The sequence below is a fragment of the Artemia franciscana genome, chromosome 14, assembly GCF_032884065.1.
Source record: "Artemia franciscana chromosome 14, ASM3288406v1, whole genome shotgun sequence".
NCBI classification, from domain to species: domain Eukaryota; kingdom Metazoa; phylum Arthropoda; class Branchiopoda; order Anostraca; family Artemiidae; genus Artemia; species Artemia franciscana.
The window spans coordinates 868,364-1,012,542 of NC_088876.1; the positions used below are offsets into that span (position 1 = coordinate 868,364).

The following is a 144,179-nucleotide window of genomic DNA, read 5'->3' on the forward strand; positions in this document are numbered from 1 at the left end:
TGCTTTAGTGAGTTCGGCGCTTCTGGACGTGCTAGGACGATGAAAATTGGTAAGCATGTCAGGGTCATGCACAAATTGACTTGATAAGAGTCGTTCCACCGATTCGACCATCTTAGGGGGGACTGTAGGGAGGAGAAATCGTGAAAAATGAGGTATGTTCATCTCACGAATGGGTGATCGGATCTTAATGAAGCTTGATATATAGAAAGATGTCATGTATCAGATGCTTCATTTTCAATCCGGATCGGATCTGGGACATTGGGGGGGGGTGGAGGGGGAAATGGGAATCTTGGAAACTGGAAATCTCGGAAAATTGTTAGAGTGGAGAGATCGGGATGAAACTTGATGGGAAGAACAAGCACAAGATACGTTATTGACATAACTGGACCAGATTCGATCTCTTGGCTCTACCGACCTCGTCACAAATGCCACATGAGCTCTTGGCTCTTGCTTTCTTATGTGACCAAGTTAAAAATATAGACATATATAACGAAATTACAGGATGGGTCTTGCATAAAAATATATTTCAGAACATTTTTTATGCATGACAGTAATCTAAATGCATTTAGATACGGGATATGTGTGTGTGCGTACATTTTCCTATTCAGCGCTCTCATCAGGGATGACCATACATTTTTATTCCTTTACAGTGAAAATATTAAATGAACCTAAAACTAATCTAAGTACGATTAAACAAACCATGCGTATGTCGCGGAGCCAAAATTGTTTTGATTGTAACACAGAAAATTGCTGTGTAGCACACAAATTATAGGGCAATTGTAGTACTTTAGGAACTGACCGTGGTGGCAACACTGGGTCCGAATCTGTTACGCTTATTGAGCCGTTGAGTGAAAAATTGTTTATAATCACAGTCTGAGTATATATGAACAGTAGCGAAAGTCTTTGTTTGTTACAGCTTCGAGTCTGGCTCACTTCTTGAGCCGATGAGTAACGATATGGAGACATTTATCGGTTCCGATTTGCAGAGTGGATACGATTAGCTTTGCATGAATCCATTTATAGATTACATCTCTTAAGTTTATGAATGAATTAATCTCCATGAGTGTAGTAAATTATTTTGGATTAAAACTACGACTGAAAGATTTCTCTGTCTTTCTTGAGATATTTTGACGATTTCAAAGGACACGAAAAGATTAATTGCAAGTTGCATTAAATATGATATATTGACCTTATTCAAATAAAGATTACAAGCTTCCACGTGGATTAAAAGAGGATCTCCGTTTGGCAGATTCCGCCAACCTGCCGATTCTAAAACGCTTGTGTTCTTCGGTCTATGAACTCCCGAAAAGTGACCTGCAAACAACTTCGATGGAATTACTTTGCAAAATGGCATTGTGGACTTCGGAGAATGTAGTAAACGGGAGACACGTTGAATAATTGGTACTGTGTGCGTCTCAATTTGCGTCTCAAACCAAAGTGCGTCTTAATCTGGCGATGTTTGTCGATTTTGCAACGCTTGTGGTTTTAAATTTGTAAACTATCAATAAGAAACGAGTCAAAATTCCAGATTTTTATTTCACACAAAATAAATTAACACAAATCAAACAGTTCATGGGAACCAACTGTAGTAAGGGGTGACCCGGCTTAATAATAATCGAGACTCTAATAAACTCGAATTTTGATATCAATATACACATCAAAAGAAGAAGATTTTTATGTTGATTTTAAATATATGAGTTTCATCAAGTTTAGTTTTACCCATAAAACGTTACAAGCCTGAGAAAATTTGCCTTATTTTCGAAAAAAAGGGGAGACCCCCTAAAGGTCATAGAATCTTAATGAAAATCATACCATCTGATTCACCGTATCTGTTCACTCTAGAGGTTTGAAGCTTCTATCTGCAAAAATGTGGAATTTTTTATTTTTTGCCAGAAGCAAAATTACGGATGCTTGTTTATTCATTTATTTTTTTCCCCCAGGGTTGATCGTATCGACCCACTGATCCTAGAATGTCACGAGAGGGCTAATTTTAACTGAAATCAAAAGTTCTACTGCCCTATTTAAGTGACAAAAAAATTGAAGGACAACTAACTCCCCTCCTACGCTTTTCCCCCAAAGCCACCAGATCAAAATTTTGAGATAGCCATTTTGTTCGGCATAGTAGAAAAATCTAATAACTATGTCTTTGAGAACGACTTAATCCCCCACAGTCCCCGGGGGAAGGAGTGCAAGTTATGAACTTTGCCCATGGTTTACGTGTAGTAGGCTATTGGTTATAGGGAAGTATACTGACGTTTTCAGGGGGAATTTTTTCTGGTGGTAGGGGGCTCGGGGGGAGTGGATTTCGCGAGAGGATCTTTGGACGGAGGACTTTATCAGGGGGAAGATAATTTCTAAGAAGGAGCCGCTGGATTTTCCAGCATTATTTAGAAAAACAATGAGAAATTAAAAAAAAGTATTTTCCAACTTAAAGTAAGGAGCAACATTAAAACTAATAGCGAACATAAATTATTACTTATATGAGGTTCGTCCCCTCAATATCTAGCTCTTTACGCTAAAGTATTTTTTGTAATTTCAAAAGAGTTATTTATTCTAATTAAACGGCCTTTGTGATTCAGGGTCATTCTTAAAAGAGTTGGAACAAAATTCGAACTTTAGTGTAAAGAGCGAGGCATTGACGAGGGGGTGAACCCCCTCATATACGTAATAAAAATGTACGTTTATAGAAGTTCGTTACGTAAGTTATTTTGTAAGTTGTGTATATTTAGTACTAATAAAAACTTTCGTAAATACAATTGAAAGTCCTAGAGGTCTTTGTAAGTAACAAAAAAATTGGAGGGCAACTAGGCCCCTGTCCTTTTTTCTGAAAATCGTCCGATCAAAACTTTGAGAAACCCATTTAGCCAAAAAAAGTAAAATTAATATGCAAATTTTTTTTTAATTATTCATGCACAGTGAGCTAAAATCAAAACCTGCATCGATTCAAAAACGTTCAGAAATTAAATATAAAAAAACAATTTTTTTTTAACTGAAAGTAGGGAGTAACATTAAAACTTGAGACGAACAGAAATTATTCCGCAGATGAAAGGGACTGTCTTCTCCTCAACGCCCCGCTCCTTGCGCTAAAGTTTGACTTTTTCTCACAACTCTAATTTTTTTTAAACAATAAAAAACTTTAGCGTAAAGAGTGGGGCGCTGAGGAGGGGACAGCCCCTTTCATATATGGAATAATTTCTGTTCGTCTTAAGTGTTGATGTCGTTCCTTAGTTGCAGTTAAAAAAAACTTGTTTTTTTTGTTTAGTAATTAAATAAAACCAACAGGTAGCTGAAGTCGAAAAAAGGGCTAAAAAGATAAACCTAAAACATCACAACATATAGAAGAAGAGGGACAAAGGAGGCTACCCAGCATGGCAAATAAAAAAAAAAGTAAACAATTTTCTATTGAAATGAACGTTGCAGGTTGAAGTTGGGATTTGCAGGTTGACATTGGATTTCCAGGTTGACGTCAAGCTTTGTAGATTGACGCTCGATTTGCAGATTGGCGGTGGTATTTGCAGGTTGACGCAGGATATGCAGGTTGACATTGGATTTTCAGGTTGATGTTGCGATTTGCAGGTTAACATTGGATTTGTAGGTTGACGTTGGATTCGCAGGTTTATGTTCGGGATTTAGAGGGTCTGGCAAATAGAAACACGCTTCAACTGCAATAGAAAAATTCATGATTTGATCTTCATTTTCAAGAAAAATCATGAGTAGTTGTGAAATTTTCGGCCAAAAATCTCTGTCATCACAATTGGGCTTTCCCAGGAGGCAATGCTCGTATAATGTGAAAAATCTCAGTTGCCCTGCAGGTCCTGTGGACATGGTCAGTCATAAATCGTTGATACCTTTTATTTGGGGTCTCCAATTGCCTTTAAATCGGCTCACAGGACTGATAGATTTTTTGGATTACCCCTAATCTGTACCATCTACCTTAATTCTGCCCTAGGATGGCCAGAAAATACTTGAAAAATTTCACCCGATGTTCAATTTCAGTTAAAATTGAATTCAAATCTTATTTTTGATAAATAGCAGTCACATAATTGAATTTGGGAAGCATAATATTATTTTCAAATTTCAGAGCATAACAAATTATGCTTGGTCTTTAAAAAGATTTCTAAGGCAGAGAGATATCTTTCACAAAGATAACGTAAATTTCAACATTCGAAAAATCTGTGGAAAATCGTGTTACCAAAGTTGGTTTAACAATGTCCAGCTCACGAATGCTAGGTTTCCGAAATGATTTTAAAACGGATATGCTATGGTATCGTTCATTTCAATTTTATTGCACGTCTAGGGATAAAATGATGAGCTTTTTTCGGCGTAACACCTTAAATTAGGTATCCTTTTCTCAGACCACACTCTCGTCCTATCGTCCCCTGAGAGCAGTTTTGTCGTAACTAAGGTTTTAAAAATTCCGAGAAAAACGACTTAGAAAATTTCGCCTTTGCTGGAACTTACACGGTACAACCCATTTTTTTCGCAAATCCATAAAAAAAGGAGGAAAAACAACCAGGAGGGTCTCCAGAATATTAGATGAAAAGGTGAAGTTTTCATTGTCAAAAATTGAAATGAAATACAGATACGACAATCCGACCTTACCGAAATTTTAGCAAACTTAGATACGACAAAATGGTGTGGGCTGCCTATTCTTTTCACCACGAAGGTACGACAAACGAGTTCCGATGCTGCAATACTATTTGAAAAAGAAATGTTCATTTTTCTCAAGTTTCTTTGCTGGCCCCGTTTTGCTTCAATGGAATCCTCCTCTGGACATGGATCTCGCGCACACGGAGAGGCTTCCAAACGTTCAGTAGTCCCCTTAGCCTTGTAGTACTGTTCAATCTTGGTTTCAAAATACTTATGGTCTTGGTTGGGGATGAACTTCAAGAGATACTTAACATCTTTAATTTTCGTATCAGATAGACCAATATTTTTGCCACAAAGTTTGAGCAAAACAAGACGTTCAAAAACACGGACGGCCGAAGCGTTGGGACACTTTTTACCGAAGCACATTCTTGTGATATAGTAGCCATTTGCAAGCCTCCAGAGAAGGAAGTTTTGAACCAAACTCTCTTAGCGCTATCCTGACACAACTCAAGTTGTTTTACCTTTGAATACGGTACCGACGAGTACTTGTACAGCTTTGCTGGCTTTTGTAAGTCAAAGTAACTTTTACCAAATCTTTTCTTCCTCAAAACCGCTCTTAACAAAACGACAAAATGTGAGATACGATAAACGAGGAATCTAAAATTGAGGCACTTCTAGTTGAGATGCAATAAAATGGTCGACGGAGTCGAATAGAGCAAAAAATTTCACGTTAGATGACAGGGGACGCTATGACGAACAAATCAACATTCAAATAGGGATAAATCCATTTATTTAGATAATAAAAATAAGCACAACGATCTAGATATTTCGATCACATATACAGTGACCGTCATCAGTCAAAATATTACTAATATATGATCGAAATATCTAGACTTTTGTACCAGTTTTCACTGCCTAAATAAATGGATTAGTTCCCATTTGAACGTTTATTTATTTGATTTTTTTTATTCGTCTATTTCTAAAATAAATTAGCAGTAGTTGTTGGTTTTAATTGTTTTACATTAATACAGTCGAAATAGCTGCCCCTCGAATTATTTGTATTTTAACAGGTGAATGTTTTGCTTATGCCACATTAAATAAAAATCGTGAGGGTCAGGAACCCCAACCTCAGTAAATCGAAGGGCGTTTTCGCGAACTATAGCCAATGGCGAAAAGCGAATCAAATGTTTAAGATTTGACCTTTCAATTATCCCTACCCGGTATACCACACCCAACCCCTCAAGATTGGTCTCGACCTTAAACCTTATGTTTCCTGTGAAATACGTAATTTTACAACAAGCTTACAACTGCAAATTCGATTAAAAGAACGTTATGCCAATAGATTTTAGCTATCCATTTACTCAGCCTGAATTACAATATTACTGAAGTTCTTCTTTAGAGAATGAACTAAACCTGCTTAAAAATAGAAAATTTTCGTATTTTCACTCATTTCTTACTTATTTCTTAATCTAAAAAAATTACAGACCAGAGATTCAGTTAACAAGTGATTGCAAAATTTTCATATTAGATGCAAATATCAGAAAACTTCTGATATTTGCCTTAACTTCTACTAAAATGTGAGAAATAAAAATATGAAAAATATATGAAAAAATGTGAAATTCAAAGAATTTACGCATAACCCACGAAACTTGGAATTAATTAAACCCAAAATGAAAAAAAAATATTGAAGTTGTGGTAATAAAAATGAATTAGGACTTTAGATGTTTTACAAGTCATTTTGGAATGGGAGTAACAACTTCAATTACCATATTTTTATTTTCAATATTTGGATGAGTTGCGGCGAAAGCAAGCCGCACGAAAAATGTGGTCCCGCTTTCTAGAGCTATCATGAGGGAAAGGTTGAGATGGCTAGGACATGTTTTGGAGATGAAGGAAGAGAGATTGCCAGATAACGTTCTTTTCAGTCAACCACCCAGAGCCAAGCGACAAGCAGGTCGTCCCCAAATGAGGCAAGAATAGGTCCTAATAATGGATTTAAAAAAAAAATGGAGGTTCTCTCTCTCTCTCTCTCTCTATATATATATATATATATATATATATATATATATATATATATATATATATATATATATATATATATATATACATTTGCTACCTTTGACTATTAACGAATAAATACTGGGTTCAGTTTTGAATTTGTTTATTAGTTAAACGATTTCTTCAAAAATCATTTCAGTATCCCGGCACTTGGACAATTGCAACTCCCTTCGAACTTCTGCAGTAATTGAATGATGCCTCTGACGTTTCAATAATTCCAAAAGAGCCTCTTTTTGCTCACTAGAAATATCCTCCTTATATCGCTGACAGAAAGTAAGCAGGGCTTGGTGCCACAATACTGGCAATAGCCGTGTTTCTCGTTGAAATCTAAAATTAAATAAAAATTGTTATAGTTACACCTAAGATAAAGAAGGAAAGATTATTTTCCTATAATTCTATTGTTTGATTTCGCTGGTTTACAACTGAGACATTTTTTTTTTCATAAATCACAAATTTTTGGAGAGAACGCTAACTCTGCCTTTTAGAAAGCTGACTGATTTTGAAACATAACGTGCAAAATCATGCAAAATGGGTATTAGATTTTTAAATATATTCCTATATCCAAGCTTTGATCTACAGTCAGCTATTTGGGAGGGACAGTTGGAGTGTTCGGACCTTTTGTCATATATTTTCAGTGAAAATCAATGCAGGTTCAAAATTGAAGTAATAGAGGACCACTAGAAGCGGATAAAATATGGATTACCAAGGGCAAATTTAAATTAAGGTGCTTAGAGTGTAGATAATTAACTGAACACACACGGAAACGAAAGATTTGCTTGTATCTTGTTTTTTTTTTAAACATGACGTAGGCAAACAGTTGTAATCAACGCCATGAAAAAAGAATCCCAAGAAAATTCCTTGATGCATATAATATCACTAAACACAGTTTTAAGAATGTTTGCTTTAACGATAATTTTTTTAAATTTTTACCTGCAATTCAACTTTGCATCGCTAGGTTGCTTCTAAGGATGTTTTATCTTTTCTCTTCACGCTGTCTTTTTAAATTCTGTTAGAATTGATTCAAATGTTATTTTTTTTTAACTACACAGGCCAACATAAACACAAGTAAAAAAAAAAACACCCACACCATCTTCATAACGTCTCTTGATGGGCCACAGCCAAGCGAACAAAGCTTGGCAACCTAATCCGATCAGTAAAGGTTTTGAAGGAATTTCAAATAAAGGTGCTTGGGTGAATTAAAGGGGTTTTTCCGCCGTCCAAACAAACTACTGTTAGCTAACAATTTTCCTAACAACTGTGTTTCCGCCATCCCAACTAAAAACTGTTAGCCAACATTGCAAGAGAATATCTTTAGCAAATAGAATATTTATTGGAAAAAATTGTTGGCGAATGTATATCTGTTAGCTAACAATAGTGTTTCCGCCGTTCAAACAAATACCTGTTAGCTAACATTGTCAGCAAAGAGCTGGGTGTCGGAGAAACCCCTGAATTGTAGATTACATACAAAATTTATTAGTTATGCAAAAATAGAGAGAAAAAAGGTTTTCCATCTTTGAGTTTCTTTACAGCTGCTTTGTAAATTAAGCTTTTATTTACTATTTTGTAAATCAAGAAAAAATTTAATTTATCCTATTATTTATTTTTGAAATTCCAAAAAGAGTTTGTCCTCTCTTAATTTTAAATTCAACCTTCTAAGGCGACACTTTGTGCGGAATTCCGAAATTTTGTTTTTTGATATTGTAGAACTAATGGTGTTTTATAAAAAGGCAAGAAAAGTGGTGATATCGAGAGAAACTGCAGTAAAGAAATTTGACTACATTTTGGATTTTGGCATAAAATATTCAATATATGACAAAACATGGAATAAAAAACATCAAGATTCAAAGTACCCAAATTTCGTAATAAAAAGGAATCGAGGTCAAAAGCTAGTGCAAAATACCCATATGCTAAAATAAATCCGTCCAATTTTTAGCTTAAAACACCCTGTATCTGCCCAGCCCCCATGACTAGTCCCTATTTTAAAGCAGTATCTTCGTTGTATTTGTCTCTCTTATCTTCCCTCGTGTCTCAATTTTGACTGCATCTAAACATTGACTCAAAGAGTGTGGGAGATGCCGAAAGTAAAAACTGGCGCTTGTTTCAGCAAAAAAAACATCATTGCCATCTAGCGTCTGGCGTTTTTTGGGATTTTTTAAGCTTTATATTTGTGTTTTGTTTCCAGAAATTGAGATCAGACACATTATTACATAGAAAAAATACCAAGAAATACCAAATACAAGATGGCATTGGTATTATTTTGTCAGCACTAGCGCCAGTTTCCACTCCAGTAAGTTACCCATACTCTTGGGATTGGTTCTCTAACCATCAAAAAGAATAGCTTTTCTCAAATTCTTTTGCTTTTATTTTTCTGTCATCGGGATGGTTCTTTTAGTAGTGTGTCATTCTGTAGATAAAGTAGATTTTTCATGATTTTAAGCATGCAACTGATTTTTATTATCCAAAGTAAAAATAGAATTCATTTTTTCTTCGCTAATCTATAAATAAATATGAACCGAAATTGAATGGAACTTAGACATAGGTAGTAACATATACTATATGATATTTAAAGTACGATAAAGTCAGAAGGAACAATTTAACAAAGCTGTGCAATAGTATTTTTATTTTTTTTTAAATTACAGTTTTAAAAAATAGCATGCAATGTTGATTCTCGTTAATCCAAATCTTAATGCTTGTAACAAGAAAAATAGTACATCTTATTAAGCCCATACAAAAACATGGAGATCGTCTATAATTTTGTCTAATTCATATATGCGTTTCCTTTTATGTTTTTCCATTTTTATTTATAAGAAAAGTCTCAAATTCTGTCTACTTTTAAAGTTTTTCTCCTTTGGATTCATGTTTTAGGCTTCGTGTCTTTTCTTTATGAAATGATTTTCAACTTCTATATGTTTTCATTTTCCTTTATAAGAAAAATCTCAAATTCCGCCTACTTTTAACTTTTTATCCTTTTCATGTTTTGTTCATGTTTTTGGCTTCCATTCTTTTCTTTATCAAAAGAATTTTCACCTTTTATGTTTTTCCGTTTTCATTTATAACAAAAGTCTCAAATTATGTCTACTTTTAACGTTTTTCTCCCTTTGATTCATGTTTTGGCTCCATATCTTTTCTTTATAAACAGAATATTCAGCTTTTATGTGTTTCCATTTTTATTTAGAAGAAACATCTCGAATTCGTCTACTTTTAATGTTTTTCTCCTTTATATTCATGTTTTTGGCTTCCTTTCTTTTGTTTACGAAAATAATTTTCACTTCTGATGTTTTCCATTTTCATTTATAAGAAAAGTCTCAAATTCTGTCTACTTTTAACATTTTCTCCCTTTGATTCATGTTTTGGCTCCATGTCTTTTCTTTATAAACAGAATATTCAGCTTTTATGTCTTTCCATTTTTATTTAGAAGAAACATCTCGAATTCGTCTACTTTTAATGTTTTTCTCCTTTATATTCATGTTTTTGGCTTCCTTTCTTTTGTTTACGAAAATAATTTTCACTTCTGATGTTTTCCATTTTCATTTATAAGAAAAGTCTCAAATTCTGTCTACTTTTAACATTTTCTCCCTTTGATTCATGTTTTGGCTCCATGTCTTTTCCTTATAAACAGAATATTCAGCTTTTATGTCTTTCCATTTTTATTTAGAAGAAACATCTCGAATTCGTCTACTTTTAATGTTTTTCTCCTTTATATTCATGTTTTTGGCTTCCTTTCTTTTGTTTACGAAAATAATTTTCACTTCTGATGTTTTCCATTTTCATTTATAAGAAAAGTCTCAAATTCTGTCTACTTTTAACATTTTCTCCCTTTGATTCATGTTTTGGCTCCATGTCTTTTCCTTATAAACAGAATATTCAGCTTTTATGTCTTTCCATTTTTATTTAGAAGAAACATCTCGAATTCGTCTACTTTTGATGTTTTTCTCCTTTATATTCATGTTTTTGGCTTCCTTTCTTTTGTTTACGAAAAGAATTTTCACTTCTGATGTTTTCCATTTTCATTTATAAGAAAAGTCTCAAATTCTGTCTACTTATAATGTTTTCTCCCTTTGATTCATGTTTTGGCTCCATGTCTTTTCTTTATAAACACAATTTTCAGCTTTTATGTCTTTCCATTTTTATTAAGAAGAATCATCTCAAATTCGACTACTTTTAATGTTTTTCTCCTTTTAGTTCATGTTTTAGACTTCGTGTCTTTTCTTTATAAAAAGATTTTCAACTTCTATACTTATCCATTTTCATTTAAAAAAAAATCTCAAATTCTATCTACTTTTAACGTTTTCTCCCTTTGATTCATGTTTTGGCTCCATGTCTTTTCTTTATAAACAGAATATTCAGCTGTTATGTCTTTCCATTTTTATTTAGAAGAAGCATCTCAGACTACTTTTAATGTTTTTCTCCTTTTAGTTCATGTTTTAGGCCTCGTGTCTTTTCTTTATAAAAAGATTTTCAACTTCTATACTTATCCATTTTCATTTATAAAAAAATCTCAAATTCTATCTACTTTTAACGTTTTCTCCCTTTGATTCATGTTTTGGCTCCATGTCTTTTCTTTATAAACAGAATATCCAGCTGTTATGTCTTTCCATTTTTATTTAGAAGAAGCGTCTCAAATTCGACTACTTTTAATGTTTTTCTCCTTTTAGTTCATGTTTTAGGCTTCGTGTCTTTTCTTTATAAAAAGATTTTCAACTTCTATACTTTTCCATTTTCATTATAAAAAAAAATCTTAAATTCTATCTACTTTTAACGTTTTCTCCCTTTGATTCATGTTTTGGCTCCATGTCTTTTCTTTATAAACAGAATATTCAGCTGTTATGTCTTTCTATTTTTATTTAGAAGAAGCGTCTCAAATTCGACTACTTTTAATGTTTTTCTCCTTTTAGTTCATGTTTTAGGCTTCGTGTCTTTTCTTTATAAAAAGATTTTCAGCTTCTATACTTTTCCATTTTCATTATAAAAAAAAATCTCAAATTCTATCTACTTTTAACGTTTTCTCCCTTTGATTCATGTTTTGGCTCCATGTCTTTTCTTTATAAACAAAATTTTCAGCTTTTATGTCTTTCCATTTTTATTTAGAAGAAGCATCTCAAATTCGACTACTTTTAATATTTTTCTCCTTTTAGTTCATGTTTTAGACTTCGTGTCTTTTCTTTATAAAAAGATTTTCAACTTCTATACTTATCCATTTTCATTTTAAAAAAATCTCAAATTCTATCTACTTTTAACGTTTTCTCCCTTTGATTCATGTTTTGGCTCCATGTCTTTTCTTTATAAACAGAATATTCAGCTGTTATGTCTTTCCATTTTTATTTAGAAGAAGCATCTCAGACTACTTTTAATGTTTTTCTCTACGTTTCTCCCTACGTTTCTCTAACGTTTTCTCCCTTTGATTCATGTTTTGGCTCCATGGCTTTTCTTTATAAACAGAATATTCAGCTGTTATGTCTTTCCATTTTTATTTAGAAGAAGCATCTCAAATTCGACTACTTTTAATGTTTTTCTCCTTTTAGTTCATGTTTTAGGCTTCGTGTCTTTTCTTTATGAAAAGATTTTCAACTTCTATACTTTTCCATTTTCATTTATAAGAAAAGTCTCAAATTCTGTCTACTTTTAACATTTTCTCCCTTTGATTCATGTTTTGGCTCCATGTCTTTTCTTTATAAACAGAATATTCAGCTTTTATGTCTTTCCATTTTTATTTAGAAGAAACATCTCGAATTCGTCTGCTTTTAATGTTTTTCTTTTTTATATTCATGTTTTTGGCTTCCTTTCTTTTGTTTACGAAAAGAATTTTCACTTCTTGTGTTTTCCATTTTTATTTATAAGAAAAATCTCAAATTCTGTCTACTTTTAACATTTTCTCCCTTTGATTCATGTTTTGGCTCCATGTCTTTTCTTTATAAACAGAATATTCAGCTTTTATGTCTTTCCATTTTTATTTAGAAGAAACATCTCGAATTCGTCTACTTTTAATGTTTTTCTCCTTTATATTCATGTTTTTGGCTTCCTTTCTTTTGTTTACGAAAAGAATTTTCACTTCTGATGTTTTCCATTTTCATTTACAAGAAAAGTCTCAAATTCTGTCTACTTTTAATGTTTTCTCCCTTTGATTCATGTTTTGGCTCCATGTCTTTTCCTTATAAACAAAGTTTTCAGCTTTTATGTCTTTCCATTTTTATTTAGAAGAAGCATCTCAAATTCGACTACTTTTAATGTTTTTCTCCTTTTAGTTCATTTTTTAGACTTCGTGTCTTTTCTTTATAAAAAGATTTTCAACTTCTATACTTATCCATTTTCATTTATAAAAAAATCTCAAATTCTATCTACTTTTAACGTTTTCTCCCTTTGATTCATGTTTTGGCTCCATGTCTTTTCTTTATAAACAGAATATTCAGCTGTTATGTCTTTCCATTTTTATTTAGAAGAAGCATCTCAAATTCGACTACTTTTAATGTTTTTCTCCTTTTAGTTCAAGTTTTAGGCTTCGTGTCTTTTCTTTATAAAAAGATTTTCAACTTCTATACTTTTCCATTTTCATTTATAAAAAAAAATCTCAAATTCTATCTACTTTTAACGTTTTCTCCCTTTGATTCATGTTTTGGCTCCATGTCTTTTCTTTATAAACAGAATATTCAGCTTTTATGTCTTTCCATTTTTATTTAGAAGAAGCATCTCAAATTCGACTACTTTTAATGTTTTTCTCCTTTTAGTTCATGTCTTTTCTTTATAAAAAGATTTTCAACTTTTATACTTTTCCATTTTCATTTATTTAGAAGAAGCATCTCAGACTACTTTTAATGTTTTTCTCTACGTTTCTCCCTACGTTTCTCTAACGTTTTCTCCCTTTGATTCATGTTTTGGCTCCATGGCTTTTCTTTATAAACAAAATTTTCAGCTTTTATGTCTTTCCATTTTTATTTAGAAGAAGCATCTCAAATTCGACTACTTTTAATGTTTTTCTCCTTTTAGTTCATGTTTTAGACTTCGTGTCTTTTCTTTATAAAAAGATTTTCAAATTCTATATTTATCCATCTTCATTAAAAAAAAAATCTCAAATTCTATCCACTTTTAATATTTTCTCCCTTTGATTCATGTTTTGACTCCATGTCTTTTCTTTATAAACAAAATTTTCAGCTTTTATGTCTTTCCATTTTTATTTAGAAGAAGCATCTCAAATTCGACTACTTTTAATGTTTTTCTCCTTTTAGTTCATGTTTTAGACTTCGTGTCTTTTCTTTATAAAAAGATTTTCAACTTCTATACTTATCCATTTTCATTTTAAAAAAATCTCAAATTCTATCTACTTTTAACGTTTTCTCCCTTTGATTCATGTTTTGGCTCCATGTCTTTTCTTTATAAACAGAATATTCAGCTGTTATGTCTTTCCATTTTTATTTAGAAGAAGCATCTCAGACTACTTTTAATGTTTTTCTCCTTTTAGTTCATGTTTTAGGCTTCGTGTCTTTTCTTTATAAAAAGATTTTCAACTTCTATACTTATCCATTTTCATTTATAAAAAAATCTCAAATTCTATCTACTTTTAACGTTTTCTCCCTTTGATTCATGTTTTGGCTCCATGTCTTTTCTTTATAAATAGAATATTCAGCTGTTATGTCTTTCCATTTTTAATTAGAAGAAGCATCTCAAATTCGACTACTTTTAATGTTTTTCTCCTTTTAGTTCATGTTTTAGGCTTCGTGTCTTTTCTTTATAAAAAGATTTTCAACTTCTATACTTATCCATTTTCATTAAAAAAAAAATCTAAAATTCTATCTACTTTTAACGTTTTCTCCCTTTGATTCATGTTTTGGCTCCATGGCTTTTCTTTATAAACAGAATATTCAGCTGTTATGTCTTTCCATTTTTATTTAGAAGAAGCATCTCAAATTCGACTACTTTTAATGTTTTTCTCCTTTTAGTTCATGTTTTAGGCTTCGTGTCTTTTCTTTATAAAAAGATTTTCAAGCTTCTAAACTTTTCCATTTTCATTTATAAAAAAAAATCTCAAATTCTATCTACTTTTAACGTTTTCTCCCTTTGATTCATGTTTTGGCTCCATATCTTTTCTTTATAAACAGAATATTCAGCTTTTATGTCTTTCCATTTTTATTTAGAAGAAGCATCTCAAATTCGACTACTTTTAATGTTTTTCTCCTTTTAGTTCATGTTTTAGGCTTCGTGTCTTTTCTTTATAAAAAGATTTTCAACTTTTATACTTTTCCATTTTCATTTATAAGAAAAGTCTCAAATTCTGTCTACTTTTAACATTTTCTCCCTTTGATTCATGTTTTGGCTCCATGTCTTTTCTTTATAAACAGAATATTCAGCTTTTATGTCTTTCCATTTTTATTTAGAAGAAACATCTCGAATTCGTCTACTTTTAATGTTTTTCTCCTTTATATTCATGTTTTTGGCTTCCTTTCTTTTGTTTACGAAAAGAATTTTCACTTCTGATGTTTTCCATTTTCATTTATAAGAAAAGTCTCAAATTCTGTCTACTTTTAATGTTTTCTCCCTTTGATTCATGTTTTGGCTCCATGTATTTTCTTTATAAACAAAATTTTCAGCTTTTATGTCTTTCCATTTTTATTTAGAAGAAGCATCTCAAATTCGACTACTTTTAATGTTTTTCTCCTTTTAGTTCATGTTTTAGACTTCGTGTCTTTTCTTTATAAAAAGATTTGGCTTCCATGTTTTTGGCTTCCTTTCTTTTTTTTACGAAAAGAATTTTCACTTCTGATGTTTTCCATTTTCATTTATAAGAAAAGTCTCAAATTCTGTCTACTTTTAATGTTTTCTCCCTTTGATTCATGTTTTGGCTCCATGTATTTATTTATAAACAAAATTTTCAGCTTTTATGTCTTTCCATTTTTATTTAGAAGAAGCATCTCAAATTCGACTACTTTTAATGTTTTTCTCCTTTTAGTTCATGTTTTAGACTTCGTGTCTTTTCTTTATAAAAAGATTTTCAACTTCTATACTTATCCATTTTCATTAAAAAAAAAAAAAATCTCAAATTCTATCCACTTTTAATGTTTTCTCCCTTTGATTCATGTTTTGACTCCATGTCTTTTCTTTATAAACAAAATTTTCAGCTTTTATGTCTTTCCATTTTTATTTAGAAGAAGCATCTTAAATTCGACTACTTTTAATGTTTTTCTCCTTTTAGTTCATGTTTTAGACTTCGTGTCTTTTCTTTATAAAAAGATTTTCAACTTCTATGCTTATCCATTTTCATTTAAAAAAAAATCTCAAATTCTATCTACTTTTAACGTTTTCTCCCTTTGATTCATGTTTTGGCTCCATGTCTTTTCTTTATAAACAGAATATTCAGCTGTTATGTCTTTCCATTTTTAATTAGAAGATGCATCTCAAATTCGACTACTTTTAATGTTTTTCTCCTTTTAGTTCATGTTTTAGGCTTCGTGTCTTTTCTTTATAAAAAGATTTTCAACTTCTATACTTATCCATTTTCATTAAAAAAAAAAAAATCTAAAATTCTATCTACTTTTAACATTTTCTCCCTTTGATTCATGTTTTGGCTCCATGTCTTTTCTTTATAAACAGAATATTCAGCTTTTATGTCTTTCCATTTTTATTTAGAAGAAACATCTCGAATTCGTCTACTTTTAATGTTTTTCTCCTTTATATTCATGTTTTTGGATTCCTTTCTTTTGTTTACGAAAAGAATTTTCACTTCTGATGTTTTCCATTTTCATTTATAAGAAAAATCTCAAATTCTGTCTACTTTTAATGTTTTCTCCCTTTGATTCATGTTTTGGCTCCATGTCTTTTCTTTATAAACAAAATTTTCAGCTTTTATGTCTTTCCATTTTTATTTAGAAGAAGCATCTCAGACTACTTTTAATGTTTTTCTCCTTTTAGTTCATGTTTTAGGCTTCGTGTCTTTTCTTTATAAAAAGATTTTCAACTTCTATACTTATCCATTTTCATTTTTAAAAAAATCTCAAATTCTATCTACTTTTAACGTTTTCTCCCTTTGATTCATGTTTTGGCTCCATGTCTTTTCTTTATAAACAGAATATTCAGCTGTTATGTCTTTCCATTTTTAATTAGAAGAAGCATCTCAAATTCGACTCATGTTTTGGCTCCATGTTTTTTCTTTATAAACAGAATATTCAGCTTTTATGTCTTTCCATTTTTATTTAGAAGAAACATCTCGAATTCATCTACTTTTGATGTTTTTCTCCTTTATATTCATGTTTTTGGCTTCCTTTCTTTTGTTTACGAAAAGAATTTTCACTTCTGATGTTTTCCATTTTCGTTTATAAGAAAAATCTCAAATTCTGTCTACTTTTAACATTTTCTCCCTTTGATTCATGTTTTGGCTCCATGTCTTTTCTTTATAAACAGAATATTCAGCTTTTATGTCTTTCCATTTTTATTTAGAAGAAGTATCTCAAATTCGACTACTTTTAATGTTTTTCTCCTTTTAGTTCATGTTTTAGGCTTCGTGACTTTTCTTTATAAAAAGATTTTCAAGTTCTATACTTATCCATTTTCATTAAAAAAAAATTCTCAAATTCTATCTACTTTTAACGTTTTCTCCCTTTGATTCATGTTTTGGCTCCATGTCTTTTCTTTATAAACAGAATATTCAGCTGTTATGTCTTTCCATTTTTATTTAGAAGAAGCATCTCAAATTCGACTACTTTTAATGTTTTTAACCTTTTGATTCATGTTTCTGGCTTTCTTTCTTTTATTTACAAAAAGAATTTCCATTTTCATTTATAAGAAAAGTCTCAACCTCTGTCTACTTTTAGTTTTTTTTTCTCCTTTGGATTCATTTTTATGGCTTCATGTCTTTTCTTTATGAAAAGGTTTTCAGCTATTATATTTTCCAAGATGAAATATCTCAAATTAGTCTACTTTTAACATTTTTCTCCCTTTGATTTATGTTTTGGCTCCATGTCTTTTCTTTATAAACAGAATATTCAGGTTCAGGTTCGTCTATTTTTAAGGTTTTTTTCTTTTGATATATGATTTTGGTTTCGCGTCTTTTCTTAATAATGATAATTTTTAGCTTTTATATTTTCAATTTTCATTTACAAGAAAAATCTTAAGTTCGTCTACTTTTATTCGATTCATGTGTTTGAATTCCTGTCTTGTCTTTATAAAAAGAATTTTCAGCTTTTATATTTTTCCGTTTTCATTCATAAGAAAAATCTCAAATTCTGTCTACTATTAATGTTTTTCTCCTTTTGATTCTTATTTTGGCTTCGTGTCTTTTCTTTACAAACCGAATTTTTAGCTTTTATATTTTTACATTTTTATTTAGAAGAAATATCTCAAATTAGTCTACTTTTAACGTTTTTCTTCCTTTGATGTATGTTTTGGGTTCATGTCTTCTGTATAAACAGAATTTTCAGGTTTATGTATTTCCTTCTTTATTTAGAAGAAACATCTCAAATTCGTCTACTTATAATGTTTTCCTTCTTTATATTCATGTTTTTGGCTTCCTGTCTTTTCTTTCAATTTTTTTTTTCATCTCTTGTGTTTTTCCATTTTCATTAATAAGAAAAATCCAAATTCTGTCTACTTTTAACGTTTTTCTCCTTTTAATTCATGTCTGGCTTCGTGTCTTTTCTTAATGAACAGATTTTCAGCTTTTAAAATTTTTCATTTTCATTTAAAGAAAAATCTCTAAGTCTGCCTACTTTTAACGTTTTCTCCTTTGGGTTCATGTCTTTTACTTCCTATCTTTTCTTTACGAAAAGAATTTTCACCTTTTAGGTTTTTCCATTTTCATTTATAAGAAAAGCCTATTTTGATTCATGGCTTTTGGCTTTTGGCCTTTTTTTACCAAAAGATTTTTAGCTTTTATATTCTTCCATTTTCATTTATAAGAAAAATGTCAAAATCTGTCTACTTTTAAGGTTTTTCTCCTTTTTGTTCATGTTTTTGGCTTCCTGTCTTTCCTTAGCGGAAAGTTTCCATTTTCATTTATAAGAAAAATTTCAACTTCCGTCTATTTTTAATTTTTTTTGTTGATATATGTTTTTGGTTACGCCTCTTTTCTTAATGATGAGAATTTTCAGCTTTTATATTTTCCATTTTCATTTATAGCAAAATTTAAAGTTCGTCTACTTTTAATGTTTTTCTTCTTTCGATTCATGTTTTTGGCTTCCTGTCTTTTCTTTATGAAAAGAAATTTCAGCTTTTATATTTTTTCATTTTCATTTATAAGTAAAATCTCAAATTCTGTCTACTTATAACATTTTTCTCATTTGATTCATGTTTTGGCTTCGTGTCTGTTCTTTATAAACCGAATTTTCAGCTTTTATGTCTTTCCTTTTTTATTTAGAAGAAATATCTCAAATTCGTCTACTTATAATGTTTTTCTTCTTTTGATTCATGTTTTTGGCTTCCTGTCTTTTCTTTCAGAAAACTTTTTTGATCTTTTATGTTTTTCCATTTTCATTAATAAGAAAAATCTCAAATTCTATCTAGTTTTAACGTTTTTCTCCTTTTGATTCTTGTCTGGCTTCGCGTCTTTTCTTTATGAAAAGATTTTCAGCTTTTATATTTTTGCAATTTCATTTGAAGAAAATTCTCAAATTCTGCCTACTTTTAACGTTTTTTCCTTTTGATTTATGTTTTTTACTTCCTTTCTTTTCTTTACGAAAAGAACTTTCATCTTTTATGTTTTTCTATTTTCATTTATAAGAAAAGGCTCAAATTCTGTACGTTTTTCTCCTTCTGATTCATGTTTTTGGCTTCGTGTCTTTTCTTTATGAAAAGATTTTCAGCTTTTATATTTTTTTCGTTTTCATTTAAAGAAAAATCTCAAATTCCGTCTACTTTTAACGTTTTCCTTCTTTTGATTCATGTCTTAGGCTTCGTGTCTTTTCTTTATAAAAAAGATTTTCAGATTTTATATTTTTCCATTTCATTAAAGAAAAATCTCCAACTCTGTCTATTTTTAACGTTTTCTCCTTTTGAATCATGTTTTTGGCTTCCTTTCTTTTGTTTACAAAAATAATTTTCACTTTTGATGTTTTTCCGTTTTCATACATAAGAAAAGTCTCAAATTCTGTCTACTTTTACTTTTTTTTTCTCTTTTGGATTCATGTTTTTTGAAATGTCTTTTCTCTATGAAAAGACTTTCAGCTATTATATTTTCCCACTTTCATTTGTAAGCAAAATGTCAAAATCTGTCTACTTTTAACGCTTTTCTCCTTATTGTTCATGTTTTCAGCTTCCTGTCCTTTCTTAATGGAAAGTTTCTATTTTCATTTAAAAGAAAAGTATCTCTTTATAAATAATTTCGTCAAGATTCATATATAAGTACGTTTCTTTTCTTTTTATTTATTTTAGTTTTTTGTTAGTTTTTTCGTTACTGAAAGACAGAAGATGGGTGGAAGGGATTGAGGGATCAGTTTTTTTTTTCGGTTTATGTTCTGTTTTTTTTTTCCTATGACCCGACGGCTTTTTTTGAAAATAATATACGTACATACACACATATATATATATATAATATATATATATATATATATATATATATATATATATATATATATATATATATATATATATATATATATATATATATATATATATATATATATATATACATTCATTCTTCCTCCAATAGAGAATAATATGTTGTTGCTTTAATGTCCTTCTAAAAAAAAGAATATCCAAATGCTGATGTGATGACTTATATACGAAGCTCATCATTCGAAAAAAGAAGAAAAAGAAATCTAACTGTTACCTTAAGAAATGATAAACAGAAGCGTCAATAACTCTGTAGGGGAGGGCATATTTTTTCTCAAAAAGAATGCGCAGAAAGATTGAATTCGCTCCATTATAATCCATTTCGGCAATTTTCAACAAAGCTGCAGACGAGTGTAAAACCGGGATGGAGTTCTTAGCTAAGACAGATCCAAATATTATGGCTTCACGCAGCGTACAGTTTCCAGACTAAAATTCAAATATTTAAATCTAAATAGAATGATTAAAATAAGTGTTACATTGTTTATATGTAGGCTATACGCCACTCTTACATGTTTAAATTAAATTATAACCTTTTAGCTTTATTAACATTATTAATCCAACTATTATTTACTAATACAATTTGATAATCAAGTTGATCAATTAATTAACTGATCTTTAATTAGATTTTAGTCGATGATGCCCAATCCTGATTAAAATTTTACGGGTTAAATACGACACATAGAAAATATAACTACTATCAACTTACCTTTTCGTAACAACAGCGCAAATAACAATTCCAAAGAACAAAACAAAAAGAAACACCCTTACCATTCCTCCTGTACTTCACACCTGTACCATGTACCATGGTATACATACCTGTACCATGCTTCCTGTACTTACCGTTACTTTACCACTATTTTCCCACTACTTTACCCATAGTTTACTACAACTCTAGCCACACTTTACGACTATTCTTTAGCCATAATTTACCACTTCTGTAACTATGGTTTAAGACTCTTTATAATGGCTTTGATTATTTCAATCTAAGTTTTGCTGGCTAAACTTCCTGTTCTTCCACAATTTTTTCAACTGTGAAAAAAAGCCTGGGCATTGATTATTCTACTTTTTACATCTCCACCTCATGGATCATCTTCATTGACAATACTACCAGAGTAATAACGTAAATATGTACTAGTCGAAGAACGTTTTCCGTAACGTAAATATATTCGGGATAAGCGTATCCGTGATTATCGTCATGGTTGTCAGCCTTCAAACAGAAAGCCGTTGGATTTGGTGATTCCACGGGCTTAAGAACGGGCGGGCTATCCTGGATGGGGCACACGGGGGTTTCGTCAAATCTATTCAGGCTTGGTACTTTAGATGTTCTGGATATCTTGATTTTCACCAGGTTTCACTGAAACACTTGTTTTAGCGAAAGACAATAGTCACGGCTTGTCACTAGTACCGAAATAGCACACCCCGTACGCCTTCTCCTTTCATTTTTCCCTGCCCGGCATCCACGTATCTTTCCTATCGGATTGTTTCCATTGGTGGACGATGCGCCGCCTGTGACTTCTAGCAGTAAATGCGACACAGTTAGCGTAGTCAAGATAGATGGCGCTAAAAAGGTCGAATGGAAACGCAACTTTATTAAGTCAGTTTTTGGTACAGCGACTGCTTCAGCAGGAATGATTCTGGTACTCAAAAATAGAGCAATAAAAAACTGCATAAGTCAATATCATTTTCACCATGAAGAACCAACTTCCACGCACAAATATAAAGCTAAACTATGGCTAGATGTTTTGCCAGCCGGACGGCGCAAGTGACATCTACCAATCACTTTGTGCTCTAAAAAAGGGCACTGGGACTCTCAATTTCCAATCGAATGAGCTCCTATAGTCTATACAAAGTGCCTTGGAGAAAAAAAAAATAATAATAGATTGTTTCACAACATTCTTCACTTTGGGGGTGCTATTTTGCTGTTATGCTAGAATCTGGAATCACATCTAGGCAAATTACAAGATGATTGCTGCATATATCAGTCCAGATACTATCACAAAACGCATGATATTATTTATTAATGATTATAATTGCCCTTTTCCGGAAGGTGAGGGAAATGCATCCCCTTTATTGTTTTGTCAATTTGTTTAGTTACTGAAAAAGCCAAGAGTCCTCGCCATCCCTGCCCTAAAACAGTTTTTCCAAAAGGGGCAACAATTTAGGGAGAAGGGACAATTCCTCCCCTGTCTTTCCCACCCTGCTTTAGATTCTAAAAAATATTACTTTTTACAGGATTTCATTGAGAATTATCCTTGCATATTTGCATTAAAAAGCAAACCCCCCCCTAGATCTAGAAATAAGTCTTCGCCCCTCTACCCACATTTGTTGAGTTGACAACCATTGTTACCACTATCTCGAAATTTCCCATCTCCAGTCTCTCTACAATTAGCCAAGAAAACACGCACATCTTTGTGGAAACATTTCGGAGCCATGCTTAACTTCTATCATCATATAACTTAAGGCGTCACTAAATTTGAAAATATCCTATTCTTCCCAACTTTTTCAACTATGCAAAAGCACTCACCATTATGACTATTCCCCTTTTTACGCCTTCAATGCATCAACCATCTTTACTAATAATATCACACAGGTTAATTATCTCGGTACAAAGCAGCAGTCAGAACACTCAGAACATCGAACTAATTTTATTTTGACTATATTTTTAACTAAGACATCCATCAGGCTGCATATTCTTAGCAGTTGATTTGGTTACTTTTGATATTTTTCTATTATCGTTTTTTTTTTCATCCTATTTTTGATTACTAATACTTTCTATATTATCAACTTAACGTTCTTTCATAATTACAATTTCATACTATTTAATAAATACCTACAAGTTACTGATATCCTAACTTCATCTACTAACCCTGGTTTATACTTACTCAATTCATCCCAAAAACCCTAAATTAACTAAAAGCATTACTATACTTATTGTATACTAAATACTTATGATATTCTTTTAAGTATATAACACTACGACACATATTCTTGGCGTAGGACATTTTTACCTTTCTAATTAGTATTCTCTCATTGTAGAGTTATATCCGACAAATTCCATAAAAATAATTCATATGCACAGGAATGACACGCAAATCTATACAACTCCTGATTCAACGGTAAACCAACTAATAACCCCCCTTTCTACCTTAACCGTTGCAATACTATCATAAAATAACATTATTCACTTTAACGTACTTATCTGGTATCATGGCTGCACCCATAGCTGCAACCTAGTAAAGAACAAGCAACGGGCCATAGTAACCAAAAGTTTAAACAACGCTTTTTCTAAGCTTCATCAAGCAATTTAAAATTATTATTCAGATTCGTCAGAACAATAGATTGTAATTGGGAAAACAAAAGCTTGGCAACTTTGAATGAGCCTGGAACCCCTCCAATATGTAGCCAAATCGCAATAGAAAGTGCACAACTGGAATCATTTTCGTTGAAAAGCGCAAACTTTTGGTTCCCAGTTCATCATCTTGAAAAAAAAAAATTGCACGAGTAAAAGTGATGTATCCCTTTTTTTTATCAGGGGCGATAGAATTAAATTAATGGCTGTAGAATATTTGTCATTTGATCAGAAAAGAAAATATCTAGTGACCTTTTTAACTAAGATAGTACATTGCTTAACAGCAGTCTCCTGGTATTTTTTTCACAAAAATTAATTTTCACCAAAATGGGGCCAAAAAGCCAGCGAATATACATTCTTAGAAATCTAATTAAATTTGATTGGTCGATTAGCCTTCAAGTGGAGGATTACATTCCAACACTCCCATCTCAATCTTTAAAACTATAAAAACCGAATTTTATTGTGGGTATTATGCTAATATCTCCTTATTTTCACAGGATTAACTGCCTCAAGTCAAAGGTCGCAAATATGAGATATAAGAAGTTAATGGGGAATTTCCCGAGGACAGTACTTAAAATACAAACAAAGCGAATATTTAGCCTATATGAATAATGGGCCTCTCTAAACCAAAATGATGAAAATACAAAAAAAGGAACCAATAAAGAATCTAACTCGCTCAAAACTCTTCGATAAAATAAGGATGAACTATAAACCATAAAAAACAAATAGATTGAACTAAGCTCTATTTGTAAAACCTTAAAGCTTCAATAAACAATTATTACTAACAAATCACTGCTACACCAAGTCGTCGTAAGCCAGACAAGCTGCCCACGCTCCAGCTCCGTCCCAATCTATTTAAAAACTCCCCTTTAGACCCTCTAAATGAGTTCCCTTTGTCTTTAAATAATTCCGTATGACCTCTCCCCCCCATTTGAAAACAACTTGTCCTTCGTTAAGCCTTAGATGGATAGCCGGAAAGGCCGATCTTTGGCGATCCGTCATCCTTAATCCAGATGTGTCCTAGCCATTCAATCTTTCTCCCATTATAGCCATAGGAAGCGGAATAGAACCATATTTTTCAAACAGTTTACTATTTGAAATATAGTCATTCAAATGGACAACCAAAACAATACGTATACAATTCCTTTGAAAAAAAGTAACAAATCCTCCCCTGTCTTTCGAAGCACCCCCATTTCAAAACCCTACTTAATCACTGTCATCACTGTAACTTTCAATATTCTAGTCTTGGTTTGCAGACTTATCAAAATTGTAACTGTGAAAAAACACCCCTAGCCTTGGCTATTCTACTTCTAGCACCTTTATTGCATTCAGCATCTTTATTAATAATACTACTCGGCATCACCAATTCATCTTCATTTATTCCCAGTATAAGCGACTTACTCTTCTTAATATTAACTTTCAAACTATATTGCTCCCTGAACTCTAACAGCTTCCAGTTTAAAGACCGACAAAATAGCTTGTTAAGCCGCTTCAAGTATCTATTTACACAAAATGACCATTTACCTCGCACAGGGGAATTAAGATTCCTTTGAAAAACGCCCCTGGTTTAAATAAAGCCTTCCTTAAAGCCTTATACAGATGTTGGTTGAGTTTTTTATATTCAGAAATATCATCTCTGACACGTGGAAGAAGAACTAAATTGTAGAAACGCTGCGCCATCTTTTCCTTCAGGTTAGAGGAGAATATTTTTGTTGCTTCGTACATTGCGGCAGCACTCCATGAGCTTGGATCTGGAAAATGGATAAACGACAACAATAAATAGAAATAACAGATTTAATGAATAGATCAAAGATCACGCTATAGAAATCTTTACAAACGAGTTTGTTTAGGCCAACTCAGTACATCTTAACGAATAACAACAAAAATATCATTACAAAAAACCAAACCTGACAAATCAAGGTAAGTACGCGATTCAGTATAGATTAGGTTTCAATTTCGTACAGGGTGCTAGGCTTCCCCTTCCCGAAACTTCCCCCTGGTAGAAAATTCTCCCATAATGTTCTATCCATTTGCAAAATTGTGCATCCGAAGAAAAAGAAATAAAAATTTTTTGTGTACATATCCAGGATAGTTTCTCCCATAGAATTCTTTTTCACTAAAAATTCTCCTTGTGGAAATCCCTCTGCCTTGCACAGAAAACTCACCCGTGAAAATGTCTGCATCTTTCCCCAAAAAACAAATCCTATGCGTAAACAATGGACAAATCGCAAAATTACAGCCCTTTCCCTAGGGGCTATCGAGGGTCATATCAAACCCAGAGGCATATTTATTGGACCTGACCTTTCAATTATGCTGAACCATATGGCTATCTAAAAATTGTAACCGTATCTCTTTGAAGAAGAAAAGGGTGAGGGAAGGGGGTTAGTTGCCCTCGAATCGGTTTGGTCACCTTAAAAGGCAATAGAAATTTTAGTTTCCTGCTATAAAACAAGACTACCCACTTAAAAATGACAATAGAGCAACTTTTAGTCGTAAGAGACCTGTTACTGTTGGACCTGGACCTGCGATTTCCAGTCGTAAGGAACCTATTACTCTAGATTTTGTTTTTCTAGAAAAATTATTAGGTAGGTAGGTAGGTAGGTAATTTTATTCAAAAACAATACTATAAACTTCCATTCATCAGCTGAAAAAATAGGCCACAATGGCCTGTAAGCATAGCTGAAATCAAATACGATCCGTTTCTTTAAATTGGAAAGAGCCTGAAAGAGGAAATAAACAAAAGAGAGCGCAGACCTTGCAGCGATACCAATTGGACTAGGGTATACGAAAAATGTGGTTCAATCCCACTTTCTAGGGCTATAACAACAGAAAGGTTGAGGTGACTGGGGCACGTTCAACGGACGAAGAGTGACAGATTGCCGAATATTGTCCTTTTTGGCCAACAGTCTTTGGCTAAACGGAAAGCAGGCCGTGCATAGTTGGTGTGGGAGGATGTAGTAAAAAAGATTTAAAGGAAATTGGAACTTTCTGGGAGGGTGTACAGAGGGAACCTTTGAATAGATTAAGATGGAGGATGTTACGTAGCTTTGATGACCTCAGGCGGCTTGGCGCTGCGGTGCTTTTTTTAGTAGTAGTATTATAGCATAAATAGTAGGTGATAAAATATAGTAAACCAGTTTTGAGAAAATGTTTTAGCATCTATACTCCAATCTTACAGAATCACCTGAAGATTTGATTCAAAGCAAACTGATAGAATTATTTTGGAGAACCGGGAATGGGTTAATTAGCGAAGAAAAAGTCTCAAATTGTAACGAATAATTATATGAAGTCAGGAATGTATTTTAGAAAAATACAAGAACCTTAGAGTGTAATTAGGAACAAAATGTCAAGATTTCCGAAGAATTTCCATATTCCCTGAAAATATATTTGACATATTTCAACACTGTTCAAAAACACCAAAGATACGTCAAGTGTGATACCTAGATATTTGACAAATGACTTCCTTTAAACCTCTCCGCTTTCAATCGAATAACCCATCTATATATATAAAAATAAGTTGTCTCTGTGTGTGTGTGTGTGTGTGTCGAGTGACGTCATGTTTGTGTGTCGACTGACGTCATGTTTGTTGACTGACGTCATTATAAGGATTGAGCTGTATGCGTCATGAAGTTGTTTGTTGACTGACGTCATGTTTGTCAACTGATGAAATTACATACCGGGACACAGGGAATATAAATGACGACTGGGAACCTCAAAGAGTAATTACAGACTGGGACACCCGGACACAAATCACGACCGGGACACAGGGAATATAAATGACGACCGGGACACAGGGACACAACTACAATAGGGACGCCGGGGACACAGGCGGGATATATAAATGACGACCGGGACACAGGGATTATTCGAATAGAAATTACAGACCGGGACACCGGGACACAAATGACGACCGGGACACCGGGACACAAATGACGACCGGGACACAGGGACACATCATTAGAATAATGAGGCATAGATCTGAATACGGATTGTTATTCCCATGGACAATTATATGTTGCATGTTCTAGAGTCAGTAAACCTGACAATCTATTTATATGCACAGACAATGGGACAGCGAAGAATGTTGTATATTCGCATGTTTTACGTAGTTAAAAAGATATATATATATATATATATATATATATATATATATATATATATATATATATATATATATATATATATATATATTTATTGGTTTCGAAGCGCCCCCACCAATATATATAGCGCCCCCACCAATATATATAGCGCCCCCACCAATATATATATATATATATATATATATATATATATATATATATATATATATATATTGGTTTAGATGTTTACACAACTACAATGGCGCGTAACGACTTACGCCCGCGGGGGGGCTTGGGGGCGCGAAGCGCCCCACCAACTAGGTGTTGGGGTGGCGCGAAGCGCCACCCCAACAGCGCCACCCCAACAGCTAGTAGATAGTAAGTAGCTGTTCTGATTGGGACGGAGGAGCAGCGTGCGTAGCTGTTTTGGCTTCAGATGGCTAAGTGCTGCGGTGACTTTTTAGTAAGTAGTTAGTACTTTTAACAGGGCGGACTAGAAATTTCTTTATAAACAGTCAATTTGAAACTATCTAGCAAGCACTTACTAAATAGATTAGTATAAATTTCGAGACCATAAATTACATCATTCCCCCAGGAGTGGTGGTATCATTTGTAATATCTATGATGTATCCAAAACTACAGAAAATGACAAATGGCTTTGAACAGGTAAAGAAAAAGGCATGCAACAAGAAACAGCAAAATCACGTTGAATTACAGAGGAAAAACGTTGCATAAAGAAATCTGCTGTTAGGTGACAAATCAAAATGACAATGGAATGAAAGAACATGTTAGTTTAGCGTGTGTCTTTCTTTGAAAATTACACAGAAAGGAAACACCAGAATTACTTAACCAATTGGAATTGCTAATTTTTCACTCTAAAATCAAGAAATGCTTTATTGTAGGGTATACAAAGGTACACAGGGAAAGTGGAATGAATCCACACATCAATACAACAAAAACAAGAAGAACAATAGGGAATTCTTTTCGCAAGACAGTGGGAATCTAATAAGAATGAATATTTCGGCCCTTGGAATATGATGTCCAAGGGTCATCCTTAGCACAACAATAAAATATATAAGAAAAAAACTTACAACAGGATACAACCAATATAACTAAACTGACAAATTTTTAAAATAGTCCCAGCATCCTTATTCATAAATGAATTGAGATGAAACGAAGCAATTCATTGAAATGAAAGAGAATGATTAAAAACGCGTTTGTTGTGCTAATCTTGCTTTTTTGGCTGCTGACCTCAAAGGTCTATTTGTGACAGGTTCTGCGCTACTATCTATTCGTTTTTCATAGTATTTTGTAAGATCGTTTTTAATAAAATTTGTGTATGGAGCATTTAGTGAATATTCTCCCAAATCTCTATTTAAGGAAATATTATTATTAATCTCAAGTCTGAATCAATTGCTTCTCGAACTACTTGCTTTATGCCTAGGTCATTGCTAATAAGGGCTGATTCTTCAAAAAGTATTTTGTGGTTAGGATTTTCAAACACATGGCTGCTTAAAGCAGAATCAAAAGAAAGAGAAGAGTATAGAAGAATAGAGGAATAGAGAGAAGAGGATATAGAGAGAAGAATATATATATATCGAATATATATCGAATTATAGAGAGAAGAGGATAGAAGAATGTCAGTAAAAAACTCAGCAGTGCTAAAAAGGGCAAAGACAACCCAGTAAGTTAACCATCGAGTATCATCTTCTTTCCTGTGTGATTCTAGTGCTTTAACTGATGCATAAGCTGGATAAACAAAGGCAATAACATTACAGACTAGTTGGGCAGCATAACCAAAAATGAGGTAAATGGCAAGAATGGCAAAGAAACCTAAAATAATAGTTAACACAGGATAATAGCTTGAATCTAGAAGAAAAATACATTAGATAACAAATAAGCTATAAAACAAACCCCACACTGTATTATTTCTGAAACAGAAGTATGTTAGATGATGATGAATTATAGGAAAAAACACAAATACAATGGATACAAGATAAACTATAAACTAAAGTTAATCTAAACAGAAACAAATCAAATATAAATTGTATTGACATAATTTAGAGATTTGGTTATATTATCTTTATGCTGTTTTAGGCGTTTCTCTAAATTCTGGTGAGTTCTACCCACATAGAATTTGCAACAATTACATGGTACCTGATAGACTCCACTTGGGCGAGTAACTGGAGTTTTATCTTTACTTTGGGAGATTTATGATTTTCAAATTATTGGTAAATACAGCATACAGGTTAATTTGTGGGCAGACTGTTTTAAGATTCGTAGTGATTTTTTGGGATATATGGGAGATAAATTATGTTTGAGGGCTTATCGGGATTCTCACATGGTAAACTACCATTGATTTTATTGGAGTATCTTTTTAGTCTACGGTTAATTGTATTATTAATACAGATTTCCACTGTCTTTCGAAAAGAATTCCCTATTGTTCTTCATGTTTTTGATGGAAAGGCAGTGTGGTCTTCGTCGCTATTTACCACACATAAATTTCTTGAATGTATGAAATGAAGTTTTGGTATCTGTCAACGGTCAAAAAGAAAGAAGAATTGAATTCATATCAAAACAATATTATGCGAGTTATGTCCCATTTATAGGCATTTAAAGAGCAAAAGTAACTTTATTTTCCCCAACGGGGTTGTTTTTATCGTTTTTAGTATCTATGAAGCATGCAAAATTATAGAAGATGACAAGTGACTCCGGACAGCGGAAGAAAAAGGCATGAAACAAGAAACAGCGAGAATCGCACTGAATTGCAAAAGAACATATTGCACAACGAAATTTACGGTTAGAAAACTAAGTAAAATTACACGGAACGAAGAAATGTGATAGTTTAACATGTGTGAGTCCCTGAACGACAAACAGGTACGAGGAATTAGTTTTTAGTATCTATGAGGTGTGCAAAATTACGTAAGATGACAGAAGATTCTGAACAGCTATAGGAAAAGACATGGAGCAAACGCAAAAACGCAAAACACAGAAAAAAGAAAGCAAAAGACTACAAAACACAACAACAAACTTCCGAAGTAGCAAGTGGTACTTCAAACTAAATGCATTTAGGTGTAAAGAAATGTCAATCAATAAAGCAACTGATTCAAATGGCGAATAGAATACTCTATAAAGAAATGACTATATTTATCCATAACTGAAATTTCCTTCAAGTACTAATGGAAGAACCGAAAATGGTTTTTGGAGCATTATTAGAGATACACGTAGTTACATTGATGTAGACTAACAACTTCTTATAAAGCAAAGAAAGCTTTATTTGCCGTTTAGAAAAAAATTCAAACCTCGATTTAAACACCAAGTTGAAAATACCCTACCTGTAATGTAGAGTATTTGTTCCCAATTTCTTAAATTTGGCAGAATTTTAAATGCTTTAGGCAGTTTTCCACTTCTGTACCTCTGAAGCACTATTTTCACCTGCTCGTACATTTTGACTACTCGTTCATCGATATCCTTTAAACAAAAATGATATATCAATAAAGAAAAATTTCCTATCATAAGTAAAGGGTGTGAGGGAGAAATAGATGAGAGAGGGAGAAAGGGATGCAGAGAAAGAGAGAGAGAGAGAGAGAGAGAGAGAGAGAGAGAGAGAGAGAGAGAGAGAGAGAGAGGAGAGAGAGAGAGGAGAGAGAGAGAGAGAGGAGAGAGAGAGTAGAGAGAGGAGAGAGGAGAGAGAGAGAGAGAGAGAGAGAGAGAGGAGAGAGCAGAGAGAGGAGAGACAGAGAGAGAGACAGAGAGAGAGAGAGGAGAGAGAGAGAGAGGAGAGAGAGGAGAGAGAGAGAGAGAGAGAGAGAAAGCATGTGTCTTTTTGTTAGAATAAAAAAATAATCATGCGTTGTTAGAATAATCATGTTTACGTGTCTTTCTTGTGTAACTGTTTTTTTTTTCTTTTCTTTTTTATCAAGCATGAGAATAAACATCATTTTCAAGGGGTATTTTGTTGAAAGGGCAACTTCAATAATTTTCTATCCTATACTCATTTGAAAAAAAATTATATTATTCCTAAGACGATTGTCCGGTCGAAAGTTCAAAATTACATAGAATTTACACTTTTCAATAGGATTTATTATCCTTCCACGCCTTTTTTAATATTTTAACTGAAAACAAAATGAAACCCCATGCGATTTTCAAAAATACCTCTTTTTGTTTGATCATTACTAAATATTGAAAAAGTTCATTCCCATTACAATTTATAAATTGACAACACTGTCCACGCTTGCCTGAGGATTCTACTTTTCTTTGTAATCCTGTCTGAACAAATACTCTCAAACTTACCTTCATTGCCATGGTATGATTAAAAGACCTATGCCAAAACATTTTCCCATTTCCCATCGTAAGTTGGCAATAAAGCCGTTGAAATTAAAACACAGTTTTTTCGTGTGTTTTTTTAAACGATTAAAACACGGCTTTAAATAGGTAAATCTAACTTATGACGCTTTCCACCAATAAGAAACTTCCTAGATACGGACAGGTTCTAGGCTAACACCCCCCGAAAAATTGTCCCCTATATATAATTGAGTAGCCAAATGGAAAGCAAGAAACAAGAATGAAGAAGAAGGTATTCTGGAATATTTCTACCTACCTATTTGCTACCTATAATATGTGATGTAGATAATCTCATTGAATTTAACTTTATGTTTTTATTTCTTTATTGTGGTGTTTTAGGGGAATACGTTATCATAATAGGACAAGAAAAGGGTTAAAGAATATAATTTAGAAATGTGAAATCAGTGGCAACTGTACAAGGGTAGCCTTATGACAGAAGTGGGCAGAGATACAGGGAGGGTCTAAAGGCCGGATGTTTAAATCAGGTTCAATAGAGCATAATAGGCTAATTATGCTTGTCCAATAAGTTGTTGCCTTGTCCACCTCGTCTGGGATAAGAAGATGTCATGAAGAAAGAATTAAAGGATATGGGAACTTCTTGGGAGGATGTAAAGAGGGAGGCTTTGAATAGATTGGGATGGAGGAGGAGCGTGCGTAGCTTTTTTGACCTCAGGTGGCTTCGTGCTGCGGTGAGTAATTAGTAGTAGTAATACCTCATTACAATTAATTGCAATAAGCACAGTTGAATCTAGGGTAGATGTTGTTTCTTCAGGATTTTGGCGTGTCATTCATTTTATTGTTTGCTCAATAAGACAATAATATAACTCATTTTGGAGTGACGTTTCTGGCAAGTTGAAAAGCTTTTAGCTATTTTAGAAAGTAGTTCTTAATATCTTAGAAAGCTCAAGTAATTACTTTTAATGGATTTGATGTGACGCGAACATCTATGCTAGATGACACCAGTTATCCATTTCAATAGAGAACGCCTTCACTAGGGGTGTATCAGAAAAAGTTACATAATATTTTTTATTTTACTTGAATAAAGTCCAAGCCAGATGAAACCAAATCTAAAATGTGCTGAATTCCTAATTTTCAAATTAGCAAGTAAATTGTTTTCCTTAAACACTTACCTTACCCTACTATGACGACTTAATCCCAGCCCCCTTTAAATCACGAAAAGAACTGAAAGAAAAAATATAAAAAAATAAATACTAAAGGTTATTCTACATGATACATTCTACCTGTATTTTGGAACACAGACATGCAAATATTCCAGAATCCCTTCTTTTCTTCATTCTTTTTATTTGTATCACTTTCCCTTTTGATGGACAATTTTACATCTGGGAAGACACTTACAGGGAGGTAATTGACTGAGGGGGTTTTCTAGGGGAGACTGTCCACGGAGGTGGGGATTTTTCAGGGAGGTTTGTTTACAAGGGAGGCTAATTTTTCGCGCGGATTATATAGCATGTTAAACAGGAAATTCCCAATACTTCGAATATTTACTGTTGACTTAAAGAAACCATGTCCAGTAAAAGGAGGAGATCTATTTTTTGGGGGGGAAGGGGGGTAGTTTAAAATGGGTATTTTAAGGTGAACTATTGAAGTATGGTGAATTTTTTCTCTTTTGGTGAAAAACAGGTAAGATTTGAAACAAAAGACGCAAAATCATCCCAAAAATTAAAGATTTAAGAGAAAATGTCTCGGGTAGATGAAAAATAAATGTACGAACTAACTTTATTAATTATTGAAAATTTATTTCAAGTGAACTTGGGTTAATTATTGGATTAACAAGACTACTTATCCTTTATTTATTTACATTTTTCAGATTTTACTTTTATTTTGGTGATTGTCTGGAAATTCTTTTACTTCATTCGTAAAGGGTTCAAAACATAGGCTATACCAGAAGGCCTGCAGGAATTTAGTGAGGTTCGATGTAGCACCGACACGCCGAGAGCAGAGTACTAGAAGAAGGGCTTCATAAGACGTTCTACATTGACTTGGAACGATCTTCCTGGGGAAGTTATCCCTAAGAGTTTCTCTATCGACTCTTTCAGTGATGAAGAAATGTAAAAGACTAGCGGTAAGCCAGATATTTAAATACAACTGGCACAGCGAATCTAGGAAAAAAAAAAAAAAAAAAAAAAAAAAAAAAAAAAAAAAAAAAAAAAAAAAAAAAACAATGCGCTTAAAAGTCTAGTCTTAACTACAGGAGGGGGGAGGAAGAACTAGACAGAAGAGCTTGAAAAATAGAAACAGGTCCTCAAGATAAAGTGATAGTCAGAAGCAAAGAGAGTTTTTTCAGCTCCGGAGAGCTTGATTGTTTATAGACAAAAAAAAAGAAAAAAGAAAAAATAAATACTGAGAAATTTTTTACACCACACAACTTTTCCATTTATAAACGAAATGCAATAAAAGCATTTAAACAATAGGCCCTTCGGTTGAAAATGAATTTAAAAGCAATAATTGTTATTTACATATTTTAATTTCATTTGATTCATTAAGAAAAATACCTGTAGCAAAACAGTTCCAGTATCTGAGAACTGTGTGTGTATTTCTGTCTGTTTCTCTTGTATTTTAGCCATAATGATATCAGCTAGTGTTTGACGAGGCTGACTATTTTTGGTCATAAACTGCTCTAGGGCCCTTTCATCCTCGGCATCGATTTGCTAAACAAAAAAAGAAGAAATGAAATGAAAGCTAGAACAGAAAATTCAACTTTGCTTAAATTACAATACAAACAAGCAAAATAGAAGTAGAATTTGAAAGCAAAATTTCAAGCACCAGGGACAGTGAAAATTAAATCGAATTGTTTGAATTAGTGAAGAAAAATATTCACAACCATATGTCTTAAAAATTGAGACGAGTAGCAATTGAATTTTTGTAGGAGCATGTTCCAAACTTAAAAAAAAAGAAAAATTTGTGAAAAACAGCAAAACTTGTTTTTGATGCCGTAATTGTATTTGGGAATCAATCAATTGTAAATTTTATTGTATATTAATGTTTAATGTCTAACATGTTTAATACTAGTGTTTTTAGGAATTCAAACCGTTGTACTATTGTATTTACAATTTTTACTTGTTTACTTTTACAGTCCAACCTGACGAAAATGTCATACTGCACTAAAAACTTCATAAATCGAAAAAGTCCCCCCTCCCACCTTTCAAAAAAATGTAGGAAATTCAAAAAATCTAGAATCTGTTCGACGTTGCAATCTTAATACAATTACTACTACTACTAACAACTCACCACAGGACCAATCCGCTTGAGGCCAACACAGCTACGCACGCTCCTCCTTTATCAAAATTATTCATAGCCTCCCTCTTAAAACCATCCCAGAAAGTTCCCATTTTCCTTAAATTCTTCCTTGAACATCCTCCCACCCCGACCAAGGAGGACGTGATTTAGGTTTTGACCTAAACGGTTGATCAAAAAAGACAATCCAGCTTAAATTTAGTGATAGTTAAAAGTCGAAAATATAAGTCCAGTTTAAGAGGTGGTATCCCTTTCAAGGTAAATACTAAAGTTATAACTTGTTTACAGTATCTTCCAGGTTAAACTGTGTAATAGAAATTTACTATATTAAAACATAGCTTTCAATGGTATCTCCGTTTAAATATCACCATATCATTTTATTTTATCACTACAGTCCCAGTCGTTCTTGTTTCATGGCTAAAAAGGCTTTTATTGACAGAAGACCATATTAAAATTACCAATTTTTGAAAATTCTCATCTCCCTCACCAAACTAAATAGATTTATTATTAAATAGATTAGCTTGGATTAGTTATTTTAAGCCCCATAAGAGCTCTCAAACTTCTAGCGATTCTACAAAACTTTAACTTTCACGTCATGATTTTCACACACACATACAAACACACACAAAAAAAAATCAAAAAAAAATCAAAGGACAATCAAGAACGAGGGTATACATTAGTCTTCTTCAATGTGATTAGGAAACGAAGAATAAAAATTTAAAAGGATTAAAAATTATAATTGGAAGATGTTTCAAAATATACATATTTAGGAACTGTGATCAGCATTTTAACAAACTTAATCATTGTCAATTATACAAATATTACTGAACTTCACAGAACACGTATTTTGCGATAAAGGAAGGAGATGCCATTTAATATTTCGGGGGGAGGGGGTCAAATCTGATTCCTGTTTACATTCCAAGGAGTGGTTAAATTTGCTTTGCGAAATTTAATTATTTAAACTAGGCAAATATACAACGTAAAAAAAATTACTAATTTTCCACTTGGTTTTATCTGATATCAGAACTCAAAGATTTATTTTATCATTATTAGCCCCTACGCTATAATTTTTACATAATTCGCTCTTAGGTAATTGTTAGGTAAATTTTCCCATTTTAATAGAGCCTAGGGCCCTCAGAAGCATCTGCTTTGAAACTGTCCTATATATATATATATATATATATATAAAATCAAGAAAAGTAGTTTAGACCAAGATGTGAATATGCAAGACGTGAATAATATGAAGGCAAATTATACTTCCAGCGTACAACGAAACCAAATCACTATAAGAATAATAACGAAATCGAACTTGACAGGAACAGAAATTACCAGGAACAGAAATTAAGAATAATAAATAACGAAACTGAACTTGACAGGAACAGAAATTACCATAAATAGGAGCTAAGTTAGCGGCGTCAAATTACGTTCTGTTCTTTAGAAGGCATAGGGGTTGTTATTTCTAACCGTGCTTGAGGTAATATCTCTTCCTATTGGGGCAGGGTTTTAAGCTTGAATATTGTTTGACTTTATTTCTCTTTGTCTTGGTTTAATGAAACTCTTTACTATTCTTTGAAAACCTTCTTTCGTGGGAATGGTTTTTTTTATATTAACTTCTTTTCGCTTTAGAATGCCATACTTTTTTTCATTTGACATTTTCAGATTTTCGGTTAATAAATGATTTTTTGTAAAGCCTTTTTCAGTCTTCATAGGCAACACAAAAGCGCTACCATTTTCCCAATTACTTATATACAGAATGCTGTTATGGGGAAAGGGGGGCATGTTTGCTTTTGGGTCTCCAAAAAGGTCATGGGCATTAAGATGAAGCTTCCAGAGAATGCTGAGGGGGTGTTAAGCTGACCAAAAGGGACAATGCTCAGGCTACTCCTATTTTTAATAGTAGTAAACTACAACTGCCAACTATTACAATTACTAAGATTAGGGCATTCAAACGAAATTTATAAAAATGCTAAGGAGGCTACTGGACTAAAAAAAAGACACATTATGTGCACTCAGGTTGTCAAAAGGACGTATAAGCAATATTTCAGAATCAACTCGTATTATTAAGTTAAAACTCTCTGGGCATGTTTAAAGAGCCAAAATGCAATATGTACAAACCATTAATACTGCGACTATTCCTACTACTATTACTGCTACTACAACTACAATAACAACTACTACTACTACTCCAAGTCCTATTACTACTATCACTAGCTAAAGTTACAGGGGTGAAACTTTCAGGGACATTCAGATGGATGTTGAATTGAATCAATACACACTACGTGAGTACAGACTGTCAGAAGGACGTATCAACAATATCTCAGGAACGGCTTAAAGCACTAAGTTGAAACTTTAACATCAAGTTTTATTTCTGCTCACTTACGATTTCTTTTTTTCTTTTTTCTTATTTTTATATTTTTTCTCATTCTCTTTACTTATCTTTGAGAAACCTTTTTTGAAAAAGCTATTTTTTTTAAAGTTAGCTACAATAAAGACTGAACCCAGTTTCCAGAGCATGATCATTAATTTCTAAGCTAAAAGAGCTATGAGAACAGACTTGGCAAGCACTTTTCAGCTACATAGAGTAAGGAAGATTGAGCACACAACCAAGATCCTAACTATTAATTTCTGTGTTAAGGGGGCTATGAGTGCCTACTAGGTGAGTACTTTTGAGTTATAAAATGCGAGGAAGATTGAGCAAACCAGAGATTGAGTACAGTCCCTAAAATCTAATCATTTAGTGTTGATACCAAAGGAGTTATATGAATCTGATTAGTTAGAACTTTTGAAATATAAAGCGCCAGGAAGACTGATCACACCAAAGTTTGAGTACAGAACCAGATTCTAATAATTTAGTTTCTATGCTAAAGGGGTTTTGAGTACAAACTTGGCAAGCACTTTTAATCTACATAGAGTGAGAAAGATTGGGCACGCAACCAAGATTCTAACTATTAAGTTCTGTGTTAAGGGGGGCTATTAGTACCAACTTGCTGAGTGCTTTGTACTGAGTACAAAAGCGTGAAGAAGATTGAGTAAACTAAAGTTTGAGCCCAATCCCTACAGCTTATTCATTTGGTTTCTATGGCAAAGGAGTTATACGTATGAGCTTAGTAAGCACTTTAGAGTAATCAAGTGTGAGGAATATTTAGCATACCAAATTTTTGCACAGCCCCTAAAACCGAATCATTAATTGTCTATTCTAAAGGGGTTAAGAAAACTAACAAGGTAAGAACTTCAGAATCATACAGCGTGACAAATATTGGTTCTACTAATAAAAGTCCCTAGAGCCTAATCACCTGGAATCTATTTTAAGGGTTTATGAGTACCATGCTGTTTAGACCCGTCAGAGTTGTAAAGTGGGGGGGGGGATTTAAAATTTGAAACACACCAACTTGGTAAATATCTGTACAGAATAAAATGAAAGATAAATACCATATAAGAGCAACTAATACAAATTGCAAGATAAAGGGCTTAGAAGTGTCACATGTGCCCCCCCCCACCTGCTATAGCACTCTGGGTAGCAAAATATTTGAAAGCAATACTAAATAAATTACATTTACAGACACTTTTTAGCTATTTTGGTTTTTAAAAAATGGTTTTTCAAAACAAACGAAATATGGTATTTTAAATAGCATTTCTTACCAGGTCATCATAGAATGTTTCATCAAACTCATCCTGTCCACTCTCAGGGACCTCCTCTTCTTCGTCACTATCAGCTTTACTCTGCCCTAGTGTAGGAGCTTGTCGTGACGCGGTCCCAAGCTGTTCTTCCAATTCTTGTTGTTGTAACCTTGCCTGTTCCAAAATCTTTCGGCTTTCCTTCTCATGGACATACTACAAAAATTTATTTATAAATGAATATATACTACTACAATTATAAAAACAAAACCATAAATCATTATCAAATTTACACAGAGCAGGATAGGGTAGATTTTTCCCTTAGGATCAATCCATAGTATCACCACATAGATACCATTTGATCCTATAAATACAATTTTTTTGTACTTTACAGCCCTCTATGTCCCTTAGAAAATCCTCCAATAGAACAGGATACCAGTATGAAAGCTATGATTTCCAGTTTTTTTTTCTTTAATTACCTTTTGAATCGTTTGTTATATTATCGAAAAAATTGTTTATTTGTCTATACTTTCTTCATTTAAAATTGGGATATTCAATTTGGCAAAGCAAATTTATGGCATTGTTTAAAAGAGCAAAGAAAATTAAAGAAAATAACTTTAAATATTATAAAAAAAAACCCAAAGAGGGGTAAAACTCAATGAAAAGACAACGAACAAGATTGCGGTCAGTAGAGAGAAAATATGAAAGACTAAAACAGCACGGATGTGTCGCCTGTATGCAAACTAGGCGTCCTCAGCACAGGAGAAACAAAGATAGAAAAAAGCATCTTTGTTTCTCTTGTGCTGAGGACGCCGAGTTTGCATACAGGCGAAATATCCGCGTTGATTTAGTCTTTCATCTTTTCTCTCTACCGGCCGCTGTCTCGTTTGTAGTCTTTTCATTGAGTTGTACTTCTCTTTGTGTTTTTTTGTCATGAATAGCCAGTTCGGCTTAAGAACTTTCATTCAAGTATTATTGTCTCAATTTAATGATTCTGACTCGGGTTCCTGCTCAGAAGAATTTGGAATGATTGAATCTCACTTGCTAGCGATATTGGCAAGTCCAGCACACGCCAGTAAACGAAGAAAATGATGCAAGACATCTTCTGCAACCCAATGCGTGAGCCATGGTTTAGTCATTCAGTCCTTGTTGATTGGCTTTGAAGCTGTCAATGCTTGATGAACTTGGAGTTGTCTATCTTAGAATGTTCCATAGGCTTATATGTGATTAGAGAAGAAATTGTTCCTTTCCTTGAATTTACAAGCATGCAGAACAGCTTTTCTGAACGACAACTAGTTGTTGATGACTGGGCAAGATGGTTCATTATCCTGTCACCTCTTTATCAGCATATAGAACAGCTTTCCTGAATGGCATCTAGTTGTTGATAACTGGGCAAGCAGGTTTGTTATCATGTCACCTCTTTATCAGCATATAGAACAGCTTTTCTGAATAACATCTAGTTGTTGATGACTGGGCAAGCAGGTTGGTTATCATGTCTATCAGCATATAGAACAGCTTTTCTGAATGACATCTAGTTGTTGATGACTGGGCAAGCAGATTTATTATCATGTCACCTCTTTATCAGCATATAGAACAGCTTTTCTGAATGTCATCTAGTTGTTGATGACTGGGCAAGCAGGTTTATTATCATGTCACCTCTTAATCATCATCCAGAAAAGATTCTATGAATGACATCTGGTTGTGGCATGTGTGCTCATTTTTTTAAGCCTGTTGATGTATTTTCCTGCTGGTCTTTAGATGTATTCGAGTGCAACCTGGTTTATTTTATTATTCACCATAGAAACAAACATTCCAAACAGTAATCTCGGTTTTACTAGGATATTGTAGAGTTTGGTTATCATAAAAGGGATTTATCATAAAAGGGATAGGACATTTTAATGATATCATGAGTTTAGTTTACCCTTACTGCAGCAACTTGTGTGTGGTAGTTGAATTTGGGGTCTATATTCAAATTAAAAACTACCAGGTTGCAACTCTCACTTATAAGTGTCTAAATCAGCTGATAGCCCCTGCCTATGAATATCGTTAGACACTTCGTGACCACAATAGAATAAATACAGATAATGTAGCATGTGAGTTTAGAACCACCACTCATTCATATGAACTACATCACACTCATGTGTATTTCTTACCAAGTCTGTCGTCTTTATTAGAACCTTGCATGTGTAAGAATTATTAAGGAGAAAATGCAGAAAGAATTTTTTCAGTTGATCATTTTGAATTAAACTTATTGTGCCTTAATAACTAAATCAAAAAGAAATAGAAAAATAGCTGTCTTAGCGATTATGTATGTATATATGTATTTTTTCTCAAAATAGCCCGATAATTTTTTCTCGGAACCAAAATTCTAGGTTTTCTGGCCAGAAAACAAAAAATATATTTAGACATGACACAACTTTGGGAAAAATTCGATTAGAGCATTAACTTTCGAAAAAAAATTTCATATGAACAACAGCAAATTCATAGGCCTATGCATGTCTTATCAATTCTGTTTCCTTTATTTAGAAGTTCGTACAAATCAAAACGACTTAGGAGACAGCCAAAGTATTTTTTTCAGTTGATTTTTCTGAACTAACTTCTAATGCCTAGAGGCAAAAGAGGGATAAACAGTAGACCTTTAGTCAGCCAATCTTAAGCCACGAAGCAGAGCTCAATCAGGGCAGTTTTAAGACTAGTTGCATCTTCCTCCAGTGCGATTTGCACTCACTCCCTCTTTTGAATTCCAGTTGGGGTTCAACATCATACATACTGTGGGAGGCTTACTGATATATATTGCTTTGATTGTTTGCTTTAGTTTATTTCCTTGTTTTTCTTATGTGCTTTCTCTATTAAACGTTTATATCTAAACACGAAGTCTGACAAGGAAATACGTGAATGAGTGTTTAATAGTTAAAGTTGTCAAGAGTTGTGTGTAATTTTTGTTTGTGTCCTTTTTGTTTTTCTTTGTCTTATACTCCTCTTTAGCGCATTTTGTTGTGTGCAGGGGGTAACAACAAGTTACTATTAGTAGACAGCATACCCTGCCCCACAATCAACTGGTTATAAACCAATCTCAAAAACTCATGGAGGGAATCTCACCAGCATGCTCAACTGATGTTTACAGGACATTTTACTGGAACAGGTGAAAGTGGTAAGTGCTCATACTTGTTGATATGGGTTGAAGAAAAGGGCGAGATATACTCAGCCCATTCCAAATTGTAGAAAGAGAAAAGAATAAAGTGAACATATGCATGAAAAATCTATTGAGCATATTCAGTCTATTTCAAATCCCATACTTTTCCAATTAATTCTTCACAAACGGAATCAAAAAGATGGGGATACAATTCAATATGTGACAACTTTAATGTTGCTGGCCTTGGGTTATGACTTTGGAGATAGCTCAGATGAAATGATGATAGATAAACTGGTATTTGATGTACAGAGCGGCTGGATAAGAGAAAGACTGTCAAAGTGAAGGTGGAACAATTACACCAGAAAAACGCCACTGAAACGAGTTGAGCAATTGAAAAACCAGTGGACTCTCATGCAAAAATGAACCAAGTACTGGTGCCACAGCCTAAAGCAAGAAGTGAAAGCTATACATAACCAAAGTGTTGCAAAAGACAATGACATTAAACCGATATGTCTATGTGAATTCATACTCCTGACACACGTGTGTTCCACGAGATTTCCAATGTGTTCCAATTGATTTCCGTGTGTTCCAGGCAGATCTACCATGAGATTTGTTTTCAGTGGCTTTATAGGGTAATATTTCTCTTTTGCTGTTTCTATACAATGTTTCAATGTATTGAAGCCTATGCATACAATGTATTTTAGCATCAGAGAGTCCCATTGAAGAGGTCTTTGGCCGCATAAAAGATTAAAAGTTGCGCAGAATTTCAATCCATAGGAACAATCTGAATCTTGGGAACCACTAAAAGAAACTTAAGAATTGTCTCAATTTAAGCCCTAGTCTTTATTCCCAGGAAATAAGCAGTTGATATTTCTAACATGGCCACTGGGGAAAATCACGGAAGTGACCAATCTTTTGTCAATGGTTTGACAAAAGATTTTGTCAAACTTATAATCTTTTGTCAATGGTACACAGTGAAAAATCTAATGGATACAGAGTTGTATAATCCAAAGAACTTTTGAATAGAAATAGTTCAATGAAACGTGTGTCTTTGGAACGTGTGTTCCAAAAAAAAAAAACACACAAAAAGGACAACCTGTTCAAAATGTTGGAAGTCAAACTATTTTGCAAAGGTTTGCAAAAGCAGGTCAGTCAATGAAATTGAGGGCCTTTCAGCTGAGAAGGAAAAAAACAGCCAGTGCTTCATTGAATCTATTGACTGCATAATAGGTTCAGCGCAAAAGCTGATGATTAGAGTTAACCTGTCTGAATACCACAAAGGCAAAAACTTACAAATTGAAAACAGGAGCTGATGCAAACATTCAAATGCAACAAATCCTCGTGGGTTGTGATGACATATTCCATGGTTTTGGGACATAGCCTGGAAAATGTCGCATTTACTTGAAGGAAGCATTAGTGCAAACTGTCCAGCGGCCTAAAAGAGTTACTTATGTCCTTCAACCAAAATTTAAAGAAGAACTTGACAAGACTAGAAAGCCTTGACATCATAGAGAAGGTGAAGAAACCGACTGACTGGGTCAATTCCGTTATTCTGGTCAAGAAACCGGATACTACAATTTGGACTTTTCTTGATCCAGTTAATTTGAACAAACGCAACAAGCGTCCACACCAACTCATTCCTAGTTTTAATGATATAGCAGGACGATGTGCAGAAGCAGAGCAATTTTCAAGACTGGTACTAGAAATGGTTATTGGTCAATGGTTTTGGATGTGGAGTCTAACAATTTGACTAGATTTAGTACCACATTTAAAAGATACAGATTCAAGAGGTATCCTTTTTGACTTATATCAGCACAAAATGAGAACCAAAAGAGAATGGATGAGGCATTTGAAGGTATCAATATTGAGCTGATTATTGATGACGTTGCTGGAATGGCTGGTAGTACAAAAGATCATGACGAGAAGCTGAAAGAGGTCTGGAAAGGACTCGTGAGAAAAGCATCTATTCCAATAAAGAGAAATGCCACTTATACACAAAAGCTATTCCTTGCATTGGTCATATACTGTCACAAGGAGGTATGAAATCTGACCTTCATAAACTAAGGGCAATCAGGGAAATGCCAGCCCCAATAAGCAAAGATAAGATGTAGACTCTTCTAAGATATTTAACTGTTAGTCAAGATATATTCCATGCATCTCTACCTTAAAGTAAATCCTTCGGGAATTAGCAAAGGCAAAGGAGTTTGCATGGAAAGCAGTGCACAACAAGGCCAGCGTCAGAATCCAGTAAGTAATCCAGTTAAAGCACAGCATAGATTTAGTGCTCAGTTGATTGCAAATCATGCAGCAGCAGCCTTTGTCTCTGATTGACACAGAAAAGCAGTACTCTAAAGTAAAAAAGAACAGCTGGGCATTGCATTTGCCTGCACACATTTCCACCAGTAAATTTGTGGTAGAAAGGTCATTGTTACAACAGATAACAAACCACTAGAAGCAATTTTTTCCAAACCTATACACACCATCTAGATTCCAAAGAATGGTGTTAGTGCTCCAGAAATATGAACTGTCATTCCAATACCACCCAGGCAGAAAAATTCTTGTTGCAGCTGCTTTATCACAGATGCATTTACCAGATCAAGACTCTAAAAATTCAAATCAAAACAGAAGCTATTCAAACATTCTATAGAGGTATTCCTGAAAGCAGATACAAGCTAGAGAAAATCCTTCCAGAAACGCTAATAAACAGCAAGCTAAAACCACTATCAGATATCATTGAATCTGGCTGGCCTAATAATGCAAGAAAAGTGCCATCTAAAATTCTACCACATTGGAACTAAAGAGCCAAAAGAATGTTGTATATTCGCAAGTTTTACGTAGTTAAAAACATATATATATCTATAACGAAAAGAGAAATCTTTTCTCTTTTATCTATATTCACAGGTGGGACACAGGGACACAACTACAATGGCGCGTAACTAATATGGCGCGTAACTAATATGGCGCGTAACGACTTACGCGCGGGGGGGGGGCTTGGGGGCGCGAAGCGCCACCCCAACAGCTAGTATCTATATAAAAATAAGTTGTCTGTCTGTCTGTCTATCTGTCGAGTGACGTCATGTCATCATGTCGTCATGAAGTTAGTTGTCGTCATGTTTGTTATGACGATGACGTCATTAAACGTATTTAAGAAAATCGTTCAAAGACAAATTTTTAATTGTAAGAAGATCGTGGACGGAAAAATGTTTAATTGTAAAATGACTGAAGAACCTACAATGGCAACAGCCTAGGAAGCTGCTCAAAGAGTCTATGCCAAAAAGCATGCAGCTGATAGAGAAAGTAAGAAAAGAAAACGTGCCGAGGAATCACAAGAACAGCAAGAAAACAGGCTTGCAGCTGATAGAGAAAGTAAGAAAAGAAAGCGTGCCGAGGAATCACAAGAACAGCAAGAAAACAGGCTTGCGGCTAAAGAACGCAAAACCGCGCAGTTAGATGAAAATCCACCTGGACAGCAAGAGTCAAAACATATCAAAACTGGAAATGATAGCGATGATGATTGGGTTTGGGATTTTGACTTGGATAAGGTCATCAATGCCTACCAGATTTTAGTTAAAAAAACAAAGGTTCGGCGATATGTATTTCATAGTGACGCTGAAAAATAAAAAAGAAAAAGAAAACTGAAAAAAGAAAAAAGGTAAAAAACTAAAAAAAAAAAAACTAAAAAGAAAAAAACACTCAAAGAGAAATTACAGACCAGGACACAAATGACGACCGGGACAGAGAGAATATAAATGACGACCAGAACACAGGTATTTAAAAAAATCGTCAAAGACAAATTTTTAATTGTAAGAAGATCGTTGAAAGATAAATTTTTAATTGTAAAATGACTGAAGAACCTACAATGGCAACAGCCGAGGAAGCTGCTCAAAGAGTCTATACAAAAGACTTGCGGCTGATAGAGAAAGTAAGAAAAGAAAGCGTGCCGAGGAATCACAAGAACAGCATGAAAACAGGCTTGCGGCTAAAGAACGCAAAACCGCGCAGTTAGATGAAAATCCACCTGGACAGCGAGAGTCAAAACATATTAAAACTGAAAATGATAGCGATGATGATTGGGTTTGGGATTTTGACTTGGATAAGGTCATCAATGCCTACGAGATTTCAAATGACGACTGGGACATAAGGAATATAAATGACGACCAGGACACAGGGATACAACTACAGCGGGGACGCCGGGGGCACAGGGGGATATATAAATGACGACGGGGACACATGGAATGTTCGATTAGCAATCACCATCAACAAAGCTCAAGGGCAATCGTTAGAAAAATGCGTATAGGTCTGAATACGGATTGTTTTCCCATGGACAATTATTATGTTGCATGTTCAAGAGTTGGTAAACCTGACAATCTATTTATATGTACAGACAATGTGACAGCAAAGAATGTTGTATATTCGCAAGTTTTACATAGTTAAAAATGTATATATATATATATATATATATATATATATATATATATATATATATATATATATATTCACAGGTGGGAGACAGGGACACAACTACAATGGCACGTAACTAATATGGCGCGTAACGACTTACGCGCGCAGGGGGCTTGGGGGGCGCGAAGTGCCCCCACCAACGAGGTGTTGGGGTGGCGCGAAGCGCTACCCCAACAGCTAGTAGATATATAAAAATAAGTTGTTTGTTTGTCTATCGACTGACGTCATGTTTGTCCGCATATGACGTCTGAATTATTTCATCATATACCAATTCAAAAACGAATGTATTCAAGCCAAAGTAGCTGAGTTGGTAAAGCGTTATGTTCCAAGTTCTAGGTTCGAGAGGTTCCAGGCTCGAACCTTGGCTTTAGCATTAATACAAAAGAAGAAAAAAACTAAAAAAAGTAAAAACTACAAAAAAAAAGTAAAAACTACAAAAAAAAACTAAAAAGAAAAAAAAACTAAAAAAAACTACAGACCGGGACACCGGGAGACAAATGACGACCGGGACACAGGAAATATAAATGACGACGGGACACTCAAAGAGAAATTACAGACTGGGACACCGGGACACAAATGACGACCAGGACACAGGGAATATAAATGACGACCGGGACACAGGGAACCAACTACAACGGGGACGCCGGGGGGCACAGGGGGATATATAAATGACGACGGGGACACAGGGAATATTCAATTAGCAATCACCATCAACAAAGCTCAAGGGCAATCATTAGAGTAATGAGGTATAGATCTGAATACGGATTGTTTTTCCCATGGACAATTATATGTTGCATGTTCAAGAGTCAGTAAACCTGACAATCTATTTATATGCACAGACAATGGGACAGCGAAGAATGTTGTATATTCGCAAGTTTTACATAGTTAAAAACATATATATATATATATATATATATATATATATATATATATATATATATATATATATATATATATATATATATATATTCACAGGTGGGACACAGGGACACAACTACAATGGCGCGTAACGACTTACGCGCGCGCCGGGGGCTTGTGGGGCGAAGCGCCCCCACCAATATATATATATATATATATATATATATATATATATATATATATATATATATATATATATATATATATATATATATATATATATATATATATATATATATATATATATATACATATATATATATTGGTTTAGATGTTTAGGATTGGCAAATAATTAAGACTGGTCATGTTGGGATTGGCAGACAACTTTGTTTTTAAATATTTAAACTTAGACAAAAATTATTCCTTCAGCCTAGCCTATTTATTCCTTCTGCTTCACATTACTTGTCTTGGATTAAATTTGTTTAGGATTGAGTCTATGATTTAGATACTTTGTTTTAACTTTAAAGTTTTGTGTGCAATATTGTATAGATTGGGCTCAAGCCTTAAATATGTCAAAAAAGTAGGCTCTAATATTGCCTATAAGCACTAGCCTATTTAAAATATGCAGCATTATTTATTACTAAAATGTTCAAACTAACCACATTATGAAATTTGGAAAAAAAATTTTATTATGGAGATTTTGGCAGCTTCAATGATGGAACAGACTAATTTGTAGGTGATATTAGAAATTTTATAGTGATTTAATTGATGAAGTGATGATTAGCTTTCTGAGGACCTCTTACCTCACTTTGAAAAACTCTTAAATACTTATATTTACTTAAGGTAAGCTTCCAAGTGCTAAGACAGCTAATCACTCATTCAACAGTTAAATTGACGCAAAATCTCTATTATACCACCTAGAATATAAATTCTTTTCTATTGGATTTGTCTAATTTTTTTTTTCAATTTGAAGGATAATACCTAAAATATTTTAACCATAAACAGTATTGAATATTTCAAATTGACTGACAGTCAATAACAAAGCCTTATTTTGAAAACATATTAAAAGGTTGTACCAAATCTTGGAAAAAGCAGTCAAATCTTGAGCACAGGGTCTTAAAGTTTGAAAACCACTATCCAAATCACACACAGACTTCATCTTGGACAGACTTAATCAAAGGCTGGCTTTTTGAAGCAGAATAATTTTATTTAAATAGGCTAGGCTGTTGAGGTAACTTTTTTCTAAATTAAAATGTTGAACAGTAAAGTTTTCTAGGACTGTTTCCAATCCTGACTACCCAGTTCTGATTATCAGTCAATCTTAAAAAGTGAAATCTAGATACAACATGTGAAATACTAGAGGCTTTTTGTCCATGTTAAAAAAAAACATTTCAGTCAACATGTAGAATATATGAATACATGTTATATACAGACATATATAGTTATATAAATAGTTATATATATATATATATATATATATATATATATATATATATATATATATATATATATAGGATCACCATATAGGTTATATATAGATACAGAATAAAGTCAATGGACTAAGTCAATGTCCTGATTAAAGTAAGGATTAAACCTACAGGTTTACATGGTTAAGATTAACTGATGATTAGGACTAGGTCAGTAGGGATTGGCTGACTGCAATATTGTGAAAAAAAAATCTGAAATTTAGACAGTACTTACTAAATTCTGGCCTATTCAAATACATTCATTCCACTACTAAACACTTTTCTCAGATTAAATTTCTCCAAGACCGAGACTGACCATGCTTAATACTTTATGCCTGACCACCCCTAATGCGTAAACATGTAGCCCAAGTTATATTTTTCCTAGCATTTTGCCAATATGTCACTCTTGTTTCAATCCTATATACACATAATTTGAATAAATACTGACAAAATCAAAAAAAGGGACTGACACAAAAGAATAAATAATTTGAACTATAAACTTCTCAATATTAGGAGATTGTAGGTAAAATATAGTGGAGGCACCTTCAAAATGTATAAACAACAGTTTTCTGAATATTACAAGTATGAATTATTTTCATAGCATGTTTTCTTTGCAATAACCCTGATTGCGGACTAATACCAAAATTTTGACTAAAAAACTAGCAAGTATAATTTATTTCCATATGCCCTATTTATAATAATCTAATACTAAAATACTCAAGTAACATGTTTCCTTGGTTTAATTTAAAGCCCCCTGTCTGCATATCAAATGAAAATCAAGTTTATAGACAGGCTAAGTCTATTACTAAGCAAAAGATTCTTGCAAAATCGAATTGGTGAATGATCTTTCGTTTATCATGACTGTTTTGATTCAGTGTGTTTTTTCCTTTTGTGAGGTTTATTTCAAAAGGTCAAATTTTAGTCTTTTTTTTTTTTTTTTTTTTTTTTTTTTTTAGCACTAAAGATGATTTGGCAGAGGTCCTTGTCAAAATATCTGCTTATTTTTATTTCATATTTTTACACTAGCTGACACTACCCTTGCTATTCTCACCTATTTTTCATTCATAATTTTTTTTCCTTTATAAGTAGCTTGTTTAGAATTTTACATGGGCAGTAAAATCCTGGTTCAGCTACTTCTTGCAATCTCAGTAAGAGGATAGGTTAGGAGAATGAGACTCCCAGTAATAACTCTAGGACTAAAAACATACTCTGTTAAGATTTGCCAAACTTCCGTGTTACCCCCCCCCCCTAATTTTTAAGTCTTAGAAGTATGCCTACTTGACAGGTATACCTATATCTATTGAAATTTTGACAATATTGTTTACCTCAATTTTTAGTTATCACATTTTTCTCTGGTTTTAGTTCTGAAAATGCAATTCCTGTTAGGCTATTTGAGCGGAATTTTAAGCTATATCAATGGATTTTCTCTAAATTTAGGAAATATATTTCCTAAACCTCAAAAATTTGGATTGAGCAAAGTTGTGAAGCTGAAAACAGTTTCCTTGTTCTTCATTTAAACAGAAGATATGTTTTGCAAGAAATATCCACCATACAGATAATATAAAACAGTATAGTTTATATACAGAGAAAAAATCCTTAGCCAATCATTATATATGGAATTTTTTTTAGCTGACTAGGTGGCTGAAATTGATGAAAGTATATATATAGGAATTTTTAAATTTGCCAACCAGTTGGTTATTAGATCTCAGCTCTATATAAATTTCAGCCTCAATTAGCCAATTAGTCAGCTAATAACAGAATTATATAGGGTGTAAACTGTTAAATTAGCTAACTAGTTGACTATTAATGTCTAGGTAACTATTATAAACTTTAGTTTAAAATAGCAAACTAGTTAGCTATCAATAAAGTTTCTAATACATGGTAGAACTAGCTAACTAGTTTGCTATTAAAGACCCAGCTATATGCCTATCCATATTTTCAAATTAGCCATCCAGTCGGCTAATAGATCTCGCCAATGTATATGCTTCAGCCTGAATTAGTCAACTAGTCAGCTAATAAGAGAACTGTATATACTTTATAGAATTAACTAACTAGTTGGCTATTAATAACCCATGTATATCATCCTCATCATTTTATTTATAACCCATCACAAAAAAACTGGGGAGAAAGCTCAGAAAAAGACAGAGTAAAAAAAAGAAAAGATACAATAGAAATAAAAACACACTTTGATAACTACAAACAAGGGACAAACAGAAACGACCAAAGATGGGAAGACTTTTGGAATTTGGTAGAGAAATCACAAATCCACTTCTCAATTACCCAGCTGGATTAACCAATAGATACTTTCTTTGCAGAAAAGTTACTTGTACAAGTGGGAAGTTCCGTTAAATACTTTGGAAATTTAAAGTAAAGGAAATAAACTTGCTTTATCTTGCCACAATTAAGGAAAAACCAAACAAGAGCAAGGACAAGTAAGTGAGGAACTGTTGGGCTATTATATAACTGAGAATGGTGAAATCTAATTAGATATGAAACATTTGAAGCCAGGGAGGCATACACAGCCCAGATTTTACTGGCATAGTTTATAATTTCCAGGTTTACAGTTTCTTTCAGGTTTGTTCCAATAGGCATGTCCAAGTAAGTAAGGCTGCTAGCAAAAGAAACCTCAGAGCTGGATAGACTTATTGAGTTTCTATTCCCTATATAGTTGAATGGTAGAACAACTGTTTTATCAGTAGTAAAGCAAAAACCAATGTGTTCATACTCTTGTTGGAGAAACTCAAAGGTTGAAGAGCATCCTTGAAAAGTACGGGAAAGGTTTAGTAGGTCATCTGCAAACATAACTAACAAAAGATCAACTCCTTTGAAGATAAACGTAGAGTTCAACTTATTCTGAGCACCAGTAACATAATTATTAAACAAAACTGGAGAAGTAACAACAACAACAACAAATCCATGTGGCTGTATAAATTTGAACCCTGGATATATATGTATTAAACTGTGAGATAAAACTGTTTTTCTTTGTTTTTTGCATTTTCCCTGGTCTTGTGATACCCTAGGTTTTGATTTAAGGGACCTACCTCAGTGCTGTGATTGATATATTTAGACTTTTGGGCAATTCATTTTATTTTCAATTCTCCAGGGAATTGCACATCTTCCCGTTCTACCTTTTTTGCCTATATAATGTTGCCGGTCCAAATTTGTGAAGTATCTGTTTATTTTTTATAAAGCCACAGATTACGTAAGCTGAATCGTTTATTTTCTGCATTTGGGGAAACCTGTGCAGAAGAGAGCGATAACAAACACGAAGAGCCGTATTGGTACCGGCGGGATATTCATCCTTAAACTGCTGGGGATAGGCGATTTGAGTATCCGCGCTTCCCACAGGTCCCCCAAGTTCTGAAAACCCCTTGATAAATTGATATCTGTTGGCTGAAAAGCTTTTTTTCCCCTGCATTTTTTTCCAGCGACTTTTTCTCATATCATGCCGCCACCTAGCGAAATTAAGGCCACATCAAGTAGAAGACCAAAAAGGACTCATATAAGTCCGAAAAAAGGATCCGACAATTGTCTTGCGTGCAATATTGCATTAGAAAATGATTCTTATGCCATTCTTTGTGATGGGTGTGACAAGTGGATATGTGCCGAGTGTCTAGACATGCCTGAACCTGAATATCTGCTTATCACTAAAATCTCCCGACGTGTAGATATTTGTATCAAGTGCCCAGCATGTAAATACGGATCAACATCTGTTAATACTCAAAATGCTAGTGTTGAGAATATCGTAAAAGCTACAATAGATAGCATGAAAAATGAGATTATTGATAAAATCCCATCTCAAGCAGCCTTTCAAGAAATTGTCCAAGCATCTTTAAAAGACTTGGAAACATCATTAAAAGCTGAAATCTCACAAACTGTCAGTGAGATAAAATCACAAGTGTCAGCACTGGAAACCCGGGTGTCCGAAAAATGCTCACTCTCTGAAATGCGTTCCGAAGTCCAGACGGTAGTTATTCAAGAGACAACAAGCATCAAAGCCAATCTTACCCAGCATCTTGATAGTGAGATCCAGCACCACTTTTCTGAAGAAAGGGACAGACAACGTAGAGCCCTTAACATTGTTGCGTTTGGGATCCCTCCGCAACCCAATGACCAACTATTCATCAAGTCTTATATTGATCAAAAGTATAAGCTCAGAGACGTTCACATCAATAATGTGAGAAGACTTCCGATCCCTACTAATTCTCTGCCATCTGCACGCCCTCCTCCTGTCCTTTTTACTGTCCCAAGCCTGGACATCAAAAGGTCAATCATCAACCGCTCCCGCGAGCTCCACGAGGATATACAATTTCGTGGTGACGCATCCAAGACAGAGAGAAACAGGAGGAAGGCTTTAGTTGAGGAGTTGAAAAGAAGAATAAGCTCAGGTGAGCCCAACCTCATGATCTTCAAGGGCCAAATCGTTCCAAAAAACGAGGCTGCTCATCGCAGTTGGGAAGCGCCACCCCAGTCCCCTCCAAAGCAATCCACGATGGAAACCTAGTTATATTATCGCATCCTCATGTAAATAGTTTTGTTTCCCCAGTGCTTCGTTTTGATAAATCATCAGTTGATATTTCTTGTGAAGCTTCATCCAATCCTTCTCCAAATATTTCCCATGTCGATTTAAGAGCTATTTCTGCTAATGTTAATTCAAATGTTATATCTAATAATTCGCTCGTGTCATGTCAGAATTCAGCAGATTAAAGTTTTTCAAGTACTATATCTGATATTACCTCTGAGTCTCAACAGCCAAATTTCCTGAGTCAGAAGCCCCTTTCTGAAAATACTTTCCGTGTTCTTTCAAGCAATGTTCACTGTCTGACAAATAAGCTTCTAGAATCCAAAGAGCTTCTTAGGGAGGAAGCAGCAGATATTGCGAGTTTTGTTGAATTGTTACCGAAACATAGTTTTTTTGCGGTTACTGAAACATCCCTACAGATCTCGGGATATCAACTATTTAGCAACTTGGAGCATTCAAATTGTCGAAGAGGAGTTGGTGTTTATGTAAGAGATGGTATCCAGGTTAGTGTTGTAAATCCTACTATGCTTGATATATCTTTGATAGAATGTGTATGGCTTGATATCTCCATTGCTAATAAAAATTTGCGTCTTGGGTGCCTTTATCGAAGTCCAAGTGCTCCTTCCCTTGAAGATAGTGAATTGGCCCTCAAAACTATCATTGATGAAATGACATCTTCAATTTCCCTTCCTAGCTCATTTGAGTTAATAATCACTGGAGATTTTAATTTTCCTGCAATTGAGTGGGTTGAAGGAACTGGACAGATTTCATCTAATAGTAGAGACTCACTTTTTTTATCTTGCCTATCAAATAATTTTCTTCATCAGACTATCGATAAGCCTACACGCTATAGAGCTGATCAGAATCCCTCGCTGTTAGACCTTGTCATTTTGCGTGATACTGATTCCCTCATTCGTAATGATTATTTACCGCCAATTGCTAGTAGTGACCACCTAGTTATTCTGTCTGTGTTGTCCCTAAATAGTCGTCCTCAACCTAAATTTCGTCCTCAGACTTTCACCGACTATGAGGCAATACAGCAGGAACTTTCATCTGCAAACTGGTCAATGCTTATCACCAGTGACATCAATGAGTCGTGGCTAAATTTCAAAAAAACTCTTCTTGCTCTTGAAAAGAAACATTCCAGGGTTATTTTTAGGAAACAGCCCAAAACACTTCCCTTCCTCAATAAGGAAGTTAAGAAGCTGATTAACCAGAAGTCTAGAGCTTGGAAACGGTATGTGAAGAAGAGGAACCAGGAGACCCTGTCATTTTATAAGGCAGTACGGAATCGTGTAACAGATTCTGTAAAAAAACTGAAATCTGCCTACGAGGAAAATTTGGCTTCTGAGATCAAGTTAAACCCAAAATCTTTTTGGAGACATGTCTCATCTAAAAACCAAAATCATCATACTATTCCTGACCTTGTTGACCACAGTGTATTACACTCATCTCCAATAGATAAGGCTGACATTCTAAATGCACAATTTGCTTCTGCCTTTACCCAAAATTCAGGCACCTCCTCACCAGATCCTCCATTGTATAAAGTGCTTTTCCCTATGCCTGATTTGTCAGTAGGTGAATTAATGGTTTTCAATAGCCTTGAGAAGCTTGATGTAAATAAGTCAAAGGGACCAGACAGTGTTCATCCACATCTTCTTAGGGAGTGTCGAAAAGCTCTCAGCTACCCCCTGTGCATGCTGTTCCAGTTATCTCTTCAAAATGGGGACCTACCGCATGATTAGAAAACATCTTATATAACCCCGATCCATAAAAAGGGACAAAGAGACTCGGCAGAAAATTACCGTCCCATAAGCATCACCTCTGCAGTTGTTAAGGTGCTTGAGAGATTTGTTAATAAAGCTCTAATTGAACATCTTGAGGTCAATAATATCCTTTCCACATCACAACATGGTTTCAGATCTGGTAGATCTGTGGACACTAACCTTATCCAAACATACGAATTAGTGACTACACTGCTTGATGAGGGTTTTCCTGTCGAAATGATTCTTCTTGATCTGTCCAAAGCATTCGACAAAGTTTGTCATGGATTCCTCATAATCAAATTGAGGGCTGCAGGTGTCAACGAAGGTGTTGTACAGTGGATTAGGGGCTTCCTTTCTGAAAGATCACAGAGTGTCAGAGTTTTTGATTTTCAAGGAACTCCTCATTTCTCTTCTCCCACAACTGTATTAAGTGGCGTGCCCCAGGGCACTGTTCTTGGACCAACACTTTTCAACTTCTATATTAACGAATTACCCACCCTTCTTTCAAATCTTATTACCCTTTACGCTGATGACTCAAAACTAGTTGGAAAAGCGGCTACTCCCTCTGACCAGCAATCAATTCAAACAGATCTTGATAGTCTAGTAAGATGGGCTAACATGTGGCTTCTGACTTTCAATGTTGACAAATGCCATGTAATTCATTTTGGAAAAAATAACAAGCATCATAAGTATTTCCTTCAAGACAACTTCCTTTCTGCTGTTTCCAATGAAAGAGATCTTGGGGTTATTGTAGATCACCAATTAAAGTTTAGCAGCCATGCTAAGTCTGTTTCATCTTCTGCAAATAAAACCCTCGGTATCATAAAAAGAACCATCTCCAGCCGACACCCTAGAGTTCTTATGAAGTTATATAAGGCGCTTGTACGTCCACGCCTGGAGGTTGGAATGTCATTGGCAGCCCCTTTCTTCAAAAAAGATAGGAAGTTGCTTGAGGATGTCCAGCGTTGTGCCACTAAGATGGTTGCCAACATGAATAAATTTCCATACGAAGAAAGACTACGTCATTTGAAGCTGCCAACGCTGACATACCGACGGAAAAGGGGTGACATTATTTTAACCAAAAAAATCCTCTCTAAAAATACCCTTCCCGGTCTCTTTGCACAGCCCTTGCATTCTGGTACTAGAGGACATTCTTTGAAGCTCTCCATGCAGCGTTCCACGAGTAGACATAGAAGCCACTTCTTCAGCCAAAGAATCATCAATATGTAGAACCAGCTCTCTGAGGAAACAGTTTCTGCTACTTCAATTGACATGTTCAGGTCCCACCTTGATAGGGAATGGCTCTGCCAGGAGTTCCTTTACAATTGGGAAGCTGCAGAGTCCTCCACAAGAGTCTAATCTAACAGCCACAATCTACACCAAACGAATTCTTTTTTTTCTCAAGGAGCATCACAAGGATGGATAATCCTTATATCACTCCAAGCTGCGATTTAAGGTAATTTTAAGGTAAGTCAGAGCTCCTTGGTGTACACCTTTTAGAATCAGAAATAGTTGACTACCATCTTTAATTCCAGCCTTCAGGTTTCTATACATGTAACTTAAACAAGTAATTACCACAGCATCAGTACCTTTCAGCATATTTATAAGCAGAAAAAGAGCATGCTCTTTACCTAAGCCATGCTGGTATCCAAACTGATGAGGAGGGGTGGAACAATTTTCTTCAATATCTCTTATCAAAAAAGACTCATAGAGCTTGAAAGTAGTACATGAAACAGTAATAGGGCAATATACAAACTTATTTTAAAACAGCCAACTACTCAATTATAAATAAAGTTTCTAATCCAAAGTAGAATTAGCAAACTGGTCAGCTAATAAGAGATCTGTATATACTTTTTAGTATTAGTGGTAATATTTCAATATTCATATTATTGACATACAAATAAAGTGAACACACAACTTGATGCCTTTTTTATGCTCTTTCCAAATATAATAACCACTTTTGCAGCAAAAGAATTTTACCCCCATCTCTATATGTACCAATTCAGGGTAGGCTATATATTTGCAAATTAGGAGAGGTAGGTGTAAATTTTAAACTTATTTATCAGAAATGAATTTTTTATTTCTGTCAGAATAAACTTTTTTCCATCAGAAATAAACTTTTCCATCAGAAATAAACTTTACCCCCCCCCAGCCCCTAATGTGGATATATATAGGCTAACCTAAGTTGGTACATGTAGGGTGGGGGTAAAATATATTTGCAGTAAAAGTGATTTCTATATTTAGAAAGAGAATTAAAAAATGTATCAACTACTATGTTCACTTTATTTGTAAGCCAATAATATGAACAGCAAAACATTTACTGAATTGGCTAAATAAAGAAAAGAGGTAAAGAATACAGCACTGGACTTTACAGTCCCTACTGCTGGTGTTGATCTCTGTTTCTTGGGCATTCAGCCAGGAAGTACAATGAGGGGTTGGGAGCAAAGCATCCTGTGGCTTTTGCATATCTATCCTGTTTACCTTCCCCAGATTTATCTAGGCACCCATTTAGAGCTTGGTCAACTCTGGCTGAGCTTATAAAGTCACACCAATGACCCCTATCCAAAACTAATAAGCCTAATTGGGTACACTAGGGTTTGAGCCCTATGCCCTCTTGGACAAAGGATCCTAAATCCAGTGTACCCATCTACTCATCTAGAACAGCTAACTAGTTGGTTATTAATATCCTATGTAAGCTATATATATATAAACTTTAGTTTAAAATAGCCAACTTTTCAGCCACAAATAAAGTTTCTAATTCACAGTAGAAATAGCTCACTATTTTGCTACTGAAGTCTCACCTATATGTTTAGATTAGCTAACCAGTTGTGTGACATTCAGGCACAAAATGTGCAAGATCTGCAACCAGTAAACAACCCACAAGGTGTTACACATGTAACCAATTAGGCCATATAGCCAGGAACTGTTTTGCAAACAACAGTTATCACCCAATTTTACAGGGATGAGCAACCATTTGTCCAGGGGGACAAACTATATTAGGTATACCACAAGTGGTAATTGAGGGAACACCACCTTAACAAGAGACAATTACCAAAACTCATATCAAACTTCCAACATAATACATCTCAGTATCACAGGGGAGCAAATCAACCTAGTAGGCCTAATGGTTGGAACAAAGAGGTAATTATAGCCTACCAGCTGACAGGAACAGTATAACAATTCCATCTGGAATAACAACTCCCTGAATTGAACTACCTTATCTGACAATTTGTATGTAAGTATTGATATAAAACCATTGTTTAATAATTGTCCTTGTTTATGAGTCTAGGCACCAGGCACAATTCCTTTGGCCTTTAGCTTTGCTCTCAAGGGAATCTACACAACATAGGAGACCTATACACTACTAAAATGATTCTGTCACCAAGAGAATTGGGCATTATTAACAGTGTCCTTCAGTCCTAATTCCTCAATTAGGCTGTTTAACTCCCATGATATCATCTTAATTTGAATACCCTATATGCTATATTAAACGTTCAGCTCCCAATATTCAAAGAAAACTCCCAATCAATTCTTCTAAAGAAACCTGCCTGTAAGAGTTAACTATTAGCCTAGATTTTGCCTTCACAGCCTATACACTTCAGCCTGAATTAGTGAGCTAGTCAGATAATAAGAGAACTGTATATGCTTTACAGTGTATAAAATTTGAAACAATACTCCTTACTCATTTTCTCCTCATATAGGAAAAATATCCACCACTGAAATCTTAAGCAATCAAGAAAAATAGTTATATGCCTACTTTTGAATCTTCATCTTCAGTTCTATTGGTACGAATTTTATTTCTGCCAGTCGGCCTAGCTATGTTCTGTGAGCTGATATCTTCTGCTAGTGAAGAAACTCTTTTCTGAGCTGTTATTTTTAACTTCTTTGCTTTTCCCATTTATTATCCAGCACGTTGCTTTTTATTTAAATTATTTGCGTTGTTAAGACGTACAACGGCTCAGTGTTACCACTTGCTTTTTCTGCGATTCGGGAACAAGCCTTAAAAATTCCGGGTGTTCTCGGGGGAAAAAACTTCAACTTTCGGTGAAAAAATCGGGGACACAGTTTTGCAGCAACTTAGCGTTATTCGCCAGAGGAAGCGAAAATAAATAAGAATCAAGGGTGGTCTCCCCCTTTGATTGATGTTTTGACTGGTTGATGATTTTAACTGTGATTGGTTGAATATCCACTAGGGGATTTAAGCAAGTAAGCATATTCACTAGAGCGCAGTCCCAACTCCCAATAGGGCGTCAACATTTTATGGTTCAAATTTATGAATTACCTCTTTCAATTGTTATGTATAAATTTTATAATAGGTAGTTTTTCTCTGATTGGTTGAAAATACATACAGCTTTTATTTTCTTGACCGGTGCCTTAAAAGCCTCTTTGATCTGGCGGTTCTGCCTAACTTCGAACACTTAGGCCTGCTTAAAACCTCGAGTGGAATTCAGCCTTTCGAATTTCTTCTGCACCAAAAAGGCAGTAATGGGAAAGCCAGTAGAATTTTTCGAACGATCTAAGATTTGTTGGCAACAAACTTTGTCTGACTCTACTATGCGGAAAAAAAAATAGCCTTCAAGTTTTAATTATATTTAGTTATACAAAAAATAAAAAATATCATTGAAAATCACCATGAAGAGGCTCAATATCAGCTCTACTATTCAGAGTACTTAGGGTCTAGGGAGCCACCAACCCGAAAATAAGCGTAGCTGCTTCTTCAGCAGTTGCAGAAGCCTTAACATTTGAAAGAAGCTTCGTCATATGACGGTCAAGGACAAAAGAGGAGCAACTGAGACTGAGTCTCTTCATCCCGGCTTTGGTTTGATTCTAAACGCAACCAATATTGTCACCAAACAGTTTGGTATATTTGTCTTCAAATCTTTGAGGGTACTGAACAAGCGTTTTGCCGTTACGTTGGAAAATGACAGCGTATACACGTACTCTAAAGCCTTTGTTAAGTTTTTAAACCTCGGCTATCCAAAGGGGTATGTCTGCTTACAAATAAACTTTTAATACTTATCTACGGACATCCTACAAATGTCTAAGCCCAACATAGAAACCGTGCTCTTTTCATGCCATTCCTTGTCAATTAAAGCTTTGTTCCACGAAGGCAACCCAAGAGTTCTTAGAGAAGTTGCTAAGCTAGGTGGGTTCAAGTTTAGAGAATTGACAGGCTCAAGTAGACTTTTGAACTCATGAACCGTCACAGTCAAACGTACAGCGGCTCTGTATCTGCATAATCGCCTCCTTGTAAAAGTCTCTTGCTGTTATGTAGACCTTCCTCACCTCCGACTGAGATATATGGACTAGACGAGACCAAGGAAGCCACCTCCTCTTCTAAAGAATACCCGAGAAAGACCTTCTGAACGTGAACATAATGGCTTTCGTCTGTTACGTCAAAAGCCAAGAGATCAGTCCAGTTTTTGACGTAGGTTACACCTATAAAGTTTTTAGCCAAGGCTGCAGTAAGCTTAAGTATTTCCGTCTTCAGCTTATAAAAAATCAGTGACTTTGACTGAAAAATTAAATACATTTAAAGTCGTTTAAAAAACCTAGAGCATAGTGAGCAAACACCATAAGAACCTTCATAAAATAATTTTTCAGAACGTAAGGGCAAGTTTATTGCCATGGATGGGGTCATCAAAATTGGCACCAATGAAATAGAAGAATAATGTGCTCCACTGTTCGAATATTCCTTGATCACATGCATGGATAGACAGCCACCGGGTTTTTTCCAGAAGCTTAAATTTTGTGAACTGGTGTAGCCGAGAAATTTTGAAATTCTTTAAGCACTGCGACTTACATAGCGCTCATAGATTTCTTTATATGTGGCGACAAGTCTTCCAGAGCTTGGGTAAGCTTCCTGAAGGCATACGAAGCACAAATATGAATGGAGCGGCAACTACACTTGACAACTACCACTTATGAATAATTGTCACTGATCAGCTTTGCTACCAAATTGTGACACCCCATCATTGAGTTTGTTGTGCCGGCACAGATACCAGTCGAATTTGGCAGGGGCACTAGGTTTTACTCTAGAGCATTTAAAAGTTTCTTTGAGTTTTGAAAATAGTGAAACCACTGTTCTACTAAGACACTCCACGAAATCAAGTACATCAGCTTCGGTATCAAGCTGATTGTTGCAAAAATTAACACAAATAGCCAATTGCTTGGTTGTACCAACATCGGTCGTCCCGTCGGTAACAATGGACAAGGGTCAAAACTTCACTTTGTCCAGTAGTCTTTCTTATAAGTAAGGTCCTAGTCCCTGTCTAACCATGTTGACAGCTTTCTCTTTACCTAGCTTGACTTCCTTAAGGACATTCTGTCGAGGCGAGGTTTGAAGGAAAGGAACAAAAGAGTCAGCAATTGAAAAGTGTAGGTCAAGGTGGATAAAAAACGAAGCAATTCTGACTTCAGTTTCGAGAACTGTTGCAGAGCTATCTTCACTCAAAAACTCACTAATAGCAGGTGTTGTGTTGCTAGGAGTAAGTGCATTTGTCTTATGAGTTTTGGAAGCCACATGTTTTGTTATATTGTTCCTTTCTTTTTTTGGCGAGTTCAGCATTGCACCACAAGCATATGGCTTAATTTTCATTTGGTTTCTTGGCTAGCCAGTCCTTAATTATATCTTCATTTTCTCAGGACTTGAGATACTTCTGAACATACCGGTCGTTTGAGTGTTTTTTCTTCTCGGAACTCTTCAATGAAACTTTAAGGAAGCAGTACTCAAAGCTGGTACATCGCTATTATGGCCTGACGCACTTTCCAACTCATCACTACTGTCTTCAATAAACGCAACCTCTGGTGCAGTATTTCTTTTTCTCAACAGGGATTTTCCTTCATTCGAATCTAACATAGTCCCATCTCAGCTTTCATATTTTTCCTCCATTACAATGAATCAAAACCAAATCAAGCCTAGAAGTGACAGAGAACTTCAATTGTTGCTTAGTATAAAAATAAATTAGAAGGAAAAAAACAACAAAAATTTCTGAATGATGAATAAAAGAAGGAGATTGATAGTGTGACTATGTGCATTGGAAGGAAGAGCAAATCCTGCCGCTTGCAGACAAAGCTTGCGAAATTGGTCATCTAGTTTTTTGTCATCTAGAATCATGCTCTAGAAGTCCGAAAATTCTGCTAAAAATCCTGACAAAACTCTATCTTTACAGAAATTCAATAATTCAGTTGTTCGACTAAAGTCTTAGAAAGACTATACTATTTTATTTCTTAACCAGGAATTACCCATGAAAAATGTGAAAATTGCATGAATCCAAATATCAGTTCATGATATTGTCTTCTTTAAGAAATACAATAAATGAACTAGTAGTTGGCACTACATAAGAAATAGGTTATAGACGTTACATGATGTGGAAGCAATGCTTATGACGAGTAGATGAAAAGAAAGTCAAGACAACCTTTCTCTCTTATACAACCTTGACATAAAGCCTCCAATTCAGGGAAATTTTAACATCTTAAATGTTTATTATGCTAAAATTGGCCTATCATTTAATGCTAGTAAAAGCATTCTACTTGTTTTTGACCCCAAGGGTAATGATGATGTTTCCTATGAGGGAAGTTCGGTGATAAGGTGATTTCTTCTTCCAAATCAATGACTTATCTTGTACTCCCTATTGGCCATAATATGAAGACAGCCTGATCGGAAATTTCGCTGAAAAGGCTCGAAAGGCTTATAGTGATTAAGCAAGCATTTTGTAGAGCACGTTATAACCACAGCATTTGCTCACGTTTATATAATGCTTGTGTATCCCCTCACTTGCTAGCGCTTTTGCCTTTTTGGATTATTTTTACTGATAAGGATAAGAAGTGTATCAGATCCCTCTTCTTTAAGTATGCGAAGTATATTTTGGGCTTACCCCCTTGGACACGTAGCACCAGAATTTTAGCTAAGTATAATTTGTGCGACCCTTTAATGATTGTAATGAGACGAAAGGACCGGTTTGCTTCATCATTTGATCATAAACATAGTCTCTTTCAAGCTATTAGCCAGCACCTTTGAATTTATTGTTTATTTATATTTATTTATTTTCTGTTTAAATTGTTTTTTGTTAACATTGTGTGTCATTCGTTTGTGTGCTTTTTCCTTTTTCCATTTATTATCTTTTCATACTCCATTGTGTGACATTTCATTTCTAGTTGTAATGGGCAATAAAATTCTTTATTTATTTAAAGCACAACTCAAAATAAAATAAAAGCAAGCATCGCTTTATTTTATTCTTGCTTATTTGCCTCCCGCCTATATATTTTTAAGTGGTAAAATAGTCCAGGCAATTCACAGATTTTCAGATTTTTCCGCGGACTTTTAGGGATACAGACAATGACGGACGAAGAATCACCATACAGCTTTTATTTTGGTTACATTTCATGCAAAATTCCTAGCTCTCGCTGCAAACGGTACTCGAGAAACAATTTGAAAAGTCCTGGACGAGTCCGGAAGTCCGGTTAAATTCTGGATCTTTAAAAATCTTGGAAAATTCTGCCAAGGTCTAAAAATCCTGAATTTCTGGATAAATCCTGTGTTAGGCTATCACATGTCCTATAGGTAATAAGTCTAGCAATTTATAGTGGGATCCAATACAGCGGCACTTTGCTATGTATATTTCTTCCAACTTTCATCTAAATCGGACACTTTCATCAGTTATACTAAATCTAAACAAAACTCAATTTTATTTTAATTCTTTAAACTTTCTCTCGCCTCTCTCTCTTGCATGATGGTGTCAGGCATCTCTTTTCAAAATTGTATTCAAATCCCTTCGGCAGTTCACCCGCTTTACAAAATCAAACAGATGGATGAACAGAAATTGTGACTATATTGCTGAAGCATTGGATCCCAGAAGTATTATATATAAGCCTACATTTATCTTGCCGATCGGTTTTTCTCATCCTTAACAATTGGTCTAAACTACAGTCCTAACTGGTTTATCAAACAGTTCATATTAACGAACTGTAGTAAGGAGCGACCCGGCTCAATAGTAACCAAAACTCTAAAAAATGGAATTTCGATAACAAGAATTACTTCAAAAGAATCACATTTTATACTGATTTTAAATATACAAAAATCATCAAGTTTAGTCTAACACATCGAAAGTTACGAACCTGAGAAAGTTTACCTTATTCTAGAAAATAGGGAGAAACACCCTCTAAAAGTCATAAAATCCTAACGAAAATCACACTATCAGATCCAGCACATAAGAAAACCCTACAGTAGAAGTTTCAAGCTCCTATCTACAAAAATGTGGAATTTTGAATTTTTTGCCAGAAGACAGATTACCGGTGCGGGTTTATTTGTTTTTTTTTTTTGTTTTGTTTTTTCAGGGGCGATCGTACCGACCCAGTGGTCCTAGAATGTTGTGAGAGGGCTCATTCTGACAATTGGAGGGCACCTAGGCCCCCTCCTACGCTCATTTTTCCCAAAGTCACCGGAAATTTCTATGTCTTTGGGGCGACTTACTCCCCAAAGTCCCCGTTGGAGGGGCCGCAAGTTACAAACTTTGACCAGTGTTTACATATAGTAATGGTTATTGGGAAGTGTACAGACGTTTGCAGGAGATTTTTTTTGTTTGGGGGGGGGAGAGGGTTATGTGGGGGGAACTATCCATGGAGGAATTTGTCATAAGGGAAGAGAATTTCCCTGAAGGGGGTGCCGGAATTTCTAGCATTAAAAAAAATGAAAAAATAAATATGAAAAAGTTATTTAAACTGAAAGTAAGAAGTAGTATTAAAACTTAGAACAAACAGAAATTATTACGCATGCGAAAGGTGCACCTCCTCCTTAAACCTCACTTTTTACGCTAAAATGTTTTTAATAATTTCAACTATTTAATCTATGGCCTTTGTGATTCACGGGTCATTCTTAAGGAATCGGGACAAAATTTAAGCTTTAGTCTAAAGACTGAGGTATTGACGAGGGGGCAAACCCCCTCATATATGTAGTAAACACATACGAATATAGAAATTCATTACGTTGGTTAATCCTTAAGTTAAGTATATTTTTACTAATAAAAACGTTCGTAAAAAAAATTAAAAGTTACTGTTGCCTTTTAAATTGGAGGGTAACTAGGCCTCCTTCCCCACTCCTTTTTTTTCAAAATTGTCCGATCAAAACTATGAGAAAGCCATTTAGCCAAAAAAAAGTTTGTACACAAATTTCGTTTTAATTATTCATGCGCGTAGAGCCAAAATCAAAACATGCATTAATTCAAAAACATTCAGAAATTAAATATAAAAAAAACGAGTTTTTTTAGCTGTAAGTAAGGAGCGATATTAAAACTTAAGAAGAACAGAAATTACTCCGTATATGAAAGAGGTTGTCCCTTCCTCAACGCCTAGCTCTTTACGCTAAAGTTTTTTTTACATAGACAATTTTTACATAGACTAAAACACTGAAGCACTTTTGTAGGACAATTTTTAGCTTTTGATAGAAAAGTGCGGTTTTCTTTGTATGTTTTGTTTTTTCCCTTTTTATTCTCTATTCACAGGGCCAAGTACACAAGACGGTATTTTATATACTGCTATTTATTTACCTCGTTACTAAGCCCTTAGGTTTTAGGTAACCTTCTTTTGAAGAAATTAACAAATGAACTTGGACGAATAATATCCCCAGGAAGATAAATGGAAGTACAACGCTGTATAAATGGAAATAGGCAGTGTATTCATATGGTATTACATTCGCCCCTATAAATCGCCGTTGAATCTCATCATCAAATAAATGCGTGAGCCTGGTAAATGTCAAAATTACAAAAATGTGCTATTCTCCCTGTTTCGCCACGTTTTCTCATGTCAAGTTTTCTTCTTTTTTTTTTTACCATGATTGTTAACTGTTTTTTACTTCCTAAAATATATCAGTTCAAAATAAGTTTTTTTTTGTTTTAAACCCTTCAAATATGAATATGAACACACTCTCTACATCTGCAAATAGGACGGAAATAGATTCACTCAAAAACAAGAAATCGTTGAAAATAAGAAATCTTTTCATTGAAATTACATGAAAGGGAAATCATCAGAAAAGGAAATAGGACTAGTGTTTTTACAGTAGTATTCGTACTGTATCTAGATAGGTCAAATTGGTTGTATTTTAGTTATAGAAGTTAGTAGGGGGGTCAGCTCCAGGAATTATTTAATTGTCTTAATCATTTAATTCCAATATTTAAATAAAAATTGTAATATAGCTCTAAATTCTCATATTCGTAATTAAAACGCCTAATCAATGCTGATAAGATCCTATCCCTTGCGTTTTGGATTCACATATTAACCCATAAATGTACAATATCATACTGACCTCTTGATATTTTCGCTTTCCTAAATATTTCTTTTAACCGGCTCCAAAAACAGAATTGACAAAAATCTACTGAGGATTTTTACTGTTCATAGTCATATTCCTTATCTCTCTTAATAGTCAAGGCCAAATTAGTCTAAAACCAGCATTGTTGAATGATAACTCAATCTAAATATCATTTAATTATTTTAATAATTATTTAATCTAAAATTACTAGAAATTGTGCAATAGTGAGAAATAGCTCAGAATAACCATGGGGTAGCATAGAGTAATTCACTACAAGGGATAGAAGGCCATGAAAGCTTGTGCCCCTCCCCCATTTTTATGTCTTGGAACTTAAGCACAGTGTTTATGATGAATATCACGGAAAGAAAGTGGATTTCCCTTGACTCTAGTTTTGTTTACCTTCTTTATTCGTTCTCTGACGTCTATAAGATACAGATAAGATATAAGATACAGATACAGGGAGAGTTTTATCCCTATTTGCTTGTTCTTTTACCATAACAATCCCTTCTCTGTTCTCTATACAGCTGAGCTAGCAGCTATGTCTAAGCAAAGTGGCAACGGGGAGGATTCATCTGTTATTAGATGAGCTAAAAATTTAAAGTTGTTTTCAGGATAGGGAAATTCAATTAACGGTTTTCCAGGTGGAAGTTAGAATTTACCCAATGTCAATAGAGTACATATCATTGTTACGAGAAATAATTAGTAAATACCTCTTTTTAAGTTGAGCTGATAAATTTACGTCTCATAAATGGGGGTTGTTTAAAGTTGATAGGTCACCATGGAAGCATTTAATTTACACTCTTATTAAACTTGACACATTTGGACTGATTAAAGAAAGGTTGCAATAGTAGCACATTTCTAAAAACCACTAGCCGAATTTACCTTATTCGATAACTCAGACTAAGGATTATAATACCACAGACCCGAGTCTTAATTGGTTATCCAAGCATATTCTATTTGAAATGCACAATAGTTCTAAGCTTTACAATATGCCTTTTTTCTCGGTGATGACATTTGGGCAGTGGAGACAACCTTCTTGGAACTGAAGACACTAATCATGCCTCACCAATCAAATCCGAAGAAAACCATTGGGAAGGTCAAAATTTACTTAATTTTGTCTTATCAAATTTAGCAATAGAATCATTTTGAGTATTGATTTGAACTAATGGCTTCCGTTAAGTGTGCTACTAATTGATTGATTGTTTCCTTAAGAGCTTTGGGTAAAGAGATTTATAAATATAAATCAATACGTAAATCAATCAATAGGGTAAAATCAATGCGTTTATAAAGAGATGTTACCCAAAGTCTGATTAAGGCAACAGCCAGACTTAGTTTCTGGCCTAAGAAATAGAGCAACCCTATAGAACGAAGGCTAGTATGTAGTTCAAAGACATTGAAATTGTTATAAAATGTGGTCATTTTGAAATTCAAAGAAACATCTATTCCATAAGAATTACCTACATATAGTTTCTGGTAGGCTACCTATTCGACAGACCGCGTGTCAAACAACAAACTCAAAAGAAAATGTTTTTCCTTTCCATTTTCTAGAGCTATAATAAAAAAAGGGTGAGGTGGCCAAGACAAGTCTAACGGATGAAGGAGGACACTAATTCAAAGATTTTTCGCTCCGGTCAACCATCTTGGGCTAAACAAGAGCAGGTTGCTCCCGAATGGAGTGGATAGGTGGTCAAAACCAAGGATTTATAGCAAATTGGAGCTTCGGTAGGGGGGGGGGAGGGTAAAGTTTGAAACTTTGAGTTGATTACATTGGAGAAGGAGTGGGCGTGGCTGTGATGGCCTATGGCAACTTGGTGCTATAGTAATTTTTTGGTAGTGTTAGCAACAATTTTTTGAACCCAGGGAAACAATTGAGCCCAATATATATTCCCAATTAAGCTACATCTTACAGGACTGCAAAAAAACATCTGCGATCCTACTAGTGAAGTTAATTAAAGAAAATTATTCAGTATATACATATGTTTTTATGATACTCTGTATGAATATCAACACCAAATTGTATAAGGATCTTGAAGTTAGTTAGAGGAATTTAATTAGATTAGATATAAGGATTAGAGGAAGTTAATTAGAGGAATTAAATGTTTTTATTATACCCTCTATGAATATCAACCAAATTGTATAATAAATTCTCGAAAACAAAAGTTACTTAAAACATACAATTTATTTTGAACACATTCGATTTAATTATAAAAGGCAATACGAAATAAAGGGTTAAGCTGTTGTCACGTACATGCAAGTAATCTATGGAAAGTAAAGGATTAAAGGTAGTAAAAAGCAAAAATAAAGGGTAAAAATTAGATATAAAAGCACTAATTTATATTCCGTTCATGGATAAGTACAAAAAGTTACCACAAGTGCTGGTACATTCGCATAGTAGAACTCTTTTCATTGCCTTTTTCAAAATATTCAAAGTTAAGTATTTGCTGAACCACAAAAAAAAAAAAAAAAAAAAAAGGGGCATAAAATTAATGGTAAAAAACAAGTTAGATGTCCTTATGAACAGCTTTAAGCTTCACAATTGGCGCAGCAATTCTAAAAACTCAGCAGAAAAAGTAGAAAAAAGAAACAAAACATAAAGATTTTCATTACCCTTTTCTGCAATGGAAATAGTGAAAAAATTTGTTTTATAAAAACATATTTTTTATCAATAAAAAAATAATCTCCTTTTTAGTCTTTTTTAGTTAGAGCCTTATTTGTATAAATAATGAAATTAATTTGGCATAGTTTTAACGTACTCATATTGACTATGGCCAGAATCTGAGTATTTTACTGTCATAGTAAAATAAAATTATAAAAAGAAACTAAAAAAAAAAATAAAATGTTGTACATGGACAAAGTTTCCCGAGGGAAACATTTCACACGGGGGAGGGAGAGGGGATTTCTCAGCAAGATTTGAAATACGTGTTACAAAATGAATTCAAAACAAAATTTTCTTTTAGCTGAAAGAATGGAGCAAAATTGAAAGTCAGAACAAATAGATATTTTTCCGTATATGAATGGAACTGTCCCTTTCTCATTTCCAGTTCTTTACCCTAAAGGTTGGCTTTTTGGCACTAAGTTTTAAGAAAGATTGCTAAAAACACAAGAATTGTTGAACCTGAATTTGAAATTTCAGATTTTAGCTGAAGGAGAAAGGGTTGAAGAAGGGACAGCTCCCTCATATACAGAATAATTTTTCTTTGTTTTGAGTTTCAGTGCTGCTCCTTAATTTCAGCTGAATTTTTTTTTTTTTTATTCAAAGCGCAAATCAGATATTAACAAAATAAAAAAATTGAAAAATAAGTCAGGAAAAAACATTCAATTTAAAAATTTAAAAATAGACCAGTCAGTGAAAAAAATCTTCCAGTTATCTCTTCATGTAGAAAAAGGCATCATGTGTTCATGATCTGGTTCCAAGGCCCTCTCAAACCTCCCCCTCCAAAGCTACCATATAAAGTGAGTGCAGTATACGAATGTATATTTAAGTCCTTGTTTCCGTCTCTAAGGGACTGCATAAAAATTCACTAGGAAATTGTCGTAGAAATATATTAAGTTAATGTTAAATCCTTTTTATGTCCCAGAACAGTCAATTTCAACAATATTTCTTGGAACGTCCACAAACTGGAAGACAAGTCTCTGGCCATCCACCTTCGCTAAGATTCCGCACTCATAGTAGTACCTGTAATAAATTTATTTTGAAATTTATTTCTGTCATTATATCAAGCAAATAGATAAGGTGAATAGTTAAAGAATGAATACTGAACATAGAAAGGCAGATAAGAAGGGTTTGAAAAGACATGGGAAAGGTATAAGTGTCAGTACATTAAACAAAAAATCAAGATATTTTTATATATATACAATTTACCATCTATAGTCACCGTTTAGTAGACTAGTAGACGGTGCTCACCCGTTTGGCTCGACCGGAGATTTACTGTTTACCTGTGCTTGATTACATGCTGCATTAGATCAATAAGGAAGTGGCTTTATTGCAATCGTTATGGCAGTATCACAAAAGAACTTTGATGAAGCAGTGAAGATTTTAACGGAAAAACTTGATGCTGTAATCCGTTCTCAAAAAGACGTCATCAAGTCCATTCAGTCCCTTACGGGGGAAATAGCTACGCTAAAAAAGGATGCCTCCGATCGAGATTTAAAAATTGGGCAACTGGAAAAGGAGTTGGAGGATCAAAAATTAAGGTGTGATCAACTGGAGAATCAGGTACTGTAAAGTAATGTCAAGGACCGCAAATTGAATTTGTTAATTCATGGCATGCCTACTGAGCGGCCGTCTCAAACAGTTGAAGAAAATGTGAAATTTTTTTTTTCCGTTACAATGGAGATAAGCGACCACATTCAGATAACTCTCATTGATAATATTTTTTCTACTATCCCCGTTACTCTTTCGAATATTATATTTACAGATATTTCTGACTATTGTGTGATAGTTGCCGATGTTGGAATTAATCACAGACCAAAATTTTCGGAATTTAAACAAACTCGAAAAATTGATAAAGAAGGAATGAATAAATTGAGGAACCTTTTGTATTTAAATGAATGGACTGCAATTCTAGAATGTGAATGCCATTAGATCTCTACGGCTCTTTTTTTAAAATATTTCCGTGAGTGCTTGGATGAAGCATGTCCATTGAGGCGCATTAAAATAAAAAAATATACACTCCCTAAAATATCATGGATCTCACGTGGGCTTCTACACTCTATTTCAATAAAAAACAAGCTATTTAAAATATCTATGTCACTCCCATCTACTAAAAATAAAGAAGAGTTTAAAAAGTGTAAAAATGTCCTGACACAGTTAATTCGGAAAGCAAAAGCAAGATATTTTGAAAAATCATTTGTAGAAGCTCGTGGGGATGAAAAACACACTTGGAGACTTATTAACTCTCTGTTGGGAAGGTATCAGAAATCTTCATTTCCGAATGAAATGTTACGTGGTGATAGTACTTTTTCTTCCGATGAGTAGGAAATAGTGAACTTACTCAATGCTCATTTTGTAAGCATCAGTGAAAAAACAACTAATGCATCTCATGTTTCTCCAAATAATAATAATAATGATTTATTTAAAGATCACATGCCTCCTCCCTCTGATAAAAGCATATTCCTTTCCCCGGTCACTGAAATTGAACTAAAACATATCATATCTAAAATAAAGAACGGTTCATCTGAAGCCCTTGATGGATCTTCGACTAACTTGGTCAAAGAAATATTCCCAGTTATATTACCAGTGTTATGCCACATTATTAATCTTACATTTGTAACTGGAGTCTATCCTTCAACATTTAAATCAGCAAGAATTGTGGCCCTACATAAATGTGATGACCCGAGGCTTCCTGCTAATTATCGTCATATATCGATACTCTCTGCTTTTTCGAAGGCTGTAGAGCGAGCACTGTATAACAGAATTTATTCTTTTTTTGAGAAATTTGATTACATTTCTAAACTTTAGTTTGGATTTAGAAAAGAGCACTGCACTGATCATCCTATGGCTATTATTGTCCAACATATTAGTGATTGTCTTGACCGTGGCCTGCAGCTATATTTTTAGACATACAGAAAGCTTTTGATTCGATTTCTCATCAAATTCTTTTGTATAAGCTTTCGAATGCTCGTATTCGTGGTAATTCCCTTAGGTTACTTGAATCGTATGTTCATGGGAGGCAGCAGATACTTATATATAATGATGTTAGATCTGATTCTTTACAGCAGTCAGATAAGGTTGGTGTTCCCCAGGGATCCGTATTAGGACCTCTGCTTTTCCTAGTTTACATTAATGATTTGTGCTCAGCTACTGGAGTTTCTTCTATAAACACTCAGTTTGCTGACGACACTGCAGCAACCGTTTCTGGTAAATCTCGTGAAGAGCTAGTGGTCAATTTAACATCCACATATGATAGATTGTCTACTTGGCTCTCTGATAATAGACTACTTCTGAACAGAAAGAAAACGAATATTATTGTTTACAGCAGAACGGGTCACAAGTTTCCAGATATAGAATCAGTTTCCCTTTCTGTGAATGAACCTGAGTCTGTTATTGAAAGGGTTGTATCGATAAGATATTTGGGAGTTGTGTTTGATGAGAATTTGTCATAGAAAGAGCAAATTAATCCGGTTAGAGCAAAGTCTGCCCGTGGAGTTGGTATAATGTGAAGACTGAAAAACCTTCTTCCATATTGCGCTCTTAAATCCCTTTACTTTTCCCTTGTGCAATCCCATTTTGATGGTGCATCTATTATTTTTTTGAACACTTTTAAAAGTAATGTTACCCCTTTACAGATTATCCAAAATAAAGCGGTTCGTATCCTTAAACCTTGTCTGCCATCGCCATCAAACTTCCCCTTAAAATCCACAACAGAGACCCTTTTTTCACTTCATAATATTCTTCCTGTTCGGCAAAGTATCCAATTTTTAAGTGTTATGTTTAAGATTAAGCTTGAACGAGAAAAGCTCCCCAGATATTTTGCATCGATGTGTCTTATTTCTTCTCCTTCATCTTCACAAGTTGAAACCCGTGGTAAATATAATCTGCGAACTCCTAAGGTAGTTACAAAGAGGTCGCATTTTTGCCTGAGGTATGTGATTCCTTTACATTGGGAAAGATCGAAAAATGAGATTGAGATACCTAATATTTTGTATATATTGGTTATATTAAAAGAACCTTGAACCTTGAAGTACCCAACTCAACTCCTATGCTAACAACCTAGATACAGCAAGCTTGATGCAAATGATGAAGCAAGTTTGATTCATTCCCTAATGTAAAGTGCAAATGAATGAGGCAGGAGTGAAAAAACGTTTGTCCGTGCCTGATTTATAACATAATGTATTTTAATGAGCTATTTCAACAAAAAGATCTTTAAACAACAAGTCCTTTATTAGCACTGACCAAAGCCAAAAAAAAAGAAAAAAAAAGAAAAAAAAAATCTTAGCAATATCATGAATTTTAATACAAAATTGTTTAATTTAGAAGAAGTGTTTATCCAAGAAACCAAATGCATAAATATGGATGAAACGGTTTACTTTTGTAACTTTTTGTGCGGTATGAAGGAGATGAAATAGGAAAAAAATTTCAAAAATGTCAAAGGGGCGTAAAGGACAATTTTATTTTGTAATAAATGTAAAAGAAAAATTTATATTTCAAGGACTAGGGGAAGAAGAAATTTGTATTTTTTTATTATTATTTTTTTTTAATCACCCAAACAGTATTTTTTGAAGAGTGTGTGTCTGGGGTGTGTGTGTGCAAGTATTTTAGAGGTTTTTCCCCAATTTCAAACCTATGCTACTGAAATAGGAAGAGCTTGTTTTAGAAAAAATGAAAGTTTTGTGGTAACTTACCTAAGGGCACGAGACATGGTGTCGTAAGTCATATTAGGATTATTCCTTTGCAGGCCCCACATTCTAGAAATAGTTGCTGTGTCAACTATTTTAAAAACTCCATTCTCGCGATTCGTCCATCTTATAAATTTTGGACAGTAATCAAAATTTTGCAGCAACGATAGTAGGAATTCCCAAAGGTAGGGAGTTTTTCGAGCTAGAAAAGAGAAAAGAAAATTAAAAGAAAAACGGGAAGAAAAATTACAGTAATATCTATTACAGGAGAGGAGCAATAAAATTATTTATCGAAATCCAATTAGATAAAAGACCCTAGAGGAAGATCAAAATGTTTCTAGAACGATACCGTTCTTAATTGATGGTTTTTATCACTTTGATCCACCATACTGATTGTCCTTGCTGTACCCTGCTTTATTTGGGCTAATTGTGTCAGAAATTTCCATTGGCAGAGATCTTCCTGCTTAAACTTCCTGCTTAGGACAGAAACCCTAGTCAAAGGCTTACACAATTTCTCATCATAATCAATGTGCTTCTCCAAAGTACCCAAACCTTAAGCGATCACTTGTAAAAAAGAAAGTAAATTTAGGCACCACTAAAGACGTATATTTAAAAAAAGCTTTTCCCAAATTTTAGCGTTTTTTATGGCAGTTGATATTTACCAAGTGGCATATAGCGATCGCAAATTCTTTCGGTCTGTCTGTCTGTCAGTCCCAGGTTTGCTAGTTTAGGCACTTCTAGATAAGCTAGAACGACGAAATTTGGCGGACGTATCAGGAACCAGACAGGATTAAATTAGAAATAGTCGTTTCTCTGATTTGACCATCTGGGGGGAATGGGGGAGACGCTTTATTCGGAAACATTAGAAAAAATGAGGTATTTTTAACTTAAGAACGTGAGATCGGATCTTAATGATATTTGATATTGTAGGATATCGTGTCTCAGAGCTCTTATTTTAAATCCCTACCGGATCCAGTGACATTAGGGGGAGTTGGAGGGGGAAACCTAAAATCTTGGAAAACGCCTAGAGTGGAGGGATCGGGATAAAACTTGATGGGAAACATAAACACAAGTTTTAGATACGTGATTGACATAATCAGAACGGATCCGCTCTCTCTGGAGGAGCTGGGAGGAGGGTTAATTCTGAAAAATTAGAAAAAATGAGGTATTCGTAACTTACGAACGGGTGACCAGATCTTAATGAAATTTGATCTCTTATTTTAAATCCCGACCGGATCCAGTGTCATTGGGGGGAGTTGGGGTGGGGAGCCAGAAATCTTTGAAAACGCTCAGAGTGGAGAGATCAGGATGAAACTTGGTGGGAAGAATAAGCACAAGTTCAAGATACGTGACTGAAATAACCAGAACAGATCCCCCACCTCTTCGGGGGAGTTTGGGGGGGAGGTTAATTTGGAAAAATTAGAAAAAATGAGGTATTTGTAACTTACGAACGGGTGACCAGATCTTAAATAAATTTGATATTTAGAAGGATATTGTGCTTCAAAGCTCTGATTTTAAATCCCGACCAGATCCGGCGACATTCGGGGGAGTTGGAAGGGGAAACCTTAAATTTTGGAAAACGCGGAAATCGAGATAGCTCTATCTTACGAGTGGGTGATCGGATCTTAATGAAACCTGATATATAATAAGATCGTATGTCTTAGAAGCTCCATTTTCAATTTGAATAGGATATCGGGGCATACAGAGATCTCGGAAACCAGAAATCTTGGAAAACGCTTAGAGTGTAGAGATTGGGATGAAACTAGATGGGTAGAATAAGCACAAGTTCTAGATACGTGATTGACTTAATTGGAACGGATCCAATCTCTTTGGGGGATTTCCAGCACTTTGGCGAGTTCGGTGCTTCTGGATGTGCTAGGACGACTAAAACTGGTAGGCGTATCCGGGACCTGCACAAATTGATCTGATAACAGTTGCTTCTCCGATTCGACCATCTGGGGGGCTGGAGGGAGAGGAAAAATTGAAAAAAAATAGGTATTTTTAACTTACGATTGGGTGATCGGATCTTAAATAAAATTTGATATTTAGATGGATATCGTGTCTCAGAACTCTTATTTTATATTCCGACCGTATTTGGTGATATTGGGGGAGTTGGAGGGGGGAATGGGAAATCTTGGAAAACGCTTAGAGTGGAGAGAGCGGGATGAAACTTTGTGGAAAGAATAAGCACACGTAAATAAGCAGATACGTGATTTAGATAACCGGACTGGATCCACTCTCTTTGGGGGAGTTGGCGGGGTGCTAATTCGGAAAAATTTAGAAAAATTGAGGTATTTTTAACACAAGAACGGGTAACCGGATCTTAATGAAATTTGATATTTAGAAGGAAGTCATGTCTAAGAGCTCTTATTTTAAATTCCGACCAGATCTGGTGACATTGGGGGGGGTTGGAGATGGAAACCGGAAATCTTGGAAAACGCTTAGAGTGGAAAGATCGAGATGAAACTTGGTGGGTAGAATAAACAAATGTCGTAGATACGTAATTGAAGTAACTGTACTGGATCCGCTCTCTTTGGGGGAGTTGGGAGGGTCCAGTACTTTGGCGAGTAAGGTGCTTTTGAACGTGCTAGGATGATGAGAATTGCTATGTGTGTCAGGGACCTGCACAAGTGACTTGATAGAGTCGTTTCCCCTGATTCGAACATCCGGGGGGGGGGGTGAAGGGAGATAAAAAATTAGAAAAAATGAGGTATTTTCAACTTATGAGTGGGTGATCGGATATTAATGAATTTTGATATTTTCTTAATGAATCTATTGATTCTTAGAATTTTGCTAGAGCTCATGCCATATGAGCTCTTGGCTCTTCCGACCTTGTCCCAAGTGCCATATGAGCTCTTAGCTCTTGATTTGTTTTCCCATAAAAAGTTTGAAGAAGAAGGAAAGTCCACTTTTTTCAGGAAACAAGCCTTTCCAAATGATATCTACCCTTCTATGAAATCTCATGCGATAGACCAAATGATAGAGGACAAAGACTTCAACATCAAACTAACTAAAAGAATTACCATTCTTTTGGATTTGCTTCCTTTTACTCTCTCTGACTCTTCGTTCGACATTTCTAGGGTTTTTCAATATTTTTGTCTGTTTCATCTTTTGGTCACTACTTCCTTGTGACAGGTTAGATCCACGGGCCTAAAAAAATGAATAATTAATCATAAATTTTAACTGTTTTTAAAACTTACTTAATGTCAATACCGACCTAAAGAAGGTAAGAAAAGGACAAGAATGAACAACCCCCCAGTTTTTGCAAGAATTATATCCAAGCCATACTTGTTGATAAATACAGCCACCCTATTTTTACAGTTTGAATAACTTGTTTCGTGAGGAATTTCGCGGGCTTGGTAATCTTCAACTTTCAAGCACAATTTACGCATATGGCCAGAGACAAAAATCTAAGGCATATTCATATAATAATGAGATCTTATACTACAATAACATTACTATACAACAGCACCAAACTGCTCCCCAATATAATCCCTTCCCCAATAGAATTTACGTGGAACTTTACACCCCCTAAGTTGTATTAGCTTCCCTTAAATCCTTACTCCACTTAATTTATTTAAGTTTTTTTCTTTGCCACATGGCCAATCAAAATTTGACATAGCTATTTTGTTAAGCCTATTTAGCAAGTTGAAACCAGTCTGGCGCAGTAGCAAATATTCTATGCGCTTGAAGCTCCGCCTCCTGAATAGCAATGTGATGTCCATCCGTCTCTATTCTGGTGAATGCTGGAAACTAAACACCCAACTGGAGAAACGTGTCCAAGCCTTCGAAAACATGTGCCTTAGGAGAATCCTGAACATATCGTGGCAGGAAAAGGTCACCAACATAGAAGATTGCCGACGAACCGGTCAGCAATTAGCTACTGACCTTTTGAAACGTAGGAGATGGACGTAACTTGGCCAGGTCCTCCGTATGCCAGAGAATCGTCTCCCAAATACAGTATATGAGTGCCACCCAAGACACACCTTGCGACGATAGTACGACCAAGACTGAGTAATGCGGAGATGTCTCTTCAACACCAGTGGGAGTACTTCACGGCTGCAGCTCAGCTCCGAGATGTCTGGCGAAGTTTCGTAAACGCCCTATGCACCACTCCTGGCTCTGGAGGATCTAAGGTCTAAAGTAAGATACCTGCACCTCTTAAACATCAAATCCTATTATGTAATATCCATAGAAATCTTGATTTGGCGGGCCTTGAGGGTTTTTAAAAACTCAAAGAAACTATGATGTAACAAGCAAAGCATATTATGTAAAAACCAAAGAAATCATTGTTTGGTGGGACCCTGAAGGTTTTTTGCTGATCCCATAGATTTTTTCAAGTCATTTATGAACACATGTTTAAAAAAAAAACATTTTCTATTACGTAATTAACACCTAGATGTCTCAGAAAACGCTCCCAATTACACAGTATGTAACTGCGTCTTGAGTGGATCACCTTTCAATTTAGGTCATTAAAGGAAGAAAGGAGTAGTGGATACGGGCCTTCTGGAAAGCCTTTTTACGATACTACTGTTATCCTCAAAGACAAAATTTCCGGACCTTTCAACTATATTGAACAAAATTACTATCTAAAAATTTTAATTGGATGTGTTTGGGTTCAAGTTCTTTTTATTTACAAACTAAATACAACTACAATAGGGGTATGTCCGGCTGAGAGTCTAGCTCGTATTACCGGGCAACAAATACAAAATAATATACTAAATAATATATTACTGTATTTGCACACAATCACACTCTTTTGTAAATAAATAAATAAAAAAAAAAATGAACGACTTACCAAGCATCATCCCAAGTCAGCAGCCAAATGGAGAATTTACGATAATAATTCAAAAAAATATTAAAGTGAAGCCGCGGAGAAACCTGAGAGATTGAGTCGGCAAAACGACCATAACTAAATAAAAAAAAAAATCAATTTCCAATCGAATGAGACCCTTTTGAAGTTTCTGCGACAATTCCTTCAATACGAAGTGCCCTGATCTAAGACAAACAAACCAAAGAAAAAGGTAATAAAAGTAAAAAAAAAGATAAAAAAAGGTATAAAAAAGCTAAAATAGGTAAAAAAAGGTAATACATTTTGCCCATATCGTTCTTAGTTAGGTAGCCCTGTTGTGCTGCCTGTTATACCATTCTGACTTCTCTCTATCTTCACTTTTCTAATTATTTCTTTTGAACACCTCCAAAAAAAAATAATTGACATAAATGAGCTAACAATTATGAAAAAAAAACAATTATTCTGTTCCCTCAGCCCTACAAACTGCTCCTTCTTTCGTCAGTGGTAGGTCTATGCATCACCTTCGCAATTCAAGGAATATTAATATTTTTTTTACTCCATCGGTGAGATCTGACGTTTGGTAGTTTCAAAAGAATTAAAACAAATTTTTTAATGTCCTGATATTTTATGTTTAAATTTTTTTTAATGTCCCCCCAACTGACCACTTCCAATATCCAAAATTCAGGTACCTCCTCCCTTCTCTCTCTTTTTCAATTTATATATTCCTCTTGCTTTGATTGGTTTGGTATGTTTTTCTCTTTTTTTCTTTTTTTCTCTTTTTTTTTATTATATTCATTTATTAATTGATTTTAGTACATAAGCAGATTTGACATTATTTTGCTTTTGTTGTTCTTCGTTTCTTTTCTTTTTTCTATATTCATTTTTTTCCCGCTTCCTTTATTAATTGATTTTGCTATTTAAGCATATATGCCATTGTTTTGTTTTTTGTTGCTTTTCTTCTAAATTAACTGAGGTAATGTTTAGTCTCCCACCATCAAAGGCCAAAGAGCCTTTGTGGGGTCTAATGCTATGTAATTTTTAACCACCAAAAGGCTACTAATTGTACTGCTCAAACCACCAAAAGGCTACAGGAATTGTACTACTAATACAATTACTGTAACTAAAGAAGATTAAGTATATTAAGGTAAACATGATAGGAAAACCTTAGCAGGAGATTCAGCTAAACGACAGAAAAACTACCTGCACTCAAATTTTCAAAAAAGGCACATAAGCAATCTCATAGGCAGTGCTGCTATAAATGAGCTAGATGCTCGATTCAAGATTAACAGTTCTAGTGCCTTTTTAAGAGCAGATAGAGATTGTAGGGCAAACACTCTTCCTCTAAAGCCAATCATTTTTCCAGAAATATCCAATCAATAGTTTTAGAGTGCTATTTTGTTCAGCATTGTTGAAAGGTCCAGTAGTTGTAACTACGTGGATGTCAATCTTACATAAGTAGCTATGTCAACAAGGATACTCATTGTGCCCCTCCTCACATTTATGTGATTTACCTGTTATGATACAAATATAAAATCAAATTTTGCTTTCAGACTATATCAAAAGGCACTATGTGTGTGATGGTCAATAAGACACCTGAACATTATATTGAGAACGGCAGGAGCATGAATTTGAAATTTTCTGTAGCTACTACTGTTGCTACTTCTGCTCTGACAATTTAAATTAATAAACATTATATAAGCCTATCAAGGTTGTTAAAGCGTGTAGATAGGATATTTCTTAAATGATATTAAGTTCTATTTTTAGGTCAACCTAAGGAGGAAGTTTAAACATAAACTAAATAATACTATTTGATCAGGATTTGAAATTGCTGGAAAAGTTTCCATATCATACAAACAGCAAGCCGAACTATGAATTCTTTAAGAAAAAAACCGAAAAGATATGAAATATTACTTTTTTTCACGTGAAACTGGTTCTGTCAATAAAAAAGAAAATAGAAATTAATTTGAAGATTAACTTGAGTAGGACTTACAACCCCCTTCCTTTTTCAAGACCAGAACATAATTTTCTCTTTATCGAAAACAAAACACATTTATAATGTTTTCGATTTTTTACTTAATAAATAATTTTTTTAAACCTTAATGAATAAACATCAATATATAAAGCCTACTTTGAACTAACAATATAAAAAAACTAGTTTTTTAAATGAAAGTAAGGAGCGACATTAAAACTTAAAACGAACAGAAATTACTCTGTATTTGAAATGGGTTGTCCCCTCCGAAATCCCTCGCTCTTTACGCTATAATAAGGGGTGGGGAAGGAGGCCTAGTTGTGCTCCAATTCTTCGTTTAGTTAAAAAGGCAACTAGAACTTTTAATTTTTAAGGAACGTTTTTATTAGTAAAAATTATACGTAACTTAAGAAATAACTTACGTAACGAACTTTTATATTCTTATATTTTTATTATGTATATGAGGGGGTTTGTCCCTTTGTTAATGCCTCGCTCTTTACACTAAATCTTAAATTTTGTCCCAATTCTTTAAGAATAACCCCTGAATCAGAAAGGCCGTAGAATAAATAGTTGAAACTACTAAAAATACTTTAGCATAAAGGGCGAGGTATTTATCTTCTCCTAAATACGTCACTCTTTATGCTAAAGTATTTTTAGAACCCCTCATATGCGTAGTAATCTCTGTTCGTTATAAGTTTTAATGTTACTCCTTACTTCTAATTAAAAAAACTATTTTTTCATTGTTTTTTTTTTATAGTAATGCTAGAAAATTCCGCGCCCTTTTCATTGAAAATCTCTTCCCCCATCACAAATCCCTCCAAGGAAAGATTTTTTGGTCATTTAAAAAGGGCACTAGAACTTTTCATTTCGGTAAGAATGAGTCCTCTTGCGAGATTCTAGGACCACTTGGTCGATACGATGACCCCTGGGGAAAAAAAAATAAATAAACACGCACCCGTGATCTGTCTTATGGCAAAAAATACGAAATTCCACATTTTTGTAGATAGGAGCTTAAAATTTTTTCTAAACGGTTCTCTGATACGCTGAATACAATGGTGTGATTTTCGTTAAGATTCTATGACTTTTAGGGGGTGTTTTCCCCTATTTTCCAAAATAAGGCAAATTTTCTCAGGCTCGTAACTTTTGATAACAAAGACTAAATTTGGTGAAACTTATATATTTAAAATCAGCATGAAAATCCGATTGTTTCGATGTATCTTTTAGCATCAAAATTCTGTTTTTTAGAGTTTCGTTTACTATTGAGTAAACTATTGAGTTTATCTTTGATCCATGGTCATGGTTATTCTTTGTTAATTAAGTATCAATTATGTTCTGACCTTGAGAAAGCATTGGTGTTGTAAGCCATACTCATGTTTTTTTTTGGCCGGTATAGAGCTTGACTCGGTCATTTTTTTGTAATTTCTTGTCACTTTGGGATTCATTTATTTATTGATGGTGATATGCGATAGTTTTACGCTTTGAAGATTATTTGAATTTATTTCTGCTTATTTTCGGCTTAATGGAGCTTTTTACTTTTTATAAAAAAAAAAAAAAAAAAAAAAAATAAATAAATAAAAACGCTAAAGTGGTGCCTCTGATATGCAGAGTAAAATTTAGAAATAACAGTATTTAAATTATAACAAGTACATTTCTTTAATTGTGACTAATTTTCTAACATGGAAAGAAGTTGAAAAAGCATTTTAAACCTATTTTTCCTAATCATATTAATTTCGTAAAGAAATCACGGGAAGCTCTTGTGATTGTGATTGGATACATTTCTTAAACAAAGGGAAAGATCTTACAATTAAAAAAATAGTTAAACGTGTATAATGTATACTTTTCGTATCATGGGACAATACTAATTGGTTTTTTTCACGGAGAATATTCCATGATGAGGGAATTTTCTAGGGGTGAACTTATCAGGGGAAAGTGTTCTCTAGGGGAATTTGCTAGAATTCCAAAGAAAAAATATTTTATATGTTTTGCTTTCTCTTTTTCGTCTCAATTTTGCGCATGTTAAGGGTAACTGTAAGGGATAAATTTTCACCAGGATTGAATAGTGTAAGGGATATTGTAGTGGGGAGAGGGGTTTTTCAGCTGAGGTGGGCCAGATTTCCTGGCATTAGGCCTATTTAAAAAACGACCAGTAATTAAATATAAGGAACAATTTTTTTAACTGAAAGTAATGAGCTACTTTTTAACTTAAAACGAACAGAAACTATTCCATGTATCAAGGCATTACCCCCTCCTCCAAACTTCGCTATTTACTTTTGTGTTTTAAGTAAAGATGTAATTTTGAATAATTCTACAAATATAAGGAAATAGAGTCAGTCTGTTTATTTCCATTAGTTTCTGACATATATTACACAGGCTGCGAAGCAGAGCCTCCGACAAACCAATCTCAGGGTACAAAAAACTATAAGAAATAGAAACCTAAAACAACTCTAACATTTTCAATAGATATCTAAAAGTCGAGATCGAATAAAACTAATCGAAGGAAAATCGAACGAAATCGAACGAAACCAAAAATCGAATAAAACTAATCATTTTATGTATATAAAACAAAAAATAAAAATTACTTACTGGTCCAGGAGTTGTTTCTTGAACAGATGGCTCTTCAGGTGGAACCACAGAAGTTGAAGGAGATGTGCTGCTTTGTGGACTTGGAATCATTAAATGATGGCCATGTGACATTATTTGAGGGACAAAAGGATATGGACCGCCTAAATAAGGTGGAAAAATTCCTGGCTGTATATTTTGGACAGAATAAGGAGGATGAAAAGGATAAGCCATTCGTTCATTCACTAGAGTATTAGATAGATGTCGAGGTTGATCATGAGCTTCTTCGTAATTGTGACTGCTTATATTTCTTGAAACATTTGCCATTCTCTGAAAGAAAAGTAATAGAAATAAATCATGAAGATCTTATTTAGAAAGTAAAAAATCATTTTTAGTATAAAGTTTATTGTATGTAAGGTCCTGGATCTGTCACTCAGTCAAATCAAAGGCCATACCTGTGAGATGGGAAAGTATTGAGTCTCTTTACTGACTCATCTCCTTTATTTCTGCCTTTGCAATCAAAACTACTTGTGGCACATTTATCTCTGCATCAGCTTGCTGTGCGAAATTTCTGTTGAGAATAGAATAAAGTGAATCTGAGCAAAATATATATGTTTTCTCAAAATTTGGAAATTTTGTCCGCGTGTATAAGTTGTACTAACCCATTCTCTTTTTCTATTGTTATCAGTTTTATCATGCGGCACTTGGAGACGGACCTTCACTTTCGAAGGGAGTAGAAGATATAAAAACGATATTCAGGGTAACCTTCTCCGGAAGAGAATACCCCTCCGCACCCTAGTTTACAAAAGAATAGCTTTTGTGTAATTTTAACATAGCTGTATTTTTAAACAAAGATGAAAAGGAGTAAGTAATTTTCGAGCTCTGAGTCAACTCTCCCTTTCAATTGGTATCCCTGCCAACAATTTATTAATTTAAGGTTTCTGCCGTAATGATGCCAAGAAAAAGTTAAATCTCCTAATAGATATTCTTTGGCAAACAATGCCCAACGAATAAGTTAATAATTCTAACATTATATTTCGTATACTATTTAAATATAGTGGGAAAAGTTCAGATTTCCTAGTAAATATTCTTTGTCAAACAATGCCCAATGGATAAGTTCATAATTCTAACTGATATCTGACAGATGGAACGAAGAAAGGAAATAATAAATGAAAAGAAAAAAGTTAAATAGATGAAAAACAAGGATTTTTTCAGCCAGTAGCAAAATACGAAGACGAAAATCAAACAAATATATCGACCATGACCTTCGTCAAGTTGTTGTTTTTTTCTCTCTTCTTTTTTTTTTTTGATCACTGAGGACGACTTGGCGGAGGTCCTGGTCGATTTGACTTTATATTTCGAATACCTTCAAATTAGAAATAAGGTTACTATTTAAATGTTGGGAAGAAAAGTTCAGATTTCCTAGTATAGAGGGGGGATATTTACTGCAGCATTAGTGGCGAATTCGGCTGAAAAAGCCAAATGTATTAACGCGAATTTGCGTTATACAACTATCGTCTGCAGCATCTTGTTACTGACAATTTTTGTAAAAGCCCAGCACCAGTACATATATTTATGGTTGTTTAATGTGTTAAAGTATAACAGTTCAAAATAGGGATGAAACCTTTTAATTGACAGTGAAAGATATACAAATTTTAACTGGATATTTCGAACACATATACAGTGTTCATAATCAGTTTTGCTACTGATAATGAACATAGTATATGCGTTCGAAATATCCAGTTAAAAATTTTATATCTTTTCACTGTCAACTAAAAGGTTTCATCCCTATTTTGAACTGTTATACTTTCGTCATGGAAAGGCAGTGTGGTATTCGAAGTTATCTATGTTTCATTTGTTGCTAACAATGCACAACGAACTGTTTTTAAATTCACCTAGTAGCGGATGTAGAGGGTTCACTTACACTTTTGAAAGTATTAAAACAAGAGAATTTAATCTTGAATTGATAGATTTAAGAAGCAAAAGCACCTTAAATATCGGTGTGGGGGGATTGACCTGAGTAAACGTGGCGAAACAGGAAGCATAGAATGTTTTTCAATTCTGTGATTAACTAGCCTCAAATTTTTATTTGATGACAAGGTTTCAAAGGCAGTATATTCTGAAAATATTAATATGGAACATATTAAGAATTGTGCTTGACCGCTCTTTTTCTCGTTTTCCTTCTGTTAAAAAGTGCATAAATTAATTATATACAAACTATCTGCTCAAAATATAAAGCCAATTTGCGCTTAAAACGAGTAAAAGTTTTAAAGCTACTTAATAAATTAAAATTTTTACAAATAATTTTGGGGGAGGGCAACTTCCTAATTCCCCCTCCCCCCTCAACAGAGAAACTGGCTACTACTACAGTAAACACTAGCATCATAGCTACTGCTTATACTGTTTCTACTACAACCACAGTACTACATCTAAAATATTGAAGGGGTATTTGAACTAAATCAAAGGACACCTTGCTGGAACTTTCAGAAAATGTTAAAAGGGATGACCAATTGACCAAAAGGTAATGTTTACATGCCAGAACTGATACTACTACCACTGCTACATTTACTTCTAATACTACTCATGAGAGTTTAACTATCACCTCTATTGCAACTACTTGTAGGACTAGGAGGATTAAGATGAAAATCGTAACAAGTATAAATATACCGATTATCAAAAGGATATATCAGCAAGAACATAGAAAAGGCTAAATGTATTACGTTGAATTTCCAGAACTTATGTGAATGATATTCAAACCACCAAGAGGCAATACATATACTATTAATACTCTTAGTGCAATTACTGTAACTGAAAGAAGCTAAGGATATTAAGGTTAAAATGAAAGAAGAAAAAAAGAAGAGAAAAAAAAACAACAACAACCCAATCTAACCTTATGAAGTGAACTCTGCAAGAGGAGAAAAGACAGTGAAAAGACAGGTGTCAGTTCACTTCGGAAGGTTAGATTTTGTTGTTTTTTTTTGTTTTTTTTTCTCTTTTTTTTTTAACACTGAGGACGACTTGGCAGAGGTCCTCGTCAAAATATTTGCTTGATATTTGCCTTCATATTTTGCTACTGGCTGACAAAATACTTGTTGTTTCACCTATTTGATTTTTTTCTTTTCATTTATTATTTCCTTTCCTGCTTTCATTTAGCAAATAAAAAGTTAGAATTATTAACTTATCCGTTGGGCACTGTTTGACAAAGAATATCTAATAGGAAATCTAACTTTTCTTGGCATCACTGTGGCAAAAACTTTAAATTAATAAATAGTTGACAGGGACTCAAATTATCTGCTCAAAATATAAAGCCAATTTACGCTTAAAACGAGTGACATTTTTAAAGCTACTTAATCAAATATATTTTTTTTTCTAAATAATTTTAGGGGGAGGGCAACTTCCTTCTTGTCCCCTCCCCCTTTAACAGCAAAACTGGCTACTACTACAACTGCAAACACTTGCATCCCAGCTACTGCTTAAACTACTACTACTACAACCGCAGTACTACATACGAAATGTTGAAGGGGTATTTGAACTAAAATGTTAAAGGGGTGACCAATAGACCAAAAGGTAATATTTGCGTGCTACTACTGATACTACTACCTTTACCTCTACTACTACTGATACGAGTTTAACTATTACCTGTATTGTAACTACTTTTAAGACTAGGAGCATTAACATGAAAGTCATAAAAAGTAAAAATATACCGATCAAACAGTTTGTGGTAACGAACTGTAGTAAGGAGCAACCCAGGTCGATAGTAACCGAAACTATAAAAATCGAAATTTAAAAACGATATATACGATATATATATATATATATATAAATATATATATATATATATTTAGTAAAAGTACACCTTTTAGTGCATGGTTTTATTTTATAAAGATAAATAAAATAAAAAAGTTTTTTTTCGGATGTATAAACTTAAATTAAACAATACTATTTGTGTCAGGATTGAAAATTGTTTCTCTATCATAAAAATAGCAAGATAAAATATAGATATGGATAGATAAAAACTAAAGATATGAAACATAAATTTTTCTATGAAAAAGACTGTGTCAATAAAAAACGACAGACATAAGTATGAGTAGGGCTGACAACCCCCGTGCCTTCTCAAGACTAGAACATAATTTGCGCTTTACTGAAAACAAATACCTTTAAATTGTTTTTCACTTTTTTACTTTAACAAATAAAAAACTATTAAAACTTTAAAGAATAAATATCATTATGTGCGTATTGAACTGACAATGCACGGTCCTTTTTTCCCGTTAATTGCAAATTCTGGTCTTGAAAAAACAGGGGGTGGGGGTTTCAGCACTACCCATATTAATTTTTTCCCGCTTCGAGCTTGACTCTGTTATTTATTTTAATTTCTGTTTCCTTTGAGTTTCATTTAATTATTGATTTTAGAATTCATTTAATTTTGATTTTAGAAAAATAAAATAAAAAATAATATAACTTACGGATCCATGAGTTGTTAGTTGATCATATGGCTCCTCAGCTGAAACCACAGAAGTAGAAAGTGATGCACTACTTTGTGGACTTGGAATCATTAAAGGATGCCCATATGGTAATATTTGCGGGACAAAAGGATACAGGCCTCCTAAATGAGGTGGAAGAAATCCTGGCTGTATTGGATAGGCAGAATAAGGAGGGAAAAAAGGGTAAACCATTTGGTAGTTTACAAGAGGATGAGACTGGTGTTGTTGAAGTTGATCTTGAGGTTCTTCGTGATTTTGACCATTTGTATTTCTTGGAATATTTGCCAATCTCTGAAAAGAAATATAATCGAAATAATTCATGAAGGTCTTATCTAGAATGTAAAGAATTATTCTCTGTATAAAATGTATTGTGTGTTTAAAAAAAAAATATTGCAGATTCAGACGATTGACGCTTTCTGGCATAATATAAAATTACATTGAAAGTTACATAGACCAAGCTGAAGTTTCTTATATTTAAAATATTTTAAATAAAAGTTTACCAAGACGGTGGCTTAGTAAACTTTTACCAAGACGATGGCTGTCTACCCAGTGATGAAAAAGACAGGCTTTTTTTAGATATAATCTTTAGCTACCAGCTTTAGCAAGCGGAACCCTTAGCTATAATTTCTGAAGAAAGCCCCGAAATGGGACCCTGCTGGCTGATGGTGGTTCCATGCATACTATACCATACTCTCAACTGAGAAATTTAATCTCTTCAGTGTCAAAGATAAGAAATAAAATAATCGCATCGATTCAAAGTCTCACTTACCTTTTCACACTTCCCTAGCGGATATTAAACAAGGGATCTTTCTCAAACTAAATATTCTATAGAAAAGCACATTAATATTAATCGAAAAAATTTGACACGACAAGTCAAATTAACAGAAACAAAATTAAAAAGTTGACAGCGCACACAGGTCATCGTAAAAGATATTAACAAGGAAGACTGATGAAATGAGGTGGAAGTTGATGATCCTAGAAAAAATATTTAGCAAGAGTCTGAAAGAAAAGCCCAGTAGTGGCTCCTGATCCTCAGAAGACGTACACCAAATAATACTTCCACCAACAACTTACCACAGCACCAAGCTAACTGAGGCCAACACAGCTACTCGTTCTCCTCTTCCATTCTAATTTATCCAAAGCCTCCCTCTTTACACCCTCTAAGGAAGTTACTATTTCTTCTGAATCTTTCTTTATGATACCCTCCCTTCCCAACCGCTGACGATCTGTTCCTGCTTAGCCCTCGACCGTTGGCCGGATCTTCGGCAGACATAAGAGACATAACTACAACACTAATTCTTAATTCCAGCCAAGTTTGACTACGATCTTGGCGTATTTCCTGATCAGAGGAACCTAGGACCTCCCTTTTCCCTTAAAGGTTGGTGGCAGTGATGGAAAACCAGGAGCACGACCAATTTCGAACTTAACTGATAAAATACAAATGAATGTACATTGTAAATTGAATATGAAAATGCTGATATTTATTTTTAAAATTTGAATTATTTTAATTTGTTAAAGTTATAAAAGTTAAAACATTTGAAATATTTTTTTTCAGTAAAGTGCAAATTATGTTCTTTCCTTGAGAAAACAAAGGAGTTGCGAACCCTATTCGTATTAATTTCTGCTTGTTTTAAATTTCAATCAGTTATTTATTATGATTTCTGTTCCTTTTGGGTTACATTTATTTATTGATGATGATTTGTGACAGTTTTACGCTTGGTAGATTGTTTGTTTTTCTTTATTTTTGGTTTAATTGAGTTCTTTATTTTTCTTTGAAAAACTCATTTTTTGAAAAAGTTTTTAAATTAATCTTGGTCGGTTTTATATTGACATAGTCCTTTTTACGGAAGAAGAAAAAATAAATTAAATCTTCTTGGTTTTTCTTTAAGAATGTACAGTTTGGTCTGCTATTTCTATGCTGGAGGAACCTTTCAATAATTTTTAACAATAAACAATCTTTTGCAAATCTTCTCACAAATAGTAGTATTTAATTTAGTTTTACACTTCCTTTAGTTGACCTTAGAAACAAATCTTGACACCATTCCCCAAAAATTCTGTATATGTTCTATGAAAGCTTGGATACACTAACGCTCGTTTGAATTAGTTAAATTTTAAGAGCAGAAGTAGTAATAAAAGTATAAAAGTAAAATAAAAGTTTAAACTTAATACCCTCAGTTGTTCTGGGGATATTGATGAGATGTCTAATTGGTAACCAGACACAGTGCGCAGTGATTTAATTTTAAACAACATTTAGTTTTTAAGCGCAATGCGCAAATTTTACATCTGTGGGGGGTTGACCTACCCATTAACCCTAAAGATATGCTTATCAGACGCTTCAGCTCTGTTGAACAAAATGATCATCTTAATGCTTTGATTGGAATTTTTTGGAAAACTATGAGCTGAAAAGGAGGAATGATTTCCTCCAATCCCTTTTGACTCTTAACAAGGGCACCAGAACATTTAATTTACGATCAAATTAGCTTCTTCAAAATATCAGTGATTTTGCTAGCTATGATAGAACAACGCTCCCTATGATATGGCTTATATTTCTATTTAATATCTTCAAGCATACAGTTTTTTCATTTATTTAAAACTTCCCTTAAACGCTCCCTAAAAACTTTAGCTTAATGCCCTTAGTGTCAATAGTTAGAGCAACCAAAGAAAGAGTATTAGTGTCTTCGCATAGTGTCTACGACTATTGTGTCTTCTGACTATTTCACCACAACTTATCTTGAAAGGTCTAATTTATAATGTATGCCCTTATTGTGGCATTACTTTGTCACTCTTTTGCAAATATATGTGATCGTAGTTCCTTTTGATTTAGTTTAACATTCACCGAAACATTCCTTGAAAGCTTCACCTTAATACCCTTTGTTTGTCCAGTAGCAACAGTTGTAGTAAAAGCAGTAGCATTAGCAACAGTATGAATATAGCACCTTTGGTTTTTCTTCAATATCCCCTTCAACACACGATGCAAGTTTTAACCTAAGACTAGCAACCGTTTAAGTACTGTTGCTGGTGCTTTTTTTTAACAAGCTATGTAGAAATAGTGTGTTTTGGTTTTCTTCAGCAAAGTTTCAATATTGTCCAAACCCTTCCTCTAAATACCCTTAGCCTTAGTAGCAGCAGTAGTATGACCATAAGTTATATAAGTAGCAGCAGTAGTAGTAACAATAATAGTAATAGTCTAATCTTTAGTAGTAGTACAACCAGTTATAATGATAGTAGCAGTAGTAGTAGTTGTAGGGGTAGAAATGGTAGTACTATGATGCAGATATTGTCTTTTGGTTAGTTCAACACCCCCCCCTCCCATAGCATGCTTTGTAAGTTACAAATTTTACCCACAAAACTGTTACTGAAATATTGCTGATATGCCCTTTTGACAAGGTGCATACAGATGACGTATTGTGATTTTCTTTTTCTTCCCCTCTGAAAATTCTCTGAAAGTTTCACCTTCTCACCTTTAGGTATAGCTTTAGTAGTAGTCAAAGCAGCAGCATCAGTACTTAACTTAATGCAGTAAACCATTGCTATAACATTGCCGCTATATTCTTTTATTATCTGCATATTCATACACTTGTTGAAGTTTTCAAGATCTTAGCTTTACCATTAGTTGCAAAAGAAGTAGTAACTGGAGTAATAACAATAGTTACAGTAGAACTAGTAAATGCGTAAAAGTGGTCGTAGTATTAGTAGCATTAATAGCACTAGTATCACAGTATTTTTAGTGGATTAAATAGAAAAAAAAACATTTTTTTTAAAATGAAAGTAAGGAGCAACATTAAAACTTAAAAGAACAGAAATTACTCCGTATATGAAAGGGACTTTTCCTTCTCAACGCCCCGCTCTTTACGCTAAAGTTTGACTCTTTCTCTAAACTCTACTTTTTAAAACAGTAAGAAACTTTAGCGTAAAGAGCGAGGCGTTGAGGAGGAAAAGCCCATTTCATATACGGAGTAATTTCTGTTCGTTTTAAGGTTTAATGTTGCTCCTTACTTTCATTAAAAAAAAACTTGTTTTTTTTTCTATTTAATTTCTGGACGTTTTTGAATTAATGCATGTTTTTATCTTGGCTCTCCGCACATAAATAATTAAAACAAAATTTACATATTAATTAATTGTAATTATCGGAAGACTTGAGAAACAAGGAGTGAAGGAGGAGGCCAAGTTCCCCTCCAATTTTTGATTGCTTAAAAAGGTAAGTAGAAATTTTAATTTTTTGCAAACGTTTTCATTGGTAAAAATCATTCGTAACTTACGAATTAACTTACGTAACGAACTTCTATATTTGTATGTTTTTATTGCGTATATGAGGGGGTTCAACCCTCGTCAATACCTCGCTCTTTACACTAAAGCTTAAATGTTCCATCTAAGCTTTAGTGACTTTGAGCTTCAAGCTTTAGAACTTAAATCACAATCTGAATCACAAAGGCCGTAGAATAAATAGTTAAATTACTAAATATAATAATAATTACAGTAGAAAAAAACTTTCCATATTTATTTTTTTGTTGTTTTTTTCAAATAATGCTAGAAAATCCCGTGCCCCGTTCATTGAAATTCTCTTCCCACATGAAAAGTTCCTCCATGGAAATATCTTCCCACGTACCCCCCCCCCTCAACTCTCCCCCCTAAACCAAAAAATCCCTCTGAAAACTTCTGTACACTTCCCAGTAACCATTACTATATGTAAACACAGGTCAAAGTTTGCAACTTGCAGCCCTTCCTACGGGGACTGCGGGGGAGTAAGTCGTCCCTAAAGACATAGTTATTAGGTTTTTCGACTATGGTGAATAAAATGGCTATCTCAGAATTTTGACCGGTGACTTTTGGAAAGAATGAGCGAGGGAGGGGGCCTAGATGCCCTCCAATTTTTTGGTTACTTAAATAGGGCACTAGAACTTTTCATTTCCGTTAGAATGAGCCCTCTCGCAATATTCTAGGACCACTCAGTCGATACGATCACCCCTAGAAAAAAACAACAAAAAACAAATAAACACGCATCCGTGATCTGTCTTTCCTCCGTGATCATCCGTAGGGGGTGTTTCCCCCTATTTTCTAAAATGAGGCAAATATTCTTAGGCTCGTAACTTTCGATGGGTATAACTGATCTTGATGAAACTTTATATTTAAAATTAGCATTAAGATGCGATTCTTTTGATGTAACTATTGGTATCAAAATTCCGCCGGGTCGCTCCTTACTACAGTTCGTTACCACGAACTGTTTTGAAATAGGACAGGTGATTGCAGTTTTAGTATTATATTAGTATTAGTAGCAACAGTTACTATTGCTAAGCTTTAGTAGTAGTACAGCCAGTTATAATAATAGTATCAATAGCAGTAGTAGTAGTTGTAGGGGTAAAAGCGGTGGTACAATGATGCAGATATTGTCTTTTGGTTAGTCCAACATCCCCCATAGCATGCTTGGGGATATTGAAAGCTCCCAAGCACGCAATCACATGCGTGATTGCAGTTTTAGTATTCTATTACTATTAGTAACTACATTAATATTAGCAGTATTAATAGCTGTAGTAGCATGTACATCTTGCCTTTTAGTCAGTTGAACATCCTTTTCAAAATGCCTCGGAACTTCACCTTGACAAGTTAAGTTTCCAAAAATATTGCTGATGTGCGCTTTTTACTCCTTTTTGACACCTTTTCCCCATATTACTCTAAGCCTTACAAGTTAATACAATTGAAGCAGTTGTTGGAGTAGTTTACTAGTGGTATTAGTATTAGCAAATGTAACAGCGGAAATAGTATTAGTAGCGACATGCACAAATCACCTTATTGTCAGTTGATTGTCCTCTTTAAGCATTCTCATAAAGTTCCAACTTAATACTCTAATCCGTTCTTGGAATATACCCTTTTGACAATCTTATGTTTTGATTCAGTTCAAATTTTCCATAACTCTGTCAAACTTTCACCTTCATACGCATAGCCTTAATTATACTAGTATCAGCAGGAACTAAAGTAGCAGTAAGTGTATTATTATTATTAGAAATAACAGTAGTAGTAGCAATATTAATAGCAATATTAGCAGGTAGATTTTGCCTTTTGGTCAACCGAACATCCCACTCAGATTTTTCCTCTTGATACGGCAATCAGTTCTGATACAATCAGTTGCTGATACACCCATATCTGTAAACCATATATGCATAGTATATTTTGATTTAGTTCAACTTTCCCCCCAACATTTCCTCAGAGGTTTATTTTAATATCCTCCTCCTTAGTCGTACTCGCTACGGAAATAGTATTTTTAGTGACAGTAGTGGTAGTAGTAGTGGTAGTGGTTGCAGCATACGCTGTGGTAGTTGTAGTAGTAGTAGCTTGCAAATATTACCTTTTTGGTCAATTGATCATCTCCCTAATCATTTCCTGTAAGTTCCAAATTAATATACTCAGTCATTCCTAAGTTACACCATTTTGACAACCCATATTTAAATAACATATTTTAGATTTGTTCAACACTCCCCTCGACATTTCAAACAGTTCGTGGCAACAAACTGTGGTAAGGAGCGACCCGGCTCAATAGTAACCAAAACTCTAGAACATAGAATTTTGATACTAATAGCTAAATCAAAAGAATCGCATTTTAATGCTGATTTTAAATATATAAGTTTCATCAAGTTTAATCTTACCCATCAAAAGTTACGAGCCTGAGAAAATTTACCTTATGTTAGAAAATAGGGGTAAACAACCCCTGAAAGTCATGGAATCTTAACGAAAATCACACCATCAGATTCAGCGTATCAGAGAACACTATTGTAGAAGTTTCAAGCTCCTATCTACAAAAATGTGGAATTTTGTATTTTGCCACAAGGCAGATCATGGATGCGTGTTTATTTGTTTGTTCTTTTTTTTTGTTCTTTTTTTTCGAGGGGTGATCATATTGACCCAGTCGTCCTAGAATCTTGCGATGGGGCTCATTTTAACGGAAATGAAAAGTTCTAGTGCCCTTTTTAAGTTACCACAAAAACTGGAGGGTACCTAGGCCCCCTCCCACGCTAATTGTTTTCCCAAAGTCACAGGATCAAAATTCTGAGATAGCAATTTTATTCAGCATAGTCAGAAAACCTTACAACTATGTCTTTGGGGACCACTTACTCCCCCAGAGTCCCCATGGGAGGGGCTACAAGTTAAAAACTTTGACCAGTGCTTACATATAGTAATGGTTATTTTGAAGTGCACAGATGTTTTCAGGAGGATTTTTTGGTTGGGGGAGGGGTTGAGAAGAGGGGAATATGTTGGGGGAACTTTAATTGGAGGAATTTGTCGTGGGGGAAGAAAATTTCCATGAAGGGAGCGCAGGATTTTCTAGTTTATTTAAAAAAAACAATGAAGAATAAATATGAAAAAGTTTTTTCAACTGAAAGTAAGGAGCAGCATTAAAACTCAAAACGAACAGAAATTATTTCACATATTATGGGCTTACCTCCTCCTAATACCTCACTCTTTACGCTAAGGTATTTTTAGTAATTTCAACTATTTTATTCTACGGCTTTTGCGATTCAGGGGCCATTCTTAAGAAATTGGGACAAAATTTAAGCTTTAGTGTAAAGAGCGAGGTACTAACGAGGAGGTGAACCCCCTCATATACATTATAAAAACATGAGAATACAGAAGTTCCTTACGTATGCTAATTTGTAAGTTACGTATATCTTTTACTAATAAAAACATTCGTAAGAAATTAAAAGTTCTAGTTGTCTTTTTAAGTAGCCAAAAAATCGGAGAGCAACTAAGCCTCCTCCCCCGCTCCGTTTTTTCTCAAAGTCATTTGATCAAAATTATGAGAAAGCCATTCATCCAAAAAATATAAATATGCAAATGTCGTTTCAATTATTCATCTGCGGAGAGCCAAAATCAAAACATGCATTGATTCAAAAACGATCAGAATTTAAATAAAAAAAACAAGTTTTTCTAATTACGCTAAAGTTTGAGTCTTTCTCTTAGCTCTATTTTTAAAAACAGTAAAAAACTTTAGCGTAAAGAGCAGGGTGTTGAAGAAGAAGCAGCCCCTTTCATATAAGAAGTAATTTCTGTTGGTTTTAAGTTTTAATGTCGCTCCTTACTTTCTGTTAATAAAAACCTGTTTTTTTTTATTTAATTCTCCATAAGACTCACTTTATAATGTCCTCCGTGTTTTGGGAAAGTAGAAGTCAAACGTGCATATCTTTTCTAAGTAACGCATACTATATGTAAAAAATGAAGATATTGCCTAACTTACAGCCCTTACCCTGAGCCATTGGGGGGGGGGGGGTGGAATCTCCAAAAAAATAACTACCGAATCTATCAATAATACTGAAAAAATAGATGATTCAAAACTTTGTTTGTATAGCTTTTTGTGGAGGGGGGGGGGGTGGTGGGCGTTGGGGAAGACTGGCTTCTCCAAAATCCCTTTTGACTCTGAAAAAAGGGCACTTGAACTTAAAATTTCAAATCAAATGACCCCCGTGTTTAATGTATATGACCATGCATTCCATAAAAACCTTATATGAACCCAGGCACAACTTAAAAACCCTGTCCTTTGGCTCTAGGGCGTAGTATTAACCCTGAAAGAATTGTTATATAATATTTGGACTATTTTGAACACAGTTGCTATCTCAAAGTTTCAGTCATATATGTTTGGTCAAAAGAGTACTAGGGTGGGGGGAGGTTAGTTGCCTCCCCCCACCAGGTTAGTTGCCCTCCATCACTTTTGACTCTTAAAAGCGAACAAGAGCCTTTTACTCTTTAAACAAAAAGCCTACTCTAAAGCCTATTCAACCACCCATTCCAGAAAAACCTCAAATGACCCAGGGCATAGCATACGACTCTTGTCCTTGGGTCTAGGGGGTTTGTCTCAAACCTGAAAGCCCTGTTATATGATCTTTGGACTATTTTGTATAAATTGGGTATCTCAAAATTTTCATCGAATTCATCAAACAGTTCGTGGTAACGAACTGTAGTAAGGAGCGACCCGGCTCAATAGTAACCAAAACTCTAAAAAATGGAATTTTGATACCAATAGCTACATCAAAAGAATCGCATTTTAATGCTGGTTTTAAATATATAAGTTTCATCAAGTTTAGTCTTACCCATCAAAAGTTACGAGCCTGAGAAAATTTGCGTTATTTTAGAAAATAGGGGGAAACGCCCCCTAAAAGTCATAGAATATTAACGAAAATCACACCATCAGATTCAGCGTATCAGAGAACCCTACTGTAGAAGTTTCAAGCTCCTATCTACAAAAATGTGGAATTTTGCATTTTTTGCCAGAAGGCAGATCACGGATGCGTGTTTATTTGTTTTTTTGTTTTTTTGTTTTTTTGTTTTTTTTTTTTTTTTTCCCCAGGGGTGATCGTATCGACCCAGTTGTCCTAGAATGTTGCAAGAGGGCTCATTCTAACAGAAATGAAAAGTTCTAGTGCCCTTTTTAAGTGACCAAAAAAATTGGAGGGCACCTAGGCCCCCTCCCACGCTAATTATTTTCCCAAAGTCTACGGATCAAAATTCTGAGATAGCCATTTTATTCAGCGTAGTCGAAAAACCATATAACTATGTCTTTGGGGACGACTTACTCCCCCACAGTCCCCGTGGGAGGGGCAACAAGTTACAAACTTTGACCTGTGCTTACATATAGTAATGGTTATTGGGAAGTATACAGGCGTTTTCAGGAGGATTTTTTTGGTTTTGGGGAGGGGTTGAGAAGAGGGGGATATGCTGGGGGAACTTTCCTTCGAGAATTTGTAATGGGAGAAGAAAATTTCCATGAAGGGAGAGCAGGATTTACTAGCATTATTAAAAAAAAACAATTAAAAAATAAAAGTGAAAAAGCTTTTTCAGCTGGAAGTAAGGAACAGCAATAAAACTTAAAACAAACAGAAATTATTACCCATATGAGGGGCTCACCTCCTTCTAATACCTCGCTCTTTACGCTAAAGTATTTTCGGTAATTTCAACTACTTATTCTACGGCTTTTGTGATTCAGGGGGTCATTCTTAATGAATTGGGATAAAATTTAAGCTTTAGTGTAAAGAGCGAGGTACTGACGATGGGGCGAATCCCCTCATATATGTAATAAAAACATGAGAATACAAAAGTTCTTTACGTAAGCTAATTTATAAGTTACGTAAATCTTTTACCAATAAAAAGATTCGTAAAAAATTAAAAGTTCTAGTTGCCTTTTTAATTAACCAAAAAATCGCGGGGCAACTAGGCTTCGTCCCCCGCTCTTTTTTTCTCAAAATCATTCGATCAAAATTATGAGAAAAACATTGAGCCAAAAAAAAAATATGCAAATTTCGTTTTGATCATTCCTCTGCGGAGAGCCAAAATCAAAACATGCATTGATTCAAAAACGTTCAGAAATTAAATAAAAAAAAACAAGTTTTTTCAACTGAAAGTAAGGAGTGACATCAAAACTTAAAACGCACAGAAATTACTTCGTATATGAAAGAGGCTTCCTCATCAACGCCCCGCTCTTTACGCTAAAGTTTTTTACTGTTTTAGAAAGAAGAATTGAGAGAAAGAGTCAAACTTTAGCGTAAAGAGCGGGGCGTTGATGAGGAAGCAGCCTCTTTCATATACGAAGTAATTTCTGTGCGTTTTAAGTTTTGATGTCACTCCTTACTTTCAGTTGAAAAAACTTGTTTTTTTTATTTAATTTCGGGAAAACACGAATCGTGTTAGGGGTGGGAATAGATACGGCCAGTAACTTTCAACTATTAAACAGGGCACTTGTCCTCTCATAAAAAGCAAGGCATTAGCAAAAAACAAACTAACTTCACATTGCTGTTGTCCAATACACCGTTTACAGTATATTTGATACATATTTATTAACTGTTTATTGGTAGATTTCATCACTGACTTAGTTTGTCAACCGTTTATAGTTTTACTAACCTCACTGTAACTGATATAATATAAATATACTATAACGTTATATATGGTTGTAACCTACGATTACGGCGTCATTCATCATTAAATACGATTATGTTTTTTTCAAAAATTTTCTTTTGTCATATTACATAAAAAAACTAGTTTTTTTAACTGAAAGTAAGGAGCGACATTAAAACTTAAAACGAACAGAAATTACTCCGTATATGAAATGGATTGTCCCCTCCGCAATCCCTCGCTCTTTACGCTAAAGCTTTTAATTGTTTTAAAAAGCAGAATTGTGGCAAAGAGTCAAACTTTAGCGTAAAGAGCGAGGGATTGCGGAGGGGACAATCCATTTCATATACGGAGTAATTTCTGGTCGTTTTAAGTTTTAATGTCGCTCCTTACTTTCAGTTAAAAAAACTAGTTTTTTTATGTAATTTCTGAAGGTTTTTGAATTAATGCATGTTTGATTTTGACTCTCCACACGTAAACTATTCAAATGAAATTTGCATATTAATTCATTTTTTGGCTAAATGGCTTTCTCTTAGTTTTGATCATACGATTTTGAGAAATATGGGATGGGGAAGGAGGCCTAGTTGCCATGCAATTTTTCGGTTACATAAAAAGGCAACTATTAATTTTAATTTTAACGAATTTTTTTATTAGCAAAAATATACGTAACTTTAGAATTAACTTACATAACAAACTTTTATATTCTTTAATTTTTATTATGTAAATGAGGGAGTTTTTACCCTCGTTAATACCTCCTTCTTTACACTAAATCGTAAGTTTTGTCCCAATTCTTTAAGAATGACCCCTGAACCAGAAAGGCCGTAGAATAAATAGTTGAAATTACTAAAAATACTTTAGCATAAAGAGCAAGGTATTTATCTCCTCCTAAATACCTCGCTCTTTATGCTAAAGTATTTTTAGAACCCCTCATATGCGTAATAATCTCTGTTCGTTTTAAGTTTCAATGCTACTTCTTCCTTTCATTTGAAAAAACGTTTTCATGTTTATTTTTCATTGTTTTCTTATAGTAATGCTAGAGAATCCTGCGCCCTTTTCATTGAATTTTTCTTCCCCCATGACAGATTCCTCCAAGGAAAGATCCTCCAACATAGCCCCCTCTCCTCAGTCCCACCCCCAAACAAAATAAAATCCCCCTGAAAACGTCTGTACACTTCCCAATAACCATTACTATATGTAAACACTGGTCAAAGTTTGTAACTTACAGCCCGTCCCCCAGGGATTGTGGGGGAGTAAGACATCCCCAAAGACATAGTTATTATGGTTTTCGACTATGTTGAACAAAATGGCTATCTCAAAATTTTGATCCGTTGACTTTGGGAAAAAAATGAACGTGGGAGGGGGCCTAGATGCCCTCCAATTTTTTTGTCACTTAAAAAGGGCACTAGAACTTTTCATTTCCGTTAGAATGAGCCCTCTTGCGACATTCTAGGACCACTTGGTCGATACGATGACCCCTGGAAAAAAAAAACAAAAACGAACAAATAAACACGCACCCGTGATTTGTCTTCTGGCAAAAAATACAAAATTCCACATTTTTGTAGATAGGAGCTTGAAACTTCTACAGTAGGGTTCTCTGATACGCTGAATCTGATGATATCATTTTCGCTAAGATCCTACGACTTTTAGGGGGTGTTTCCCCCTATTTTCCTAAATAAGGCAAATTTTCTCAGGCTCGTAACTTTTGATGGGTAAGACTAAACTTGATGAAACTTATATATTTAAAATCAGCATTAAAATGCGATTCTTTTGATGTAGCTATTGATATCAAAATCCAATTTTTTAGAGTTTGGGTTACTATTGAGCCGGGTCGCTCCTTACTACAGTTCGTTACCACGAACTGTTTGATACAATTGCTAAAAGAAAAAAGGATACCTCCGTTTCGTGGACTATGTGAGGCTGATGTGTCTGAGTTGGTGGTGCATAATCTGTTGATGAGCTTTGTACAACGGCTGATGCTAAGGGATCGTAAAGGAAATCTAAATGTAAAGGCACCTGATATAGATGATTGACGATGGTCCGTTCAGCGTGACCTGCAACAAAAAAATAAAATATTATTTTTATACTTTTGGGATGTTGGGGAGAATTGATGAATATACAGCATCTTAACAAATAAACACAAAGTAGAAACAATAGAGAAATTATTATCAAGACAGTGGAAATTAATTCAGTAGATATTTCGGCCCTATGTCCAGTGGCCGTCTTCAACACAACACGAGAAAATATATATATATATATATATATATATATATATATATATATATATATATATATATATATATATATATATATATATATATATATATATATATATATATATATAAACAAATATAAAGTAGAGACAATAGGGAAAATCTATTCCCTATTGATATAAAATATATCTATATATATAATATATATATATATATATATATATATATATATATATATATATATATATATATATATATATATATATATATATATATATATATATATATATATATATATATATATAAATGAACTTACATCAAAGTGTGAGCATTAAAACTAAATAATTAAAAAAAAACACTTTTTAAAACTTTTTTTTATTTTAAACATAGCCCTAGCATCCTTACTTCAACGAAGTTCAACCAGGACTTGTTGAACTTCGTTGAAGTAAGGATGCTAGGGCTATTTTTAAAAAAAAGTTTTAAAAAGTGTTTTTTTTTAATTATTTAGTTTTAATAATCAAAATTTATATATATATATATATATATATATATATATATATATATATATATATATATATATATATATATATATATATATATATATATATATATATATATATATAAACATAAACGTGTGGGAAAATGGGAAAACTACAACGTGTGTTGATTTTTCCTGTAAGGGGAAAATCAAACCTTATCGATGGATTTGGAGGTGTTCTTACACAAATAGCTATTTCTTAGTGCCTTCACAATAGAAAATCCTCGTTTTGACAAACAACTTTAATGTTTACACCTCAATCGCTTATGTTTATAATATTTTTGTTTACACCTCAATCTCTTATGTTTACAATGTTTATGTTTATACCTCAATCGCTTATGTTAGAATGCACAATTCTAAAATTTGTATATAAAAGCTTGAAACATCTACAGCAGAATTCTCTGGTTTGATTTGATGGTGTCATTTTCATTAAGATAATTTGATCAAATTCAAATTCATTAAAAAAAAATTGATCAGATTTTCTCAGGCTCGTAACCTTTGAAGGGTAATTTGATGATTTTTGCACATTTAGAATAAGCGTCAAAATTCAGTTCTTTTGCTGTATCTAAAGTTTTCGAAACTCTGTCTCTTAGAGTTTCGGTTACTATTGGAACACACTGCTCCTTACTTACACTTCGTTACCACGAACCGTTTGAAAAGACCGACATGTCGTCTCATTTTAAGACATGAGTCAGCGCAACCTTGTTGTCAAGTCAAGAGTCAGTTATGGAAGGTGACGGACACTCCACACTTTAAAACTAAAAACTCATTTATCCTGAAAATATTACTCTCGTATTCACAGTTTTCTAATTTGAAATAAAATATTTTCAGATATGACAAAAATATATTTTTGTGACTTGACCGAAAACAGAGTTACTACTTTAAAAGTGAGAGCGATGACCCTTTGCGCATTTCCACATTCTTGGAAGAAGGAACCGATTTGAAGTTGCGCATTGTTTTATGTGCCCCGTCCCCTCCACTAAGAAATAAAAGTTTAGCTTGGATTTTCATTCTTAACAGACTTCAATCCATATGTAACTCTGACGATACATGTTGTTTTTTGACTAGAACAATTAAAAAGAGGCTCTGAGTAGCAGCAATTAAACATTTCACATTGTCTTAGAGCTCCTTTTTATTTATTATATGAAAAAAAAGTTTTTTTAGATGGAAGTAAGGAGCAACATTAAAACTTAAGACGAACAGAAATTACTCCATATATGAAAGGGGCTTTTCCCCCTCAACCCCTCGCTCTTTACGCTAAAGTTTGACTGTTTCTCTTAACTTCACTTTTTAAAACAGTAAGAACTTTAGCGTAAAGAGCGGGGCGTTAAGGAGGAAAATCCCCTTTCATATACGGAGTAATTTATGTTTGTTTTAAGTTTTAATGTTGCTCCTTACTTCCATTTTTTTTCATATAATTTTCGGACGTTTTTGAATTAATGCATGTTTTGATCTTGGCTCTCCGCACATAAATAATTGAAACGAAATTTGCATATCAATTAATTGCAAATAATCGGAAGATGTTCAGAAAAAAGGAGCGAGGGAGAGGTCTAGTTGCCCTCCAATTTCTTTATTACTTAAAAAGGCAACTAGAACTTTAAATTTTTTTACAAACGTTTTCAAGGGTAAAAAATATAAGTAACTTACGAATTAACTTACGTAACGAACTTCTATATTCGTATGTTTTTATTGCGTATATGAGGGGGTTCAACCATCGTCGATACCTTGCTTTTTGCACTAAAGCTTAAATTTTGTCCTGATTTCTTAAGAATGACCTCTGAATCACAAAGGCCGTAGAATAAATACTTGAAATTACTAAAAATACTTTAGCGTAAAGAGTGAGTTATTGCGAGGAGGTAAGCCCCTCATATGCGTAATATTTTTTTTTCGTTTTAAGTCTTAATGCTGCTCCTTACTTTCAGTAGAAAATACTGTTCATATTTATTTTTTCATCATTGTTTTTTCAAATAATGCCCCCTTCATTGAAATTCTCTTCCCCCGTGAGAATTTCCTCCATGGAAATATCCTCCCATGTAACCCCCCTTTCAACTCTCCCCCTAAACCAAAAATTCCCCCTGAAAACGTCTGTACACTTCCCAGTAACCATTACTATATGTAAACACAGGTCAAAGTTTGTAACTTGCAGCCCCTCCCACGGGGACTCGGGGGAGTAAGTCGTCCCTAAAGACATAGTTATTAAGTTTTTCGACTACGGTGAACAAAATGAATATATTAGAGTTTTGATTCGGTGACTTTTGGAAAAAAATGAGGGTGGGTGGGGGCCTAAGTGCAATCTAATTTTTTTGGTCACTTAAAAAGGGCACTAGAACTTTTAACTTCCGTTAGAATGAGCCCTCCCACGATATTCTAGGACCACTCAGTCGATACGATCACCCTAGGGAAAAAACAAAACAAAAACAGAAAAACGAATAAACACGCATCCGTGATCTGTCTTCTGGCAAAAAATGCGAAATTCTACATTTTTTTAGATAGGAGCTTGAAACCTCTATAATAAGGTTCTTTGATACGCTGAATCTGACGGTGTGATTTTCGTTAAAATTGTATGACTTTTAGGGGATGTTTCCCCTATAGTCTAAAATGAGACAAATTTTCTCAGGCTCGTAACTTTTGATGGGTAAGACTGATCTTGATGAAACTTATTTATTTAAAATAAGAATTAAAATGTGATTCATTTGCTGTAGCTATTGGTATCAGAAATCCCTCTTTTAGACCACTGAGCCGATACGATCACCCCTGAAAGAAAAAAAAACGCATCCGTGGTCTGCCTTCTGGCAAAAAATAAAAAATTTTACATTTCTGTAGGTACAAGCTTGAAACTTCTACAGTATGGTTCTCTGATACGCTGAATCTGATGGTGTGATTTTATATGACTTTTATAACTTTCTATGACGTTTAGATTCTATAACTTTTAGGGGGTGTTTCCCCCTGTTTTCTAAAATAAGGCAAATTTTCTCATGCTCGTAACTTTTGATGGATAAGACTAAACTTGATTAAACTTATATATTTAAAATTAGCATTAAAGTCCGATTCTTTTGATGTAGCTATTGCTAACAAAATTCCGTTTTTTATAGTTTTGGTTACTATTGAGGCAGGTTGCTCCTTACTACAGTTCGTTACCACGAACTGTTTGATTTGATATAAACTCTTCTAAATATCAAAGACAATTAGTTCAATATGATTGGAATATCAAAAATGAACAAACACACATCCTTGATTTTTGTTTCTTAGCAAAAAGAGGAAATTCCACGTTTTGTTCTCAAATAAATATAAGCTATTCCAATTTCAAGGTTTCCCCTTGAATTACAGTTAAGTATTCCAAGAACAAATCAGGAGAATCCCGTTCATATAAAAATGTAGGGACGAATTGACAATATATTTTTCCTTGTTTCAAAAAGGTACTTTCAAATTGAAGTGTAATTTTCCCACCGAAAAATTAAAGAAGGAAGGACAGAAAAGAGCGTAAGATGTATTTTATTGTCTTCTTCCTCAAATTGCTAGTCGTGGTTTCCTTCAAAAGTCAAAACCTAAACGAAAAAATTCTACTTTGACATTAAAAGTAGCTATGTTGTATTAGTTTTTGAAAAAGACCTACCATTGAAAGAGGGTGATTCGATACTGTAATTTCTGTTGATACGAAGATCAAATGCCATGGTTACCCCTTGTTCCAAACTCTACCCTACTCTTCTGCAACTAAAATCCAACTAAAGAAGTATATAATAATTTTTTTTTTGTAAAGAACTTAATTAAACGTATGAATATGAACTACTAAGCATCCGTTTTGATTAATTTTGCTAATTTCCTGGTTTCTGACATATCGATTCATATAACTTCAGGTGTACCCGGGAATATTTGCTGAGATCCAATTATTATCTTGAATAATTAATGTTTTGACCTCTCAAGACCCATTCTCAGTTAATTGTTTTATTAATTAAGAAATTAATCAAACAGTTTGTGTTAGCAAAATGTATGTAAGGAGCAACTGTGCCTAAAGGTACCTGAAACTCAAATGTAAGGCTCCCACAAAATTTCCCATGTAATTGTATGTATGATTTGTCCTGCTTACGTAAGAATTGTACGTTTTGGATTTACAGCAATTTTGTGTTGCAAATGACTAAAACAACAGATGTAAAACAGCAAATAATATCCACCAAATATCAGACGTGGTGCTGAGAAAACCATATTTTTAAGAATTTTTCTTTTTAATAATCATATTTATTAAGTAATCGGCAAAATCGGATTTAATCATGATTTACTAGCAATGAACATACGCAACTTACAAATTAACTTGCACAATGAAATCTTAATTTTTATTATATATATCAAGGGTTTAACCGCTTGTCAATACCTCGCTCTTTACGCTAAAGTTCGAGTTTTGTTTGGATTAATCAGGTTTCCAGCTGTTGTCTACACAAATGTGGAATTTACCTTCTATGCCAGTAGAAGGATCAGGGATTAGTGTTTTTTTTTTTCCTTTTATCTTTGCCCAGGGATGATCGCTTCAAACCAATAGTCCTTGAATGTTGCGAGATGACTAATTCTACAACAATTTGAGTCATCTTTAAGTGATCAAAAGACTAAGACCCCACCCAGCTCCATTCCTCCTTAAGACACCTAATTTCTTTCCCTAATTTCTAACAGTTTTCCCTTAACTTCCATAGCTTTTTCATAGTTTTATTGCGTCCATAATATACAAAGCTTTTTCTTTAGGGATGACAATAACCCACGAAGTCCGAAGGAAAGTGGCTTTAATTTACCCAGTTTCCCCACTGTGATACGTGAAGAATTATTTTCAAGGGGTGGGGGAGGGAATATTTTCAATGGGAATAAACGTGAAATATCCAACTTAATGGTATTTCCTGGTGTAATTTAAAAGGTAGTCGATAAATAATTTAAAGAAACAAGTACTTCAACAGAAAGTAAGGATCAACATCAAAAGCTTTCCGTCTGAGGGGTAAATTATTGTTTCAAAGCTCAGTTTTCACACTATATTTTGAATTTTTGTCAAAATTCTTCAAGAAAGATTTCTGAAACAAAAGTCCTGTTGAATTTTAGTTGGACTTTAAGACTTTAGCCGAAAAAGTAAGGGTGGAGGAAGAAGTTTTTTTCATTTACATACGTTTTAATTTTTGTACGTTTTTACGTTTTATATTGCTCTTTACTTTCAGCAAAAGTGGAAGATTTGCTGTAGAATTGCATCCCTAGAGGAATAGTTACTAGATTTTCCAAATGTTTCGAACAAAATCTCTTTTTCAAAATTTTGTCAGTGATGAGGGAAAGGAGCATCTAAAGAGGGCAAGGAGGCTGGTTGCCATCCAATTAGATCTTCAATGTTCCCTGGAAATTTTCAACTTAATTCACTTTGCCGTTACTAAGATTAAGAGTTTTGGATAAAATGACAACCTCAATATTTTGACTGAATATGATTAAGAAAAAAGGGACTTCAGAGGGGCTGGTTGCCCTCCGATCATTGTTTGCTCTCGAGGAGGGTAGGTTTACTACACTTTTTTATTTCCAATCAATAGCGACGAAGACCACACTAAATGCTCTATACACAAATTTAATTAAAAATGACCTTACGAAATATTATAAAAAAACAATAGAAATTAACACAGAACCTGTTACAAATAGACCTATGAGATTAGCAGCAAAAAAAGCAAGGCTGGCATTAAAAACGTACTTTTAAATCATTCTCTTTCGTTTCAATGAATTGCCTCGTTTTATCACAATTTATTTATCAGTTCTGGTTGAACTTCGCTGAGGTAAGGATGGTGGGACTGTCTTGAAAAAATTAAATTTTAGTTTTATTGATTTTATCCTGTTGTAAGTTTTTTTTTATATATTTTTGTATTGCTGAGGACGGTCCTTGTAAATAGGGCCGAAATATTCATTCTTTTTTGTTTCCCATTGTCTTGAAAAATTCCCTATTGTTCTTCTTGTTTTTGGTGTTTCCAATCAAATAACCTCCCTTGAAAGTTTATACCCCCAACCCTTCCGTATGAAGATTATTATTCCCTCTGGTAAAAAAATAATAAAAAATAAAAAGACGGTTTCCTTTGAATCAAAATCATGATTCAAAAGATTTTGTTCTCTGTTTCGCACAAAGTTTGATGAAGATACATTTTCTTTGAATCAAATTTGTGGTTCAAAATACTTTGTACTCTATTTTGCACAAAGCTCGATAAAGATACTTTTATTTAACCAAATACGCGGTTCAAAATATTTTGCACAAAGCTCGACGAAGAAATGTTTTTGAAACAAATGTGTGGTTCAAAATGTTTTATAGTTTCATTCTGTGCTACTCTAAAACATATATCACTAATAATCACATTTATCTTATCTTTATTATAATTAATAAATAAGCAAGAATAAACACAATTCTAAAAATAATAAGTTTTAACTATAAGAAAACTACATAGAAATTGAATTTATGGGAATTTCAAATTAAAACTTATTTATGGGAATTTCAAAAAGTGGCCTTAAACCCCTAATAGTGGTCTGAACCCCTAATATATATTGTTGGGTCAAAACTTGAGGTACACCACTGGAATTACCATGGCTGAAAACGATGCCGCATCTAGTGGGGAAGGGGTAGGGGGTTTGAGCGCCCTCTTCCCCCTAAAATGTCTGTCCGGCTCGTTAAAATGTAACAAATGTGCATTTAACCAAATTTTTGATGCATATATATATATATATATATATATATATATATATATATATATATTGTATAGTTAAATTATCTTCCCCCTCCCTTACCTCAGGTGAAGGCATCTTTAGATTTACTTTTTGAGTGAGTATTTTTATAAGAAAACATATACATGAAAGATAAACCATAAAATGTTGAGCAGTTGTTCCCTAGTATCCGTTGATGGCAGTTCTAATTTTTAGAACTTGTGCAAATCGCGGATATTGGCAAATGACTTGCTTTGTGGTTGTTAGGCATTTATTTTCAATTCTTATAATTTTTGGCTTTATTGAATTCTATTGATGTTTTGATTTTTTGGCTTTTTCATTGCTTTTTCTCACATTGACTCTCCGCGTTTGTTTAGTTGTTTTTTCCTCAGAATTTTCATTTTTTTATATAATTTTGCTCGTGCCAAAGGAGAGAGGTGGTTTTCCTCAGGAAATTTTTGCATTGAATTATTATCAGTATTCTCGTTTTTGATCATTTTCTTTCTTTATATCATTTCAGTTCTGTCATAAGTTTTTTTTTTTTTTTATCAGACTTAGCTTAATTGAATACTTAGGAAATTCCATCTGATAAAAAAATATACGCAGCATTACAAAATACATTCAGAAGGTCATTCATAGAAAAAAAAATCCAAAGAAGGATGAAAATCTGTTAAGAAATCTGAAAATTATCAAAAAAATTGACAAAAAAGGTCAAACAAAACAAAAGAGGCAATAGCCTACAACGATGAATTTCATCTGTGTTTTCAGCATAATTTGTATGGTGGACCATCAGGGATGGCTCACATGCGTGATATAGTCTGGCTTGAGCATTTGTAAAAAATCAAAAATAAAACATTTGGAAAAATACACTAAAGCTTTTAGCACTTGAAAAACGTCCTATTCTAATTAATCCGCCTTTGTGTTTCAAGAGCCGTTCTTAAGAAATTGTGGCAAACAGTCAAACTTTAGTGTAAGGAGTAGGGTACTGAGGAGGGAGCAGTCCTTTCATATAAGGAATAATTTTGGTTTGTTTTGAGTTGTATTATTGCTCTCTACTTTCAATTTTTATAAAAATTAAATTTTTGATGGTTGTTCAAATAATTCTAGTAAATATGGCTCATTTAACAAGAAAAATTATCTCTTCTCGCGGGAAAGAACTCTGTGGAAATTTGCCTCCGCTTAGCAGAACCGCCAGCCCCCCCTAAAATTTTGTTCAGACAATTCCATCCTCGCTGAAAGTCCCCTGCTCCGTAAAATTTCCTGCGGACAATTCAGCCTGAAAAAGTCTCCTCGGCATGCTTTCATCTGAGAAAGACTTTTTAATTGTTTGCCTCATCGCTCTAGAAATCCCCTATTCCGTGAAAAATCTTTCCCGAAAATCCAGACATGCTGAAAATCGCCCGTAGATAATTCTCCTGGAACATTTCTAAATGCAAAATTTAGTTGTCAAAGAGAAAGTAAGACAAACGAAACAATTTTGCATAAGAATTCTGTTTATCCCCCCCCCCCAATGTGAAATATCCCATGGAAAGTTCGTCCACGAAAATTTCCTTTCCTACGGAAAATTATCCCGCTGGAAAATCCCCCCCCACAGAATATTCATCTCCCTTCTTGAAAATCTTACTTACTAAATACAAATACTATATAATAGCAAAGGGGAAATTTCAAGGCTTAAAGATCTTTCCCCAAGGACTGTGGGGGTCATGTTATCCCTAAACGCAAAGCTACTTTGTTTTTCAACTATGGTTGAACAACATGGCTGATCCCAAAATTTTCATCGGATAAATTTGAAGAAAAAAGAGGGATGGAAAGGGGCAAGTTGCACGCCAATTTTTTGTTATTTTACAATTGCACTGGTGCATTTGACTTCGGTTCGAATCAGTACTTTTCCAATATTCTATCACTATTGGTTCGATGTGATCGTCCCTAAAAAAAATAGAAATAAATAAATATAACTTGGAAGACCAAACTGCCTATCCATGACGGAAATATAACAGCTCAGAATTGGGATGAACCTTTTAATTGACGATGATATTTTGCGTGTCTCTTACGCATGTTAATATATTTTGACACCTCCTTGGACATATTATCTCCATATACTGAACGTAGATAACTTCGAAGACCACACTGCCTTTCCATGACATCCCTTCAATTAGATAATTTTTTCCATGACCACACATGTCAGAACATTAGAATACTAGGGCATAAAAGGAAACTTGTTAAGATTGATAGACCCATTTCCAATGCTCTTGAATAGTATCTATATATTAATTACTTAATTATAAAAACAGGTTTTTCAACTAAAAGTAAGAAGACAAGTTCACACTCAAAACGGATAGAAATTATTAGGTACAAGAGGGGGTCACCTTCTCCTCAATACCACGCTTTTTACACTAAAGTTTTTTTTACAACTTTCAAAAGATCTTATTATTTTTTATGATTTAGGGGTGATTATTAACTAACTGGAAGAAAAATCCTGACTTTGGTGTAAAGAGCAAGGTATACAGTAGAGTGTGACCTTCCTTATGTGCGTAATAATTTATGAATAAGGACCTTTCAGCAACTAAAATCTAACTAAAGAAGTATACAATAATTTTAAGAAAAAAGAACTTGATTGGATATATGAATATGAACTAATCACCTGGTTTATTAATTACCCTTTTTCCTGATTTCCGTCATATCAAGTCGTTTGATTTCAGGGGTATTAGAGGATATTTGCCAATATTCAATTAATATTATGAATAAGTAAATTTTGGCCTCTCATGACTTATCCTTAATATAATTGTTGTATTAGCTAAGAAATTAAGCTCTTTTAAAGCATTTTTTTTCTTTTAATAAGTATGGCTTAATCAACTTTTTTCCCAAAACCCTTTTTGTTTTACCAAGCGAATATTTAAACTAGTACACACTTTTTCTGCTATTGGCTGAACTTTGCGGACTTTCCTGAAGAAGTTAAAAAAAAGTTGAACTTTTTAGCGACATCAACCAAGTTATGGTTAAACTTATGGACACCGTGGGAGTCCCGCACGAAAAACAAGATTTTAATAACTGTCAAATACATCAAAAGAATTAAAGTGTCATGCTGATTTCAAATATTTAAAATACATTAGGTTCAATGTTTGAAACATTCAAAATAAAATGTTTTAGACTAAAACCCATTAAGTTCCTTACAAAGAAATCTGTAAACTCCTTCCTGCCATATTTTATAAGTATATCTAATAAGTGACCTTTTTTCTCGTTTTGTATTTCAGTTTTGATTTAAAAAATAGCATTGTGTCCATTTTTAAGTGCTACCATAGCTATTTAAATCAACGAGTATGAGTATTACCCATCAAAAGTAATGAATCTGAGAACATTATCTGATTTTCGAAGAGTTGGAAACATTCACCCAAAGTATATTAATTCTTATGAAAATCACACGGCACTAGATTCAGCAAATCTAAAAATCGTATTGTAGAGGTTTCAAGCTCCTTTTTCCACAAATTTAGAATTTATATTTTTAGCTAGAAGAAAGATAACGGATGAGCGTTTATTTGTTCTTTTTTTCTTTTCCCAGGGATGTTCGCAGTTGTTTTTAAGTAATCAAAAGACTGAAGGCAATAAGACCCCATTCCGCACCATTCCCCCCAAAACACTCTATCAAAATCTTTATATTCCCATGTGATTTAGTGTTGCTGAACAATTTCATAGCTTTATCTTTAGGCATGACAATAACCCATGAACTCCCAGGGAAAGGGACCTCAATTTATCCAACTTTCCCACTGCGAAACGTAGAAAATAATTTTCAAGGGGTAGGGAGAGGGATTATCTTCAATGGGGGGAAGTTTATAACTTAAAGGTATTACCTGGCGTAATTTGAAATATAGTCGATAACCAAATTTAAAAAAAAACAAGTTTTTCAACAGAAAGTAAGGATCAACATCAAAATCTTTCCTTGTGAGGTAAACTATTTTTCTCAATACTCGCGTTTCGTACTAAATTTTGAGTTTTTGTTAAAACTCTTCAAGATAGATTTCTGAAACGCAAGTCCTGTTGAATTTTGGTGAGATACGTTTTAAACTATTGAAGACTTCAGCCCAAAGAGTCAGGGTTGAGTAGAAAGTATTTCTCTTTACATATGTATTAATTTCTGCACGTTTTAAGCTTTAATGTTGCTCTTTAATTTCGTCAGAAAAAAGTTGTCTCTTTTTAAATAAAATAATTTTATTGTCATAATTGTCGAGACTGCAAAGGTTGAGAGGGGGTTTTTATTATAGGACCTGTTCAATATTTTCAATTTTTTCTGATAAATATGTTTATATTTTTAGCCTTTTGAATCCTGCAATGACAGAAAAAAAGAAGCTAATTTTGATAATATTTATAGCACTTCATGTTGAAACTACTAAAGTGGGGTCGACCTGATAAAGAACATAAAATTGAGCCATTAAACATCCATCTAAAATGTTGCAGTAGCATTTCTAAGGCAAGGTTATAGAAAATATACTCAGTAGCCTGGAGTGTCAATTTGTAAATTTACATCCAAAGTTTTCTTCTTGCTTAAAACTATGCTCGAGAATTATACTACTTCTCGAGAATTGGCATCGACATTTTGAACAATTTTCAAAAAGGAAAAAGTCAGTGTCCAAAGGCCTTTCCTAAGATTCCATAAAGCTGTGTTAATTTCATGGCGAGGGAGTTGTGTGTCGTTTGACAGAGTTAAAAGGGATTAATGGTGTTCAAACAGTTCTTGGTAACAAATTACAAGTGAGGAATGGCCCGGCTTAAAAGTACCCTAAAAAACGGAAAATACCCTAAAAACCCAAAGTACCCTATAAACTCTAAAAAAACGGAAGTTTGTTACCATCGATACATCAAAAGAATCGACTTTTGTTGCTTATTTCAAATATTTGTTTCGTTAAGTAGTCTTTCCCATCAAAGCCTTAAAGCCTGAGAAAAATTTGCCTGGTTCTTGAAGAAAACGGAAAACATCCCATAACAGTCATAGACTCTAAAAGAAATGATATTATCAGATTTACCATATCAGAGAAACCTACTGTAGAGATTTTTTTTTAACGGAAATGTTTGAAACCAAAAGAAATTGTGCTCAAATGATGCATTCTCGCTTAAGAGACAATCGCTAAAGAGAGAAAATGTTAACAAGTGAACTTTATCAATTCTACATGAGCTAGAGGCAAGGTCATATCCAGGGGTGGGGTTTGATTCTTGACAATTCCGATAGCTGCTCGACGAACCTATAAGACATATATATATATATATATATATATATATATTTATATTTATATAGGGAGCAGCCCCATTCAGATACGATATAATTTTTATTCGTTTTGAGCTTTAATATCGCTCCTTACTTTCAGTTAAAAACACATGTTTTTTTTTTATTTTGAATTTCTGAACGTTTTTGAACTAAGACATGTTTTGATTTTGGTTCTCCGCGCATGAATAATAAAAACAAAATTTGCATATAATTTTTTTTTTATGGCTAAATGGCTTTCTCATAGTTTTGATCGGACGATTTCGAGAAAAAAGTAGCGGGGGAGAAAGCCTAGTAACCCTCCAGTTTTTTGGTTATTTGAAAAGGCAACCAGAACTTTCCATTTTTTACGGAAGTTCTTATAAGTAAAAATATACGTAACTTACAAATTAACTTACGCAACAAACTTCTATATTTGTATGCTTTTATCACGTATATGAGGGGGTTCACCCCCTCGTACATACCTCGCTCTTTACACTAAAGCTTAAATTTTGTCCCAATTCATCAAGAATCACCCCTGAATCACAAAGGCCGCAGAATAAATAGTTGAAATTAATAAAATTACTTTAACGTAAAGAGTAAGGTATTAGGAGGAGTTGAACCCCTCATATGCGTAATAATTTCTGTTCGTTTTAAGTTTCAATGCTGCTCCTTGCTAACAGTTGAAAAAACTTTTTCATCTTTGTTTTTTCATTGTTCTTTAAACAAAAGTACTAAAAAATCTGACTCCCCCTTCATGCAAATTTTTTATCCCATGACAAATTCCTCCATGGAAAGTTCCTCCCGCATAACCCCTCCCCCCGACCAAAAATATCCCCCTGAAAGCGTCTGTACGCCTCCCAAAAACCATTACTGTGTATAAACACTGGTCAAAGTTTATAACTTACATCCCCTCCCACGGGGACTGTGGGGGAGTAACTCGTCCTCAAAGACATAGTTATTAGGTTTTTTTTTCGACTATGCTAAATAAAATGGCTATCTCAGAATTATGATCCGGTGAGTTTGCGAAAAAATGAGCATGGGAGGGCCTAGGTGCCCTCTAGTTTTTCGGTCACTTAAACAGGGCACTAGAACTTTTAATTTCCGTTAGAACGAGCCCTCACACGACAGTCTTAAGACCAATGGGTCGACACGATAACCCCTGGAAAAAAAACAACAAAACAACAAACAAATAAACACACATCCGTGATCTGTCTTGTGGCGAAAAATGCAAAATTTCCGCAGGGCTGAAATATTCAAATAGGTTTTGTTCGTTCACTGTCTTAGGAATAAAGCCCTCATTATTCTTTCTTCTGCATTTGTATTATGGAAAGGCAGTTTGATCTTCGTCATTATATATATATATATATATATATATATATATATATATATATATATATATATATATATATATATATATATATATATATATATATATATATATATATATATATATATATATATATATATATATATATATATATATATATATATATATATATATATATATATATATATATATATATATATATATATGTGTGTGTGTGTGTATATATAATGACTAAGACCACACTGCCTTTCCATAATACGAATACAGAAGAGAGAATAATGAGGACTTTTTTCTTAAGACAGTGAACAAACAAAACCTATTTGAATATTTCGGCTCTATATCTAAGGGCCGTGTTCAGCAAAGAAAATGATAAACAATAACACACTTACAATAAAAGTTCTTGGTTGAAAATCCATTTTTTAAATAGCTTAGGCTTCATTACTTCTTAACGAAAGTTCAGCCAAGACTGTGTGATAAAAACTAACATTTTACAAGCTGAAAAGGTTCATTCATTTCAATAACTTTTTTAACATTTTTTTTTTAACATTCATTTCAATAACTTTTTTATTAAAAGTTGGAATAATTTCTTATTGCTATATATGCCTTCTCTGCAGCTAATCTTGTATTTCTTTTGGGACTGGGCTTGTTTTTATTAGTTTATATTTTTGTTTTATTTTGAATTAAAAAATTACTTCAAAACTGAAAAAAAGTCTGTTTAAAAAGTAATTTACGTGTTTTATTCACAAGTAATTTAAGTATAATGAATCTTCTCAATTCTTGTAAGGATAAAACCCCAGTTACTCGCCTAAGAGGGGTTTATCAAATACCAGGTAGTTCTGGAAAGTATTACATTGGTCGAACCCACCAAATTTAGGAACAAGATTACAGCAACACAAAGAAAGTGTTGAAAAAGCATTAAAATCTAGAAATAACTCCATATCATTCGATTCAGCTTTAAGCAATCAAATTTTCTAAAATCCAAACCATTATGTTCTATTTCACGAAACAATTCTAATTAGCAAGGACCTAGGAATCAAACAAACTGTCCGCGAGGCAATCGAAATCAAACGAAACTTAAATAATAATACATCCCTAAATAGAGACTTGGCTGAATACACACTCAACCCTATGTACACAAATGTAATTATAAAAAATAACCTAATTCAAAATAAAACAAAAATAGGAACGAATAAAAACAAGTCCAATCTCAAAAGAAATACAAGATTAGCTGCTGAGGAGGCAAATATCAAACAGTTCAAGGTAACGAACTGTAGTAAGGAGCGACCTGGCTCAATAGCAACCGAAACTCTAAAAAACGGAGTATTTATAACAATTGGTACATCAAAAGAATTGTAATTTAATGCTGGTTTTAAATATATAGGTTTCATTAGTTTAGGCTTGCCCATCAAAAGTTACGAGCCTGAGAAAATTGGCTTTATTTTAGAAAATAGGGAGAAATATCCCTCAAAAGTCATAAAATCTTGACAAAAATCACATTATCAGATTCATCGTATCAGAGAGCTCTACTGCAGAAGTTTCAAGCTCCTATCTACAAAAATGTGGAATTTTGCATTTTTTCCATAAGACAGATCACGGATGCGTGTTTATTTTTGTGTCTTTTTGTTGTTTTTTCCCAGGCGTGATCGTGTCGATCCATTGGTCTTAGACTGTCGTGTGAGGGTTCATTCTAACGGAAATTAAAAGTTCTAGAGCCCTTTTTAAGTGACCGAAAAAAATTAGAGGGCACCTAGACCCTCCCACGCTCATTTTTTCCCAAAGTCACCGCATCAAAATTCTGAGATAGCCATTTTATACAGCATAGTCGAAAAAAACCTAATAACTGTGTCTTTGAGGACGAGTTACTCCCCCACAGTCCCTGTGGGAGGGGCTTCAAGTTACAAACTTTGACCAGTGTTTACACATAGTAATGGTTATTGGGAAGCGTACAGACACTTTCAGTTTTTTTTGGTTGGGGGAGGGGTTATGCGGTGGTATTTGCAAAAATTATTATCATTCTCATTATATAAATACTTTCCATGGAGGAATTTGTCATGGGGGAAGAAAATTTGCATGAAGGGGGAGTAGGATTTTTTAAAGAACGATGAAAAAATAAATATGAAATTTTTTTTTCAACTGTTAGTAAGGAGCAGCATTAAAACTTAAAACGAACAGAAATAATTACGCATATGAGGGGTTCAACTCCTCTTAATACCTCGCTCTTTACTGTAAAGTAATTTTATTAATTTCAACTATTTATTTTACGGCCTTTGTGATCCAGGGGTCATTCTTAAGGAATTGGGACAAAATTTATGCTTTAGCGTAAAGAGCGAGGTATTGACGAGGGGGTGAATCCCCTCATATACGTAATAAAAACATACAAATATAGAAGTTTGTTACATAAGTTAATTTGTAAGTTAGGTATATTTTTACTAATAAAAACGTTTGTAAAAAATTGAAAGTTCTATTTACCTTTTCAAATAACCACAAAATTGGAGGGTAACTAGGCTTACTCCCCCGCTGCTTTTTTCTCAAAGTCGTCGGATCAAAACTATGAGAAAGCTATCTAGCCATAGAAATAAACTGATATGCAAATTTTGTTTATAATTATTCATGCGCCGAAAGCCAAAATCAAAACATGCATTAGTTCAAAAACGTTCAGAAATTAAATAAAAAACAAGTGTTTTTAACTGAAAGTAAGGAGTAATATTAAAACTCAAAACAAATAAAAATTACTCCGTATATGAATGGGGCTGCTCCCTCTTCAACGCCCTGCTCTTTACGCTAAAGTTTTTTCCGATTTCAAAAAATAGAGTTGAGAGAAAGAGTCAAACTTTAGCGTAAAGAGCGGGGCGTTGAGGAGGGAGCTGTCCCTTTCATATACGGAGTAATTTTTGTTCGTTTTAAGTTTTAATATAGCTTCTTACTTTCAGTTAAAAAAACTTGTTTTTTTTGTTTAATCATAATAAGAAATTGTTCCAATTTTTATAAAATACAGTTAGTGAAATGAATGAACCCTTTTAGCTTGTAAAATGTTAGCTTTTATCACACAGTCTTGGCTGAACATTTCATTTCGTTAAGATAATATGCCTAGGCTATTTTAAAAAATGGGTATATATATATATATATATATATATATATATATATATATATATATATATATATATATATATATATATAGACAAAACAGAAGAATTTTGTAATAGTTGATTATGACAATAAAAAAAAAGAAAAATTTTTGTCCGTCGTTACATAAGCATTTGCATAAAAACTTCCGTCTTTTTTGTTTGGCAAAAAGAAATTTATGTCTCGTCTTCTTCACTCGTCTCTGGGAGTTAGGTGATACTTATTATCACTGTCTCGTTTATTTTATTTTGAAATTTAAAGGAGTAAAGAGACAGTCATTTTACTTCCTAAGTCAAGGTTTGTTAAGATTAGCCAATAACTAGTAGTTTTAATTACTTTCGGTTCTTTGAAGACGGGTGTTCAAAATTCAGGAAAAAAAAAACAAGGAAGGGCTTGATCATGCCCAAGAAAATTAGCTATGAAGATACTAATTGAGATGGGAAATAACTTTGTAACAACTAATAACAAAGAAACAAAGAAACAAACACCAGAAGCTGTGGCTCAAAGTTTGCCGTGAACAACAGCCTTACAACACTTTGAAGGGATAAAAAAAGGAGGGATGTTAAAACTCTACGTTTAATCAGCTTTTATCAGAATGCGTTTTGACCAGACGACCCAGTTGTCAGGTTTGACTTTCTGCTCGCCTTTAATTGGTTGGTATTACCAGCAGAAAAAAGGGTAATATGCTCAATTCTGAGAAGTATGCCGATTTTTTTTATAGATCGATAGATACTTTATTTAATATACTTAAAAATACAAATAAAATTAATCCCTAACAGAGAGCACAGATCGTAAGGTTGAGTGTGTCAATAATAGGACATACACAAGACAAGATCACGATACAAGACAAGAGAAGATATTGACCAAATTGCATAATAAAGAATATTCTAAACTGGACGACGAGGAGCGGAACTCGATGTGTATCTAGTTGAAATTTCAAGATAGCTATTTGAGACAGAAAGAAGTGAACGAAGTAGCTACCGACGAAGTATCTCTTTTTCTTTACCTCTGACAATTTTTTCTATTTTTCTTGTAATTATTGATTAAAAGTTAATAGTGACAATATTTTTTTAAAAGTAGCATATCAGTGAAGGGGGAGAAATCCCATTCTCCCAGGCCGATTTAACTGCTCAAACCCTTTCCCTCTTAACTCACTAAGACAGATTACTGAATCGTTCACGATAGTGAAAAGCTAAACTACAAAGGTCTAAAAGGTACCCTTCAATAAATGAAAAAAAAAAACCGCCCCTGGAGAAAAGCTTTAAATTCTATGAATTGTTCATTGACTACATATCAATAAAAAAGTATTCTATAAAAAGATGTTTTTCTAAGAAAAGTAAAGTGCTGTATTCCACTGTCATATTACAAACCCGAGATCCAACATTCCTCGTTTGACAGGTAAAAAACACTGCATTCTACAAGGGAAGGGGCTGTGGGGGCGCAAAAAACCCAGACGCGCAGCAATTAGACCTTGTGCGTTCTTGAAACAAAACCCCTAATGCTCCTCTCTCAGTCCAAGATACTGTGTGAACCCATTCCTTAAATACTATAACCCTCGAAACTATAACTTCAGAATTTTGTAAGTGATGAAGGAAAGGAGTATCTAAAAAGGGCAAGGGGGCTGGTTGCCTTCCCATAACTCTTCATTGTCCCCTGGAATTTTTCAACTTAATTCTCTTTGCAGTTCCTAAGGTTTAGAGTTATGGACAATTTTGGATAAAATGACAACCTCAATATTTTGATTGAATATGATTAAGAAAAAAGGAGCTTGAGAGGGGTTGGCCCTCCGATCATTTTTTACTCTTAATGAGGTTAGGTTTACTAGACCATTTGATTTCAAATCGAATGAGCTCCCTTTAAAGTTTTTACTCCAAACCCTTCCGTGTGAAGAGCCTCTGGTAAAAAATAAATAAAAAATAATAATAATAAAAAAAATGATAAGACGGCTAATCCTAAGACGGAATGATCAACGCTGGTTCATTTTCTCTAATTTGTATTGTTAAGATAAGGTAAGATCTATTTAAAAAAATGGCTATCATCAACCGAGAAGGAGCATATTCTTACTTTAGCCGTCCTATATACTCCATAGTGTATACAACCCTCCTCCCTTCTGTAAGACACCTTATATGTTAACAATAGGCAATTTGAACGACTTATAGCCGGCATATTTGTTTGACCTTTGAACCATTTTGAACGAAATGGTTATCTTGAAATCCCGATCGGATAAATTTCTGTAAAAAGGAGATTGAATGGAGGGGGTTAGATTAATTATGGCCTGGGGAACGTGACTTGAGCTAGCAGAGTCTTGAGCTATATCAGCCAGTAACATGTATACATATATAGATGAAATGGTTTAACACTAGAACACTATGTACAGCTTAAGATAAGGTAAAAAATACATCAAAAAAGAAAAAAAGGATATTTACATAAATATGCTCTTATTTAGTTTTATCAAGCTTTTTCTTACTTTGTGATGCAAAGCCATTATGGTCCCAAATCGTATTTACGGCATACGATGTTAGATATAAGTTTTCAAAAATGTTAAGTTAAATCAAAAGACTCCATATGCATTCAACTTGTATAAATTACACATCTGTAGTATCTCAGAAATGACTAAGAGAATCAAATTAAAGATTCGAGCTAATTTATAGGGTGCTTGTTGAACTCTGTAAAAAAACAACTATGTTTATCAATGCTCCGAAAGGAGTGTCTATACATTCTCTCTGGAACAGCCGAGGCTGTTTGAATATAACTCATTCAGAAATTTTGACAAAGGGGGATATTAATAAGCATAATTTCGCAGTATCCAATTGCAAAACAATATTCAACGGGGATTTAGGAGTAACATTAAAGCAGATATTAGTCCGTATATGAGATCCCGTATGTGATTAACTTGGCTTGACTTCTTTCTTTGACGTTTGACATGATTTTGCAGCATCCAATTCCGAAATAAAATTCGACAAAAATTTTAGGAGTAATATTAAAGCTTAAAGGAAGCAGAAATTATTCCGTATATGAGATCCCCTGTGATTCCGTATGTGATTAACTTCGTTTGAATAGCTTATTAAATAGTTTGATCACTTAAATAAGGTAACAGTCTGAATGTCAACTGATCAAAAATTTAAATTGAAACCTTTAATTGTATTTTTATGTTGTTCTTTTTTTTATGTGGCCAAGGTGGCTCTGATAATTAAAAGTGTTGCATATGTCGTTTAGGTCAAAAATGAGCTATGCCTGGTTCTTGGGTAAACTCAGCACGAGGAATCTAATGGTATAGTCAGAATTGTCCTACCTTGTGATGTTACGAAGAAAAAAAATATACATACGCCACTTTCGGGTGCAGGTTGAATAACCAAACAGAAGACACGTGCAGAGCACTTGTCTCCTTTTCAAAGAGTTGGTGGTAACAAGCTGTAAGTAAAGAGCGACCCGGCTCAATAGCAACTGAAACTCTAAAAAACGAAACTTTGATACAGATAGATAAATCCAAAGAATCGATTTTTTTGTGTTGATTTTTAGCATATAAGTTTCATCAAGTTTAGTCGTACCCATCAAAACCTACGAGTCTGAGAAAATTTGTCTTATTTTCAAAAGAAGGAAACGCCCCCTAAAAGCCCTAAGATTTAATGAATTTTAAACTATCAGATTCAGCGTATCAGAGAACCCTACTGTAGAGATTTCAAACACATATCTGCAAAAATGTGGAATTTTGTATTTTTTGCCAGAAAAAAGATCATGGATACGTGTGTATTTGTCTTTTTATTGTTTTTTTCCCTAGTAGTGATCGTAAAAACCCAGTGGTCCTATAGTGTCGCAAGAAGGCTCAATCAAACGGAAACTAAAATTTATAGTGTTCCTTTTAAGGGATCAAAATTTTTTAGGGCAACTAGGCCCCCTCCCACGCTCATTGTTTCCCAAAGTCCAAAATTTTGAGATAACCATTTTGTTTAACGTAGTCGAAAAATCTAAGAACAATGTCTTTGAGGACGACTTAACCCCCCACAGTTCCTGGGGGAAGGGCTGCAAGTTATGAACTTTACCCATTGTTTACATATGGTATTGGTTACTGGGAAGTATACATACATTTTCAGGGGTGTTTTTTTCTGGTGGGGGAGGGTTGGGGGAGAGGGTTACATGGGAGAATCTTTCCATGGAGGAAGATTTCAAAGGGAAAGAAAATTCCTATGAAGAGGGTTAAGGAGCGACCCGGGTCAATGGTAACCGAATCGAGCACAACGCTCAAATAATGGAAAACACGAAACAACTGACGTATTTGAACCTTGTGCAGTAATGGGAATGTCGGTATTCAAAATTCAAACCACTCCAAAGGTGAAAAACTGAATGGTTTGTCAACTGTGCTAGCCAAAATGTGAATTTGTGAGTTTGTGGAATTCTCTCACCGAAAAAGCGGTCACTACCCCCATCACTGCTGCCTTTAAAAGAGCCGTTGATGGAGAACGGTCATCAAAGCCATGGCGAACTGAGTGGAATGCTGTTGAGACATCCAACCATCGTCATCACTAACCAGCGATTCTACAGGATTTAATCCTTATTTCGCTGGACAATGCGATTTAAGGTAATTTAGGGTGTGCAGTAATGGGAATGTCGGTATTCAAAATTCAAACCACTCTAAAGATGATAAACTGAATGATTTGCCAACTGCGCCTGTCAAAATGAGAAATTTAACGGCTTATTCAGACACTGACGAGGCTTCTAGCATTAGTTCAGATGAGTATTTGCCAGTTAAGGAAAGCTCAAGTAAGAGAAGCAAAATTGAAAAACAATGCAACAGAAGAAGCAAGAGAAGGTAAAAAATTAAGAACAAATACAATAGAAAAACCCCTGTAGTCAGGGAAAATTCAGATGAGTGCAATAAGGCCCTAGTAAAGTGCAAGAAAAACATTCTATAACGATTCCTGTGTTCAGATGTGCAAGAGAGAAAAAGAAAAGAAAAGCAAGAAGAAAAGTAAGTATAGAAAAAATCTAATCAAAGAGCCCTCTTATGGATAAGGAATGCTTGGCTAACTGCAAAAGGAAATGTTTGTGGTATCTATAGAAATGAGGACCTAGCTGGTTCCTCATCAACGCCCCGCTCTTTACGCTAAAGTTTGACTCTTTCTCTCAACTGTTCTTTTTAAAACAGTAAAAAAACTTTAGCGTAAAGAGTGGGGCGTTGATGAGGAAGCAGCCCCTTACATATGCGAAGTAATATCTGTTTGTTTTAAGTTTTAATGTCGCTCCTTACTTTCAGTTAAAAAAAACTTGTTTTTTTATTTAATTTCTGAACGTTTTTGAATCAATGCATATATTGATTTTGGCTCTCCGCAGAGGAATAATTAAAACGAAATTTGCATATTTATTTTTTTGGCTAAATGGCTTTCTTATAGATTTGATCGAATGATTTCGAGAAAAAAAGTGGGGGAGGAAGCCTAGTTGCCCTCCGATTTTTTGGCTACTTAAAAAGGCAACTAGAACTTTTAATTTTTTACGAATGTTTTTATTAGTAAAAGATATACGTAACTTATAATTTAGCCTACGTAACGAACTTTTGTATTCTCATGTTTCTGTTACATATATCAGGGGGTTCACCCCTCGTTAGTACCTCGCTCTTTACACTAAAGCTTAAATTTTGTCCCAACTCATTAACTTGTAGCCGGTAGCATAATTCGCTTGGCATAATCAAATGCAGCATAAATTATGACTTTTTTTTACTTTTATTTACATAATCAACAAAAACATAAACTATTACAGATATAAATCGCTGCACTACGGTCTTGTGGTTTATTTCTGTGTCAAATATACTAAACTAAACTATGCTATACTATACTTACGTTTTGCTCGGGTATTTTGGGGATGTACTCGGTTGACTGAATCAGTGACTTTAAAATGCAAAATTTGTAGTCGGCAGCATAATTCGCTTAGCATAATTACAGCCAGTATAAATTCTGACTTTTTTTACTTTTATTTACATAATAAACAAAAATATAAACTATTATAGATATAGATCACTACGCTTGGGAAAAAATGCTACACAATTTGTTTTTCGGCCAAGTACAAGTATAGCCTGATGTCTTTTTTTCTCATTTTGTTGTTCTTCAATTAACTGATCTATGCAATTATAACATATTATAACACCGAATGAAATGGATAGAATGTGTGACCATTATTGATTAAAAATTTTTTGTTTATTTATTTTTTGTTTGTTTGTCTTAGACCAGCACACATCGTATAGAAGGACTTTTCATAGAAACTTCAAAAAAGGCTCATTCAGTAGAAAATTAAAAGGGCTTGTACCCTTTTTAATAGTCGAAAGTGATTGAAGGACTTCGGAGGTGGATCATTTGATTGGTAATACGAAGTTCTAATGCTATTGTTAAGAGTAATACTGATTATAGGGCAACTAACCCCTCCCACTCCCACAAGCACGTTATGATGTCAAGAAATGCATCCAATTGAAATTATGAGACAGCAAATTTATTCAAAATAGTCCAAAAATCTAATAACAAGGATTTTGGGTTGAAACGAGCCCCCAGAGCATGGAGGAAAGGGTTGTAAGCTGTGCCCGGGAGTATTCAAGGTTTTTATGGCAAGTATGACTGTATCAACTTTATTTGAGTTATATTTGGAAGTTAGAGTTATATTGAGAGTTGTATTGGAAATTAGGGCTCCCTTTTAAGAGTCAAATGTGATATAGGGCAACAAGCCTCCCCCGCCCCAATCTATCCCTCTTTTCACTAAAAGCATCTTATTGAAATTATGGGTTAACCATTTTAAAACTTTAATAAATCAAAAATAATTAAGATTTTAAAGAAAAATATGAGCATATGTATATTAAGAGAACATTGCACATTCATTTGTATTCAGTTGCGTTTGGTGTAAATTTACTCCCTCCTGCAAAATAAATGTATACTTGTGTATTTGTTTTTTCTATAGCACGTTATTATGAAAATAACTGGTGTTCTGAACGCAGATACTCAAATTTTATATGAATATTCCAACTTTTTTTTTTTATCATAGGTTTTGAAAATAGTCATTCTATCCAAAAATGTTCACAAATTTGTCGTTTAGTTCATTTTGTGTTTCTTCTTTTCCAGAAATTTGGCAAAATCTTCAATTTCCCCATCAAATAAATCATAGAGCAAAAGAGAATATTAAATGGTCTCGATGCTAATTTAAATAAAGTTTTATTCTTTTCCTAATTCTATACAGACAGCTACTGAAACAGAAGGGCCTTTGAATTGAAACAATTTTTTTAAGAACTATAATACTTTAGCCAACCAAACGAGGGATTGAGGGGGGTGCATCACCCCCCCCCCATAATTTGAATAATTTTTGTTAGTTTTAAATTTTAATGGTGTTACTAAATTTTGTTCGAATTCCATTTTTAATTTGATTGTTGATTGTTTTTTAATCATACTGGAATATAGCCCCTCCATTAATATTTTTGTGTTATTCCGGAAAATAATCCTTCCCTATCCCGGACGAAAACTCAATCCAAAGCATTTTACCCAGGAGAATCCCTGTCTCCTCGGAAATTTGTTTCATGCGTAAAGTTAAAACCTAAGAGCATAATAATATAACGAATTTCACTCTAGAATTCAGAAAAATCCCCCTCCTCCAATGGAATATTTCCACACTAAAATAATCCTTGTGTGGAATCTAAGACTTTGGAGTCTTAGTTTTTAATTTTAATGATATTGCTAAATTTTATTTGAATGGCATTTTTAATTTGATTGTTATAGTTTTTTATATCATGCTGAGATATAATCCCATCCGCGAATATTTTTACATGTTTTCTTTCCCTATTCCAGACAAAAACTCATTCCCAGGTAATTTACTTGGGAAAATCCCTCTCTCCTGGGAAATGTTTTCCATGCGTAAAGTTAAAAACCTAAAAGCACAGTAATATAATGAATTTCACTCTTGAATTCAGAAAAAAACCCTCCCCCAGTGGAATATTTCCACAAATAAAATAATCCTTGCGTGGAATTTCCTCCAGAAAATTGCCTCACAATAGAACTCCTCCTGATAATTCCCCTCTCCTCATCAAACATTATATACATACCAAGATACTTGTATCATTAACAATAGCAATTCAATTAAATAAAGCATTAAAAAATGTAAATAAACATTTTTGTGTACTATAAAGAGAGGTATCATCGTGCAACACCATCAGTCTGGCTAGGCTTACATGAAGGACAACAAAGGATTAGTTCCCGTCCTCCGCCAAACACAGTTTAAAATCCCTACCTGTTCCTAAGATATTTCAGAAAAGCTTCTTTGACGGCCCAGAGGTATATGATGTCTTTGGATTCATTGTACCAGCTCTAGAGGTTTACCTGGATACTCTGGACTGTTCTTGAAACGCTGTGCAGATAACCTTTTGAAAACATTGATGCGCATGTAAGTTTGAACTCAAGGTCTTAGTTATCAAACAGTTCGTGGTAACGAACTGTAGTAAGGAGCGACCCGGCTCAATAGTAAACGAAACCCTAAAAAACGGAATTTTGATGCTAAAATATACATCAAAAGAATCAGATTTTCATGCTGATTTTAAATATATAAGTTTCATCAAGTTTAGTCTTTGTCATCAAAAGTTACGAGCCTGAGAACATTTGCCTTATTTTGGAGAATAGGGGGAAACACCCCCTAAAAGTCGTAGAATCTTAACGAAAATCACACCATCGCATTCGGCGTATCAGAGAACCCTATAGCAAAAATTTCAAGCTCCTATCTACAAAAATGTGGAATTTCGTATTTTTTGCCAGAAGACAAATCACGGGTGCGTGTTTATTTGTTTGTTTTTTTCCCCAGGGGTCATCGTATCGACCAAGTGGTCCTAGAATTTCGCAAGAGGGCTCATTCTAACGGAAATGAAAAGTTCTAGTGCCCTTTTAAGTGACCAAAAAATTTTGAGGGCACCTAGGTCCCCTCCCACGCTCATTTTTCTCCGAAGTCAACGGATCAAAATTCTGAGATAGCCATTTTGTTCCGCATAGTCAAAAACCATAATAACTATGTCTTTGTGAATGACTTACTCCCCTAAAGTCCCTGGGGGAGGGGCTTTAAGTTACAAACTTCGACCAGCGTTTACATATAATAATGGTTATTGGGAAGTGTAGAGACGTTTTCAGGGGATTTTTTTTTGGTTTTGGGGTTGGGGTGGAGGGGAGGGGGTTATGTGGAAGGATCTTTCCTTGGAGAAATATGTCATGGGGGAACAGAAATTCAATGAAAAGGGCGCAGAATTTTCTAAAATTACTATAAGAAACAATGAAAAAATAAACATGGATAAGTTTTTTCAATTGAAAGTAAGGAGTAGCATTGAAACTTAAAACGAACAGAGATTATTACGCATATGAGGGGTGCTAAAAATACTTTAGCATAAAGAGCGAAGTATTTAGGAGGAGATAAAACCTCGCTCTTTATGCTATAGTATTTTTAGTTTAACTATTTATTCTTCCGCCTTTCTGATTCAGGGGTCATTCTTAAAGAATTGCGACAAAACTTACGATTTAGTGTAAAGAGTGAGGTATTAACGAGGGTACAAACCCACTCATATACATAACAAAAATTTAAGAATATAAAAGTTTGTTACGTAAGTTAATTCTTAAGTTACGTATATTTTTTACTAATAAAAACATTCGTTAAAAATTAAAATTTCTAGTTGCCTTTTTATGTAGCCGAAAAATTGCAAGGCAACTAGGCCTCCTTCCCCAACCCTTATTTCTCAAAATCGTCTGATCAAAACTAAGAGAAAGTCATTTAGACAAAAAAGGAATTAATATACAAATTTCATTTTAAAAATTTGTGTGTGGAGAGCCAAAATTAAACATGTATTAATTCAAAAACGTTCAGAAATTAAATAAAAAACTAGTTTTTTAACCGAAAGTAAGGAGCGACATTCAAACTTAAAACGAACAGAAATTACTCCGTATATGAAATGGGTTGTCCCCTCCGCAATCCCTCGCTCTTTACGCTAAAGTTTGACTCTTTGCCACAATTTGGCTTTTTAAAACAATTAAAAGCTTTAGCGTAAAGAGCGAGGGGTTGCGGAGGGGACAACCCATTTCATATACGGAGTAATTTCTGTTCGTTTTAAGTTTGAATGTCGCTCCTTACTTTCAGTTAAAAAAGTAGTTTTTTTTATTTAATTCTTGTAATAAGGCAAATGAACTTTTTTGACAATGTGGATGCATTTAGTGTCTTCAAACTTAGTTTACCATTCGCTTATTACCTAACCTACATGTCTTGCCCTATGGATTGTAGGGAGGTTGACTCCTCCAAAAATGTAATTACTGGACCTTTCGACGATGCTGAAAAAAATGGCTTACTTAAAATTTCGATTGGATGTGTTTTGGAAAACATTGGGTGTCGGTCGTGGCTGTTTTCGCTCCAATCAGCTTTGACTCGCAAAATAGCACTAGAACTTTCAATTTCCAATCAAATGAGCCCCTTCTGAAGTTTTTACGACCATCCAATTCATAAAAAAAATCTTACATGTTCTGGTTTAACTTGCCCTTAACATGCTCTGGAAGCATTGCTATACGTCTTTTGGACTATTTTGAACAAAATGACTATCTCACCAACTCGACCAGATGCGTTTGGTGAAAAGACGGGGTCAAAGGGAGGGGGCTAGTTGCCCTTCTGGCAACATACGCTCAAGGAGCAATGTGATTGGCTTCAAAATTTGCACATAAAAATAAGCCAAAGTAATTACAGCACATTACTCAGCAAGAAACTTGCAAATACACACACACACACACACATACACACAAATTGTTAGTAATAAAGTAGTAAGAGTCACCTGCTCCTGAGAAAAGACAAATAAAAAATTGTGTAAATAGACTTAAATGACTTTCATTTTGTTTTCATTGTTAAGAAACATAAAAATTAGGTGACAAAGCTTTTAAGGCTTGCTTAGGCTCAGAAGGTGTTACTAAAAGAATTCTAAATGCTCAAATTACAACCATAAAGTATGAGGGCCTTGTAACAAGGAATCAGTCATAGTTGGATATGCTCTTATAAAACCAACTAATAGGGGTAATAGTAGCCCAAACAAAAGTTCCCCTCAGTCAGAGGAACACTTGGACAGGGAATATGTTACTTTTAGTAGTGGATGTTAATGACACGCTAAATAAAAAAAACAAATTTTTTTAACTGAAAGTCACGAGTGACATTAAAACTGAAAACGAACAGAAATTATTCCACATAAGAAAGGTGCTGGCGCCTCCTCAACGCCCCACTCTTTACGCTCTACGTAGCAACTCTAGTTTTTAAAGTACTAAAAATTTTAGTGTAAAGAGTGGTGAGTTGAGGAGGGGACAGTCCCTTTCTTATACGGAATAATTTCTGTTCGGTTCCATTTTAATGTCGCTCATTACTTTCGATTAAAACAACTTGTGTCTATTCATTTCATTTCTCGATGTTCTTCCGATAATACTGGTTCGAATTTGGCTCACCATATATGAACAATTAAAACAGAATTTGCATATTAATTTCGGCAAAGTTTACCCCTGTGTAAAATTTTCTCTGGAAAGTTTACCTTCAGAAACTACCCTCCCAGTATGCCGCATAAAAAAATTTTACCGCATAAAACAAAAATTATTTATAATGTGTATGAGGGGGCTGTCTCTTCATACAATGACAGGAGATCTGGGCCCTTCCTCCATAAGAATTCCTTCCCCTCGTGGATAATCCCTCCATGTAAAGTGCTTTCCACATAAATTACCCCCCATGAAAAATTTATTGTGGATGATTCCGGCGGAAATTTTTTTCTTAGCGAACTTGCATTTGAAAGAGATTCTAAGTTCTGATTATTTTTAAAATCATGCTACAAATGTCCCCTCTGTAGAAGATTCTTCCCACGAATAACCACCCCTGCCTCTCTAGTAGAAAGGTGCTCCAACAGAAAATTTCCTCTGGAGAATTTATCCTGTGGAAAACTCGCCCATGGAGAATTTCTACTGGAAAATCCCCCCACCTACGGAAAGATACTCTAGACATCTCCAAACCAGAAAATATTGTCCCGGATAATTTCTTTTAATATCTCAACATGTAAAACAGAGTCGACAAACTGAATGTAAGACAAATATAAAGAATTATGTATAGGGATCTAGGCAAATTCTCCTACTGTAAAATTTCCCTTGGAAAGTCCCCCCATATCCCCCCAAGAACCTCCCTCTCCACGAAAAATGATCCCCGTTGAAAATCATCCAACAGAAAATCCCTCCCCCCTCCCAGAAAAATGTCTATAAACTTACCGATAGGAAAGACTATACGTAAACTATTGGCAAATTTCCTGACTTGCAAACCTTTTCCCAGGGGCTGTGGGGGATGGGTTATCCTTAAAGACATAGTTACTAGGCTTTTCAACTATACAGGACAAATTGCTATCTCAGAATTTTGATCAGATGAATTTTAGAAAAAAAGGCTGGTGGGAGGGGGCTATTTGTCCTCCGATATTTTTTGTCACTTAAGAAGGTCACTAAAACTTTTAATTTTTGTTCCAATGAACCCTTTCTCTATATTATAGGACTATTGTTTTGGTACATTCACCCCTGAGGGAAAAAAACAAAAAAAAAACAAATTGACACGCATCAATGAGTTTTCTTCTGGCAAAAAAAAGAATTTCACGTTTTTGCAGATAGAAGATTAAAACTTTGACATCAGGGGTCTTGGATACATTGAATCTGATTATTTGATCTTCAGATGAGATTCCTTGACTTTTGGGGTTTCCCCCCTTTTTAGAAAATCAGGCAAATTTTCTCAGGCTCGTAGCTTTTGATACGTAGCACTAAACTTAAGAAATCTTATATATTTAGAATCAACATGATAAGTTGATTCTTTTGATATATCTATAAATATAAAAATTCAAATAGTTGATCAAACATAATCGTTACCACGAACTGTTTGATCATACATATTTCAGTTAAGATGGGAATTTAATGTCCTCCTCAATAAGCCACGAAATTTAGAAATTACTGCTCTGAACCATTCTTGAGACTCTGCAAATGCATCTTTTTGGATAAACTCAATATGAAATATCTTTTGATTTAGTTTAGCATGCTCCTAATTAGTCCTTAACATTCTACTTTAATGATCTTAGCCTTCCCAAAGATATCCGGAATGGAAAATCTCCCTTTTTCCCAATTAAATAAAAAGAAACTAGTTTTTTTTAACTGAAAGTAAGGAGCGACATTACAACTTTAAACGAACATAAATTACTCCGTATATGAAATGGGTTGTCCCCTCCGCAATCCCTCGCTCTTTACGCTAAAGCTTTTAATTATTTTAAAAAGAAGAATTGTGGCAAAGAGTCAAACTTTAGCGTAAAGAACAAGGGATTGCGGAGGGGACAACCCATTTCATATACGGAGTAATTTCTGTTTGTTTTAAGTTTTAATGTCGCTTTTTACTTTCAGTTATAAAAAACTAGTTGTTTTTTTTATTTAATTTCTGAACGTTTTTGAATTAATGCATGTTTGATTTTGGCTCTCCGCACATAGATTATTAAAATGAAATTTGTATATTAATTCTTTTTTTTTGGCAAAATGGCTTTCTCTTAGTTTTTATCAGACAATTTTGAGAAATAAGGGATGGGGAAGGAGGCCTAGTTGCTCTCCAAATTTTCGGTTACTTAAAAAGGAAACTAGAACTTTTAATTTTTAAAGAACGTTTTTATTAGTAAAAAATATACGAAACTTAAGAATTAACTTACGTAACAAACTTTTATATTCTTATATTTTTATTATGTATACGAGGGGGTTTGTGCCCTCGTTAATACCTCGCTCTTTACACTAAATCGTAAGTTTTGTCTCAATTCTTTAAGAATGACCCCTGAATCAGAAAGGCCGTATAATAAGAGCGAAGTGTTTATCTCCTCCTAAATACCTCGCTTTTTATGCTAAAGTATTTTTTAGAACCCCTCATAAGCGTAATAATCTCCGTTCGTCTTATGTTTTAATGCTACTCCTTACTTTCAATTGAAAAAACTTTTCATGTTTAAATTTTCATTGTTTTTTTTTAATAGTAATGCTGGAAAATCCTGCGCCAAATTCATTGAATTTCTCTTCCCCCATGAAATATTCCTCCAAGGAAAGATCCTTCCACGTAGCCCCCTCCCCTCAACCCCATACCTAAACCAAAAAAATTCCCGTGAAAACGTCGGTACACTTCCCAATAACCATTACTGTAAGTAAACATTGGTCAAAGTTTGTAACTTGAAGCCCCTCCCCCAGGGACTCTGGGGGAGTAAGTCATCCCCAGAGACATAGTTATTATAGTTTTCGACTATGTGGAACAAAATGACTATCTCAAAATTTTGATAGGTTGACTTTGGGAAAAAAATGAGTGTGGGAGGGGGCCTAGGTGCCCTCCAATTTTTTTGGTCACTTAAAAAGGGCACTAGAACTTTTCCATTCCGTTGGAATGAGCCCCCTTGCAACACTCTAGGACCACTTGGTCGATACGATGACCCCTGGAAAAAAAAAACAAAAACAAACAAACACGCACCCGTGATCTGTCTTCTGGCAAAAAGTACGAAATTCCACATTTTTGTAGATTGGACCTTGAGATTTTTTCTTCAAGGTTCTCCGATACGCTGAATGAGATGGTGTGATTTTCGTTAAGATCCTATGACTTTTAATGGGTGTTTCCCCCTATTTTTCAAAAGAAGGCAAATTTTCCCTGGCTCGTAACTTTTGATGACAAAGACTAAATTTGATGAAACTTATATATTTAAAATCAGCATAAAAATCCAGTTGTTTTGATATATCTTTTAGCATCGAAGTTCCGTTTTTTAGAGTTTCGTTTACTATTGAGCCGGGTCGCTCCTTACTAAAGGGCTTCATGATATAAATTACTTGCCCTGTGGGCTGTGGAAAAATTGCCTCCCCGGAGGTGTAGTTACTAAAATTTTCGACAGTTTTAATAAAATCTCTTTTTCAAAATTTTATCAGTGACAGGGAAAAGGAGCATCTAAAAAGAGTAAGGGGGTAGGTTGCCCTAAAATAGCTCTTCAACAGCCCCTGAAAATTGTCAACGTAATATTCTTAGCTGTTGATTAGATTTAGAGTTTTGGATAAAATGAAAGCTCCAATATTTTGATTGAATATAATCGAGAAAAAGAGGCTTGAAAGGGACTGGTTACCCTCCGATCATTGTTCTTATTCTTAATAAGGGTAGGCCTACTGTAACTTTTGGTTTCCAATCGAATGAACTCTTTTCAAATTTTATTCTCACACCCCTTCCGTACGAAGAGCCTCTGGTAAAAAAAAAAAAAAAAAATAGTAATAAGGTGAACCCTAATGATCGACACCCGTACGATTACTCTTATTTGTATGGCTAAGATAATTTAAGATAAGATTTGTTTCTGAAAGAAGGCTGTCATCGGCTGAGAAAAAGCATATCTTTCCTTTACAAACTTTAACAATAGGCAATTTGGGTAACTTAGAGCCCTTCCCCTAGGGACTGTGCTGAATTTTGTTAACCCCCACCGGTATATTTATTTGACCTATGAACTGTTTTGAACAAAATCGTTATCTTAAAACGGTGATTGGATGCATTTCAAAAAAAGGGGTAGGGAGGAGAGAGACAAGTGATTTGAATATTGAGATAAGTATATTACTCAGAATAGTCAAAAGGACAAAGTGCTACACGTTCAAAAATGATAAAATTCTCATAAATCACAAATGTCAGTCGTCAGCCGAGTTCTTTATTGCCAATGAGTACAGCACAAGAGGTAAAAACGAATTTAACACAGCTAATCATACTCATGTTTTGAAAGTAAAGAAACCTGACTTCAGGAACTTCATTTTGTAGTTTTAAAAAGGTGGTTTATATCTATTTTTAAGGGGGGTGGAATTCGATTCTGACAATTGATTGATGAACTTATCTGTACACAGGCAGAGGGGTTAGTGTGAAATTTTTTTGATTTGGTCCTAAATCCACTTCTTTTTCATATGTTTTTAACTTGTAACCCTTTGGACCTGCTGACCTGTGTGCAACTTTATGACTATCATAATGCAAAAAATTCCTGATATAGTGATTTTCGGATCCTTGTTCTTTCTAGGACTTCTTCAGGTTATTTTCTCTTTGTATATTTCCTAACATAAATATATTTTAAAAAGGTAAAGGAAACTATACTAGACCCTTAAAAATCCAAACTGACGGTGCTGATCTCCGTTAAGGCCCTTCAGCCAGGAAGTTCAATGCAGTGGGGGGGGCTAGTGGTCACCTATCATGTGGTTTCGTACGCCTTTCCTGCTTACCTTCCCCATATTTCTCCAGGTACTTAATTAGAGCTGGGTCGACTCTAGCTGAGTTTAATTAGTCACGCCATTGACTCCCATCCCAAACTAAATACCTGGCCACGCCAGGAATTGAACCCTAACCCTTCAAACAAAGAATTCCAAATCCAGCGCACCAACCACTTGACATAAATGTATTGTAAAAAATTATTTGTTTTAAGATTATTACCTGTTTCGCTCTTAAAAGAGAAGTAAAAATCTTATTCTCGGGTAATTTAAATGTACTAACTGGAGTTGTTGTCGACACTTTTCTAATATAAAAGCAAAAATATAGTATATAAGTATACTAATATACTGCTAATACTATTTTCTCACTTTGTCATACAAAGCCATTATGGTCCCAAAAAGTATTTACGGCATAAGGTATTAGATTTAAGCTTTCAAAAAAAAGTTGAATTAAATGTGAATTCAATTTGTATAAAGTAAAGATCTGTAATATTTTAGAAACGGCTAAGAGTATCAAATTCAATATTTGAACTAACTTTAGGGCCCCTGTGGAAATCAGTAAAAAAAAAAAAAAAAAAAAAAAAAAAAAAAAAAAAAAAAAAAAAAAAAAAAATCAAGGCTCCGATAAGAGTGTCTAAACATTCTTGCTGGAATAGCTGAGGCTATTTAAATATAAAAAGTTCAGAAATTTTGACAAAAGGGGATATTAATAAGCATGATTTTGCAGCATCAAATTGCAAAATAAAATTCAACGAGAGTTTAGGCGTAGGGATAACATTAAAGCTTAAAGGAAACAGAAATTATTCCGTATACGAGATCCCCTGTGATTCCGAATGTGATTGACTTCGTTTGAATAGCTGATTAAATAGTATGATCACTGATATAAGGTAAAAGTCAGAATGTTAATTTCGGTGTTATGAAAAGTTTTGAATTTTTTAATATTAGTGTAATGTTGTTCTTTTTTTATATGACCATGGCGGTTGTAATGCTTAAAAGTGCGGCATATGCCATTTTGGTCGAAATTGAGTTATGTTTGTGTCGTGAGTAAGCTCAGCACAAGAAATCGAATGGTGTAGTCCAAATTGTCCTACCTCTTACCGTTACAAAGATAAAACAGAGACATTTGCCACTTCTGGACGTGGGATGAGTAACCAAGAAGAAGACATGTGCAGAGAACAGGTCTCTTTTTTTACCTTGATCCTTTGGACTTAGATATTTGGCAGGTCTCCTTTTTGGCTTAAGAATCGACTGTGTTTCACCACGATCATCCAGAGGCGCCATTTGGGGGGGGGGGGGTCAGGGGTGCGCAAATTGCCCACCCCAGATTTTCCAGGGGGCCCAAGCTTCCACCACAAAGGGCCCTTTGCCAGCCATAAGAATCCATTATGTCCAACATAATCCATTCTGTCCAATTGATTTGAAATTACTGCAAGCCTATTAACCAAAGAGCGTAATTACTTGACGACCCTTGGGGTAATTACGCTATTTGTGTTGCGAGAGAAACACTTTGGTTTTGTCCCGGTTTTTTTTTTTTTCCTATGCCGCCGATCTCAGCTTATTCCTGGAAACTGGTAAGGGTCTAACCTGTGCGGTTTTTACGGAAAGTGTGGACCTCAGGCCGAATTGATGAATATGACATTACATTTTGGAAAGCTCCGTAGAACTCTTGCCTGGGGCCAAAAAGGATGGTTTTTGCTTGTCCTCGAGCCAGAGCCTATGGTGTGCGAAGTGAAGTGGAGTTATATAGCCTATGTCAGAGAGGAGTATCTGAAGTTGTGCAGCCAAGCTTTCGTTTCATCAAACCATGTTTCTGCTTTCGAGTGGAAAGCTCCGTTCTAGCAGGCAAGCAGGCAGGCACCAGTTTCAAATTGAAGATGGAATAAATTCTATAAGTGTTAAATATATGCGGTAGTTCCCCGGCCCCACAGCCAATATATCTTAATAGAAAAATTTACAGAAACAAAAAAGTGTGATTTTCCCACGGGTCCGAAAGTGCTGCCATCTATTGTTTCTACCCATTTCTGTTCGTGATTTCAGCTGACTTTACCATTCTTTTTTTTCTACTTGGGATTGCAATAGAGAAATGGTATCAGATATACCTCTTAAACTTTATTAAATAAAAAAAACAAGTTTTTTTAAATGAAAGTAAGGAGCGACATTAAAACTTAAAACGAACAGAGATTACTCCGTTTATGAAAGGGGCTTTTCCTCCTCGACACCCCGCTCCTTACGCTAAAGTCTTTTATTGTTTTAAAAAGTAGAGTTGCGAGAAAGAATCAAACTTTAGCGCAAGGAGCGGGGTGTCGAGGAGGAAAAGCCCCTTTCATAAACGGAGTAATCTCTGTTCGTTTTAAGTTTTAATGTCCCTCCTTACTTTCATTTAAAAAAAACTTGTTTTTTTTTATTTAATTTCTGAAAGTTTTTGAATTAATGCATGTCTAATTTTGGCTCTCCGTACATAAATTATTAAAATGAAATTTGCATATTAATTCTTTTTTTGGCTAAATGGCTTTCTCTTAGTTTTGATCAGACGATTTTGAGAAATAAGGGGTGGGGAAGGAGGTCTAGTTGCCCTCCAATTTTTTGGTTACTTAAAAAGGCAACTAGATCTTTTAATTTTTAACGAACGTTTTTATTAGTAAAAAAAAATACGTAACTTAAGAATTAACTTACGTAACAAACTTTTATATTCTTATATTTTTGATTATATATATGAGGGGGTTGGTCCCCTCGTTAATACCTCGCTCTTCACACTAAATCTTGTTTTATCCCAATTCTTTAAGAATGACCCCTGAATCAGAAAGGCCGTAGAATAAATAGTTGAAATTATTAAAAAAAATTTTAGCATAGAGAGCGAAGTATTTATCTCCTCCTAAAAACCTCGCTCTTTATGCTAAAGTATTTTTAGAACCCCTCACATGCGTAATAATCTCTGTTCGTTTTAAGTTTTAATGCTTCTCCTTACTTTCAATTGAAAAAACTTTTTCATGTTTATATTTTCATTGTTTTTTTTTATAGTAATGCTAGAAAGTCCTGCGCCCTTTTCATTGAATTTCTCTTCCCCCATGAAATATTCCTCCAAGGAAAGATCCTCCCATATAGCCCCCTCCCCTGAACCCCACACCCAAACCAAAAAAATTCCCCTGATACTGTCGGTACACTTCCCAGTAACCATTACTGTATGTAAACATTGGTCAAAGTTTGTAACTTGCAGCCCCTCCCTCAGGGACTGTGGGGGGTAAGTCATCCCCAAAAACATAGTTATTATGGTTGTCGACTATGCGAAACAAAATGGCTATCTCAAAATTTTGATCCGTTGAATTTGGGAAAAAAATGAGCGTGGGAGGGGGCCTAGGTGCCCTCCAATTTTTTTGGTCACTTAAAAAGGGCACTAGAACTTTTCATTTCCGTTAGAATGAGCCCTCTTGCATCACTTTAGGACCACTTGGTCGATACGATGACCCCTGGGAAAAAAAAAACAAAAAAAAAACAAAAAAACAAATAAACACGCACCCGTGATTTGTCTTTTGGCAAAAAATACGAATTTCCACATTTTTGTAGATAAGAGCTCGATACTTCTACAATAGGGTTCTCTGATACGCTGAATGAGATGGTGTGATTTTCGTTAAGATCCTATGACTCTTAGGGGGTGTTACCCCCTATTTTCCAAAATAAGGCAAATTTTCTCAGGCTCGTAACTTTTGATGACAAGGATTAAATTTGATAAAACTTATATATTTGAAATCATCATAAAAATCCTATTCTTTTGATATATTTTTTAGCATCGAAATTCCGTTTTTTAGAGTTTCGTTTGCTATTGAGCCGGGTGGCTCCTTCAAACAGTTCGTTACCACGAACTGTTTGAAAAGTTCTCTCATTGCTAAAGAAATTAGAGCTTATCCTTTGCTTCTTTCTAAATGGTGGTGTTAGAAAGTTGGCCTCCGGCAAAAAAGTCAACTTTTAAACTAAGACAGATAGAATTTTTTTTTCAATGACAATCGATAGACCTTGATGAGCTGATCAAACTATATGTCATCCATTTTTTGTTACAAAAATTCCTTCATGACATACACCAGTTTGAAAGTTTCAAGGGGTTGACAACTTCAGTGGTAAGGTACACACTTGAACCAAAAATAGGCTGATACCAATTGTGAGATATGTAGGGGACTTCCAAGCAACAGTCGATTATTAGCTTATAATCATCTTTGGCAATGAGGGGTTTGCAACTTTTGCTGATTGGTGTACCTATTATCTGTTTCTGGTGTAATTGATGGTAAGAACAACTTGGTTCCCGATTGTAAGACATGTAGGGGAGTTGTAAGTAATAATCGACTGTTAGGCTACAATGAATTCAGCGACAAGGGGTTTGGAACTTTTGCTAGTTGGTGTACCCATTATTTGTTTCCGGTGAACTTGGATGTATATCCCGGGAGAGGGACTTGTAAGTAAGAATCGGTTGCTAGAGGAGGCTCACGAGGGGCTACAAATTTGTGCAAATTGGTACACATCTATGGAATCAGGGACCCATAAATTTCCTGTAATGACTCGCCATCCAATAATAAGCGATCCTGGATGGCGAGTCATTACAGGAAATTTATGGGTCCCTGATTGTATTTTGATCCTGAAAAGTTACAGATAGCTTTATAATACCAACTAGATTACATAAGATAATGTTCCAAGTTTCCATCCGTCACGATGTCTACGATTGAAAAGGATAAAGTTCAACCGGCTGCAAAGTGACATTTAGGGGCCTAGTAAGTAATAATCGGCTGTTAGTGTGGACCTCGGGCCGGATTGATGAATATGACACTATATTTTGGAAAGCTCCGTACGACTCTTGCCTGGGGCCAAAAAGGATGGTTTTTGCTTGTCCTCGAGCCAGAGCCTATGGTGTGCAAAGGATAAAGTTCAACTGGCTGCAAAGTCAATTTAGTCCCTTCTTCCAATATTTTTTTTTTTAACCCTGAGGAATGGCCTTTGATCATCTGATTACTGATTGTGTTATTCTTTGTCTCTCACGGAAGAGGGACTTGTAAGCAAGAATGGGTTGCTAGAGGAGGTTCATGAGGGGCTACAAATTTGTGCAAATTGGTGCACATCTATGGTATTTGATCCTGAAAAGTTACGGATAGCTTTATAATACCAACTAGATTATATAAGATAATGTTCCAAGTTTCCATCCGTCACGATGTCTACGATTGAAAAGGATAAAGTTCAACTGGCTGCAAACTCAATTTAGTCCCTTTTTCCGATATTCTTTTGCTGTTGTTTTTTCAACGCTGAAGAATTTGATCATGTGATTACTGATTGTGTTCTTCTTTGAATATGCCGTTTTGAAAGCTTTGATAGTTTTGACAACTTCAGCATTTAACCGATAGCGAAGAAACAAAACCAAAGTGTTGCTCTCGCAACACTTTAATCGGCAAAGCCGGACAAAGGTTGCCGCAACACTTCACGTTGCCCAGGCAACGTAGGTCTAGTTGCTATTAATTATTGTAAACTTTGAAAGTAGGTAAGATACATAAATAAAATTCTCGAGTTCTGTCAAATGCCCATTTCCTAGATGATTACGCGACACGAAGTGAGTCGGGGGGGGGGCAAGATGGAGTTTATGCCCACCCCAAGATTTGGTCCAAATGGCGCCTCTGCGATCATCACGATTTAAATAAAAGAAGAAACATTATTTGTAATGCAATCGAAAGTACAATGTATGCCAAAAGTCTTGCATTTGTCCCTAAAGCAATTCAAACAGCGAAGGAGGGGAACATTAGGAGGTAAGAAGTCTTATAGCTTCATTTTATGTGGCTTGGATGAATGATCAGAGTAGTGAAGGCAGCTGTACTGAAGCGCTTGCAGATTATAATGCTAACTATTTGGCTAACTTTTCTTCTTTAATTCAGCTGCAATGAAGGTGCTGCGTGCAATTTTCTCAGGTCATCAATCGCAAAGCAGAAGCAGCAAACTGGGAAAGCAAAATTGGAAAGCTGAATTGAAAGCAAAATTGGAAAGCTGAGCTTGGGTCTCAGTTGTTTTGCTCTGTTTTTGTTCTACTCCTCTTTATATTTCCATCGAAACCAGAAATTGTGTTTCTACTAGAGAACGCAATTGGTTGACTTGGTTAATTTGGTTGAAACCTGGCACAGGGATTCCAACAAACCTTTTTTCTTTCCACATTTCTTTTTATCCACATATTTTTTTCATTCCAATGTCTGGACCTGTGAGCAGATCCTAATAATATACTGTATCTCTTTGGGATGGAACAGAAGAGGGGTGATTCCGATGGAACAGGGGGGATTCACTCCAGACTATGGTTTGCTCCTTGACCTAATTTTAAAAAGCCATCTAGTATTCTCAAATTACACATCTTAACCAAAACACATCAAATACAAACAAAAACAAATCTTAATATAAAATATGAAAATTTTCACCGCATCATGGGAGTGCACGGTCTTCAAATTGATTAGTCATTCATTAACAAATAAATGTGACAGGCAAATCCAAAGATCTCAGTGGTAATTCTTAAACACACTTTACGCCACAAACCCCTCATATACGTAATAATTTCTGCTCGTTTTAAGTTTTAATGCTGCTCCTTACTTTCAGTTGAAGAAACTCTTTCATATTTATTTTTTTAATTGCTCTTTTTAAAAAATGCTAAAAAATCCTGCGCCCCCTTCATGGAAATTCTCTTCCCCCTTTAAAAATTCCTCCATGGAAATTTCCCCCCACAGATAAAAAACATGATTTTTCCTTATTATTTTTGTACATCATTGGTTGGTTTCTCACTAACATGTTTTGCGAAATATATTTAAAAGTATCTTATTTTCTTTGTCCTTGGCATTAATGGTTAGTGTGTCTCTTAAGCTTCCCTAGGCCATTTACTCATTTTTTGTAAGCAAACAAACAAAATGAAATTCCTTAGTGCCAAATTTTGAAAATCTTTGACTTACTGCAATATATTTATTTTTAAATTTTGCCAACTCTAAAATATTTGTTTAAAAGATACTTCATTTACTCGTTGTCTATCAGAATTTTTCTGCAAGCCAACCTTTTTCTTTAAAAAAATATAGTCAACAGATACTTAATTTTTCAGCTAATTTTTGCAGTCAATTCCCAAAGAAAATGGACTAGGTAATTTTATTTTGTGACTGAATCCCTCTTCCCCTGATAAAATTTTTGATCGGTGAATCTATCTAATTTTTAAATATCGGAAGAAATACACTTTTATGTGAAAAATTTCCATTATTTTCCACAATGAGGGAGAAAATCTTCCAGAAGATTGTTCCCTCCCCCCAAGATTTTTCTTAATCTACACCACTGAAAGTGGTATGAAAAAGTTTTTTTCCAGGCCATCAGATCCTTTGGCGAAATTTGATTCGTCTTTCAAGAGAGTCAGAGCATCTGTGTAAATAATTACAGCCAAGCTTATTCAGAGCCAAGCAACAAAAGCCAAATGCCAACTCGGCTTCCAACCAAGGGCTGGGGTACTCAGCTTTCAACCTAGGGCTGGGGAACTCATGACAATGTAATGGAACCGTTTGATAACACCTCCTTTGTCAGTAACTGGTTCGATCATCAAGATATGGCCACGGAAAGAACAACAATGAAGATGCAGGAATACAGAAAAATCCGCCCTTAAATTTGGATGAACTTGAGGTTTTGCCTGAAAGAGGGAGATATTCATGATTTGGACATGGTTCAGAGCTTGTGTTATGACGAAAATCTTGAACGCTCACATAATGGAAAAAACGAAACAACTGACGTATTTGAATCGTGTAGTTAAATATTTAGTCGAGTAGTTAAGTAGCTATTAAATATTAATCGAGTAGTTAAATATTTAAACTACTCATCCCGTCTGAAGAGGCTGAAACTCCCCACTCTTGTCTACAGACGTAAAAGGGGTGATATTATCATGACGCATAAGCTCCTGAATTACAACTCTCCATTAAATAAGCTATTTCAACTTGACCAGTCTGCCAGAACTAGGGGGCATAGTCGGAAACTGTATCAGAAGAGAGCTCCCGCTAGACTACGCAATAACTTCTTCACTTACAGAATAGTGAGTTTGTGGAATTCTCTCACCGAAAAAGCGGTCACTACCCCCAGCACTGCTGCCTTTAAAACAGCCGTTGATGGAAAATGGTCATCAAAGCCATGGCGAACTGAGTGGGATGCCGTTGAGACATCCAACCATCGTCATCACTAACCAGCGATTCTACAGAATTTAATCCTTATTTCGCTGGACAATGCGATTTAAGGTAATTTAAGGTGTGCAGTAATGGGAATGTCGGTATTCAAAATTCAAACCACTCTAAAGATGATAAACTGAATGATTTGCCAACTGCGCCTGTCAAAATGAGAAATTTAACGGCTTATTCAGACACTGACGAGGCTTCTAGCATTAGTTCAGATGAGTATTTACCAGTCAAGGATAATTCAAGTGAGAGTATCAAAAGTGAAAAACAATGCAACGGAATAAGCCTTAAAGTGCAGAAAAAACAACAACAGACAAACAACTGTAGTCAGGAAAAATTCAGAAGTGCAATAAAAAAATTGAAAAGGAAAGCAAGAAGAGAAGTAAGTATAGAAAAAGCCAAATCGATTATAGATAAGGATTACTCGGCCAACTGCAATAGGAAATGTTTGTGTTATCTATAGAAACGAGGAAGGATATCCATCGTGAATAATGGGGTCTCTTTTACAAGGAACGCCTAATAGATAGATAGATAGGTGTATTTCAAAAACCCGTGGGCCATATACACACAAAAATATAAATAAATAACAAACAAGCAAGGAAATTAACAACAGTACGAACACTCACAAAAAAAGAATTCAACGCAAAAAGTACCTAATCTAACTACAAAAGAAATTAATCATATAAAACTTTTTCTTCTTATTAAAGATTTATCTATATATACTCCCACTCGAAATATTGTGGTTGGGTTCTATTTTGTAGAATACCCGGAAGCATCACATTAATCCCATGCAAATAAATTTCCCGTAAATCCAAGAGCACGGGCATTTCCGGAGAAAATGATCCAAGTCTTCATCATCATCTTTACAAAAGGGACAAACATACCGCCTATCAGGTCCAACTATCATTTTATTTTTGCCGAACGTTTTTTGCCTGTTCTGGATTGGAAGACAATTTGCCCTAAGCTGAATCCAACGACGTAGAATCATTGCCGGTAAATTAAATTTAAAATAAACTTCCTCCCCAAATAGTAGGAGAAAAATAAGTTTTGACCAGGAAAAAATTGGTACAGAAATGGTTTCTTCACCATCCGGACCGAAAAAAAATGCTTAACAACATATCAAAAATCTAAATCTCTAGCTCGATGCGAAATTGCTTTTTTTAATGTTTTTTTATTTATTTTCTCAAAAACCGGGAAAAAAATTAAAAACGTAAACTATAATGTTTTACACATCTTTTTAGATCAGCTTTTGGCTCTGAATTCATTTCTGATACTCATTTTGTTACCTGACCAAAAGAAAAATATTTATCAGCAAAAAAAAAAAATGGGGAAAAAACTGTGTCTTTGGGGAAAAAAACTCTTACCAGCGTTGTAGTCTATTTGGCTATGTAAACGAAAGGCTTAGAAAAAAAAAGACTAAACAACAATAAACAGGAATGACGAAACACCTCAGCGCCAAACACCATGAGACAAGGTAGGTTCTAACTTAATGTGTTCAGAGAAAAGCTTTTATCTTATTTTTCAAATATATAAAAATTGCACATCATCAAAATATAGGAACTAGATTTTCATCATCACAGTTAACTGTTATTCTTCTTCACTAAGTTCTTCTTCTTGAAACTTCGAATTGTTGCACGAGCTTCCCTTACAGGTACGGCAGGCTATAGTACACTCAAGTCCGTTTTTCTTACAGGTACACTTTTCACTATCACAGCCGTCAATACGACACGAGCATTTGATAATTTTCAGCAGTTGAGAAGAAGCGGCAGGGAGATCTGTTTTTATTGGCGCAAAAACTTCGTTATCCTGCAGTTTCCATCCCAGGCGTCAAGGGTCTACTGGGTTCCCGAGCCAGATTTGAACTTGGCAGTAGACACGTAGCGAGTGGTACTTCGCTGCTGCCCGAGTCGCTGGCAGTTCTTGTGGATGCACGAAAGTGGTGGCAGTGCTCACTTTTCTGTGAAAGATTAGCTTTCTGGCAGTGTCCAGGTTCGAAATATCAGGGCAACCGTACAGTATCAACAATGCTCGCTCTCCTGCTGCCACAATATCGTCAAGCGATGCGAGCTTATCGCCAAATATAGCAGCGCTGTCCCTGAAACTCTTGTTGGAAAGTAGCAGCTGAACGGCTTTGCCCTTTCCTATTCTGTAAAAGTGAGAGGTTGTGTCACAACCTAGCACGGCATGACAGAACGGTATCAGATTTCTGACATCTGTTCCTAGCTTCTGCTTCATCTCACTAATATCCCAAGCTGAACTAGTACCGCCAAA

At 34.4% G+C, this 144,179-nt stretch overlaps 2 protein-coding genes across 2 annotated transcripts; both read right to left on the reverse strand.

Moving 5' to 3' along the window:
• Positions 1-6,734: 6,734 nt before the first annotated feature.
• LOC136035153 (bystin-like) lies at positions 6,735-58,975 on the reverse strand. The gene is made up of 7 exons (XM_065716704.1): positions 58,784-58,975; positions 38,845-39,036; positions 34,464-34,619; positions 30,942-31,077; positions 25,052-25,278; positions 20,396-20,604; positions 6,735-6,975 (listed from the first exon to the last, which is right to left on the reverse strand). The coding sequence occupies exons 1-7, from the start codon at positions 58,922-58,924 to the stop codon at positions 6,759-6,761; spliced, it is 1,278 nt and encodes a 425-aa protein (XP_065572776.1). The 5' UTR covers positions 58,925-58,975; the 3' UTR covers positions 6,735-6,758.
• A 9,565-nt stretch (positions 58,976-68,540) lies between these two features.
• LOC136035862 (ecdysone-induced protein 74EF-like) lies at positions 68,541-91,034 on the reverse strand. The gene is made up of 6 exons (XM_065717821.1): positions 90,921-91,034; positions 87,450-87,758; positions 83,011-83,316; positions 76,690-76,816; positions 73,673-73,868; positions 68,541-70,004 (listed from the first exon to the last, which is right to left on the reverse strand). The coding sequence occupies exons 1-6, from the start codon at positions 91,032-91,034 to the stop codon at positions 69,896-69,898; spliced, it is 1,161 nt and encodes a 386-aa protein (XP_065573893.1). The 3' UTR covers positions 68,541-69,895.
• Positions 91,035-144,179: the final 53,145 nt, after the last annotated feature.

Bases quoted from the DNA above. Each gene is read 5' to 3' on its own strand.
- LOC136035153 (XM_065716704.1), bottom strand. From the start codon at position 58,924: ATGGGAAAAGCAAAGAAGTTAAAAATAACAGCTCAGAAAAGAGTTTCT. The intron at 20,605-25,051 runs GTAAATGGTCAT...TTTGAATTTTAG, and splicing joins TCTTAATTCCCCTGTGCGAG to TCTGGAAACTGTACGCTGCG. The intron at 6,976-20,395 runs GTAACAGTTAGA...ATTTAATTTTAG, and splicing joins TCTGTTTATCATTTCTTAAG to ATTTCAACGAGAAACACGGC.
- LOC136035862 (XM_065717821.1), bottom strand. From the start codon at position 91,034: ATGCAGATAATAAAAGAATATAGCGGCAATGTTATAGCAATGGTTTAC. The intron at 83,317-87,449 runs GTAAGTTATATT...CTTTTCTTTCAG, and splicing joins AACTAACAACTCATGGATCC to AGAATGGCAAATGTTTCAAG. The intron at 70,005-73,672 runs GTAAGTTACCAC...AATTTATTACAG, and splicing joins ACCATGTCTCGTGCCCTTAG to GTACTACTATGAGTGCGGAA.